The sequence below is a fragment of the Ambystoma mexicanum genome, chromosome 8 (assembly GCF_040938575.1).
Source record: "Ambystoma mexicanum isolate Mex_15411 chromosome 8, UKY_AmexF1_1, whole genome shotgun sequence".
Classification (NCBI taxonomy): domain Eukaryota; kingdom Metazoa; phylum Chordata; class Amphibia; order Caudata; family Ambystomatidae; genus Ambystoma; species Ambystoma mexicanum.
This window is the reverse complement of record NC_090929.1, coordinates 262,321,800-262,465,978: the sequence shown is the minus strand read 5'-3', so window position 1 is coordinate 262,465,978 and position 144,179 is coordinate 262,321,800.

The window sequence follows — 144,179 nt, the reverse complement described above, 5'->3', positions numbered from 1 at the left end:
ATGCTTTCATGTTAAGAGCTGGTATGTTTTTCTGCAGCCACGAGAACATTGTTTCCATTAAAGCAGCTTATTTTGAAGCAGATGGTGTTCCTTTATCTTTTTTGGGAAATGCCATGTTCTTTTTGAATGTAAGGCTTGCTTTGGAGAAGGTTATGTGATGATTGTAGGAGTAAACTAAGAAGAAAATAAAGAAAAAAATACAAAGTAACAGTTGTCTGTCAGGCATCTGCAAAAAAACAAAAGAAATTACTCTTTCCAGAGCCCACCTTCAAGGGGAAAAGGGGAATACTATTTAAATGTACAGTCATCACGCTCAGATCCTCTACATGTCCGGAAATGGCGGTAGTCCTTGAGAAGGTCATGGACATGTTTCCAAATTGCCAAGTAATTTTTTCTCGTATTGCACAAAGACAAATGTGGCTGCGTCCTGCTTTATTTGGTCCACAAATGGAGAAAGTGAGGCGCAATGTCAATAAGGCTGTTTGTGCCTTTCTAAGAGATGTTGTCATGTCCTCTTTCCACAATGAAAATATTATGTTTCGTAGCACATTCATTTTTCGCAGAGATGGAGTCCATCTTACATATGCTGGCAATCAGATTTTTCTTCGAAATGTACAAAATGCATTGCAAGCTTTGTTGGATTTCTAGTCACCTATTTTTCATTACATTTTCATGAATCTAAGTTTGTGAAACACACAAAACACCACCAAAAGGCTCTTTTCAGAGCCACCACTTACTCCCAGATAAAAGTGCATTGGTTTTGCTACCATTGCACTCTAAAAATTTGTGTGTCCTAGGACTGTCCGTGGATTTTTTGAAAAATGCGTGGGGGTGTACAGCGTTTACTTGATAGTTCCATTTTTAAACTGAGAAAGGCAGCTCTGAAAAGAGCCTTTTTTTTAAATGTTTGTTGTTTTACATTTTTTGGGATTTTTTACACACGACACACTAGGAGAGGAGGTGAAAGGAGGGTAAGGAAGGGACACCAAGCACGGGGATAAGAAAGGACAGGTGGAGAGAGAAAGATGTAGGGTGGGCCTTATTTAGGTAGGTAGCAGTTCTTCTGGTGCTCTGTGACCGTAGTCTCGAAAGCACTTCAAAGACTCTCCCCCTGCAGAGTACTGCATGGCAGTACATACACAATATTGTGAACCTCAAAAGGTAAGGGTCAACAGCATCGCAAATGGCCTGTGAGGCAGCTGGAGACATGCGCTCTCCCACAGGAGTGTCTTTTGTGGTGAGAGGATTGGACACAGAGGGTGCTGCAGAGGAACTCAACCGACTACTTTCTTTACATGGTACCACCTTGCGAATGTCCGCACCGTGGAACGAAGTTAGGTGTCACTTCATGGTTGTTGTACCAAAGCTGTATGCACCAGGTCTCCCACAACTCAGCACCAACTTGCACTGTTTACAGGTGACCAGGTTTGCACGTGCTTTTGGTAAGTTACCAAAAACGGTAAACAACCGCCACACCCACGACTCCCGGCGAGTGCTGGTAGTAGGGAGTTCCTCCATCTCATTCTCTTCATCCTCCTCTTCCTCGCTCTCTACATCCTCACGCATATTTCCCTCTGCAGGCCCTTGGGGTGGTGGTGGTGGTGGAGGGTTTGGGGGTTGTGCTGAGGCTGCTGTAGCAACAGCAGCCATGGATGCCATTAGGGTTGGTGAGATAATCTATGCTACAGCACTAAGCACTAAGGCAGCAAAACTCAATCAACAATCGCCAGAAGTATAATGAAGATGAGCTCGGGGGTGTCACCTTTTATAGGGGTGGAGGGGTGCACCTCGTGACCATATTGATCATTCAAAAGCATTGCAAAAGTTGCAAACAATATGTTGAAAGCTAGGGTCATTGTATGGGACATGTGAAATGCTGATTTTGTATTGTAAAATAATTTGGCATGTCTGCATAAGCAGACAAAGTGCACAAATTGCGGACACATGCTCAGCGTGGGTGCGGTCACATGATGACGTTGTGAACACATCCACGAAGGAAATGGGTGCCCGTGGGATACCAAATGCACAGGAACGGTCATGCGCGGGTGTTCTGAGGACAGTGTTCGGGTCCTGAAACTAAGTAAAAGTGCGACACAAGTGAGACGGACAGTTACAGACAGGCACAATGTTCGCAAGACTTACGGGTGTGGTGCGCATGTGCGTAGATGTTCTGCTGACTGTACGGCCAGGTATAGTGTCCTTAGGACACCTCCATTTTGTTTGGCTACAGATATGCCGGACACCGCGCATGTTCTATGGACAGTTCCATCTTGCCTGCGGACGGTACGGACAGGTATAGTGTCCTTAGGACACTCCCATTTTCTTCATTTACGGACATCCCGGACACCTGGTGTGTTCTAAGAAGAGTTTCATCTTGGTTGTGAACAGAACAGAGAGGTATAATGTCCTTAGGACGCCCCCATTTTGTTGATTTATGTACATCTTGGACAGCTGGTGTGTTTTAAGAACAGTTCCATCTTGGTTGAGAATGGTACGGGTAGGTGTATTGTCCTTATTTTATTAATTACGGACAGGCCGAACAGGCGCGCTGTCCGGGGACATTTTAACACTTTTCCCCAAAAAAAATTAGACACAAACAATTCCTTTAAAACGAACATATATATATTTTTTTTATTAAACACATATACAGCAATTAAGAGAGAGAGAGGGAAGCAGACACTGAAATACATTTGGGGGAATTAGGGGTTTCCACAGGCTGGTTGCGAGGGGATGAAGGGATGGAAGTTTCATCAAAATGTTTATGTTGTTCTTGAGGGTTTGGGGATAGTTCCCTGGGAAATGGAGAAGGGGGACAGGTACAGATAGGACAGTGATATCTGATTTTTCCTTTCACATGGTCCTCCACAAATTGCCTTAACACATTAAAATTCTCTTTTAACATGTCCACTTTGTCTTCTATGTGTTTCAAGGGTTCTTGCACTGTGTCTTTTGGTGGACTTTCTTCAATGTTTACCTGGTCTGTTAAAAATAAATATATAAATGTTAAGTACCCATAAAGTACTAACTATTAATTTGCTTATGCAGAGAAGTGTGTACCATTATTATCGCTATCTTCCGACATTTTGCCATGCGGAAAATTCTCCTCCAGCCACTCCAAAGTACTGCACATTTCTGTGTGAAAACAACAGAAATACATAATTTGCTCTGCACCTCATACAAAAAGTATACACACATTTCTTGTAATTTGTCCTTGTTGTGTTGTGTTCGTCTTCTGTCGCTCCTAGCTGTACAGTTTCTATGAGGTAATTACATTGGAGGCATATCTTTTTTTGTTATGGTATAATCCATTCATTCTACATGGTAATTAAATGGATGGGTTATGTGTGAGACGTGTAGGTTCGAATGGTTATTTATTACTGCTTATAATGTGTTTATGTGCTGCTTTTTAAACTTGTGCATTTTTTATATGGCATGATAGAAGAATTTCAGATAGCCCCTGACTTTTTGGGTAGTGTTGATTTCGTCTGCGCCCGCCCGCGGACAGGCGCTCAGTCCGTGCCCTTCAAATATCATTAGCGAGGGGGTTCAGTATGTTCTATGTTATATGTATATAAAGTAAGGGAATCATAGTAAATATCTCTCAAATACACATGATGAAAGTGAGTAAAAAAAACTTTTTTAAAGGGACGTTATGGTTAAGTTGCGTTACTAAAAACCTGTGCAATTCAGTAAAAAAAACGTTATAAATGGAATGTTATGGTTCGAAGTAAAACTGAAAAACCCCTGAAATTCGCCATTTATGGCAGGCTAAGAAACCATAACTCGCGTCCACCACCGTGCACTGCTAATACTAACATCCAGGACATCAATGATGACATCACAAATGTCATTGATGACATCACTGATGACATCACATGTCTGGCTCACTCTTTTTTTCCTTCACTGATATATCTAGGGCAGTAACAGGAAATAACTAAAAAGTCCCTATACTATAGTACAAAGTACTATGATGACAGCACAGATGACATTACATGTCTAGCTCCTTCTTTTTTTGTTCACTGACATATGTAAGCCAGCAGGCTTACATATGCATTGTAATGTACCCAATTTGAATTGTTAATAGTGATGTATTTGCCCTGAAGAAGACCTGTGTGCTATAAGGTCGAAGCACGTGTTGGCAAGGCCAAGAATAGTTTCATATCCCATTAAATATTCTGATTGGAATAATAGTAATGGTGTAAAATGTGTGTTTTTGAGTGATTAGAATGTATCTCCAACAAAATAACAACATGGATAATTTGATTTTCCTTTGGATAATTTTTTGAGTGTTATGTCCATCGGACAGACTAATCATATTTCTGACCATAAGGCCCCTTCAATAAAGTTTTTTCATTGCATATATGTACATATAGGAAACTGGATTGCTAATAACCTTTGACTTTAATGAAGGATTTGTCTGATATTTGGCAAACAAAACATTATTTATGGGTACCCCTAGACTGGAAATTATGGGAAAGATTTGTCAAAGAAAGTGAGAGATATTAAGAAAACATTAAAACACTGTTTTCAGCCTACTCCCATTCATTTTCCCATTGACAAAAAGTCAAAACGTCTGCAAAGAGCATAGCAAAAACAGCTAGATGGAATTGGACAAGGTACAAAACAACTGTTTTTCCAGTTGTGCCTCGGGTGCCCCCTCCTCCAAATATTACAGCTATATCTCACATGGTGCATTGCAGCAGAGAGGCTGCGAGACTTTTTTCAGAAATTATAACTGATAATAACTTTTGACTTGCTAAATGGATTTGGATGTCATTTTCAAAACAAAAAAAAATGGGCAACTGCCCCATAGCACCCCCAACTGAACATTCTGGGAACAATACATCATAAAATAAAAATGTATTAACAAAACAAACACTGCAGATTCACCATTTTCAGCTCATTCATTTTGCAGGAGAGAAAAAGTTCAGTTTCTGAACAGTTGTAGCACAAACAACACTGAGCAGATTTGTGCCAAATAAGAAACAACTTGGGCACAAAGCGTTGACTTACATTTCTTGACTGGTTTGGGGTAAATATATTCAGTACTTTTTAAAATATTTGACAGAGAATGTGGTGACCCCTGTACCGTAAAACCTTTATTTTGGCCTTGGTGAATTTTACAGCAGAGTCTGAGCAAGGCTAATAAAATTATTTTTTTAATTGCTTTGGTTTATCAAAAACCTTTTACAATCATATATAGAAACATCAGTAATAACATTAAAAAATTTCATCAGGATACATAAAATGACATCATAAAATCACACATCATAGTAGTCATTGCAAAAATCAATTCATTTCATACCTTCCATAAAAGCTTCAACACAGTGGATATCAGCATCTGGGCAGGAGAGTCCTCACATAACATCATACACCACAATTTATGAACCAACAATAATTTAAATGATTAAAACCACTTAAGTATTTCTTCCTGAAGTGTATTGTTTCTTTACATTCTAAAACAAGATGTTCAAGTGTTTACATTTTCAAGGCTTCCCTCGTAGTCTGCGTATTCCGCAAATCCCTAGATATCTTAGATCTGGCCCCCAGTACTTCTGACATAGGATATAGATTGAATCTAAACCTAAGCCTTGTTTACATTTTCAGAATAAAAAGGCATGGGGATGTCTTTATACAGTTCTCAGCGGAGTTATGTTTTATTTCAAAGGGAGTTTGGAATCTCTGCAATTTAAAGGTGTTGATTTATTCACATCTAATGCACCAAACCAACTCCCAAATGACATTTTTAACTTCTTGTGGATTTTGAACTAGAACGTCTTCACTCTGCACAGCCCTATCCAATAAGTGTTGGCATTCTTAAAGCCAATGTGCAAGGCAGAGGTTTGCTTCCTTGTTCTTAATAATATTCAGAAGCTCGAATAATGATTGACTCGGCGGAAGAAGGATTTTCCGATAGAATGATAATATTTTCCATCTCAACCGACTGATCAAGGAGAGAAGTCCCAGTTCCCTTCTGATGGTAGCCATCGGGATGCAGTCTGGTACACCCAAAACTGTGCGCCATATATGGCCCTCCATTTTGTACAATTTGTGTTCATTTATATTTATGATATCAGTATCGTACAATAAGGCAGGCATTACCTTAGCCTTGTATTATTTAAAGACGAGCATCAGGGAGAATCAAGCATACTTGCAGGACAATCTTCTCATCTGTGCAGCAAAATACCTGTGTTTTCCCATCAGCATTTTAAATTGGGCACCCTTGTTTTGTTTATTGTAAATTGAAAAACTCAAATATTTATATTGCTCTACGCACTGTAATCTATCTCCATCAAGCCTCCACACAAACTTGCTCTTCACATGCTTATTGGAACACACCATGACCTTGGTCTTATTTATGTTATCTGGGTTGGCTCTAGGCACAGGAGCCAAGGAACAGCTGCTCACAGGGCCCAACAGGAGCCACGACTGTCAACAGGACAGCACCATATCAGGGCCAGGACCCCACAGGGGGCTCAAGACCGATTGACAATAGCCTTGATAAAGACCCAAGGGTCGAAACACGTGTCGGCTGACAAACAAGGCGCACCACTGCCCTTAAGTGTACCTAATGCTTATCTGATGTAATATGAAGAAACAATTCAACACTATCACTAATAAAGTGAATCTGTATCACACTAACTAAAGTGTTAGGAAAATTATTTCAACTACTGAAGCAAGATATCCAGGAGAATAAACTTCTTTCTGTCTTATTTATGTTAGTTTCTAATCTTTTTCCCATCATATTGGATGCAAGGGAATTGAGGCTACTTTGCAATTCAATTGTGGTTTGGTTCATAAGGACAAGATCCTCCATGGACGGCATATGATGAACCGCTAGTTGTCCTATATGCAGGGGAAAAGCTCCAATATTCTTAAAATGGGAAATAAAATCTCATAGGTAAAGTTTAAGGAGGAATGGGGCGAGGACACAGCAATGTCGCAAACCATGTTTGGTAGCCACAGGTTTTGAAAGGTGTCCTTCACCATCCAATCTAAATCTCACCCTGGTGATTTAAAGCGATGAGGATCTCACCAAAAGCCGCAATGGCGTCCCTGGACCTCAGCTTACTCCATAGATGTTCCCTATTCACCACATCGAAGGCCAAAGTGAGGTCCATGAATGCCAAGTACAGCTGGCTCTTATTTTTTGCTCTCATGTTTAAAAATAGGGAAAAAATAAAGCTATTAAGCTGGGTCCTGAAGCCTTTCCTGAACCCAGACTGGGCAATATCCCAAATTCCAAAACAATCTATCCATCCAGTCAGATCCGCTAACAGAATAATTGAGAAAACTTTACTACCAACATCAAGGAGGGAGATGGGACGATAATTCTTTGGACTAGACCTATCTCCCATCTTGAAAATCAGGATCAGACGAGACATCTTCCATGACTCTGGGCTGGTTCTACTCTTAAGAATATTTGTGCAGAGTATAGATAGAATCTCTGCCCAAAATCTGATGTTACCTTTCAGGGAAAAGTTGAATAGGCCATCAGGGCCAGGAGCCCTAGACGTATTGATCCTCCTTAACCAGTATTGTACCTCTGTGGTACTCACATTTAGGACCCAGGACGTGTCTTTGAAATGAAGAGAGCTTAACTGATCTTGATCCTCTTTAGTTCAGCGTAGAGCTCGGAAAGGAGAACTATCCAAAGATATTCTTCATTGTGATTGTTTTTTTTGTCCATCTGAGTGTATCTGTCACCATTCATAAGAAACCAGAAATCCTTAGTGTTGGTATATAAGTTCCTTAACATGGTTTCTCCATCATTCTGACAGATTTTCATTTTATACCACTTTTTACAACTCCTAAACCACTGTTTTAATTTGTTTTATTTGATCTCCAATTAATCCCAGCTTTGTTTGTCATTGAAATCTCTGGATTTGATTCCTCAAAATCCTTTTTTCACAAAACCTTTTATCGAAATAGTGCAAATTTGTTATGCAACTCCTAATAGAATTAAACATACTATTGCTAATTTTCTCAGAAAAAAATCCACAAATAGAGGCAATGAGAAAGAGATGAACATTCCTCTCTCCCCATATTCTCATGTAGATCCAATATGGAATCATTAAAGCACTGCCTACTAGGAGCAGTCCATCTAATATGATTACTCCTTGTTCCAAAATCTTGTCCCCAATTCATATCTACCTAACTACCTAAATGACTGCCTAACTAACTACCTAACTGGTTGTATAAACATTGAAAACCCATCTAATATAGGGGACACTTTCAACCAGACTTCTTTTAAGGTCATAATATTGGTTTGCAGCAACCATAGTTCAAGTGCACCTGGCAAAATAACATTGAAGTTCCATGAGAGGAGATGGACAATCGCATCCTATGCACAGTAAGGAATACCTTCAGTGGTGTGATCTGCCCCCAAGAAGGAAGAAGCTATGACCTGTCTCTGTAAATCCTTGTCTTTCTCTACATTTGGCCTTTATCTTCCTGTATACTGCCAGTGAGACCACTCCCCAGTGCATTGGGTCACCCTCACTTAAATGTATATTGCGATATGGGCAGATAATCTACTCAAAATAGATCATATCCCATCCTCAGCAACATTTCACGTTCCTTGAGTAAATGATAAAAACTGAAGTTAGAACCAATATATAACCACACCACATTTGTGGGCTCAACGTCCTTAAACTCAACTAATACCAAATCCTGAGAATATTATATAACAGATTTAGAACATTCCCCAGTTTAGCACAATTTTAGGATGAGCCGACAACAAACAAAACACTCTAATATTAGTACACCATAAACACCCTCCTCCCTCCAAAATTCGAAACCCCTAGGTTTCTTGTTATTTTAGCAATGGCTGTTGTTTGGCCAGATCTTGCTAGGCTATTACTCATATGATCCCTGATCGGTCTATGTATTATAAAAAGGTTAGCCAACATCATTGTAAGACCCAAACCTTCCCCACTCCCATTAGCCAGATCACCCCTGGAGGAGAGTTCCTGATTTTGTCGTTCTGGACTACTGTCTCTGGCAAAATTGACATTCTGCTTAGTCAGGTCACTATTATTAATGTTAGTATTTCTTATGCATCATGCTAACTCCAGCCCTTTAACGAGTAGTTTAGAAGTGTCCATATTTATGGACTTGTCCAGCAATGGGTTCTCATCTAAACAACTCAAATCATCATCTGCTGAATAATATATTTCATGCAACTCCTCACTTTCTTCCGATCTTGGTTTGGCAAGGAACAGCAAGCTTGAACCTCTCAAAGGCACTTTACATTTGTTTCATTAGCTCACAAAATTAACAGATGTAATTCCCTTCTTTTTATTACCAGTCTGTTTAGACCCACTGCTAGGGCCCACATACTCTGTACTAGGAGCCGGTAACTGACTTCTCAATTTACTCAAACTTTTCAGAGAACCACAATTCTTTTTACTCAAAATATTTGTATATTTTTGTTTTTTTGTAAGTTGAGACCCTCCACTAGTCCCAGCTGTAAACTGCCTCCAGAATCACTTTACGGTGTCCAGCCATATCCATAGTGCTATTCCATTCATTACCTTTTGAAGGTGATTGAGGCGTTGGACCTTCCAAATCTGGATTTTCAAAAAAAATGTTTAGGCTGGTTGAGCACTCGAATATTACTGTCCTGAACCTTTCCATCCTCCTGCTCAACCATAATCTCTGGGTCTCGTTCAATTTCCCCCTCCTGAATCTTGTTTTTTCACATGTGTTTTGGGCAAGGGGCAAGTCAGATTGTAAATCTCTGATACAACTTGTATGCCTTCACTTACCCTGCCCTTAGGTTTCCTTGATTAAACTGGCTGTGTGTCTGAGCCACAATATAACCTTCAAGAAAACACATCTTTGATTTTAGAGTTCTTAATTGTTACATTACATCTCCACATTCTCATAGACTTGCACCAGAGAAATAAGAACAGAATTCAAAGCTCCAATGGTTGATCCAACAGGAATTTCTGGAGCTTGATAGCTGGAATCTCTAGGGGTTTGAAAACTAGACAGACAATGTTTATACCTAGTTAATGTGCTTGCACCAAAAATATTGAGAATATTGATATTGGAATCTCTGATAGCTCAAGCAAGTAAATGTAAATCAAAGGGGCTTAGTACATATACACATATAATGGATTTATTTGCAAAGGACTCATTTTAAGCCTCAATCAGTCTAAAAAAACACAGATTGCAGAGTAGTGTTGAAATAACTCCAGACTTCTCAATAGTCTTAAATTTACAAATTGCAGCCAACAAGTGTTTTGACACTAGGTCTTTCTCAAGGCATTGAACAGTTTGATTGTATCCTTTTTGCTGTGCACTGACTTCCAATAATAACACTGGTTTTCCCTTTTCCCAATTTAAGAGTAAAGGATGCAACCAAATTATTGTCAAGCTCATGTTAGGGAGCAGTCTGCCTATGTTAGGCGTCTATGAGCTAGTTGGTTTAAATTTGAAAATTAGAGTTCATCAGGTAAAACCCCTCATTAACACTACTATTCTCACTATCCATTGAGATGTCTACTCCATTACCAACATTCTAAAATGTATCAGAAGGAGTCATTCTGAATAGGTCTGGCGATTTTTCTAAGGTGGAGGTAACTGTCATTGGGATCACTGCTATCACATATGTAGTGGCTGACTTGAAATTGCCAATGGAGCCTAGCTCCATGTCTGTAGCTTATGTATTACTTTTAATTTTGTTTGTTTTAGGTTGTGCCACAGCATTCACTGTACTCTCGTTTTCAGTTGCAATACAAGCAGAATCAAGATCCCTATCTCTTAGGGTACCCAGGCTCCTATTCTGAACAGCCTGCACATAGAAGGGAACTCTTCCTAGAATCTTGTAATCTTTATTACTGTGGGAATAGACTCTTTGGCCGGGTAAATAAGTGATTTACTTTGCTCCTTCATAGCTGCAATCACCTGAAACTCTGATAAGGGCACTATCCAATTGCATTGTAGAGCTAGCGGTAGTCACTACTAAAGCAGTTGTTGCTTCCTCAGCTACAACCAAAGCTGGGGTCCCCGTCAGCATTTCCCTAAATAAGCATCCAGGAAATTTCCCAAGTCGGTTTGTGCCATACTTTGTAGAGCAAAATGGGGCTGTAGAGATTCTGTCGCTAATTTGTAAGGTCGCAGCATATGCTCCCTTACTACCCCGGCAGCATCAACCTTAGCACCAGCCCCTCCAGTCCCATGTTCCAACCCCACTCACAATTCAAAGCAATTTAGCAGACCGACTAGATGGACCAGGGGCTGTGTCACGGTATCTGCTGGATCGTTTCTCAGCAGGCTCTTTCAGTGTCTCCATGCTGGTCTCTGGTCACCAGGTCCAAGCCACAGGGCTCTCGGTCCCCAGCCTGCCTGTGGACACTGTCCCAGACAGAACGCAGGGATTATCCCCATACTAGGTTTTCGCCCTTGCTGTGCTTTGCTCTTCTCCTAGCACACAACATGTATAAAGCCACTTCCGATATGCAACAAACATACGTTTTACTTGCTGGATGGATTTGCAGGTAATTTCCCAAACAAACAGTTTCTCAAGAGCTCCACTAAACTGGAAATTGTGGGAGCAAGTCTTTGAAAAAAAATAAAAATAAAAAATAAGTTATTAAAAAAAACAAGTAAACGTTGTTATCAATGAGAAACAACTTGGGCACAAAGCATTGACTTAATTTCCTTGACTGGTCTGGGCTAAGTCCATCCAGTAGTTTTTTAAATATTAGTCAGAGAACGGGGTGGCCCCTGCACCTTAAAACCTGTATATCGGTCTTGGTGCTTTGCAGCCGAGAGGTTGAGAGAGGATAAGTTTTGACTTGCTCAATGGATTTGGATGAACGTTTCTAAACCAAAGGTTTGTCAAAGGTCACATAAAACTACATTTCGGAAACAAGTCATTAAAAAATGAAAAATGTTATTAAGAAAACATAAAACACAGTTTTCAGCCTTCTCTCATTCCTTTTCATAAAGAGAAAAAGTGCAGATTTTGAACAGCTGTAGCATGAAACACATTTGGCAGATTTGGACCAAATAAGAAACAATGTTGGCACAAAACACTGACTTAATTTCCTTTACTAGTTTGCGGTCAATCCATCCAGTAGCTTTGAAAATATTCGACAGAGAAAGAGGTGCCCCCATTGCCTTAAAACCTATACATTGGTCTTGGTGCTTTGCAGCAGAGAGGTGGACAGAAGCTTATAACTTTTGACTTGATGGATGTATTCAGATGTAATTTTCTAAACCATAGGTTTGTCAAGGACCCCCAAAACTGGATATTTTTTTATTAAGAAAACATAAAAATGCAGTATTCAGCCTTCTCCCATTCGTTTCCCTATAAAGAAAAAGTGCAGGTTTGAACATCTGTAGGGCTAAAACCCCTGGGCCGATTTTGCAAGACCACCCTGAACTCCCCAGAGTCTAATAACTTCTCAACATCAGAAAGAGATTAAACACTCATCTGTTTATGTAGTCATTCCTAGGAGAACAGTGATTGTTTTGAATGACAGCATGTAGATGGCTTGGCCGTAGGCACTATATCAATAGAAATAGCAATAATATAATGCCAGTGGGGAGTGGGAAAGAAGACACCATGTGAAGTTGGGCTATGGCTATTAGGCCCAATTGAACCATATTGGTGCAACAAGTACAGAGGCTTGCTGAAGGCCATAGGAGTGAGACTTCAATAAAGTATGCACCATGGCCATGGCTAGTGGGCCCAAAAGAAAACTACTGGTACAACATGTACAGTGGCCACAGCTGAAGGCCATGGATCCTGAGGGAACTAAGGTATAGCAAAACCCTTCAAATTCAGTGAGAAAAACATGTGCTAAGAGAGAGTTAAGGTGATCAGTTTTAATGTAACAAAATCCCTGAAATTCAGCACTCACATTTAAATCAAGTCCAGCTCAGATAAGAGAATGCATCACATGAACCAAACAGTGATATGGGGTAATGACCAGGAGAGGGTCAGGGAGGAAAACAATTGAGGGGACTGCGGGGACCATGGAAAAAGTAGGGGACACTTGCTGTGAGGACAGGGAAGAGTTTTGGACTTTCAAGTGTTATCAATGGAATACCGACTGAAATACCAGAGGAATCGGGTGAGTATGGGTTTGTGTAGTTGATTGTCATTATTGGGGAAATATTGGGAGAATCCTGCGCGAATGGGGAGAGAGTGACATCAAAAAAAGTAATTTTACACCTACAGTGATCACATCTTCTAGATAGGGGGCAACGGGTATCATTGCCGAACGTCATATCTACTGGGCTCCAAATAAACCTATTGGTACAAGAAAGCCTGTGGCCAAAGGCCATGACTAGTGGGTCCCAATGAAAGCTATTGGTGCAACAGGGCCAATGGCCACCACTGGTCATGACCAAGAGCTATGGCTAGTGGGCCGCGGGGAAACCTATTGGTGCAACATGTACAGTGTCCATGACCAAAGGATGTGGCCATGGCTTGTGGGCCCCAAAGAATACTATTGGCTCAACATGTACAGTGTGCACAACCGGAGGCCATTGATAATGAGCCCCAAAGAATCCTATTGGTGCAACATCTACAGTGGCCATATCGAAGGCTGTGGACAATGGCAATGGCTGAAGGCCGTGGCTTTTGGGCCCCAAGGAAAACTGTTGGTGCAGCATGTACAGTGGCCATGGTTGAAGGCCACGCACAATGGCCATGGCTAAAGGTCATGGCAAGTGGGCCCCAATGAAACTGATTGGTGCAACATGTACAGTGGCCACAGCCAAAGGCCATGACAAGTGGGCCCAGAAGAAAGTATAGTATAACAAAACCCTTGAAATTCAGTGACAACACTTTAGTTGGAGGGGAGTTATGGTGATCAGATTAAACTTGAAAAATACATAGCAACATAACCTTTCAAATTCAGCAAATAAAAAAAAAACATTGGTTAAGAGAGAGTTAAGGCCATCAGATTTATTGCAACAAAACCCCTGAAATTCAGCAATTGAGCAACCCCACCTTAACTATGCACTCCTGTTGAGAAGTGTATGGCCACAATGATGACATCACAGATGACACCACTAATGACATCACTGGTAACATCACTAATTACTATCAAAATGGTGAGGGGGCACAGCTAACTTGATTTTTACTTGCAAAATACTGTTTTTTAGGAATGCTGGTATTCATTTAATGTTGTTTGTGTGGGATGCAGCCCACTGGTTAGTGTCACTGTCACAGGCACAAAAAGCATGAAATGAAAAGAGACCTAGGCTAATCAGCCTTCGGTGTGGGCCACACACACTATTTCACACTGGGGATTTAGTTAGTTTAAGTTTGAAAGTCGTATTATTTCCTGTTTATTCTTCTGTTTCTTTACAATAAACAGTTATTCCAAGTTATACGGTTTCTTTGTGTTTTATTTTGTAGAAATAGGTTTAGTTGCAAATGCAAGTCTTGCCCTATGCATTTTGGACTTGACATCCTTCTTCAGGATCTTTTTTGCTCGCCTAATCGAGCGATCAATTTAAAACAATGGTGGTGTGACCAAACAGAAAACATTCCATGAAACAATCAATGACATGTATACCATTAAATCGGTGTGCATAAAGTAAACTAAATACCATAATTAAATGCTGCATTGTATGCTGATAAAATAGATTCAAATGACAAGTTCAAATAGAGCACTGTTGGATTTTTAGTGCATTTTTAAATTCTCAAAGTGTTTATGTTAATGGCTCACTACTATATCAGACACTAACTTATGTTTGTGTTATGGTGATAAGATCACACTTGTGTGAATGTTTCTGGAATTTCTCAAAATGATTAAACTATAGTGCACTCAAACTGTTTTGTTAGAAGCCATAGGTTTGATACAGGTCACTCAAGTTACATGTTTACAGAAAGCAATGATGATCCTGTATATCCATAATGCTTCATGTTGTCCTCTCAGCTTCTTCATATCTTCTCTGTGGTTACCCTCTTCTACCATCTTTAATACCTGAAATTTAGTTGTGCCACATTGTGGTTCTTTTTAGAGAAGTGTCTTGCCACTTCTGACGTCATGTTCTTGCTTCTAATACATTACTTATGCTCATTAATTTGTATTCTGATTTTTCTCCCCATCTCTCCAACATAATAAGTGCCACATGGGCTGTGTGCTTTGGTGCTTTTACATGGTGCAATTCCTCTACTATGGCACCATTTGTGTTATTGATGAAAGAAAATAGAGATCTTTCCTTACTCTAGTCACTGGCCCTGCACTCTCTCTAATACTTCTAGATGGCTGCACCTTTTATAAGACTCATTGTGTAGCCTGGGCCTGACCAGCTACCTGCTACTCAAGCCAATCGGCGGCACCAGGAGAGTGGAGCCATTCCTCAAAGGTCCACATCTAAGGCCCTGTCCGCTGCCTGATTAGGCTTGGGGCGTCTGGCCCACATCCCACATGATTGCATTGTAGCGATATGACCCTGCACTCTCTCTGTGCCCACTGACAACATTGTGACATTACAACCTCCTTCTAGGTTTGTCACCAATACTTCACTTCCTCCTCTCTGACTTTTCCACCCTCATTCCTGCTCATATGGACTTCCACTCTCCCTCATCACCCCCTAGCTGTGACCAGTGGCTGTTCTGTGTTTTAATCTGCCCTGCTAATTATGAATTTAGCTGTGCCCAGTGGCTGTACTGCGTTTTTATCTGCCCTGCTAATTTCGAATTTAGCTGTGCCTGTGGCTGTACTGTGATTTAATCTGCCCTGCTAATTTCGAATTAAGCTGTGCCCAGTGGATGTACTGTGTATTCATTTGCCCTGCTAATTTTAAATGTTGCTGTACCCAGCGGCTGTACTGTGCTTTAATCTGTCCTGCTAATTTCGAATTAAGTTGTGCCCAGTGGCTGTTCTGTGTTTTAATCTGCCCTGTAAATTTTAAATTTAGCTGTGCCCAGTGGCAGGTCACTCAAATTACAATTTTACAGAAAGCAATTAAGATCTGGTCAATACATTATGCTTCACGTTGTCCTCTCAGCTTTTTCATATTTTGTCTGTGGTCACCTTCTTCTATCACCTCTAACACCTGAAATTTTGTTGTGCCACATTGTGGTTATTTTTAGCGAAGTGCCTTGCCACTGCTGGCGTCATGTTCTTGCTTCTAATGCATGACTTATGCTCAATAATTCGTATTCTGATTTTTCTCCCCGCCTCTCCAACATAATAAGTGCCACTGGAGCATCTCATGCAGCACACAGTATTTTCCGTGTTTCATGTGGCAAAGGATCTTAGTTACATTTTTCTATGGTCAAGGGTGGGAAACTAGGGTTCCTTTGATGATGTTATTACAGTTGTCACAGTTTAAACAGGGGAAAGCCCCTTGTTGCTTTCTTCTCGTTGTTTTTGTTGTCCTTCTCTTGTGTTAACCAAAAGATCTTTCAGGTTATTGCTCCTTTGGTAGCGAAAACTGGCAGTTCAGGGAACAATTCCTTTGTTCTGATATCACTTCTTAATATGTTCCAATGCTTTGAAATACATCGTTTTGTCTGTGTGCTCTGGGTGGAGTATTTGGAAACAAACAAACTGACGGTGTTTCCTGTTTAGGTTTAGTTTGTAATAAGCTCTCCCTTGTCCTTGTCATCATCTTGACTATCACGCAAATATTATACAAAGAGATACGTGTATTACACTAGCACCAAGCATGATCGTAACTAACATTTAGGAGCCACCATAGGCTTCTCTCTGTTACTTGAGTCAATCAGCGATACAAGGAGGTGGGAGCTGGCCCATTGCTCAAAGGCCCACAGCGAGGCCCTGGGACTTCTATTCTTTTTCATCACTGCAACATCAACAGCTGATCTTTTGCTCTGTGCACGTTTCCCTCAACTTATTCCTATAACTAAGTGTAATTGATGAAGGTGAGCCTTGTGGCTTCAGCATCATTACTCACTGCCCCAGCAACTCAAAAATGCAATTTGACTTTTTATTTTAATTTTCACTATGCATTTTGTCACGTGATACATGCTGCTAAATTAGCAGGAAGCACATGTTTTAAAACACTGTGTGCTTTGGTGCTTTTACATGGTACGATTCCACTACTATGGCACCATTTGTGTTATTGACACATGAAAATAGAGATTGTTCCTTCCTCTAGACACAGGCCCTGCACTCTCTCTTCTACTTCTAGATGACTGTACCTTTTTCAAGGCTCGTTGTGTAGGCTGGGCCTGACCCCCCTACCATTGGCTTCTCTCTGCTACTTGAGCCAATCGGCGGCACTTGAGAGTGGAGCCGGCCTTTTCCTCAAAGGCCCACATCTAAGGCCCTGTCTGCTGCCTGATCTGGCCTGGGGGTCTGGCCCACATCCCACATGATCGCATGGTAGGGATATGACACTGCACTCTCTCTGTGCCCACTGAGAACATTGTGACATTGCAACCTCCTTCTAGGTTTGTCACCAATACTTAACATTACTTCCTCCTCTCTGACTTTTCCACCTTTATTCCTTCTCATCTAGACTTCCCTCTCCCTCATCACCCCTAGCTGTGCCCAGTGGTTGTTCTGTGTTTTAATCTGCTCAGCTAATGTTCAATGTAGATGTGCCCAGTGGCTGTACTGTGTTGATGTAGAACACAGTTTAGTTAATGGAACAATTGGTACAGTTGTTGGCTTCAAAACATATCCACATGATAACATTCAGTTTGTCAACATCCATTTTGACAAAAGTTAAAGAATTTGTCCCCACAATAACATGTTTACTTCTTGTTTCCTTCTTGTCAAAGACATGTACGTACTCAGAGAACAATTTTCTCTATCTCTTGCATATGCTGTCACTATTCACTATTCACAAGCCCTAACTCTAGATCACGCACTGATTGATATTGGCAGCACAGTCTTTAAGGAAGGTATAAGTTACATAGCACTTTCACGTCGACGTATACTCAATTGTCTATTCCTAATTAACTTTGATGCAAACAAAGTCCATGATGATATTCCTTACATCCTAGAATACAATAGGCTACATGCACTATACACCCCTATCTAGATATGTACTGTGTACCTCCAAAAATAAAACCTTTTAAAAGAAAATGAATGCAAACACAACCTACAGCCAATCTCCCAACGATACTGCTAAAGAAACAAATACCATCTGCTGCTCCGCCAAATAATACAACCACAAATCTGAACAGTACAAAATCAACTGCATGTCCTTCACAAGACAAAAAGACAAATGTCTCTTCACAATAGCAGCTGCAACAAATGGAGTAAATTGCTTTGCAAATGTAGCAATCAATCTTCTCTTCCAATTGCCACCAATAGTTCACAATATGTATTTAAACGGTTCGGACCAGCTGTGTTTGCAAATGCTTGTCCTTCACAGAAATGCCACAAAAAATCCTGGCAGCACTTACATTGTCTCAGGTATAAGGCAAGAATTGAACTACTGTACACAAATGGTACAATTCACCATAGACAAACATGGAGATCCACAAGAATTCCTAATGTTCTTACTACACGTTTTGGAAACCAAAAAGATCCCTATAAATGAAATATTCCAGATTTCATACACGTGAAAACATACATGCACTCCCTGCAACTATGTTTCACAATAGCACATCCCTACTGAATGATGTTTATATGTACCTATACCAAATTCTGAATCTATTCTATGTCACCAGCTTCTGCAGAATACAAATCATAGCATATGATGCCTTTTTTGTAATTCAGACAATCGTTTGAACATACAAATTAACTCACACGGCCAATATGTGATACTATTGCTTCTAAGGTACAATGTAGATGGCACCAAAAACAACAGTAAGCTTACCAGCTTCACATACAGTATCTCTTGGCAAGACAACCTTCACAACATTGGGCATAATCTACCACACTGGTGGCACAACCATTTCAGGCCACTATAATGCATATGCCAACAAAATAAGAGGTTGGTTTGAATGTAACAACACCTCTGTTACACCAAAACATCGGTTGCCAGCAAATTTAACAAATGCCTACTTAATATTCCTTCAACCCAAATTTAGTCACTAAACTGTAGCACAATAAACAATTGGAATACACCAACGGGTATCTAACTACATCATAATATTGCCATAGTACTTTTAAATGCCTAGATAGTAAGTATACAGCGACAAGTATCTAACTACTTCAAAAACATCCTTCATTGCAATACACCTCAAATATGCCATAAACATTCTTGTTACTGCATTACTTCTTGTCAAAACCAATATAATTGCAATGCACCAATGTTACCTCCAAATCTAACAAATGCCTACTTAATATTCCTTCACCCCAAATTTACTGACTAAGCTACAGTACAATAAACAGTTAAAATAAGCCGACTGGTATCTAACTACATTTAAAATACCACAATAGTACTTTTATACCTCAAGACAGTTAGAATTTGACAACAGGTATCTAACTACTTCTGAAATACCTGTCATTGCAATGCACTTCAAAAATGCCATCACAGTTATTCTTACTGCAAAACTCCTTGTAAAGTCCAATATTGTTAGAATATGCCCTTAATTACAACACACTTCAAACAAACATACAATCACAATTACACTCACATAATTATAATAGTTATTTTTTAATCCTCAGTGCATTTATTTTCCCAATGACCCAATGATCATTTCATGTCATCACAACAACAGTGTAGGACACACTCATGTTGCACCAAATGTAGTACATGTAATGTATTGTTTATGAGGGTAATAAAAAGTAAATGTATATGTCAAATTGTAGGCAATTAAAGCTTTTAAACTATCCTGCTTAATAAATTATACTGTTTTTTCAAAGAGAACGAACCAGAGATACCAGCTTTTTTATTGTATGCAACTAAGTAACCATACCAAGTATTATCCTATTTATTATCCTATTTGTTATCTTCACAAAGAAACAAATACATATTTCATAACCACTATCCTCAATTTTACTACAATCATAAACACCATATGAACTTCAATGATATCATTCCACCGTGTTACAAATACTGTGTACTCCCCATATACCTATAATTACTATGCACATGTTACTATACTATGTGTTGCCAGTGGCCAGATTCTTAGGGGCTTGGCACGTGGCCATGCCCCCAAGTATCTGACCACTAGCCACACCCACCACAATATAATTGAACCGTCTAATAGCCTCATCAAGTACAAATGAAGATTGATATGTTTATTTACACACCTTCTAAGTCATGGTATTTAAATTAATTGACTTATATGTCTGTATTTCTTTCTTGCATTTATAGATTTTTGAAAGTTGAATGAATTTACAGCCCCTGATGAAGAGAATGTATCTGGAAATGTGTTGGGCATATATGTATGGAATAAATTATTTTGTGAAAAATTGAAAACCTTCTTGTGAAGTCTGCATTAATGTTTTTTCCTTAAATACAATTGTGACTTCACAGTGCATTCCCCAACACAGAATTCTGTATGATGACTATATTTTCATTGAAATATTCATTTGAGAAACTTAAAATTACTGGGCTTTTTTTTAGCCATAGATAGTGTTCAGGGGATGGGAGTTCCCAAATAGGGAACTTATTCTGGTTCTATTGTATTCACAACCCATATGCCAGGGTTGTTTCTTTTCTCCCCTGCACCTCTAATTACATAAGACAATGCTAACTATTTGAACATACAATCCAGCTTCCCTACACAATATAAAAACCTTTTACACTAGGAGTGCAAGGAGTCCAAATTCGATTTATGTGTCAGGAGTATAGTCAGGAGTATGGCCAGGTGCCAGATCAGGCTTTGGTTCAGCCCACATCCTACCTGACATTCTCATCTTGCTCCCCTCCTTTCTCAGGCAATGTTCACTCATGTCTGGGGGCCTCACACTTAAACAGTTCTCCAGGATTCAGCTAGCTGTTTTCTAACCTATAAAATGATCCACCACATGACTCATTCCTTCTCCAATTGCTCCCGGACAACGCATTAACATGCACATTTGAAACCCTTTGCCAAGCTATGTGAATGGAGCCAGTAGGACCCATGACTTCATCATGGTTAATCACTCTCATTTCAGTTTAGGAGAATGCCAGTCCCTGAGGGATTTAGTTTCGATAAGCTTTGGAGTAACATCAAAACAAGCCAGACACTGTGGTTCTGGATTTACATGGCCAGGGATATCAATATAGTGCCTGAAATCTGCCATGAGGGCCCTTATTGTGGAGGGCAGTTTGTGGATCATGCTCATACTGCTCTGGGCCCCCACATCACATAATGGTGGGTTCAGGCATGCCCCTTCAGTTGCACCTACATACACCTTTAGGGTTAAGCAGGGAAAATCATCACACCGCCATAATATGTTCATGGGAATCAAATACATACCATCCTTTGCCTTACGTTATCCCTCTACAATAGGACGCATTCATTGAAACAGGACCTTTTCTGTTGACAAGCACTGATTTGATATGTTTATGACAACACAGTCTTCCAAACCAGGATGCATGCAAAATATCCACCACAAAATGAATACTGCCCAACCATGTTGCATGTCTCTCCATTGATCACATTTCCCCAGCACGATCACACTGAACTGGCTGCCAGAAAAACACAGGATTGACTTGCATACATTTACAATGCCTGTACCCCTGAGTATCCCACCAACGTAATCCTTTGTATCACAAACCAGATGCAAATGTTTCGCTTCCAACAATGTGCTGACCTCTGGTAAATACAGATACAACTGTTTAGTGGTGGAACCCTGCACTGTCATGGTTGCCTCTTTTGGGATTCTCTCATGTCATCTTAGCTTCAAACCCAACTGATTGAATTTCTGTAAATAATTGAAGGCTGGCCTGTTGAGGTTTGAGTTTGATTCTTTGAGTGACTATTCAAAAACTGAACACTGCACATCTCATGCTCTGAATTGGCATCACTAACATGAACATATTAGGAAAACATTTAATAAAATCAAATAAGATAAGATAAAAATGTCATAAAATGAAAACCTATCGCCAAGTTGACTTTCAGTTTCACACCCCCCGTGCGCCTTCTTTTAAAAACCCAACCCCAGACCTTCTGTCTGAGAAGGTATGCTCTCCATCCATTTCTGTGCACTTTGCACTGTGATTTTGAGTTGGGCGTGGAGGGATAAATGGACTGTGGTGATAGGCATTCCTCTACGTGGTAACACAGAGATGAACATTTACATTTATATGCTGTACGAAGTTGACTATTTTATTTGAATGCTAAAAGTTTGTTATTGCATGTCTTTTATCTGTAAAGTGTGCAGTGTAAGTGTGTGTTGTGCAACACAGTGCCTACCAAGCCAGTATTTCTGGGTCTAAAGCTTATAACTTTGCCAAAATGTGTGCAAATCATCATAGATGCAAAGAAAGAAAATGTTTTCTCACGCCTGCAGCTCAAACCGCTGGCTGGATTTTTACCAAATTTGCACTAGGTGTGGCAGCTTGCTCCCGAAAGCAGGCTTTTGTAACTTTGGTGCCAATCAGTGCTGTGTTTTTTTTTTTTTTTTTTTAAATGGCAAAAAGTAGGCAAAACTTTTTGGGATATCTGGGTCTGGTCCGCGGACTCATTTCCTGATTCAGAGTCCACAAACACCTCTAGACTAATCTGAGAGAACTGCATTAAGTCCACACCCTTTGATTGGATGGTGAAAAATGTGAGTTGCGTCATATTTTTGGGAACGGTTGCGATGTTGGTTCCACGGACAGCCGCCAGTTTCTGCAGATAGCGTAGTGAAGAAATAGTGTGGAAAACACATTTTGGGTTATTTGGTGGCCGAAAGAGGGCCTTGAAAGGGTGAGGGAGTGGAATAAAGTTGATATGGAGCTGTTTTTATAGGTGAAAAAAGGGGTGTATGTGCCACCAAGTCTGCAGTCAATTTTAGTGTCCGCGGACATCATTCAGATGGCAGTTTGTTCTGGGTGAGTCTTGTGATTTGAAGGTGTATTGTACTTAGATAGCCTCATCAAGGGCGAAAATAAGAAAACCTCCAGTCAAATTATACTGAAAAATCAAAAACCAGGAACTTACCCATGCCTTCACTGCCAACATTGCGCCAACATTATCAAAGGAGATCATATCCACCATCCGAGTAATGTCAAAAAAATATTTCCTTTAGCTTTTGCCACATGTGACAGTAAAAACATATTGTACGCCCTCAGATGCCCTTGCGGCAAGTATTAGGTTGGCAAAACTATTAGAAAATCAAAAGAACGCTGGACGGAACACAAGTCAAATATCAGAACTAAAAATGACAAATCTCCGGTGTACAGACACTTTAAAGAAAATGGCCACAGCATCACCCAACTAAGATGGGTAATCTTAGAAACAGTACATTCACTACTTAGAGGGGGAGATTTTGCTAAAGAATTAGCTCACCGAGAATTATGGTGGATACACAAATTGGATGCAGTTAACCCCCATGGACTTAATTAAGGATTTCTATTTAGGAGCATTTATCTAAAAACACTTTTTGTGAAAAACAAGATGGTTATTAACCTTTGTTGTACTATGAATTAGTGTTTGATTGGGAACTCTTTTTTTCTCATCTAAATATTCAATAAACATTAGATTGTGCAATCCTTTTCTTATGAGACAGAATTATCTACGATGATGTATGAGATCATATCTACACAATGTAACCTCCCATTTGGGATTATACTCTGGTCATGTATATACAGATTGTGAACTCTTTCTTTCATTAGAGACAGCTAACATGTAAGATAATGATGTGACATCGAACTTTGTTGACAACCCGCCTTTTTTGGGTACCTACCATAACCTATACCACTCATTCATTCACTGTAAACAAAGATTTATCCATCAGGTAGAATTGCGTCACCATTTTTTTGGTTACCTCATTTGACCACAATGTAGTCACACCCTCTTTTGAGATTCCCATACATTGCTTGTTTTGCAATTTCTATTGACATCGACAGAACAGCTTTTCTGATGTCACTTTCATCTAACAGGTTTGCACATCTACTGCGTTATCCTAACATGACACTAATTGACCTATCAACGTGCTGTGTCTGCTTAAGACTTGAAGATTGCTGCTCCGCCTTGGAAGTTTATACCATTCCCTAATAGATTTCTTGAATTGTAACCACAACATTTACTTCACACGCCCTAATTGTGATGTATTCAGACACATCCTTCTATTCTTGACATCAGTTTGCACTTTTTACCGTCTTTTTACTGACCGGCATACACGTCCGTTCTTTTTCCATGATGTTTACATCTGTGACGTCATTCACGTTTATTACGTGATGACATCACACTCCTGACGTATATTTAAACCACCATGTTTTTTCACAAAAAACACGGTAAGAATCTAACGGCTCTCTAAGTGACCGGCTCCTCCAGACGCTGCAACTAATACTCCATATCCCCTTTAATCAGCTTAATGTTCATTCCTGAACTGCTTTGTTGTTGAGGCTATTTTTACATACTTTTTCTAAATCAACGCCACTTTCTTATAGGCAGCCTATTGGGTTGACCACTTCCTGTCTGCCTTAAGATCCCTTGCCTCAGGCTAAATCTGCTCTTCATTACACTATTTCAGGACATCCATGACTGTATACGGATAGCATTCCATATAAGTAAGTGTCCTTGACTTGATCTATAGTCATTCATTTAGTCATTTTTCACACTTTTATGAATCAATCTCATGTTTTCCATAGATATTGTGGAATTTTGAACACCCCTTGGAGTCTAACCTTAAAAACATTTGGATCTACCCACTTACAATATTTTTGACAACATGATGAGCAGACGGTATGCTTTTTTAATCTTGGTTTTCTCTTTGAATTGTTAAACACATGCAACCTGAATTAGGTTGCCTTCCATACTAAGATCCTGATATCTTGGTTTAAGTTGCCTAAATACCTAAAGTGTCTAAAATATATGTATACTTGTCTCACCTGAGGCTCTATATAAGTGTGAGCAAGCGGTCTACACAACAGGGCATATCCTTAATAAAAGACCATGTAAATCGAAGTGTACTGTTACCAACAAATTACTAGTCTAACTATTGTATTTACATATGAAGACTGATATGTTTATTTGCATGCCTTCTAAGTCATGATACTTAAAAATTTGACTTATATGTCTGTATTTCTTTCTTGCATTTATAGATTTCTGAAAGTTGAATGAATTTACAGCCCCTGATGAAGAGAATGTATCTGGAAATGCGTTGGGCATATGTGTATGGAATAAATTATTTTGAGAAAAATTGAAAACCTTCTTGTGAAGTCTGCATTCATGATTTTTCCTTAAATACAATTGTGACTTCACAGTGCATTCCCCTATACAGAATGCTATATGATGACTATATTTTCATTGAAATATTCATTTGAGAAACTTTAAATTACTGGGCTTTTTTTAGCCATAGATAGTGTGCATGGAACGCGAGTTCCCAAATAGGGAACTTATTCTGGTTCTATTATACTCCTGACCTATCACATCTTTGGGTGATACTGACAAATCTGTTTCAAAGACATTTGGAGCTGAAACAAAGATATCTGGGGTATCAAGGCTAGCCCAACCATTGGCACAGATACATGATTCCACCCAGTAGCACCAGATTCCACTAGAGCAACTCTGTGCCAGAGTGTTTTGTGTCAAGGGCAGCTGAGAGGTTGTGACAAAATGACTATTGTTCTGGTGGAGTCCAGGGATGTTGAGTCTTTAAAGAGCTTATTCAACCCAACCCCACCTATAAACTAGCTGTTATCCCAATCAAAAATGTGAAACAGGCAAAACTTGACAGGTATAACTCGTTCCCCTCTTTTGGTACCAAAATGAAACAAGATTCTATAGAAATAGGATCTTTAATTAAACTAACTGACATGCATATAATTTATAAAAAACTACTTCTCTCCTCTCTCTTAAGGATCTCTGAGACAGACTTGATTCCATTAAACCTGTAACTTACACAAATTACTCCCTCCCAGCCTCCTTTATTAAATGGTTCACTGACTCAGAACTTAACACACTACTATGTATTGTGAATGCTTTCCTCAACAAAGGTGCATTGCCAGATGTGTTGAAGACACATCTCATACGACCACATCTCAAAAACATCCCACTTGACTCACAGGACAAAGCCAACTACAGACACAACACAAGCTCCATCCATCAGTAGGTTTAATGAGTAAATTGTTCAACCCAAATTGACCAGCTTGGCCACCTCCATGATTACCAAACACTCTTCTGCACCAAATGCAGTACCAAAACTCAAACCATCCAAGAGGTGGACTATGTACTATAATTACAGTAAGGTGAGCCTCATGCTCTCTGACTTCGTAGAAATCTTGGCAGCCCAGTCAACAACCCAACACACCTCTTCTCACTCCTCACTGACATAATATGCTCCTCCAGAACCATCCTAAAATGTTTACATCCTACCTATCTGGCAGACACCAGGGTATGCAATGAGATGATTCAGATCCAACCAATTCCCAGTTGTATCTAAATAAGATGGTTATGGCATCTCCAAAAGTTCGATCCTCACCCCAGTCATCTTAACTCTATCAGTGGAATCCTTGGAGATGCTCCTAAATTAACCCGGCTTATCCACCCATCCATACAATGACAACACTAAGCTGTACCTTAAGATTAGTGTACCTCAGGACATTGCTAACATCTGTGAATGCCTGGTGTTAGGCAGAAACCTGTGCAGTTCCCTCTGGGACCACTGCAAAAAGTTTAAGACTACAGGAGTTAGCAGTAAACCCAATTGGTAGCAGTCTGCACCACCCAGATTTACCTTGTAGCTGTGGCTGAGCAGTCAGATTTCTCTCAAGACGAGTTAGGCAGTATATGGAGTATACAAGATAGGGCAATTTACACAGTAGAACAAGCAGACACGGATCAGAGCTTGGGTGTAAAGATATATAATTATTTATTTAAAAACACATCTATGAAAAACACACTGGCACTAATATGGCAAACAACTTCAATCACAGTTACTATAAGTATATATCAATCCCATAACAATATTTTGACAAGTCTAGGTTCAAAGACACCACTTATTTGCAGACAGAGGTGAGTGCTTCACCTAGATGGCACTCTAGTATTCGTTAGGAAGGGAGAGAAAAAGGCAGGGTATGAAACCAACTCAGTACCAACACTTTTACGAAGCAAATGCAAGGCAAGCAAGGCAGGGTCTACTGTAGATCACAAAGTTCAGAGGCCAGGCCCACTCGGAGAGAGGCAAGGCGGTATGTCCCGAGAATATCACAGTGGAAATGCACTTCGAGTCTTTGTAGCAAAATGTCACAGAAAGGTTGGACCAGTTTTAGAACAAAAGTAAAGAAGCTCTGGAGGCGACCCAGTGGAAAGGTAAGGATTTAAGACACCTCACGCTAACCGTCACAAGGGAAGCCAGGCGGACACAGTACCTTGAAAGTGGAGAGACAGCTCCGGCGGGGGCAGTTGTTCCTGGTGGTGGATGCAAGTCGGGGCTTTGCCAGAAGAAGAGATGATCTCGTCGTAGAGGAAAGTTGAAGATCGTTGCACCACCAGGGAAGAGACCAGCCGTGGATTGCTCAGTCACAAGGCACCACCTTTTGGTCGCGATACAGTGGTTAGTGGCTATCCGGTTGCCGGGGTGCTCAGCACGGGCAATTCGACCACTAGACATCCTGGAAGTGAAGAAAAAGCAAGGGACTGTTTGTTCCCACCATTCAAAGGGAAGAAGACTCTCCAGCAGGGAGATCTCCTCTGTCGTTGGGAAGTTGTGAGTCGGTTCAGCAGGGCTCCACCGGATGTGTCGTCGTTGCAGGTCGGCTCAGCTTCTCCCGCGTCGGATTCTTAGGTCCTGTGGCGACTTCTGAAGTTCCAGTCCCCAAAGCCCTGCTTTTATGCAGAAAACCCCCATTCATTCAGCCTAGCTGTCAATCAAACATGCTAAGTGGTGAGCGGGGCGGCTCACCACTTGGGCCAATCACACCATAGTGTGACTTGAGTTGGCAAGGCAACTCAGTCCAGGGTGCCTAAACCCCCTCCCAAACCCCCTGTGGCACCCAGACAGAATGGCACCACTCTGGAGGGCTTCTGTGCAGAAGCCCGCCAAAAGTGGAACAAAGGGCTCAACCTTTGGTTTGAAGTTACAGAGGCGAACACATACGCCATTTTAAAAACCGAGTTCTGGCAGAAAATACCAACCGGTGAATTTATTTTCATTAAATAAACCAGCGGTATGTTAGAGACTAATGTGAAAAAAGTATTAGCCTCGAACAATGGGAAAATCCCATAGGAATGTATTTGCGGTTGAATATGAAAAGTAGTATCCACTGCCACCAACCAAACCTCGATGAGGGGGGATGGGACAGTGCCCCCTCGAACAACAGACCCAGGGGTAATCGAATTACCCCTACCAGTACATCCACAATAGGATGGTTTGTACTGGTTATGTTAGTAAATTTAGGTCTAGTAAAGCCAATGGTGACTTTACATGCCCTGGGAGACAGTAGTCAGTCCCAGGGTATGGATTCTATGGTGGGGGTCACCTAGGACTCCCCAGTGTTACGGCACGGAGGGTGTTGTGTAACACACACAGCAAAACACATGAGACCCTACAGCGTAAAAGACCTCATAGCCCATAGAACACATTAACATTCAACGAAATACCACAAATCATGCCCAAGAGTGGGAGAAAAAGAGTCTCACTCTTGGCAGGATGAAAAAAACTCCAGAAATCGAGCAAAGCTGCTGGGGGACTCACTAGGTTAGGAAATTCAGCCTAAACAGAGAATTCTCCATAACATCTGGCTGCCATCCAAACAAGGATGTCAAATGCCTACCTCACACTGAAAGCCACCATAGCAAATTCATCCTCATTGGTCCCAGTGCAAACAGAAACTCATGCAACAATGGCAGGATGACATAAACTTGGAAGGATTCACCATCAGTTGTCAGAATCCATCACATTCATTGTTTATATTGTTGACAGTAGCCTTTGGTTCAAAAAGCACATAGCCAAAAAGGTGCACATTGCATGGCTACACATTTCCACACTCTGCAAAATAAATCACTTATTTTGCATGCATGACTTCCACACAGTGTTCCTAATCCTAGTAATTTCACGCATCCACACATGAGGAGCATGCAAAGTTATTAAGGGAGCGGACGGAGGGGACAGCTAAATGCTCAAACGGCCTCGAATGCAAAAACGGGCACGTACCTCCTAAGGCACAGGATGTTCAAGCACCCCGTCGTGTAAGATTACACGAGCCCAACCGATCAATCCAGGATAGAGATACCAACTAACCAATACCACTAACAATTTCCTTCTCTGCATACACCTCTCAAACTCCAAACCAAGCACAACCACAAACCTCCAGCACAACAAACCGCACGAACTTCACTACGCTGCAACAACAAAACAAAAAACACACATAGACTCGCACATCAGCACACGACGACTACCGGCCGCATACACCGCAGGCCCAGCCGACGGAACCACCAGGCTGAGGCTGCCAACAGCACATCACTGCAATCTTGCACTTTTCCAGCCTCCACCCACTAATCCACTTCTCCCTCCCTCTTTCAGAGCCGCCAGAGCGCCAGGGGACCACTCCGGTGGTGATAGTGCGCGGTACAAATGTCCTTTAACATTAACATTAACATCAAAAAGTTAAACACCCTCCTTACTGGGCTCCGAGCCATCCATCTGCCACCCTAAAGGCAGCCCATCATATCATAGACCACCTCATTCCAGGTGCCCTCAAAATTGATCCTATCTCTCCTACTCCTGTGCAGTCCTGAATGGAACACCAACATTCTTGGCACCTAAACTCCACACATCAAAAGGCTCTCAAGCCCCACGTACCATAAATCATCAAAGGCCTAAGATGACCAGTAAAGAGAAGTCTCACAATCAGTCCTTCTCCCGAAATGTAACAACAATCTGGAACTCAATCCCGTAAGAGGCTCCAAATGCTCCTACCATCCTCCAGTAAAATATTAAACATGTGTCTCTTTCAACAATATCTGCCGGATGAATCAAAATCTCAATCTCACCCTCCATCAACCAACAATACTGCGCTACTGCATAAAATGCAAATACCAGTGCTGGCACCCACCCATTTTAAATTAATGCTTTTGAGGTAGATTTGCGCTTTAAGCAATGAACAATCAATTAAAGATATTTACTGGCCCACCTCAATGAAAGAAAACACAGAGAAAGCAGACTCTAAAACAAAGGGGTGCTCTGGGTTTGTAGGCAGATTTGCTAAGGCAATGGTTTAAGCTGCAAAATGTCAAAGTCTTTGAAGATATTTTTAAAATGGTAGAAAAGGGTACCTTAAAAATCACATAGGCTGTTTAGGGTAGACTAGGGTATATTGCCCACTTCAAATACCTTTGGTTTCAGGTCGTTAGGCCTCTTTGGCTTAACAACATCAAGCCAGGGTTCTAGGCACTTTAATTCCCTCTGGCCTTTTGGGATGGCCGAGTCATGCTTTCCTAATGGCAAGTCGGCATCAAGATCGTTCAAATCGCATGCACTCATTGCATTCAATCAGCTTTTAAGATGGGTCGAAGTCCAGTTAGCTGTTAAGTCCCTGCAAAGGTAATACTTCTGCTGGGTGAAGTCACTGTTCCAGATAAATGGGTCAATGTTTTCCAGAAGGTGGAGTCAACATTCAAGTCGGTTCAAGATAATTCTTCTGTTTGATTGAGACAGCGGTCAAGACAGGGCATGCTGGTTACTTTCATTGAATCTGTGATTGTATTGAATGAAGACACTCTGTATCAATGGGTTGAGTTGGCATGAGGACAGCTTGAAGAGAGGGTAAGCATCTGAAAGAACCTAGAGTGGAAAAGGCAGCAGTGTTGTTCTTGTAGCGGCTTGCAGTGAGTCAAACATTCGTGCCCTGCTCGAAGCTTCATCTTGAGGCTGCAAAGCAGGCTTTGGGCTGCTTCTTGGACTTTGTAGAGACCCAGTCCAGGTTTTCAGTGGCAGGTGAGTCTTGTCTTCTGCCCTTCTCATCCAGCAAAGTTTTCAAAGAGAACTAGTATGGTACTGTTAACTACAGGGCAGGATCCTCGGTACCAGAGAATCCGTTTTAATAGGCCTAGTCCAGCCAATTGATCATCCCACAAAAACCCAAGGGATGCTCAGGGAAAAGAGCAGTCTTCCTTGGAGTTCTTTGTCTTCACCACTTTGGCAGAGGACTTTGGAATTGACTGTATACCCAACAGTGTTTGAGGTGAATCCTTTTTGTCTTGAATTATAAAGATGTATTCACTAAAGGGATCCATTTCATCCGTATATAGGAAAAATGGTACAGTGGATTGGTCAGCAAAACAACTGTTGTTATGTGTCCTGTCACTTCTGCTATAGCAAATGTGTTTTGCCTGCTGACATACACAAAGTGCCTTGCCTGCAGGAAGTTTGTGGAGTCCTAGTAAATCCAAGATTTTGAGAAACCCTCTGTGGTCTGCACCTCTATTCTCGGTTACTCTAAACCTGCATTCTTCCTCTGACTACTTCAAATGGTCTCCAGTATTCAGCACCCTGGTTTGTGAGGGCCATTTTCATTGCATCATTGTTTAGGTGCACAGGTTCTCAGGGGACCTCCCAGGGAGGATCCTGTCCCCTGGAGGCAGGTTTTCATTCCTACTCAGGGGGCAAAAAGAAATCTTCTGTGGCTAGTCTACATGGTTTTTGTGGGTACACACAGGCTAGACGGCTAATGCACACCCAGCCCTTTACGTATGAATCACTGCTCACCGAGCTGTCAATTAAATGACATAACATTTATTGTGGTTGCATAATTATGTAGTCTCAGTAGGCAGTTGTGTTCTGGGATACACATGTGATATTTTAAACTGCCTATCTGTCTTTGTAGGGTAGTTGCTAGGGATGTCAGGAGACCGTTTTAGCAAGGTACATGTGCAGTATGTGTTTGAAAAAAAGGTAGCAGGTGCTCTTCTCCAGAAAAAACATGGCATGAAAACCTGTTATGACAGTTTGCAGCACACGCTTTTCCAGTACCGAAATGCTATGACAATTCGTCTCTGAACAATAGTACCAACAGCAATCCCATACACATGTTTCAGCCTTTTTGGGCCTCATCAGTGAGGTGAAGCTGTGCCTCTCTGAGCACAGTGAGCAGGGAGTCCACGTCTGGTTGCCCCCAGGTAAATCAGGTTGACCAACCCCAAGTTCCTTGCAAATATTTTAAAAAAACGTAGCTGGCACTCTTCTCCAGAAAGAACATGACATGATAACCTGTTCTGAGATGAGAGTTTGCAGCACACGCTTTTTGCTCACTGTACCTTTCACAGATGGGAAATATCCATTTGCATATCATCATCTGTGAAAGGTACAGTGAGCAAAAAGCGTGTGCTGCAAACTCTCATCTCAGAACAGGTTATCATGCCATGTTCTTTCTGGAGAAGAGTGCCTGCTAACTTTTTTGAAACATTATGTGTTTGTCATGCACCATTGTGAAAGTGGAATTTGATTAGCAGATCTCACCTTCAGAAACAGAATTACCAGCATAATTGTATTGGGAAAAATCAAAAAAAGCCTCAGGCTTTCCCTCTGCCACATAGGTCGAGTGGTACAGGCAGGATGCTGGTTGTTGTCTCCGAGTGGTAATTCTCATACACCAAGGAGAGCAGTTTCATTCCCTCTACATAGTTAGATGCCAAATTGATAGTCATTTAAGAAGATATTGCTTAAATGACTATCACTGTTGTAAGAGTTCAGTGAGCATGGTATTAATTTGAATGAGTTGGGGCGTATAAATAGCACCAGTTCAAAATGAACTTACTCTAGGTGCTCATCTTCACTATCTCAATGAGGATATTAGTTTTGATTCAGCGCTTTATACAACGTGCTATCACTTTCACAGTACATTGAGGTGTGAGGAGCCTGTACTTTACTAGGTTATTCAGTGTTTCAGATAGTTTCCTCCATACTGGAATTACGTTTGAATTCTTCCATTAGGAGGACATGACCATGGCTGATAGATGCTTTGGTAAGTCATCCTTTAAAGGAGTGGTTGCTGAAAGAATGAGCTTTGCAAAACTTCATTTACTGAGAACAGAAAGTGGGGAGAAGGCCTTTTAGGTTTTCAGAATCTTAAGACACGTTCTTGACTTACTCTGAACAAATCAAAGGAGGCATGTTCTGTGTATGGGAATGATGGAGGCATCCCATATGTGGAACATGGAAGAGACTTCAGTGTAAGTGCATGGGGCCTCTATCGTTATGAGAAAGAAATACAGCAAGGCGTTGCAGAGCTCTAGAAATGGAGGGGCAGAAGAGATTTGCATATGAGGGAGACTATTTTGCTCCTGCTGCCCCGAAGACACTGTTGTAAATGCTGCTTTCTAGCTCCTAGGCAGGTGTGGAATTCACTGCAGGGAAAGTTTCTCAGCCTAAAGAGGCCCGTTTGGGGAAGCATGCTGTACACGTGGAAAAACACATATCACATTATGCATCTATTGTGTTCCTCATAGATGCCCTTTTGCCTCAAGGAAAAACCCTACTTCATGAATGCATGTGTCGTTATGGTATTCATGTTTCATCCTTTTTCTTTTTTTACCATGTTTCTCTCACCAAATGTTAGATGTCTACATGTATTGTTCGTATGAACACAATTATTCATGGACCATTGTGGCATCCTTATATACGTCTGAAGCGGCATCAATCTCCGCGAGAATCTACAGAGGAAATGCACTTTTTTAAGTGAGTAAATAGGCTACATTCAAAAGTCAGGATTCCACACTTGAATTTAGATTTTTGGAAATCATGACTCATTCCTTCTACAACTGCTCCCAGACAATAAATTAACATGCACATTTGGAACCCCTTTGCCAAGCTATGTGAGCGGTGCCAATAGGACCCACGACTTCATCATGGTTAATCACTCTCATTTCATGGTAGGAGAATGCCTGTCCCTTAGGGATTTAGTTTCCAAGTTAAACCAGCATACTTCTTTGCAGGAAAATAATTACAAATTGAAAGAGCAAAAAGATCCAAAATGTCAACATCCCTTGCAATTTTTAAAGAAACGTCCCAAAATCCTCATATATTATAGTTAATCTAAAATTAATCTATGTCTAATACCCTTTGAAGCATAAGACAGACAAACAAATCTGTTGCCCGGACAGAAACTGGACATTTTTGTACAAATCTGTGTTACAGTTCAAAACAACAAAGGGCAAAAAAGGGTGTGTTTTTCACTATTTGCATCAGTTTTCCCACAGCGAATTTTCAAAACTTTGCTCACATGCACAACCCAAACTGCTGGATGTATTTCTGGCAAAATAGAAACACGTTGGGCTGAAAATCAGTGAGGCAAATCCGTTGTTGGTTTGGTGCAAATCCATCCAGTAGTTTATTTTTAAGTTGGTACCCACGCTACTCAAACATTTAGCCTTATCTCGCATGATGCATTGTTGTAGTCAAGGCTTTTCATTTCTGAAAATACTACATCCAGAAAATCAAAATTCATCTGTGATGTCCTAAACGGTGTCATATGTGATTTCAAGAGGGACATATATTGGGGTGTTATCAGTGTGCTTAGGGTTTGCTTAGGGTTTGCAGATTCAAGATGGCATTGCTCCCAACACCTGCCAAATGTCAGGCATTGAATCAGCATCTTTATGTCACTTCAACTGAAGGTTTTCAATGAATTTGAAGGGTTTTGATTTGCTGAACTCACTCACTTTAACTATCCTTTAAGTTACGCTTTTTCACTTAAAATACATATATGTCCATCCAACTCATGTGACACACCCAAACTAACATGCATGTTGCTGCATGCACCCACCCATGTTTACCCACCTCCAGGACACGAGGATTACAGTTTGAGTAGGTTTTTACCACTTTCTATAGTTTTACTACAGCCGTATTAAGGAGCATCAGTGGAGGTTTCAAACATGTAATTAAGTCAATGACTGAGAGTGAAAGCAGAGACACAAGATATAAACAGCTGTACAGAACTGTAACTTCAACCCTGATGTGTGTTTTTAGGAGAATGCTGGGTCAGGGGTAGTTTGTCTACAACTGCATTGTACATGCAGAGCAGGTATTATAAGACTTAATTTTCCACCATCTCTCTATAATTTGACAAGTTAGGCTTGGAAACAGAGACAATATAAATGGGGTTGATGGAAGAGATGCAGAATTCTGCGTTCTGTTGTTCTTGGTGGCTCTCCGTTAGACCTGGCCTGGTACCTGTCTTCTCTGCAAGCAAATAAAACCATGCAAATCCACATAGGTTAAAACAAAGTATTTGTTACACATTGCAACTGATACATTACAAGTTTGTTTGTGTGTGTTTTTTTAAAACTGTTAAATAGTGTTCCCTCGAAGCTCTTTTCTTCAGCATGTGCTCAGAGCGTACTTATAACCAAAATTGTGATTTTCCTGGAACTCAGGAGTTAAATATTACAGACTACAACAGCAGCTCGTAAATAGTCTAGATGCATAAAGTTAGCGATGCGTTTCTAAGACGGGGAAACTAAGACAAAGAAATAACCGGTGAAAGGACATTTTACGAAGAACGTTCAGCTTTATGTTGAGTTAGAAAAAGGTGTAAAATGTGCCTTACAAAGTTAAAAGATGGTTTAAAGAACCTTGAAAAGTCTCAAAAGGAAATGGTTTTGGTGCCCCCTGATTCTAAAAAGGGGAAGAAAATTCCTAAATCAAAAGCCCAAAAAGCACAGGTAATGGCCGAAATTGAAGTACCCGGAGGTAAATCAACTGTGGGAAGTCAAACCGATCCTGCAGAGGTACCAAAGAAAATTGCACCCATCTTTTTAATGGCTAAACAGAAAAAGTCATCGTCTAACCCTCTGGTGAAAATTGCTCCTATTTTTTGGAAAAAATCAGAGAGGGAGGCCTTAGGTCCCAGGACCAAGGGTGCGATTTCTAGTATTGAAAATCTTCAAGTAAATACTACTGATGTATCAAATTGCCTGCCTGACAGATCTGTACTCTACAGGTCTGATGTCATTTGTATGATCTACAGATAGGATCGTCTTCAGCCATCAGAATTGGAGTTCCTATTGGTTTAGGAACTCCGATGGGAAAAGGAAATATAACTCTACGAGGCCAGAAGACTGATAAATCGTATAAGCAGAATCCAGATCTGAGAGTTTTTCTGTCAAGACACTTTGCATCTACACGTAATGATTGTCAAGACTTGGTTTAGATTTAATTATGGGAGAGGTGGTGGCTTGGGAGCAGATGGGCCTGAAGATTTCTCTGACTTGTTCGGTACCTGTTTCCGCTCACTCTTGCCAGGTAGTTACCAAGAGTACGCTAGGGGAGGAGCTACTAAGGATGTTCCCGCAACCATTCAATCGAATGTGTGGGATATGCTCCCCAAAGTAATCTCACAAGTTTTTCTTAAGATGGGTATGACCCATCCGAAGCTCTAGGGTCGACTCAGGTTAATGTGTTATCATGGAATACTAGAGGTTATGCCTCCTTCTCTGAGGAGCCTAGAAGATCAGACATTTTTAAAACATTGGATGTCATTCTTTTTCAAGAAACTTGGTTAACTTGTTTAGTGGGTATAGATGGGTACTCTATTCTTCAGTAGTTGGCCAAGGCTCCAGGGATTGGCAGACCAATGGGGGGGTCTTTTGGTGGCCTCTAGTAATGAGGTCTATAAATCCTCTGTTATTATCTCAAATAGTATCCAGGGGATCCTTATGGTGAGACTGGCAAGAAGAAGTTCTATTGAATGTCCAAGTTGAGTAAATTTGTATTGGAACACTGCTGTCCTTCCATTATCTGAGTTTTTGCATGCCCTTTCTGATGGTCTACTTGATTGTTCCTTGCAATACGCGGCGGATGATATTCTTATTGCCGGGGATCTCAACTCCCAATGTATCTCTACACTGGACCCTAGGTCAGGTGACCTCAAACAGATGTCCAGCAATGGCAAATATGGGTAGAGTTTATGCAGGATTGGAATCTCTTTATGCTGAATGGACACATCTGGGGGGATATTTCGAAATCCCCTTCTTGGCACAGAGGTTCCTCTTTCTCCACGATTGATTATTTTTTTGTCTCAAAAAATATTTTTGAGAATTGCTGTATTTTAATCGTGGGGGATGGGAACAATGATGACCATGCTATGCTGAAGGTGGCCTTGTCTTATGAGTGTGTTTCAGCGGCCCCTCGCTATGATCAAGATCTATTTACTAATAATGCAGGAAATGTTATTAGAACGTTTCTGAAAGGAGGACAACTATTAAACAAGGGACTGAAACATAGGATGAGTCATTTATCTGTCCAGCAATTGTCTGAGTTCTGTACACCTGGGGTTTTCTTGAATTTTCGGTCTGATTAGGCTCCGGTGGAGTTTCCCATGCAGAAAACCCACAAGTTCCATAAACATTCCTTTAATGTTCAAATTATAGCTCGAAAGACTGAATTGAGGCATCAGAGATCTATCCTAAAGAGATTGGGCCTATGTGTGAAAGCTTATGGGGAAGGAGTAGCAAAGCTAAAAAATAATTGTAGGAATTGGCTTTGTGCCCATATGCATTTGGTAGTTCAGCAGGATGCTGAGAGAATGCTTGGTGCCCTATCTCTTAGGAATTCTCGAAATTTTTGGTCAATGGTGGGATTGAATGAGATAACTCATCACCAGAAACAGGATTCTGTTATCCAAGAGGGGGTGTGGCATGACCATTTTGCCAAGGTTTATGACTCTGAGGCTTCAATGTGTTCTGTTGTGGATATAATGTCCAATTGGTGTATTGAATTTAACGTTCCGGACCTTGAATTGCTAATCAAGAAATCTTCAGCCTCAAGAACATCTGGTCCGAATGGTTTGAGTAACTCAATTTTGAAATTAGATCCAGTCACCTGGGCGAAGGTCCTAAAGGCCCTCTTTGATAACATCATTATCCAGAAGAATTCCAGACTCCTGGAAACAATCTATAGTTACACCTATCTATAAGAAGGGTGATAGGTCACTGGCCTCTAATTATCGCCCTATTTCTCTGCTAGATGCCGATAGTAAAATCTTTTCGGGCATCATTCTAGGAGAATTGGAAACCTGGGCTAAAACAAAGGAAATTAATTATCCCTAAGCAGCAAGCTGGTTTTAGAAAGGGCTTATCTACTTCATTGAATGGGCTTGTCCTGAATTGCCTCGCTGCTAAGTCATTTATCAAGGGTGGCCCTGCCCTTTTTGGAGCCTGGATTGACCTATCCCAGGCATTTGATATGGTTGATAGAAATTTACTGTGGGGAAAACTGGATGCCTGGGGAATCCCTCCTGGTTTACTTTCTATTCTGAGAGAACTGCACTTCATCCATTACATGTGGGTCAGACTTGGTAGATCGGGTCTGCTTTCTGATTGAATTAGGATTACTAGAGGGGTACAACAAGGTTGTTTATTAGCCCCCTGCTTTTCATCCTCTTTATGGCGGATTTATCTAACTGGTTGCTGGATATTGGTTTAATATCTCCTTCCATTGGTAATGCAAAAATAAATTGGCTAGCGTATGCGGATGACGTAGTAGTCCTGGATTATTCACAAGTGGGGCTGCAACATCTGTTGTCTGCGTTAGAATCTTATGCTAGGAGCAATAAATTATGTATAAACCCCTTAAAATCCATGATTCTTCTATTTAGGAGACCAAATAAAATAGTGAAGAATGTTGCTTGGAAGTTGGATCAGTCTCCGGTAGAGGTTGTTTCAGAATTAACTTCTCTGGGAGCTGAATTGAGATCTTTTCCATCAAAGAGTTGTCTGTTGTCATCTATTGATCTAAAATTGGTGAAACTAGGTGCTCAGATGAAAAAAATGTATTCCAGGTTTGGTAAATTCTCTATCCTTCCCCTTATAAGATTCTATATTGGGAAGGTAGTTCCCATAATTTTATATGGCCTGGATTATAATGCTGTAGCTCTGGAGATAGAATGGGATGTAATAGAATCTAGGATTTGGAAACGTACTTTGGGTTTGCCAGATTGTGTTCCCATTGTTTGCTTGCGCTATGAACTTGGTCTCTCGTCACTCAGATCATGGCTAGAGTAGAAGTGGTTGACTCTCTACAGATTAATCCTAGATCCTCCTACGAATTCCCTCTTTGAGGAAGCAGTTATAGAGCTGCAACAAGGGACCAATGATTTTCTGTACAGATTAGGACAAAAATGTTTGGAACTATTGTCTGACTGTGACTGTGATGCTGAGTTGCTTCTGCAGAACCCTTTAAAAGTGAAAGAAAAAATTAAACTGGCTGATTGGATTCATATGATTAATGATATGAGAAGAACCAAAAGATCAGCCTCTTTGACACTGCTGGGCAAACTCTTATCATTCGTGCCTGCTTATTTAAAGAAGTCCCCTAACCCTTGGTTTAGATCTACTTTTCTGATATTTAGTCTAAATATACTCCCTACTCTAGAATTATTAGCTATTAGAGATAAAGAAGGGGAGACTTTATCTATTTGTGACAGGTGTCCAAGTAGTGAAGTCCAGACTATTAAGCATTTATTATCTAATTGTCTTGGGACCTGGAGTATCAGGGCCAGACTTTTTGGTAGATTTGTCCATGATGAGTCTCATTTTAATACTGATGATTTTTGGGCAAGATTATCTTCTGGTAATGAGATGGCTTTATCAATTGAGGTGGGACGATGCTTAAGGGAATTGAAGTTAGTAACAGATTGAACTATTTGTGTTGATTTGAATTTCTTTCCCATCTTTTCCTTTCCTTTCAAGACGTGTGTTTTATTTATTTGTAAACTGCTCGATATTTTTCTTTTTTTTTAAACTGTTTTTATTTTGTACACTGTATGTCGAAATGTGTTAACAGTCAAATGTTGGCTATTGCACTATAGATAAAAAAAAATTAAAAAAATAAAAATATCTGGTTGATATGGGAGCCTCTGGGGTAGGCCCTCAGGTATTCCATGTTAACAGGCTCAAGCCTTTCCACAGGCGAGCCGAAGTCTCATGTCTCTTGCTAGCTTCAGAGCACGAAGAGGATGAGAGCGAGCCCCTTCCTGATATGCTGCATAGCAACCCTCAGGATGGCTCAGTGGACGGAGTACATCTCTCTCCCAATCTGATGACAGAGCAACAAAAGGCATTCAGGACTTTGTTCCGGCAGTATGCATCTCTGTTCTCCCCGACACCAGGCCTTACACTGTGGTGTAGGCACGAGATTGACACTGGTGACAGTGTGCCTGTCAAAAGCAGGTGCTACGTAGGTAAGATACTGTTAAGAACCACATCCAGGATGAGGTCACCAAGATGTTGGATCTGGGTGTTATTGAACCCTCAACCAGTCCCTGGTCCAGTCCTGTGGTCCTTGCCCCCAAGGTAAATTCCCAGGCAGGTACCAAGGATTGGAGGTTCTGTGTGGACTACCGAGGAGTCAATGCTGATGCGCACCCATTGCCCAGGGCTGATGGGCTCGTGGACACCATAGGTGCTGCCAAATTTGTGAGCACCTTTGACCTTACCTCAGGCTATTGGCAAATAGCTCTGATGGACCATGCCAAGGTAAATATGGCATTATCAACACCAGAGGGACTCTACCAGTTTAGGGTCATGCCTTTTGGGTTGAAGAATGCCCCTGCCACCTTTCAGAGATTGGTCAACCATGCAACTCAGTGGACTGGAAGCCTTTTGTGTGGCTTACATAGACAACATTGCTGTCTACAGTTCCACCTGGGAAGAGCATTTGACACATCTGGATAAGGTGTTGCAGGCCTTGAAAAGGGCTAACTTCACTATCAAGGCCACCAAGTACCAGATAGCTCAGGGGAAAGTCACATATCTTGGTCATGAAGTAGGAAGCGGTCAAATCCAACCTCTCCCCAGTAAGGTACAGGATGTACGTGACTGGGAGACTCCCACTACTTAAACCCAGGTGAGAGCCTTTTTGGGTCTCACTGGGTATTATCGCAATATTATGGCAGACTATGGAACCATAGCTGCACCCCTGACAGCTCTGACTTCACTCAAACAACCTAGGATGGTTAATTGGACTGAAGACTGTCAGAGGGCCTTTGATGGTGTGAAAGGAAGTCTGTGTAGGGCACCAGTGTCGTGTGCACCTGACTACAGCAAGCCCTTTGTCGTTCAAACTAACGCCTGGGGCACCGGAATTGGAGCTGTCTTGTCCCAGTTAGATGACAAAGGAAGAGAACATCCGATCATATCAGTAGACAACTCAAGGGTAGAGAATTTAAGTGGGCTACTGTTTAAAAGGAATCTTTTAGTATAGTTTGGAGCCTTAGGTGTTTTAGATCCTACCTTAAAGGGCCTACCTGCAAGGTCCAAACTGATCATAAACCCCTGAAGTGGCTTATGCAGATGAAGGGTGAAAACCCGAAACTGCTCAGGTGGTCCGTTAGCCTGCAAGGGCTAGACTTCACCATAGAGCACAGACCAGGGAAGAGTCAAGATAATGCAGATGGACTTTCCAGAAGGTATGTTGACCGTCTGGATGAGGGTGTCTATCTCGTGGGAGATTAGGCACCCTAACCTCAGTCTGGGGGGTGGACTGTGATGCTGGAAATGCATCGGAGGGACAGGGCCTCCGTATCCTTGTCCTTTACTGCTTTTTATTGTGTGTTCTGTTGTGTTTTCCATGCAGGAGTTCATGTGGGACTCCTGGCGGTGCAGCTCTCTCTTTTGGTTTGGTGTACAGGCCCATGGGATACCCTTATGGTTGCCTGAGTGTGACCCAGCAGAATTAATGGGAGATCAACAGTATATCTGGGGACCTCTCACTGCTAGGAATCATGTTCAGAAGCTGAAGAGTAACTGGAGTAAAACTGAAGCTTTACCTTGAAGCCCTGCTGGAAGAGAAGAATTGCTGTTGCTCTCCTTCACAATCTGAAAGCTACTGTGTCTCCAAGAACTGACCCTGAGCGGACCTGGTAAGGCGCCCTCTTCCCGAGCTACGAGGGACCATCGTGCACCAGCTGATCTTTGCCAAAGCTCCCTGGTAGACAGACCTACGACAGGCTGCCGACCGGGGACGGGGACTGCCGCGGAATCCAAAAGAGAAGCGGCCGGACTGTTGTCCGCCACTGTCGATGACTGCCGTCGCCGACTGGAGCTGCCGTGCTCCCGTTTGCCTAAGAACTTAATTTGAGCCAAGGACGCTCTTGTCTGCATCACCGCCCGCTTTATCCCGCTGAAAAGGCCTGACCGTCGACGCGCCGAGGAACATCCGCCGTCAAGTCCCCGCCGAGGATCGCTACAACGCCAGGTATTTTGGGGTTGCTGAACTATTGGGAAGTCTATTGTGAACAATATATGGACTGGGCTTGGATCTTTATTCTACAGGTTGCCCAGGTGGGGGGATCTCCACACAGAGCTGTGTTTAACGGTGGCGACCTGTATTCTGCCAATTGTTCAACCATCTTGCTTTCCTTCCTCTCTCTTCTGCTGGTTTCCTCTTTATTGATCTGTGTGACATTTTGACAATATAGCTGATGCACTTTAATGAGATCTGATAATATTTGTGGTACCACTGTAGAACTCTATATATAGTTACCATTATTGATTTTCTGAGCACAAAGTGAGTTATTGTGATAGTGTACATAACCTTGAATATTAATTATATAAAGACTGTGTTTTAACTAATACAGTGTGTGGACATTCCTTTGTGGGGGATTGGGGACTACACTGTACTTAAGAACCAGCCTGCATCACCTCCTAAGAAGCTAGGCCTTTATTGCTCGACCACGTACCAATAATAGAGAATCTTGGCTGGGGTCCTCTGTGCCTCTCCTCAACCATATAGAGAGCAGAAGTACAGACACCCCCTCCAGTTTTTACAATAGGCTCCAACAAATCCACTATAAAAATAATCTAAACCCTTCAAAACAATGCCCTCAGAGCAGCACTAGGCATTTCCAAAAGAAACCATATCTCTGAGAGTAGACGACAGAATAACTGGCTCCGAACCAACGACAAAATCCTCCTAAAAACATTGTCACTCACACATAAATCTCTCAACAACGCTGCCCCCATTTACCTTTCTGAGAGATTCCACAAACAGGCATCCTCAAGACCCACAGGATCAGCAAACAGGGACCGCTTGTCCATCCCCAAATTTAAACTATCCACGATTGGAGGCAATAGTTTCCCCGTTAAAACGGCCAAAGTATGGAACTCCCTGTTCCATACTTAGGAACCAGGACCAGACCTATCTTAACTTTAGAACCAACACCATCCTGAAACCAACACCATTGGCTGAAAGCCAATGACCATTAACTCACAGGATATCAGCTGAACTGTAACTAAACACGCCCGTCCCATGTCTGCAACCCACACCGAGTGGGCCGTATATATAACATTTGTAAATATTTGTAAATATCTTTAAAATCTGCCTTTGTAACAATTTTACCACACTACATGACCTATCCTACCCCGAGGGGGATAACTACACCATTGTACATAATACCTGTAATATCTGTAAATTGCTGATTTGTAGTTAATGTTGATACTTTTGACCCCTTGTAACTAAGCTTTGCATTGTCTTGTAACTGTTGCGCCACGATACCTCTGGGTCTGGCGCGCATTATAAATAATAAACAAACAAACAAACAAACAAACAACCTACCTCGGGTGGAGCACTCAGAACACTCATTCATCACAACATTCCATCACTCACCTAGCATTCTACAGATGACATCACTCAGTCAGGCATGGACTGAGACAGGGAAACAACAGGAAGGACAGACCCTAACTAACAGTCCTTCCACAATGAGCATGAGCAAATTGACTTGATCAATCTGAATCCTGTTAATGACTACTCAATTTAGACGAGGCATCTTTTTGTATTCTTATGAGCATGATAGAGGTGGAACCAACAATGACTAATGTATTCTTACGAAATCCTCTGCCTTGTTTTGCCGACATCGAATGGGGATCAAAGTGTCATGTTTCGCACAGAGATAGTGAATGATGGGGCTGGGTCAGGGAACATTCCCTGGTCACCCCCATGGTTCCCCGCCAGTTGACATTAGACTGTCTCATGTATAAAATGGGCTAATGGCCCTTTAAGAGACATGCATATGTGGATTCACCATCATAGTTTACCAATATCCCATGAAGTAACATCTGTGGTCAAAGAAAGGCAAAGTGTATGATCACATTACTTGTGCAGTTCTTTCACCACTTTTACTCACTGAGCAGAGTGCAGCAGTCACTGATCATCTCTTTGAGCCAAGCACTCACACTCAGTCATGGAAAACTGTGTTTTTCAATTCCAGGTTGGCTCACATTGCTTCTGAAGCTGCGCTCTACGTGCCAATCTGAAAGAAACACATTTTACAAACCTGTAGAAAAGAGTCTGTTAGGCGAGAACCAACCGCCTACTAAAAATCACACTAACAGCCACATGGAAGTGAAGCTGAGGCTTGGGGAAAAGAGTAGCAGGATATGTACACCTGTGAGGAAAGCAGCAGGTTCTGGGTGTTTGGGCTGAGGCTGGACCAGCACCCAGGGTAAGTTATCGATTCAAGAAAGAGCTAGGGTAAGGAGTTTTAAGAAGAGAGGGCTGAGGGAAAGGAGCGGAGGAGACTATGCAATGGAGGGGTACATGGAAGAACATCAGTAGGTGGAAAGAGAAAAGTCTAGGTTGGTAAAGGGGTAACATAACAAGGTGGCAGCAGGAGAGTCTGAGGATGTGGCAAGAAGGGGCATCACTTGGTGACAGGACACGAAAATCAGGTCCCATATGAGGAGAATCTAAAATAGTGTCAGGAGCAGCAACTAAGGCACTACTCGGAGTAAAGTGTCATGTGGTTGCAGGAGAAGACCACATGGTGGAGGCCTGGAAGTAGAAGAGGTATCTGGGATTAGAAGGGTAGAACAATGAGAATAGGAGGGAATGAGAGGGCACTCATTGCTCATAGGATGTGATAGGAGCGAGGGCACCACCTGACAGTTTCGAGGAGGGCAATGACCAGAGGAGAGGTAGCAAAGCAAGGAACTGCAGAGGGTAGCAACCAGAACCCTATGGGAAGGAGGTGATAAACCCCTCAAGAGTTTGTGGAAGATAGAAGAGCTGGCTCTCCCTACTATTCAAAGTGCATTTCTTCATTCTTTGCTGCCTTGTGGTAGTGACACAGAGATGTCAACAGAGCCTGTGAAAGAGATGGGAGCTGTTCACGCCCCAACACCAGTAGGACCAAGCCAAATGGCAACTATTGTTTGGAGCAATCCTTGAAAGACTCTGAGTTCCAGGGAATAATCCTTTTGAAGGATGGCGTTTTAAACTAATACAACTGTAAAGACAAGATGGCACCCATACTTTGTTTGTGTTGTTGAAAAAAAGCTTTGTTGTTGTTAAAATGAATTTTCACATGATCTTGGTGTCTAGACTGTTTTGTGGACCCCAATCATCTACTTCAATAATATAACAAGCAAGGACACAACTTTAACCAAAGTGTTATAAAGGAAGATAAGCTAAAGGAAGCCTCTGATATTAATTAGCTGTTGCTAGGATAAGCCACAGGAATCCCACAGCCACATTGGTTCAATGTAAATGTGCCACACAACAAACTTCCAAAGAATCAAAACATGCCCAGTCTTAAATGTACACATAGCTTAATAAAAACAACAACATGGTGAAGCGGGGGACCAAGCGGTGCAGTTTGCAAAAAGAAAGCAGGAAAAAGTCAGACAGAAAGGCTCAGCTATTTGCACATACAGTTCGTTTTCAACAGATTCTACTGAGTTATAGGCAAATATGTGGGCTAAATAATTATTCACAGAGGAGGCCCAACAAGGCCGAAACATGTCTGCAGTTGCTTGTGTTTCAGTGCAGAGGGGACCTGGCCCAGAAGTTTGGGCAGCGCTATTCCCACTGGTGTCAGTACCTGACTGATTTGCATATGGATGGACCACTTTTGCAATGGTGCAGACGGGTTAAAAAACAGTTGTGTGGAAGGTTGCCCAGAGCAATGGCAGTGGTTTAGATTCATTTCAAACCTTTCACCCATCACTTTTTTACATTTTACTGTGTTTCCCTATGTGACCGGTAATGCCCAGACGCGGGTCCCTTGCTCGCTGCACCATAGACAAACAAACTGCACCTCACTGAGGAGGACCAACAAGGCTGAAACTTTTCTGGGTTGCTTATGTTTCCATGCACAGGGGACCTGGCATAGTAGTTCGGGCAGGGCTGCTCCCATTGGTGGCAGTACCTGACTGATTTGCATATAGCTGGACACCTTTTGCAATGGCGGAGACGGGCTAGAAAACAGTGGTGTGAAAGGTTGACCAGAGCAATGGCAGAGGTTCATGTTAATTTGAAACCTTTTACCCATCACTTTTTTAGTTTTAGTTTGTCTCCCTATATGTGAGAGGGTATGCCCAGACGCGGGTGCTTGCTCGCTGCACCATAGACAAACAAGCTGCACCTCACTAAGGAGGCCCAACAAGGCTGAAACATGTCTCGGTTACTTGTGTTTCTGTGCAGAGGGGACCTGGCATAGCAGTTCGGGCAGGGATTCTCCCATTAGTTGCAGCATCTGACTGATTTGCATGTGGCTGGACCCCTTTTGCAATGGCACACATGGGCTAAAAGACTGTGGTGTGGAAGGTTGCACAGAGCACAGTGGTTCAGATTAATTGAAAACCTTTTATCCATCACTTTTTTGGTTTGAATTAATAATTATGAAACATGTGTGACACAAGCCTTCAAAAAGGCAGACTTAAGGCAAAACTCACACAGTGTATGCCATATCAAGAACAGTAACAACTTACACAGTGGTTATAGTAAACTCAGAAAGCCCTGGTACATGCACTCAGATACAGTAGTTAAAGCATGCGGCAGAACTGCAACATCCACTCCCAGATTGACTTGTGCAACAATGCTGTTCCACTTGCAAAATGACTAACACTGAATTCTGCAGAACGTGTGTGTGTACTTGAAAGTTGAACACACTGAATAGTCTGCCCATTGCATGAGGTATCTTACATCATTGCTCATGGATGAGGCAGTAACAGAAGTCAGACGACTGAGACTCATTAGAGACCGCCAATGTATTACACATTCTCTACCAATGGGGTTGATTGGAGTGAACCTTTGCAGAAATGCCTCTACACTCAACATGACCCTGAGATCACAGGCAGAAGATATCCCCACAATAGGGAGCTTGAACCTACAACCCTTTGTGTAAGAGACTCAAGATATATCAACTGAGCCAGATGGCATCTAGGAGACATGAATGGATGAGAGGGTGGAGGAAACCAAACTGAAGTTCATAGATTCCAATCTTATGAAGAAGGTTTGCCATCTGCAAGCTGAAGTACTTGAGATCAAGTGTGTGGGATAACTCTTTAGGATAGGACTATTCGTGGACTGCAGAGGTCAAACTCTCCAAAGCTCTTAATATCAATGCATGGTAACATGGCTAGATACAGAGACGCATCCATTCTCAAGTGCAGTGTCTAAATCATGTGAAATAGACAAACAAGATAATAGTTGACCTGCCAGGTTCCTTGAACACAGAACAGGAGGGGACAGGACAGTTTTATACAGATTCAAAGGCCTTGCTCGGATGCTTGTGTCCATGAAATTGATGTTTCCCTTGTCAGGTAAAGACTGTCATGAGAACATTGACCATGTGGTAGTGCATGTGATTTGATATGATATGATATGATATGGCATTTGTAACGCGCCTATACACAAGTGTTTCAAGGCACGACGAGGCAGGGAGGGGGAACAAGGGGAAGACAGACAGCGATCCTACTAGGCCAGGTGTCATTTAGATCGTGCAAGTGCAGGGGTAGGGGGGAGGGAAAAGTGCAAGGGGAAGGGGATGGAGGGAAGTGCAGTACAGGGTAAGTAGAATACAAAAATACATAGTAGGGCCAGCTGGTAGCAAGTGCAAGGTAAGTGCAGACAAGTGCTGGGGAGGGGGGGCTGTAGGGATACAGAGACAGTCCCGCAGTGCAGGGGTTGCCAGGGAGGCAGTGCAAGTGGAGAGTGGCTGGGCCAAGGACCGAGGACGGAGAGAGTGGCCCAGTTGCAGATTCAGTGCAGTTACAGTGAAGAATTTAGCAGGGGAGAGGGAGAGAGAAAGCAGAAGCAAAGAGGAAGGTTTTGAGGTGCTTCCGGAACCGGAGATGGTTCTCCTCAAGTTTCAGGGAGGCAGGAAGGCTGTTCCAGAGGGAGGCCCCTGCCACGGAGAGAGATCTACCGCCAGCTCGTTGCTTCGAGAAGCGGCTGACCCTGAGGGAGTTGGAGACATTTGAAACTGAAACATGTCTCTGATGAAATGTAACTGTGTTTGGCAAAAAACATGAGCTCTAAAAGATTAAGACAAGGAACCTTACGGGCAGACCACATTATTTTCTTCTTGGAGTTTGTTACTGTGTACTGGATTGGGTTTTAGCCAGAAAAGAAATATAAGTAGCGAACATTCCTCAATCTTTTGTCCCTACCAATATAGGACATGGTAGGATCAGTGTCTGCATGAGGAGCAAACGAGCAGCTCCTTTTAACATTTATTGGTGCAGTGCAATTGACAGCTCTTTGGGCATCGCATGTGTTTTGACTTTTTTCTGTGCCTGCTCTGGTAGGACCATTAACCATGTCTATATTATAAAACACCATTAAGAGTAAGAGATTTTTCTTAATTTTTCAAGGATCTTCGTATTAGTAATACATGCATACTTTCCACAGGGCCAGGTTTGTGAAAGAGTGCATTAGAACACGAGGTGTAAGATTCTCTACTTATATTTGGGGGACTCAATACCCTTTTAACTCTCAATAATTTCGATTGGAAATGACCAGGTGTTAGTGCCGAACATTGATGAATCTCAAGCACTCGAGGCACACCCACTCATTATCAGAACACGTTTGCTAGAATATTAACATAGAGAGGACTTTCCAAAAATAAAAGACATCCCTTCTTACCACTGACTTTTTATGTCTTATTTCAAGTAGTGCTTCACAAGGGGTCTAGCCACTACGTTGCCTTATTATGAAGAAGAATGCACGCCCATTTAAACGCCTTTCAAGAATGGTATAAGCCACTTTACTTTCATGTTTTATATGGCGCTTTGAACCTCATGGACATGCAATATCTTTATAATGTAAAGCTGTGTTTGCATCGTTCTGTGTGATGTACTGCATGTGGTGTGGTCGTGCTTCCTCTTTGCTGAGGGGCTGTACTGAGGGGTTGTAAATATAATGCACACTCTTCATGGAGACACCACGCTCAGATCAGAGAGAGGAGGAATTACTCATTTAGCGCCATCTGGCCTCTTCCTGCTGTGCGCACTGACAGCAGTGACATGAGGCGAGAGCAGATCTGACGTCAGTCTGGTTACACTTCAAGACCCGGGAAAGTTCATGCAGTATCTCGACAGAAAAAGACACTGCAGCATGAACATATTGCATTGCGATATCGGGGGGATGCTCTGCAGCCCCCCGAGCGTCTTCAGAAGTCTGATAATGTAACGCAAGAGAGGGGAATGTGTCGCAGCAAATGTCCCTCTGGGAAGAGCTTCCTCCACTCTATAAAACATTCATGATCCCTTCCCTGGCAGTAAATCCTCAGCACAGCTTCAGAAGGCATGAATCTTTTATGGAGCATTTATAAATGGCTATTAAAACTATTTTTGAAGCAAAGTGTCAGTTTATATTTCATTAACAGTGATCTATTTAGGTTCCCATTTGGCAGTGCGTGGAAGGGGGGCTGCGGGTTGGAGAGGGTTGGAGGGGAGTCTGTGGGGTGGGATAATAAGAGGCCTACAATTTAACAAGCCTTCTTCTTTCCTGTAAGTGGCGTTTTATGGCCACTTCATGTGACCGGAGGCTGATTTCCTGAAACTGCTGTCCTTGGGTCACTGCCTTTGATGACAACACATCTCTTGACATTACTAGCATTACCTCTGATGAATGGTAGAGACCTCCTCAGACCCAGAGTCACTCTCTGTGAGTAAAGGCTGCTAACCTGTACCAGTGTCACTGACTGTGACTGACGGATGATCCACCAGTGCGTGTGACTAGCCCCTCTGATGTGTTATGTTATGCCTTGGGTATGTATTAAACACACGTTTGTCATCGCTATACTCACTGTTCCGAGCAGGAGGTGGAGCAAAATACCATGGAAGTTTGAAGGGGAGAGCATTGTATTTTTGCGTCAGCAGTGGATGTGCATGAGCCATGGACAGAGCTAAGCCATATCCATGATAGGAGATGGCGCGCTGTCCGCAGCTATGATTAGGGAGGTGGTGCTGAGAGGAAGTTGATTGGTTACCTTGCACACGAGAACCCATGAAGCTACGAGAATGTCATGTCATGGCATGTCCAGGGTGCAAGTAAGCCCAGCGTCATCATTGAAGGGGGCTCGCACCAACAGAGAACCAGAGTGAGAGCAAGTTTGCTGAGGTTTTGTTACGGCGGGGCAAAGTGGTACAGCCAAAACCGCAGGACGGATTTTCACCAAATTTGCAGCAGGAGCGGCGGCATGTTCCCAAAAGCTTGCTTTTGTACATTTGGTGGCAATCTGCCCAGCAGTTCTTTTTAAAACAGGCAAAATGTAAGTCCCAAAAAATGTGTGATATCTGGATCCGCTCCGTGGACCCATTTCCCTGTCAGCTCTGTGGACAGGACTCCAATTGGTCCGGAGGACCGTGTGATGTCCGCAGACACCCAATGCGCCCACTGATTGGTTGGAGGAAAGCGTGATGTCCATCATATTTTTCTGAAACGCCCGCCATGTTGTTTTTGCGGATATCCGCTGATAGCGCGCTGGAGAACAGGTCTGGGAAACATGTTTTGGGGCATTTGGTGTTGGGATGAAGGGTTGGGGAGGGTGAGGTAGTGAAAGATGGTTGATATGATGTATTTGTTTAGGTGGAAGAAGACCGCGCGGAGCTCAGCAGTCCAGGTACACTGCAGTAGTCCGCGGACGGGGCCTCGGGCAGCCGGCTTATCTGGTGACTGCAAACAAAAACTGCAGTTATCCATGGATAAGTGCACACCCTCCTATTATTTATTCATGTAAATTCATGCATGAAGATGGTGCATAATCCGCTCCAAGACAGAAACCCTATTTAAAGGGTGTATGTTTTAGACACAAGACAGCATGTCAGATTTCATTTATTTTAAGTTTATTTGATCATATTTTAATTATAGAAAACATTTACAAAAGAGCATATAAAATATATTAATAACACATCTATTAAAAACCAGTTGTCAAGAACACACATTTTATCACACCAACAAAAAAGCTCACATCTCACATATCATTCCTTACATACTCTTTCATCCCCATACATACAAAAGACACCACTCATACTTGTGCAAGGAACGCAATCCTGATAATTTTGTTCTGTAACTCAGAACATCCCATCCATTTGGGTTAGTATTTTAGTTGTTCCAAAAGTGCCTAATTAACAATATTTTTAAAAATAAAACACTGGGTAGATGTTCCAAAGTGGTTACTTATGGACACATTTTGAACCCATATTTTATCCGTGTAGACCCAAGTTAAAGCCAACTCTGGGAAGAGTATGCTCTATGCTGTTGCTTTTGTCAATTTGGTGGCAATCTGCCCAGCAGTTCTTTTTAAAACAGGCAAAATGTAGGTCCCAAAAAATGTGTGATATCTGGATCCGCTCTGTGGACCCATTTCCCTGTCAGCTCTGCGGACAGGACTCCAATTGGTCCGGAGGACCATGTGATGTCCGCAGAAACCCAATGCGCCCACTGATTGGTTGGAGGAAAGCGTGATGTCCGTCATATTTTTCAGAAACGCCCGCCATGTTGTATTTGCGGATATCCGTGGATAGCACACTGGAGAACAGGGCTGGGAAACATGTTTTGGGACATTTGGTATTGGGAAGAGGGGTTCGGGAGGGTGGGGGAGTGAAAGATGGTTGATATGATGTACTTGTTTAGGTGAAAGAAGACCGCGCGGAGCTCAGCAGTCCAGGTACACTGCAGTCATCCGTGGACGGGGCCTTGGGCAGCCGGCTTATCTGGTGAGTGCAGGCAGGCTTCATTAGGGTAGAGGAGTGAAATGTAGATGATATGAGGATGTTTGTATAGGCTGTATTATGCTGTGCTGGCTGTGGCCAGCCCCTAGAGTCTGCCCACTGGTTCCAAGTACAGGTCAGTTTCTGGTCTCCAGGAAAGTTAAGACATTAGGAGTAGTCTTGGATGATGAACTGACCATGAAGCCCCATGTATCTTACATCAGATTTACATGCAGCTTTATAACCAAGCGCATACACTACATTTGTCCCTTTATAACCACTGAAAATTGTACTCTCCTCTCCACTGCCTTAATCAATTCCAGGCTTGATTATTGCAACACCCTGTTGGCTGGTACCACCGCTCTTAACATTTGTGCCCTTCAAGTTAAGCAGAACAATGCTGTAGGTGCAACTTTTGATCTTTCCCTTGTACACATGTTTCCAGATTTAGGAAAGCCTTACATTGGCTTCCCGTAAAACACAGGATTTCACATAAAATTCTCATTCCTGTTTATCTTTCTGACTGTACTAGGAGCAGAAATCTTTGGTCATCTACAGCACCCATACTTATCCAACCAAGATTCAAACTAGTGCGCTTTGGCGGTGCATGTTTTAATGTGCAAGCACCTCTTCTCTGGAATGCTCTTCCTGTCTCCATATGTCTTATCACTGAGTGTTCTTCTTTTTAAAAAACTCATTATGACTCACCTCTTCAATCTTAGTCCTGACTAATGTGCCACTGCTTTTGTTCTGTTCATCCGTGATTTTACGTCTTTCCCTCTAGTTTGTCTTGTTTTGTTTCATGTCGGCCCTGAGGCCTACGGGCATGTGGCGCAGTACAATTAAAATAAATGCATAAATAAATAAATAAAAATAGTATGTGTACAGTAGTGGACAGGGACTCTGGCGGCTGGCTTATATATGTAGGTTTTGGGTGCATGGCTGTATTATGCTGTGATGGTTGTGGCCTGCCCCTAGACTCGTGGGTGCATGAGACTACGCCCACTGGTTGCAAGAACTGTAATAGTATGTGTATAGAAGTGGACAGGGACTCGGGCACCCGGCTTATGTGTGTGGGAGGTGGCCATTGGCCAGATTCTTGGGTGCATGGCTGTATTTTGCTGTGGTGGTTGTGGCCAGACACTAGATTCTTGGGTAGATTCTTGGGTACATTGCCGGAGGACATGTACCCACGAGTCTGGCCACTGGCTGCAAGTACTGAAATAGTATGTGTACAGAAGTGGACAGGGACCCTGGCGGCTGGCTTATATGTGTAGGTTGTGGCACTGGCCATATTCTTGGGTGCATGGCTGTATTATGCTGTGATGGTTGTGGCCTGCCTCGAGACTCTTGGGTGTATGAGAGTCTGCCCACTGGTTGCAAGAACTGTTATAGTATGTGTACAGAAGTGGACAGGCCCTCAGGTGCCTAGCTTATGTGTGTGGGTTGTGGCCACTGGCCATATTCTTGGTTGCATGGCTTTATTATGCTGTGGTGGTTGTGGCCAGCCGCTAGACTAAGAGTCTGCCCACTGGCTGCAAGTACTGTAATAGTGTGTGTACAGAAGTGGACAGGCCCTCAGGTGACTATCTTATGTATGTGGGTTGTGGCCACTGGCTAGATTCTTGGGTACATGGCTGTATTATGCTGTGGTGTCTGTGGACATCCACTAGACTCTTGGGAGTCCCTCCCCCCACCCCAAATGGATGGAGGGTATCTCAAGTAGCCCTCAGTAGCGACACATAGGGGCAGAAGTCTGACCCAGGGAGGGCTGCATGAGATCCCCCTCCCTTTTGGATGTGGGTTAGAGGGAAGCCCCTTTTCATGACATACATGACTGGTGGGTTAGTGTTCCCCCGACAACCCCCTACAGGCACAGCTATTTGTTGATCTTTCATTTGTTTTGCCACTTACCTTGGGGCAGATGGGCACATTAGTGTGCCCATCTGCCCCAGGGTGCCCTAAACCTACTGCCCCATCCATCCGGGGGCCTTTCCCAAGTTTACTGGTGGCCCTCTACCCCTCACCCCAAATGTATGGGGGGCATCTCAACAGAAATCTGCCCCCACAGATGGCTGTATGAGACCCCCCCTCCATTTGGGGTGGGAGGGCAAAGGACACCCTCCTTTTCATGACATACATGACTGGTGGTTTAGGGTACCCCCCGGTTTCCCCGACAGGCATAACTATGTGTTCATCTTTAATTGTTTTGTTTTGCCACTTACCTAGGGGCAGATGGGCACATTAGTGTGCCACTCTGACCCCAGGGTGTCCTTAACCTACTGCCCCATCTATTGGGGGGACTGTCCTAAGTTTTCTGGTGTCCCTCTACCCCCCACCCCAAATGGATGGGGGCATCTCAAGTAGCCCTCTGTAGCGACACATAAGGGCAGAAATCTGCCCCCAGGGAGGGATGCATGAGATCCCCCCCTCCATGTTGGGATCTTCTTAAAGGCAAACCATTTGAAACCGAGCACCATGTATCACAGTGGCGGCTAGTACTATCACAGTGTCACTTTATCTAAAAAAGACCAAGGATTAGAATACATGGGATAAATACATCTTGATCCCACAGTAATACAACGTAACATCCAGACCAATGGTCCTTGCACTTCATGTACACATGTAGCAACACCTGCAAGCCAATACAGACAATGGGCAGTACCTGTTGGTAACCCTATTGGATGGGTGTGTGAACTGAGAGAAAATGCCTCTTTCTCTCATCCTGTTTACAGCATGCCCACTGTGGAGATACCTGGACTCCCAACCAACGAGAGGGTGACTCATTTACACCACCTCCAAAATGACATCATCTCTGAGAATGATGTGCTCCGAACATATGGATTGAGGGCAATAAGGTATTTAAAATGATGGAAAATGTGGTGTGTACCTTTATATATTGGGGAAAGGAGACAAACCCAAAAAATGCCTCTGTACACCATACATTGTACATTGCATTCTTTGCATAAAAAAATAATTCCCTATAAGCCGGTCCGATACCACAGCGAGTAGAGCGCTCACTTCAGTTCGATAAATATGTACCACACACCGTGGGTAATAATTAACAGCGCTCAGATACCTGAGAGTTCGTAGCGCTATATAAATTCTAAATTATTATTATTATTATCATTATTATTAAAAAAGAACCCAGCCTAAAATAGGTCCTTTTGACTCTATCCCCTAGGTTGGGCAGAGTACCCCATCTTATCTGATGGGTGGATGACTGATGCTTCGCACAACGAAATCGGTCTTGGGGAAGATGATCTAACAAACATCGAAACCGGTCGACCTATGAATATTCAGATATCTCTAAGTTATATGAGATACATGCAGGAAATCAACAAAACATGAATTACCAGTGCCTATATGATACATGATTGGTTTTAATTACATTTGTTGTGTCTTTCAAAAAAAATCCCTTGTGAAATAACTCAATTATTCATAGTGTGGATCTGAATGTGTCAAAAGGAGAAACAATAGACGCACATAGATAGACATCTGTTGTTTTGAAAGTACTTCAATTTGCTCTTTTATTCAAAAAATTGATGTTTTATGGGTTGGTCTAGCACACTTCACGGAGGGTTAATGCAATTCCTGGCTAGGTACCAGTTTCTGAATATTCCTCTGTGACTGCTTTGCCAAAAACAGCCTGCTCTGCTTTTCTCTGGGACATTTTCCCAGACTTAGCTTAGTTTTATTTTGAGTAATGTTCTCTCATTGTAGCTTTAGGGCCAGTGAAACACCCTTCCTATCCTTTTAGATAGGTGGTGCACCATCACAACCAAGAGTGAGAATACTCTGGAGGGCCAGGGTGTTCTTCTGGTCAGGGTGAGATATAGGGAACACAATAACAGTTTTTGATAAATATATATGAATAACAATGACCATATAGCTGCCTGTGTTTTGTGTGATATTGTAATGGTAATGTAACAGGAAGGTCTGTATCCCCAGTTGAGGTGGATTGAATCCGTTTTTACCCTCAGTTGTTTGTGGTCTCGTGGCTCCCCAAATGCCCAAATCGACACATGTATACATTTAAAAAATTGGGCCCTTCCCTAGGTGCAGATGGGCACCAATATGCCCCCAGGGGGGCCGAAACCTGTGGCCCAATCCTTTGGAGGCCTGTCCACACTTTTCTGGTGGCCCTCTCCCCCTCGCACCAAATGGATGGGGGGGCATCTCATGTAGTCCTCTATGTGGGCAGATGCCCCTTCATACGGGCAGAAATCTGCCCCCGGGAGGGCTACATGAGGTGCCCTTATTCACTTGGGGAGGAGAGGGCAACCCCCTTTCATTAGAAATTCTCCTGGTGGTTTAGTGGGGCTCCCCAATCCCCCAAATCCACCCATGTTTAAATTTTTTTGGGGCTCCTTCCCTAGGGGCAGATCAGCACCCATCTGCCCCAGGGGGCCCAGACCTGCAGCTCCATGCATTGGGAGCTGGGGGGGAGAGGGCTGCTTACTATGTAAGCAGTCCACCCACCCCCCACCTCACAAACACACCCATGGTGGTCCAGTGGCATTGCTGGCCGCAGATCGAGCAAAGCAATGCTTCAAAAAAGGTTTCATTGGAAAGGGGAGAATCTCCCCTTTCCAATGACACACCCTCGATCTCAATGACTCAATAATGCCAGAGATTGAGGGAGAGGAAGAGGGGCACTCACCTTCCCTCTTTCACCGCAGCAGCCGAAAATGGGCACTGTGATGAAATTGCTTTCAGTTTCATGTCAGCGTGCGGTACGCATGCCGCAGTGAAACTGAAAGAAATCCAACCCCCGGGCCATGAGGTGGAACCTTCCCCTCAAATAGCCCGCGGGTTGGATTTCAGTTGTGTGCGATCCCTGCTTTGCAGGGATCGCAAAAAACTAAGTGCCAAAAAGTACGAGCTATCTCGTCCTTGGCACTGCAAATGTAATGTCAAGGATGAGATAGCGTGTCCTTGGCACTTAAGTGGTTAAAGGTGAAGAAGGAGTTAAAAACATGGTATCCTGTCACATAGGGTGGATGAAAATATTCTTTGGGCAAGCTACTTCAAGACTTGAAGATAGGACCATGCTAACACTTCCTTCTATTCTGATACTTTGCAAGGCCGATTTCAAAGACAATTCGAATGGCAGACAGCAGGAGTGATGATTGATGATGGGCTAACTGGGTGGGAAGGCATCGTCAAGTCCACCCACAAGCACCTGGGGTACCAGCTTGCGTGCTGCAAGTGAGTGTAATATTCCAGAAGGGTACAACCGTGCCAACCAATTATAGATGGCCACGTAGCAAAAAGCCCTACAGTTTGAAAGTCAATGAAACGTTGTATACATTATGACACTGAAGGTGACTTGCAATAGGGGTGGGCATAGTTGGTCACCTGACTTTGGAGATCCAATTGCTATCCTATTCCCCATAGAAAGTATACCTAGATGTCCCCCGTATACCAACCACAATCCAACGTAGGTTTTACTATTTTTCCACTTAGTGTGACATCAATGATGATGAGTTTTTACTATATAACTGTGTTTTTGTCATGTAACACATTGAGAGAAATACTGTGAGACGTCCATTGATGTCCAATGTACTCCCTGTTTTAGATAATTGCAAATAAAACAGCTAAGTTTTGCCAATTTCCTGAGTCAGTCTTATTATTGGTGTAAGATTAAATTCTGCATCCCCAGCCATCCCATAGAGTGTTACCTTGCTTAAAGGGCCTACAGGTTCATTAGCATAGGCAATTGTGATTTAACAGACTCAATTAGGACAGTTTTATTTATTATTTGATGGTCGAAATTGATCTCATACTAGTTATAGGACATAGTAAGAGTTTTTCTAAACCCAGAACATTAATAATGATTTTTCAAATCATACCTTTTATGTCAGTGTCATAATTGAGATACCATGCCTCCCTTACAGTGTGGAGTTATTTACTAAATAAAGTCAAATCTTGGGAGATGTGTTTGGAGTGTCATAATTTAAACCATGAGTTTGGTGGCGATTTGCCCGATGGCGGCAGGGATATTTGGCAAATGTGTGTGAGCTGAAACTGCCCATTACCCGACACAATATTCAAAACCTCAAATAATGGACACACCCCACTAGGGAATGAGACCAAGAGATAGATTGCAAGTAGGACAAAGTTTTACATATGATAAACTGTGCATGCAGAGAACTCTGATGCTCAGAGAGCTCTCAGCCAAACATTACAAGGGCAGCACATTATAAAATGAAAACACGTCACTGATGATGTCTAGCTATAAGTAGATAATTCTATGATACAATTGGTGAGACACATTAGTACAGTCAATTTCCTTAGGTGCTGGCCACGTTGGAATGGCAGTTGCTTGGGTGTCACTCCCTCAGCACATGGGTCAGCTGGGCTCATCTCCGTGGGGTGAAGGCCATGCCGGCAAAGTGATACTTTCCCTGACTGTCTAAACAAGAATAACAGATTCTGTGGGCATGAGACAAATGACCATCATACATGTTGGCCCGAATAGGAATAATTTCAAAGCTTACTAGCAGGTTATATATCTACATTGCACCCTTTGCACCATGGCATCCTTAAATCCAGTGCCCCAACCCAGGTGCCTGTCTTGGAGGTCCTTGATCTACCCGATGCCTCATGACAAGGAGAGACATGTGAATATATGGGTGTTCTGGGATTAGGGATTAGGGCTATGGCGGGTGTTCTTGGTCAATGGAGGGGTCAGATGTGTATCTGTATCAAAAGAGCAGAGGGGATTATGGCTGAGCGTGGTGGGGGTTGAGGGAGCACAGGCAGGTTAGTTTAGATGGATGTTCACATGGGCAGGGGCCTGCTCCGGTCTCACACAGGGCAGTGAGCTCATCTTCCTGCTGGGAGATACTAATTATTGCAACAATGAATGGCTAGACTTCTGTGAGAACAAAACTTGTGTGGAGCTGGCAGGAGGTGGAGGGGGTCTGGGCTGGCGGTGTGAAGAGCTGGGCAGATGGAGAGGCAAGCTTGTAGAGATCATTTTCGGGTCTAGTAAAAAGATGGTGTTTGGTGTGCCACAAAATGTAGTCTCTGAGTTTCAATAAGACTTGGTTGCATGATTATTTGTTAGTAATGAGAGTGTAATAATGCAGATCACGCGTAAGTGGGAAGGGGGACATCTCCCCTCTCCAGCATAGGTGGGATCTGACCATGCAGGAATGGTCAGAGGGGCAGGAAAAGACCACCTCTCCCCCAACAGAGTGCACAGGAAAAAGTACTGCGGGTGGTATGTGCACATGTTCATCTTGTTTGACTTTAGTTTTCCTACATGCATTCACTTACGCTGGCATGTGTTTCGCTGATGGAAGTTATATCGAGTACGTTTGTACATACATACTTTTTCTTGGTGAATCAGGCTTGACTTACGTCCGATTTTATGCACAGTGTGAGATACGCTGAATTTCCATGACTGACTTGAATTTGCCAATTTAGATGTAACTTACACTGCACGTTTGACTAAATTGCTTTTATCATAACTTACACACAAAAAGGATGTAGTTAGTAAATTTGGCTCATGGATGTTTGTTTTAATTGTGTTTTGTATGCAGTTGTGGAAAATGTAAATTATTAGGAATATTTGTGACAATGTAAATTCACTTTTTGCGACAGCCTTCACATCACCCTGAAAGCCGTCCCTTATCCCATTTGTTAATAAGAACCTTTGAAAGAGTCCAAATAAACAATACTTTGAAAACATCCAATTAGATTTAATTTATGAATGATACCTAAGTAAAAAATACAAATGAAAGGTTCTCCAATGTATAATAAAAATACTTGTCTGTTCAATTTGTTCTGGATATCATTACAAAATCACCTGAAATTGAGGAAGTATGTAAATATAGACTTACGTGTTATTAATATTAAAATAATGTATAAAATAATATATATTTTGAACTTGTATGTAAAATGTTTTGAAGTACTCTTTCATTTTATAAATGAATTTAACAGAAATATAAAAATGTTGGTTGTAATTCGTTGTTTTATATAGTGGTATAACATTTTAATTAATATTTGTGAAATTTTAATTTAATTTTTTGTGACAACACTCCTTAAAGCCGTCCCTTTTCCTCCAATGTTAATAAGAAATTTTGACAAAGAGTTGATTAAAATGTTGCTGTATCATGGGTACCATTATGTAAAATGTGAGAGATTGAGAAAGTATTTAAAAGTAGACATAACATATAATTAATTTTAAAATAATATATATTTTGTACTTCTAAATTTTGTTTCATTGATGTAGGCATTTTTACATTTTATAATTAGTAAACACTACTTTCATAGTTTGTATGTTTTACACAGAATAAAGCTAAAATTATACGATGTGTTGAATGCATGTTTTATATTAATGGATTGCATTTTTTTAATTGGTATGTAATGTAAATGAGTTTGTTGCATTATTGTATTAGTGTGTAAAGTTATATATATATATTACATATTAAATTAACATTTTTATGAATGAAATTATGTTACGTATGTATTATGAGTATTTATATTAAGAGGCACAACTGTTGGATTTACATTTTTAAAATATATAATTTTGCTTGAGACATAGGGTCCGATTCGTGGAATAATTGTGCGCCAAAATCGGTGGCGCAAGCAAGAAAAATCCAGCGCATGCTTGCGAATCACACGCAAGCGATTCATGGAAGTCTGTGCGTGTGTTTTTCCAGGGACCTGCTTCGAAACCGCACGTGGTGCACACAGGCGCACACGTCACTGCGACATCCCGAAAGCTGTGCATGACACACACAGCAAAAGCTCACAACATGTAGAGCACACACCAAAAAGGGGGCGGAACACATGGAATGGGGAACAACATGTGAAAATGAGGGCGTAACTGGGGAAGTACTGCTGGGGAATATATGGAACGGCCACACGTGCGGGAACAACACGTATTCATGGAATCGAATAAGGGAAACCCACGCACACCAAAAGACACGCACAGGCGTAAACATGTCCGCCACAGGAAGGCAGGGAGAAGCGACCCTGCGCAGTATAAAAGTGTGCGCAAACAACAAACACGCATATACAGCTACGATGAATGTCCCATTTCTCGTAGCAGTGATCATGGGACACCGCAGGAGGAGGAGAATAGCGAGACCCTGCATTTCTTTGCCCAGGACCAGCCTTTATGGGATGCCTGATGACAAGGTCTATGGCAGGAATAGGTTTCCACCTCATATCATCCTAGATCTGGTCAGAGAGTGGGAAGATTACCTCACATCACCCACCCTGTGCTCCCAAGCAATGAGCCCCTTGGAAAAGGTGCTCAATGCCCTGCATTTTTTGGCCACAGGGTCATTTCAGTGGACAACTGCCATAGTTGGGGGTGTCTCACAGCCCATGCAGTCACACTGCCTACACAAGGTGTTGGCAATCATGACTGCGCACCCCTCAGTCCAGAGGCACATATACATGTGCAGAACACCCGCAAAAAGGCATGCCGTGGTCCTGGACTTTTACAGGGTGGCACACTTCCCCTCGTCTGGAGTCGAGCGGTGAGTGTCTGGGCTATCCCATTCCACAGAGTGCATGTATAGGTGGGGCAGGAGTGTGAAGCTTGGACATATGTCGGAAATGGCCCATGTATGGATGTGTGTGTGCAGGGACATGCCCGTGCTGCATGTGAGTCCAGTCATGTGTGATGCACATCATTGGTGTACGTGTTCCAATGCATGATGCCCAACTGCATGTGTAGATGCACACATATTTGTATTTCTGTGTATGTACTATGCCATGGTTGGGGTGTGACACATGGATGCTGGTCCCTCCTTCATGTATGTGCACAGTGTACATGTGCATGTGTGTGTTTGACATGTGTGTGACAGTGAGACGCCATGGATGCATGTGACCCAGATATGTGGGTATCTGATTGGCAGATGTGACTTAGTTGCCGATGATTGCATTGTGAAAGGTTGTGGAGATGTACAGATGCATGTCTGTCTGGTGGCATGTGTGCATGTGATCGACACTCCCCATGTTTCTTTTGACATCATGCTAAAATTTGGTTGTTCATGCAGTTATGTGTGTATGGATGCTGATGACTGTTGCACAATACCAGTTTATTTGTACACGTGTGTGGGTTCAAATGATATGAGTGTTGGGGAGTGTGATGCTATCTGTGAAGGTTGCCACTGCCACTCATGTGCAACTGTCATGTGTGTATCAGACCATTGTACAGTGCCCTGATGCCTGTGTTCTATCTCTCCCTGTCTGCAGCGTCAACTGATGAAGAGGGTGGAGACAGTGCTGTGAAGCACAGCGGCAGCGATGCCACTGCCAGCCGGATATGCAAGGCCCAGCTTCCCTCCCAGGTAATCATATCTTCGGGGATTGAGGAGTTTGGTGCTGCATCCATGGACGCAGCTGCCGAGGGAAGGTCCAAGAGGCGGAGGTTGGAGGTGGACTCCTCGGCAGCAGAAGGGGCAGCTTAGCCCCCACAGGGGCCTATGGAGGAAGACGGCACAGAGTCATCCAGGTTGGTGGGTTTGGTTGAGGAGGAGGCCGTGACAGCCCCACGCACGGGGCCTGGAAGGGGGATTCCACTGGTGCTAGTGGTGCAGTCCTGGGGCAAGGACAGGAGGCAGCACAGGCTGCCGCGGAGGTGCCTGTGTGTAATCCTGTCCCCGATCCTGTGACTGCATTATCCAGCACCAGCAGGGATGCCTTCGTCCTTACCCGTTTTCAGGGAGGGGATGCCCTAACAACAACTGGCCTTCCTCTCCCTGTGGACGTGGCAATCCGTGACCACGTTGAGCCTGTCCTAGCTTGTCTGGCATTGCGCGCACGTGGTATTCGGGATGACGTGCAGGGTTCTCGTCAGGACAATGCATGTAATTTCTAATACCTGTTTGGGCGCGTCAAACTACTAGAACAGGTCATCAGCACTGGGTTCCTCCATGTGCTGGAGGGTCTTGCAACCCCCTCGTCAACTGAACCCCCTATCCGCCAGTCCTCCTCCCTGCCATCTTCCCGCCCAAGTATCACCTGGGCCCCCTGTGGAGCTGCACCTGAGCCAGCGGCCAGGCTGGTAGAGAACACATCCCTGTCACAGTCGGAAGTCGGAGGTCCAGCAGGTGTGGCCACCCCACCAACTGGACCCCAGCAAATGGAGGACATGCAGGCATCAACAAGCAGGGCATGTGCACAACGGCGCCGGGGGATTCCATCAGCCTTGATGCCATCGTGGTGCCAGAGGCAGTTGCATTGGAGGCACTAGCAGGCTCAGCGTGAGAGGCAGCATGACTCTGGGCCATCACCATCCTGGGGGCAGGCATCGGCCGAGGGGCTGGAGGATCCAGGACTGGGAGTGTCTTCCGTGTGGCAGCGGTTGGGCCAGCAGATAGATGCGGAGCAGCGGAGCAGCGGCCAGCGGAGTGGGCACGGCTCATGATGGCCATGGTGGAGAACTCCATGAACCAGGCTTTGAGGCAGGCTGAGTGCATCGAGGCAACTCACAGGGAGTTGGTGGATGCCATGGCTGCATCCCTCAGAGACCTCGAGGCCAGGGAACAGGCCCGCCTCCGGGAACATCAACATGGAGTTTGATGATGCTCTGTCCAGGAACATCAGTGAGTGAGCCGTCGGACTAGCCCGCCACTTTGCAGACAGTTATTTAGGCATAGTTTTCCTTTCTTTTAATTTATGATTTGGAGTCCACAGACTTTGCTCCTCATTTTTGTATATAGATCTGTTTTTGATAGTATTTTTGATAGGTTTCCTTTATTTTTGGGATCATGGACCCTTGTGACTTACATTGTGTATGGTTCCAGACATGTACATACTTTCTTTTTTACCTCATCCCATGGAGTAATGTTGCGATGGACCACTTTTCAGTTTTTATGTCTTGGTTTATGATTTTTCCTTGGATTTTACTTTCTTTTTGGTATTGCATTCATAATTTCTTCATTTGCATGTGTGATTTTGATTTTGTCATTTTATTTTCTTTTTAATACATTTCACAAATTTTCATTATTGGTGTGGTCTACTCTCATTAGTTTTGTGTATGTGTCACTGTCCATTGCCTCTACCATGTGTCACCACTGTGTGGCTCTGTTGCACATGTCTTTGGGTGCATGCATGTGCTTTTTTGAATTTCAAGGCGTGGTACTTATAGTGGGGAGTGTTTGGACTGGGGTTCTGTGGCGTGGGGTGGGATTTGAGTTGGCATTTCTGACATGGGCCTGTATTCTGACAGCACGTTGTGTGGGGGGACATGAGTCGGGGCCTGCTGGCAGGTTGCCATCAATAGGGTTGGGGTATGGGGACTTGAGACAGGGCCTGCTGGCAGGTTGCCATCAATGGGGGTGGGGTGGGGGGACATGAGTCGGGGCCTGCTGGCAGGTGCCTGTCACTGGTGGGGGGACGTGTTGGGGCTCACAAGGGCCTGGTGCCATGTGGGCTGCTTGCAGGGCATGGTCAGGGGTTGTAGGGGTGTCCCCTGTGGTGAGTGCTGCCTGCTGGGCATGGGGAGGGCACACCCAGGAGGGCCCACACTGCCAATTTGCGTGTAATGCTCACTCGCGTACCCTGGAATACACATACCCCGCACACGCCAGCAAAATCGCATGTAATGCACACTCGCGTCCCCCGAAATACATGTACCCCGCTCGCACCAGCATAATTGTGTGTAAAGCTAACTCCCGTACCCCAGAATACACGTACCCCACTCGCGCTAGCAAAATCACGTGTAAAGCACACTCGCATCCCCTGGAAGATACGTACCCTGCTCGCGCCAGCGGAATCGCATGTAATTGTCACTCGCGTACCCCGGAATACACGTACCCCGCTTGTGCCAGCGAAATCATTTTTAAAGCTCATTCGGGTACCCCCAGATTTGCGCATCAGTGTAGTGAGGAGCCACATGCACCCCCTGCAGGCAGCCCACACCACAGGGGTCCACCCTATACCCCTGACCATGCCTCACAGGCAGCCCACAACACAGGGGACCCCCTGCAACCCCTGACCATGCCCCGCAGGCTGCCCATCACCCCTGGGCATGCCCCACAGGCAGCTGGTCCACCCTGACCATGCCCTGCAGGCAGCCCACACCACAGGGGGGACTTTTTCCATGCAATTTGCATGATGCGAGTGGGGTACGCCTATTCCAAGGGGTCCGTGGGGAGTTTTACATGCGATTTTGCTGGCGCGAGTGCGGTACGCGTATTCCAAGGGGTACGCAGGGAGTTTTACACACAATTGGCCTGGCGCGAGCGGGGTATGTTTATTCCAAGGGGTGTGCGGGGAGTTTTACACATGATTGGGCTGGCACGAGCGGGGTATGCGTATTCAAAGGGTGCGCAGGGAGTTTTACTCGTGATTGGGCTGCCGCAAGTGGGGTACACATATTCCAATGGGTGCGTGGGGAGTTTTACACGCAATTGGGTTGTCGTGTGAGGGCTGAGTGGTGTTTTTAGTGCAATTTCATTGTTGAGGGGGCTGTATGCTGGTCCACTGGCCTTTGCACCATGTAGGGGATTTGTGCGGCTGTTTTTGGCGCACGGGGCGGGGTTGGGAGCGTAACTTGTGCTACTGCAGGGTCGTTCCGCCACGCTGCACCACTGCTGGATGTTTAAATACATGAATACGCAGTGCGTCAAAATGGGATTTGTCGCACGCGGCTGGCGCAAGCTGGCGGACGAACCCTCTGTGCGCCAGTCATGTGCGCCACTTCTGCACTTGATTCCATGAATTACCCCCATAGTGTTGTATGTTTATTGTTGTATATGTAGTAAAGGTGTGTAGTAAGTATGAGTATGTACAAAACATACTTAAGTGTATTTTGTAGTTATACATTACATATTTTTTTATATATGTTAATATATGCAACTTTACATTTTATAATTGTAATTATGTATTATTGTTAGTTATTATACAATAGACATACATATATGTTTCTTAAGAGTTTAGAAAAAATATGATATTTTTGTGGCAGGATTTATAATTATTGTAAAGAAATATAATTTTATTTTAGTTTGGAAATATGGTAATATTTTATTTTAATAAGTTAAAAGTACATTTTTGTTATATGTATGCTATACTGTAAAAAAATACACCTGGTTTAAATAAATATTTATATTTAAAAGTATGTCTTAATTGATGATACATTCATTTTTGCAGACAAGTAGAATCATTTGTTTCTCCTAATTATTGTTCCACATTTTAAGCAACATAAAAAATAAATAAGCATACTCTGATACAAAAGAGACTGTCTAAGACACCAACAACACTGAAATAAAGAAAAAAAGGACTTTTGCCAGGGGAATCATTCTAAAGTAGTGGCTATCGCAAGAAGCATAGTACATTGCCAAACCATAGTATAACGGACAAAAATGACAATAGATCAAGGAGAAAGCCAGTGATCCAGGTGTAGCCATATAATTGAGGATGGGAAAATATTTTCTTTTTTCTTTTAAAGAAAAAGTTTGTATTTATTTATGCTGAATGCTTAAAAAAAAGAAAAAAAAAGAATCACCAACTTGATAATTTTTGGGGCTTTTAAATGTACAAGTTCATGCTCCTTTCCTACTGTAACGCTTCCTATATGTTTGCATTTATTATTTTGTTTTTAGTCCTACTAACTACAGTAGAACTGTTTTTAAAAATATTTTTTGTCAGTTGTTATATTTTTATAAACATTTCTAAGATATATCTGGTCATGTCTATTTCACATATGTGCCAACATTGCACAATTTCCTGAATGAATATTTTGAGTTTTGCCCTTTTTTAAATGTGCTTTGTAGATGGTGCAAATTACTTCTATAACATTTTGCATATCATCACAGTCCCAAATCCAAGATTTTACTTTGCCAAATGGAATTGTTATTTTTATGTTATTTTTTGGTTTAGCTAATTTCACTGTTTGAAATGCTTGTACTACTGTCAGTAGTGTTCGATTTTGTTGTAATGTTTCCTCAGTAGTTCAATTTTCTGGTGCATAAGTTAAAGAAGTACCAGCAACAGAATAGAAGCCCGAGTAATTGATACATTATACATTTTATTGTTGTATAGACCACACACGTTTTACATGGTAAAATACTACTGCTTGAAACAGAAGAAGTTTTAAGTTGTTTTTTTGATGATGTTACAGGAGTTGGCATTGGCAAACTACTTGTTATATTTGTAGGCATATGAAATGTTTTAGTTTTTTAAATGGAAGTAATTAAAGTGCTACAGTGTATTTTGAGTTAACAATAGTACTTTGCACCATTGCAATGGTACGACACAATACATCTTTTTTGCAGCTGCTATAATGTCAGTTTGTACTTTTGAAATAGTACTTGTAGTAGTTGTAGTAGCGGGTGAAGTATTTGTGTTATTTCTGGGAATCTGTGGACTTTGAACAATTGGAATAGTAGTATACTTATCATTAGGTGATATCTTGAATCTTAATTGGTGTAAAAGCACTTTTGATTATTGAAAAAGTGACGTAACTGGTAATTTATTTCAATTTGAGTAGGAGAAGTTTGTACTGTTGAAACACATTCAAATGTACATTGAGTGATTTTTACTAATTTTAATTTGTTGACATTTCGGGGGTAATTCATAAAAATAAGTGCACAAGTGGCGCACGTGGCTGGCGCACAGAGTGTGTGTGTGCGGCAGCTTGCGCCAGCCACCTGCGCCAAAACCCATTGTGACGCAAGCGTATTCATAGATTTTTACATCCATAACCAGCTGTGGTGCAGAGTGGCACAGTGACCCTGGAGCAGTGCCAGTTATGCCCCCAAACCCACCCGTGCGCCAAAAATATCGCACAAATCCCCTACATGGTGCAAACCAGTATACAGTCCCTCAACCACGAAAACGCGCTAAAAAGGCCACACAGCCCTCACGTGCCAGCGAAATCGCTTGTAAAACTCCCCACGCACCCCTCGGAATACGCGTACCCTACTCGCACCAGCAAAACCGCATGTAAAACTCCCTGCACGCCCCTCGGAAAATGCATACCCCGCTCGCGCTAGCGAAATTGCATTTAAAACTCCCCACGCACCCCTTGGAATACGCGTACCCCGCTCCCACCAGCAAAATCGCATCTAAAACTCCACACGCACCCTCAGAATATACGTACCCTGCTCGCACCAGTGAAATTGCGTGTAAAATTCCACGTGCACCCCTCGGAATATGCGTACCCCGCTCGCGCTAGCGAAATCGTGTGTAAAACTCCCTGCGCAACCCTCAGAATACGCGTACCCCGCTCGTGCTAGCAAAATCACGTGTAAAACTCCAGGCGCACCCATTGGAATATGCATACCCCTCTCGCACCAGCAAAATCACATGTAAAACTCCCCGCGCACCCCACTTGCACTAGCGAAATTGCATGTAAAACTCCCCGTGCACCCCTCGGAATACGCATACCCCTTTTGCGCCAGTGAAATCGCATGTAAAACTCCACGCACCTCTTGGAATATGCGTATCCCGCTCGCGCTAGTGAAAAAGCGTGTAAAAATTCCCATGCGCCCCTCGGAATACGCGTACCCCGCTAGCGCTAGCAAAATCGCGTGTAAAAATTCCCATGCACCTCTCGGAATATGCGTACCCCGCTCGCGCCAGCAAAATCGCGTGTAAAACACCCCAAAAACCCCTCGGAATATGCATACCCCACTCGCGCCAGCAAAATCGCATGTAAAACCCCCCACGCACCTCTCGAAATACGTGTACCCCACTCGCGCTAGGTAAAATGCGTGGAAAAAGTCCCCCCTGTGGTGTGGGCTGCCTGTGGGGCATGGGGAGAGTGGATGGGCTGCCTGTGTATATTCCGGTGGTGCACTTGGAGTTGCAAATGCGATAGGCCTGGTGCGAGCGGGGTACGCTTATACCGGGGGTGCGCATGGAGTTTGACACGCGGTTTTACTGGCACGCGTGGGCTACGCAAATTCCGAGAAGTGCGTGGGGAGTTTTACATGTGATTTACATGCTATTTCGCTGGCGTGAGCGTGGACTGCACCACTTGCACCAGTAGTACCACCCCCACCAGGCCCCATGTGCGGCTCTGTAGCAGCCTCCTCCTCCTCCGCACACACCACCAACCTGGATGGCTCCGCACCATCTTCTGCCTTTGCGAGCCCCTATGGGGGCTCACCCGCCCCTTCCGCTGCAGCCTTTGTGGCGGACGCAGCACTATTCCCCTCACTCCCGGATGATGAAATTTCCAGGTAGGGTGACTGGGCCTTGCGTCGCCGGCCAGTGGAGGCATCCTTGCCGCTTTCCTCCACAGCGCTGTCTCCACCCTCTTCTTCACTGGCCGCTGTGTAAAGGGAGACATTGAACACAACCATCAGGGTACTGTAAAAGAGTCCCCTAGACAGAAAGCAATAGCACAAGAGTGGCACTGTCAAACATCACTTCCATCATGTCCCTCCACAACACATGGGTCAGTGCAGGCAACACACATGCATGAACAAGCATGGCACATGCAACAAACATTTGCATCCATGTTCAAGGCACCGTAGAAACATCCAATGGTGGGCTGAAACTGACATGCATCATGGGAAATGCTGATCACATGCACACACATCACCGGAGGGTCATGCATCTGGCCCTGTATACCCACAGACACAGTGAATGCAAGGATGACTAGGCTGTATCAGCGAATCAACACATCCATGGTGCACACACTACTTAGACACACAGACATGTAGGCCATGCACGTCCATGACAGCAGCACACATCTCTCACACCCCAAACATGTCCAAGTACAGACACAGGCATGCATACATGTGTGTATTCCGCATGCTGCTCCGCATGATGCATTGTAACACATATACCATCCATGTGCGTCACACCTGACTGGACTCACATGTAGAACCATAATGTCCCAGCACACACACATCCATACATGACCCATGTCACACATGCAGCCAAGTAGCTAACTACCACCACACTGGCAACATGCACTGTTATAAATGTGAATGCATGGGCACTTAGCGCTCCACTGCAGACGGGCATGCATCCTGAGGATCTGGTGGTGAAGCACTGGGAAAATGTGCTCCAGGACCCTCATCTGCTGGGTGGTAAGCTGGACCCGGCTCCCCACCGCATTTGCTGCGTCCAAGAGGAGCCGGGCCTTCTTGAGGTTCCTGGACTTGTAGTCCTCCCGGCGCTTCTGGACATGTATGATGCTGCGGGGTGCCACCGCCTCCACGTTGATGGAACCCACTATGTCCTTCCAGATCCTCTTCCGTCCTTCCTTGTCGGCGGGCAATGGTGTGAAGAGGGCATCATAATGCTCCAGAACTTGCTCCACCAGGATACCAACTTCCTTTTCTCTGAAGCTGGTAGCCCTCTGCCACTCGGCTGGGGTGTTGCCACTGGTGCCGGATGGTGTTGCGTTGGACATGGCAACCCCCGAGGCAGGTGTGGGTGGGCAACTGGGTCCTGGGGCTGGGCTGGGCTGTGGAGTGATGGAACACCAGCCGGGCGTCTTCTGTTCCATCAGGGGTGGTCACAGCAACTGGACCCATGCAGATGGCAGATGTGCAGGCACCAAATGGCAGGGCACGGTGGCAGCAGGTAGGCAGGCAGCAGCAGATGGCCCATGGGAGGCTGCTCAGTGCTCTGTGGGGCAGTAATTCGGCCTTCTGGGCAGGAGCGTGGGCTTCTGTGTGTTGTTGCATGGCCAGCTTGATACGGAGTGATTTGGCATGTGAAAAACAGCGCGTTTGTGTGAATTCCGAGTGAAAGGCCCTTAGCGTGTAAGCACATAGGTGACGTAACGTGCGTGCAGGCGTTTCCCTCAGCATGGTTTAAAGGTCCCATGTGGGTTTCCCTCACTCTGTATGTGCTTTTCATGGAGAGCGGTGCGTGTGTTTTCCAGACGTTGGGGTTCACACACGATTACTTCACAGTGGCTACAGTGCATACTTTTTCTTTTGGCGTGGGTGTTGGCTACTCATTCTTCTTCTACACACAAGGCAGACGGTGAGTCGCAGATGCTATTTTTCCCAATGCGGGTGTCCCTGTTTGTCGCGTAACCCATTTTTTTGGGCCTACTAGCCTGCGTGTTGATCACGTATGCATTTTTTGTGTTCCTGGATGGCACAGCGTACTGCGTGTGTTTTCTTACATGCACGTGTGCTACAGGGGTCCCGTATCTCTTTTTCTTGCTTTTTTGGGATGCCTGAGCGTTTCGTGACCCGTCATTTCTCCTAAGGGGCCACAGGCAGCCTTGCAGGAGCACAGGGGTGCTGTTTGCATCACATACTTTACCCCCCTCACCCAAATTGCCCAGGACAATTATTGTGTGCACCTCCCATTGGTACTAGTACATCTGTGCCATGGTTGGGAGGCCACAAAAGGTGAGGGGTGCCTCAGTTGGGCAGCCTCCATGTGCCCTTTCCCCTCCCATGCGCAGCACCTGTGCGTGTGGTTGGGATATGGAGGCACCACCATGTCCACCGGTACGCCCCGCTGTGTTGCAACATTGTGCAGGACACATACTGCCACAATGATCTTGCACACTACTGGGGGTGCATAAAGTAGCTACCCGCCAGAGCGGTCAAGTGAGCAGAAGTGGGACTTCAGCACTCCAAATGTGCGCTCCACTATGGCCCAGGTTGCAATATGGGCTACGTTGTATCTTACCTGGGGTGGGGTGGTGCGGTTCCGTATTGGCGTCATCATGTGGGTGCTCAGAGGGTAGGCACTGTCCCATTGGGAGGTGATAATGGTTGTCATTAGTTTGGTTTGTGTATTTGTCTGTGTGTGACATGCATGCATGTGCACAGGCATTTGTACTCACAAATGAGCCATGCTTCACAGCTTCCAGGTCCCGGCTCAGGGCGGACATCCTGTATATGAAACTGTCATGGGTGGACTGAGGATAGTTAGCATTGACAGAGGTGATGATCCCCTGTGCATCGCATACTACTTGCACATTGATGGTATGCCAGTGCTTGCGGTTGCGGTGGATATTCTCTGTGGCCCTAGGTGGACGTAGGGCCACATGGGTGCAATCTAGGGCACCGGGCACCTTGGGAAAGTGTGCCACCCTGTAAAAGTCCCCGACCATGCCCTGCCTTCTGAGGGTGTTCTGGGCATGTATATGTGCCTGCGGCCTGTGGGTCACGCAGTCATGATTGCCAACACCTGGCTGTGTGGCTGAGAAATGCAGTACATTGAGCACCCTTTCGAAGGGGCTCAGTGCTTGGGAGCACAAGGTGGGTGATGTGAGGTTATCCTCCCACTCCTGGACTAGGTATAGGATGATATGAGGTGGAAACCTATTCCTGCCTTAGACCTGGTCATCAGGCATCCCGAAAAGGCTGGTCCTGGGCAAAAAAATGCAGGGCCTGGCTATTCTCCTCCTTTTGCGGTATCCCATGATCAGTGCTGTGAGAAATGGGACATTCATCCTAGCTGTATGTATGTGTTTGTTGTTTATGCGCTTTTTTATACTGCGTGGGGACGCTTCCGTCTGCCTTTGTGTGGCGGATGTGTTTTTGCCTGTGCGTGTCTTTTTGCGTGCGCATTTATCCTATTCGATTCCATGAATACGTGTAGTTCGCGTGCGTGTGGGCATTCTGAATACTTCCCAGCAGTACTTCCCCAGTTACGCCCTTATTTTCACGCATTGTTCCTCGTTCCCCGTGTTCCGTCCTGTGTTCCGCCCCCTTTTTGGTGTGTGCGCTAATGTTGTGTGCTTTCTCTGTGTGCGTTGGGCACAGTGTTCAGGATGTTGCAGTGACGTGTGCGCCCATGTGCGCCACCCGCAGTTTTGGCGCACATCCCGATGAAAAAATGCGCAGGGACTTCCATGAATCGCACGCATGTGCGTGCGCTTGATTTTTCATGCTTGCGCCAGCTTGCGCCACAAATGTCGGCGCACATTTGTTTCATGAATCGGCCCCTTGGTGTTTTGCATGGTGAATTACATTGAGGAGGTATGATACAGGTAGCCCCAGTAGCAACATTGGAAGTATTACAATGTATAAATAAATGTTCAGGTGTTTGTTTTAAAACTTTTAAAGGACTTGTGGATATTGAAGTAAATACTTCAAGCGATGCAATACATAATGTTCTTTCCATAGTAACTTGTTCTTTAAAAATATGTCTTCTACTACATCTTCTGTAGCATTACTACTAGTTAGTAGAGTTGTAATTTGTTCAGTGTATTGTGAAGAAGGTTTCTTTTTAACTTCCTACTTGCTAGTCATGTCTTTCCTTTTGTGTTCCTTTTTTGGTGTTCCTTTTTGGAAGAATGTGTGTGGTGATTTGCCTTAAGTTGTTTTTTTTTTTTACAACTTTTTTCATGCTTGTGTATTCCAGCTGAAATTAAATAACACAGGAAAATGTTGTTTATTAAAGGACCATGGGCAACATTACAACTTTGCTGGTATCCTGGTGGTGAATCCACCAGGATACTGGCAAATGGAATTACCCTTACTGGTATTCAGTCCTGCAGTATTACTGCCACATTCCAAGTGCTGGTTTGACAGTGTTAATCCCCATTCCATAAGTCCTGTAGGATTCCAAAGGAGATTTACCTGTATTACAGGCAATTTCTGCCGGTAAGGTGACAGAATGACCTCCTTCTCTTAGCAGGAGGTAATTCTTCTAACCAACCGGCAAACTTCTAGTTGGCCATTTCAGAAATGTGCAGTTATATGTTAATATTGGCACGTTAATTCTGCACCAGCCAACTTATAATGAGCCCACATGTCTTTTGTTGTTTATTGTTTTTTATATATATTTTCTTTATAACACAATTGTGTTTTTGTTTTTTGTGAGAAACCCCAATCATGTTTTATCGGTTTCTGATTGCACATATTTGAAGTGTTAAATGTGTTGTAATAAAACACAATTGTACTTTAAATGTATTGGACAAAAGAAAATGTGATTTTACTTTTGTTAACTGTGCAAGCTTAAGTTGTACACATTGTATTTGTTTTTACAATGAATTATACCAACAGTATTAATGATGATGTTAATTTTCTTTTTTTCTTAATATTTAATTGAATTGTATGTTCATTTTCTTTTAATGTTGATGCTTCACCTATAAAAAAAAGACATGTTATAATGCTAAAATATGTGTATGTGAATGACAATGTAATTATAGTAACTTAAGTACATTTATCTATTAGTTTAAACTATGTAATATGTAAAATGTTAAAATCAGTAAGAGACATGTTACAAGATTATGTTGGATTTACTATGAATATTATTTGAAGAATACAGTTTTAAAAATTGTACATTATGTTTAATGTGGGTACGTTTTGACATGTGTATGTTGATGATGATATACATAGTGTATAACATGCACAACGGTCAAAGCTGTTGCTAGAAATTTTACAAGTTTAACCAGAGTTGTGAGGACATTAGACTTTATAGAAGTGCAACATTATTTATTGACCCTAATGATCTTGTATGTACTGTTTGGCCCATACACCTGTTGAAGCTGTAAAACGTATCACATGTACACAATGCTAGCAACATTTCATTAAGCATATTTAAGTAATTATAAAAGGTATATTGTCATGAACATTGGACACACTTTGAAAAGCTTAAGTGAACAATAAGGATGCATTTGAAAGTAACATGTATATATGAATACACCTATGATGTGAAGAATATCATTTTGTAAGATGTACATTGTGATTGGTGTATTGTTAGTTAAATGTTTTAATTATTGTACGTTGATTATGCTATTCATACTGTTTAGCATGCACACTTGTATTTTATCATTGTAAGGGCACTTGTTTAATATTATTCAGGTTTGCAAGGAGTTTTGTCAAATATTAAATAAGCCTAATGGATAAGTTGGTTGCATGCACACCGGTGAAGCTATGAAATGTATGGAGCATGACAAACAAATATCAGGCTACTGCATGTATACAGTGCTACATATATTACATCAAGTGTACATGAATAATAATGAAAGGTATATCATAATTAAAATGGGACACACTTTGAAAAGCTAAAGTGTCCAATAAGGATGCATTTTGAAGTAACATTATGTATCCATGAATACAATCATGATGTGAGTCTGTGCATTGTGTATTATTATATTTGTACTGCTTAGCGCAAAACATGTATGTTAATTTTTAAGGACTGTTCACCCTACAGCATACCTTCATGTTAGCATTTTATATACAGTGCTATGAACAGTACATTAATGCCTACATTCTTATTTAGTGGTATGTAACATGACACATCTAACTGAATTTGGAGTGAACACTTGTAGAACCTATGCAGTGTACAAAGTGTGTGAACTCGTTGAACAAATGACTGGTACGCTAGTGTATAACATTGTATTTATAGTTCATATTTATTGTTATATTGCAATATTAAATAAATAACACTTAGGATAGGTTTTACTATTAACAATGTTCACATTTAAATAATTTCTGCATTCTCTAGTACATGTCAATGTTATAATAAGTATTTTACTAACCTTGATCTGTTGAAGCATTTACAAGTGTGGCTGTAGTTGGCATTTCCTAATTTGCTGCAATAAATTGTCATACATGATTCATTTCAAAGTATGAAATTCCTAAATAACAAATTTAACATTATTTATAAAACTAGTGCTATGTTCATCAAAAATTAATATTTTTTAAAGGGTAAATACTTGGCATATGCACTTGTCACTTTAATCAATTGAAGTTTTTAATATTGTTAACAGGCGTGGTTGGAACCATTCAATTTTTTTGCTTGAAGTAGAAACGCCATTTGCATTGGTTGTAAAATAAGTTATGCAGAGTGTTTCTGCCTGATGATCGGTTAATGCATATTGTGCATGCACAGTGGGTAATTATTTACACATGTGTTTGTGAATGAAAACATTTTTTAAAAAGAAGTTGACATTGCTTCTTTTCAAAATTGAATACGAGGTAAGTGCATGAACAATGGTGGTGTGTATGTATTATGTGTACTTCTTAATATGGTATTGTTTATTGAGTTTTTAAAGTTTTGTAAGGCACAAAGGTGAAAATTACACTTTGCGTCGGGCAAATCTTAAGTTGCTGATTCATAGGTCAGACTTTGCACTGGTCCTTACCTACTTCACGCTGTGCTCAGAGCTTTGCCCGACACAAAGCACAAAGTGTGAGAAGGGTAAGCGCAAAAAAATAAATTGGGGGTTAAACATGCATATTCCCCATGTCTTGCATAAAATAAGGAAGAACAAGAAATTACATGGGCGTGTTGAGGGATGCACCATGCAAACAACAAACACGCCCTATCAATTGCAAAGAAAACGCTATTCATGGTATTCACCACGTAATTGCCCGAGTCCAAAGTAGAACACATATCACATACTCTTACCGCCACATTATACACATCACAATGTACAAAGCACAAGATAAACCCAAATATAATAGTGCAATACAACCCCATTCAAAGAAGGACTTTCACAAAGTTGGAACCCGCTATAGTGGGACTGATCCCACATCATGTAAGAAGGAGTAGGAAGATGATGATGAGGGCCAGAATCTGTCACCCTCGAACATCATTATTTGGAATGCCAGAGGAGGAGGTCTCTGCAATATACAGATTCCCTCACTATGTCATCCTTGACCTGGACAGGGAGTGGGAGAATGATCTTGCATCACCCACCATCTGATCTCATGCACTGACACCCCTGAAGAAGTGGCTGTGATAATGCTGGTTGCATATTGTTGCTTGAATTATGTATTTTTATGCTTTAGTGTATGGTTTGTGATAAATCTTGGAAATCTGTCCCTTATTCCCAAGTGGGAGCCTCTCCCTGTGCCCCTCCCCCCTCCTGTGAGGCTAGGGAGGTGAGCCCACTCTGCAACAACCTCCCTGGGGGTCGATGGCAAGTGGGACCTCCCAGGAAGAGACTCCCCCTTTGGGGAAAAGGACTCCCATTCCTATGAGGAGCTTGCTAAGAATCCTTCTAGTAATACATGTTCAAGCACTCCCAGGAACGAAAGGTGGGAATAAACCATCAAAATGTGTTACTGCTGTCCAGAGGCTTTGACCAGTCCTTTAAAAGAAAAAACAATTTTTACGGAAACAAAGCAAATCTACAGAGGAATAGAGAATGTCATACAAACAGAGAAGAAGGAATTTGAAATCCCACCCGGGGATTCCCACGACAACGCAATAAAGCGAAGGGGAGGAGGACGGACAGACAGAGAGGATTCCCACGAGATACACATTTGCTGGCTGGCTTGTACACAGATGAGAAAGAAGTCCCAGTGTCTCATGGTCAAGGGAGAGGAAACTACTGAATTCAATTCCTGACATGAGGGAACCCGAGAAAGGAGAAAAACCATTGCTGACAAAAGTCATCCTTATCCCAAAGAGGAACCGAGTCATGGCATAACCACAACTGAAATGTAGTGGACCAGGTGTCTGGAAAATAATGACAATACCGCTCTGCATAACTTGTAGCACAAGCTACTGGTGACCGAGAAGCCGGAGAGTTTGGGTGGACAGCAGACTGAAAGAAAAGAAACAGAGAAGTTAAGGGAAGCCGTTCTAATGAATTGGTGCCAATCAAACCACAAACTCAATGATGTTATCCCTGAATACAACAGGGAACGGGGAAAGCAGGAGAGTCAGGAGGCAAGCCACACATCATTATTGGCACGCTCATACTCATCCCAGTTGAGACAAAGTATTCATGTTGAGTGAAGTGAAAGAGAATCATTATATGAATATTGATACTCCTCATTATCAAGATAAGACGTTGATATTGAATGAGGTGAAAGTGAATCATTATTGGAACCTTTATACTTGTCACTGTCGGGATCAAGCAGTATTCCTGAATGAAGTGATTGAGAATCATTACTGGGGTACTCATACTCATCCCAGTCAAGATAACAGAGGAAATTAATCTAAACTCATATAGTGTTTAGCATGAAATAAAATCAGACCAAGAATGTCTAACGAAAGAAGGGTGACAACTTGAAGATACATTGAAAAGAGAGGAGCAAAGTCAAATCCAAAAGGGAACAAGAATAGTGAACTGTATGTTAAAGGTCAGGGGTAGAGCCCTAAACTGGGAATACAGTTACTTTGGAAGAACAGAAGGATAAGTTCAAATGAGATAAGCCAAGAGAAGAAAGAGATTATCCAGAACTATTGAAGGAGCAATTACTGAAGTGAGTGTCTGAAATCCCCAGTGTTCAGGAGAAGGGAGACATTCTCCTGGTTTTAGTTGTTATAATAGTGGAAACAGCTGATAAAAGTTGTGGGACCCTACAGTTTACTAGGTTAAGCACCAAGTTCAAAGCCCCTATGGTCGGTACTGCAGAATCCATTGACTTTGACTTACAAATCACCACTGAAACAACCATACCACCTGGGAAACATGCTTAATCCATATGCGCTTAATATTTAACTCCACTAATGGAACATACATAAGGTTAGTTTTGAAGTCAGGACTATCTTGGAGATGTGATTTAGATGTGATGGCAGGAATCATTGACCCGACTACAGGGGTGATGTCAAAATACTGCTTCATAATCACCAGAATAATCCATATACAGTGAATGAGGGAGAAAAGATGGCTCAAGGAATATTAGAAAGCCCTGTACCCCATACTTCAGCATGCAGAGACACGGGAAGATACCAATAGGGTTTCCCAAGGATTTGGGGAGGCTGATATACACAAGAAAGAAAAACCTCCACCAGAAACCAAGGCAGCCGGTATTCTCCCGGAATTAGCATTTGCCAAAACAATGACCAAATCCTCACCATAACATTAGCTAAGGGTATTCTGGTAAAAGAGAGAGGGAATCAGCCTGTCCCTTCTTCTTCTTCAGGAAAGGATTACTATATGGAGGTGATACCACATCCAATGGAATCCCTTGTACCCAATTAGTTGTGCCGAAAAGTCATAAGAGAGTGGTATTAGAATTAGCCCACTCACACTTAACTGCAGACCATCAAGTTGTAGGGAAGATACACAGCCAGGTAACATGAACATTGCATTGGCTAGAAGTCTTTGCAGAGGTGAACAAATGTGTTCAATCAATTTAATCTTTGTTTGGCACAAAGCCATAAAAGTACAAACAACAGAGAAAATTCAATTTCATTAAAGTTACATATTAAAGCATTACAATTCATATTATTTACACATAAGATTATAAAAACACATACGATTGAACACAGGACACAGGAAATTAAGACAGGATAAAAAATTAATCTTAAAATCATTCTAACCACTTTAATAAGCCAGCTGAACAAGGGGGAGAAAGACTCACAACCCCCATGACTAAGTTCCCCATTATAAAAACAATATTTTATCACTGCATAAGCAACATCAGTGCCAGTGGGCCAATTAATCCAGTTTCTACACGTTTTGCCTCAATTAAAAAGCATGATTGATAAGTCTGGCCACCCTTGGTACTATATCTATGTAATCTGATATTTTAAACAGCTCTAGGGGTTCAGAAGAAGTGCATGTTCCTGCTGATCTTAAAAATGGTTTAAGATAGAGCGCTCTCAGGCTCTACGTCTTAGGGCAAAAATCAAGAACTGAATGTCTCCTCGCGAATACTACAAAGAGGGCATAAGCCTGGCTCACTTCACCCCATGACATTGTACATGTTGCCAGCTGAAGTGCACCTAATCGAAAATTAATATACAGCACATGGCCATATGAGGTATTGATAAATTCCAGGTATTTTTCAAACCTAAAGTCGGATTTAATCCTTAGATCATTATTAGCCAACTTGAGGTTTCTGCTTGTTTCCACCATGTTCTGCCTATGATTTTCTTTACATAGTTTACTTTTAACACTGCAAGCTCTGACTTTGTTTATCTGGGTGGGGCATAAACATATATCCTGCTCATTCAGGTCAAACAGGCCTTTCTTGACATGAGTGAGCCATGGCAAATTAATGCTGCCCTCTATAGTCATCACATGTATTAGATCATTCCTAAAGGCCGCAAGATCTGGTGTCTGCCATAACCGTAACCAATATGCAATTGGTTTTGCTGCAGCAATAACATCTATAGGGTACAGGTTGTGCTGTAAGGCATTAGACATGCCATGTGGTAGCATACGGAGACTCTTTAGGAATTTCTATTCAGCAGTGGCCAAAGTCCTGGCATCAGCAGACCCCCAAAGCTCTGCCTCAAAGAGGGCAGCTGTTGTGGTCTGTTTCTTATACAAATTCAGGGCTGGTCGTATTGCCCCTCTTCCATGCCTGGTAGAAAAGGCATGGTTCCCACCACTATATGTTTCTAGTGTGGCTGTGGACTTAGCCAACTGGATTGTCCAATATCCATTATCATGGAAGCGTAATCCGAAGTAGTCTTATGATTTAGCTTGCTCCAACTTAGTGCCCTAGGCCCTCACTTCCAGTATCTGTTGCTTTCCAAACTTGGGTTTGAAGACAAGGGTATTTGTTTTGTCAACATTCAGGCTCACCCTTAGTTCCCCGCATTTCTTCATAAAAGAGCCAAAGATGTTTTCAGTCCCTGTGGGGTAGTGGACAGGATCACATCATCATCAACAAAAAAGAGGACATGATATTTTTTTCCATGGGTCTTTTCCTTCAACAAGCACGGTTTTAATTACCCCCGCTATGTGTATACAAAACAAAAGATGGTCCAGGACACAGCCCTGTCTTACCCTGTTGGTGACAACAAATTGTGTGGTAACCTCTCCACCCAGTCCCACTCTGATAACTGCCATGTTGTTCTCATACAATGATTGAAAAGTTTGCATTAAAGGGGAAGTTCTCTCAGGAATTGTATTGGCCCAATGGATCGTGCATGTATTTTTGAGCATATATCAATCGATCCTAAAAAACATTCCAATGCATCTTACCTTCGGTTTTCTCAAATTTACACATGCGAAACTCATGTGGCGGATACCACCATCTTGTGCTAATCTTATACATTGATCCATCACCCTAAGTTCAAGAGCCCTTGCATCAGAAAATCAGATCACACGCCCCTCAAGTTGACAGCATCATTTCAATCCAATATGCTCCATCTCTTCTCATGACGTTCATGGACAGCGTAGCCAAATGTACCCTGTCACCACCTACGTCAACACGTTGCCTAACTTAAATCCAGGAAGATCAAAACACACACACACACACACACACACAAATTACACGTTTACTTACTTTTCATAAAAAGAAGAAAACAAACTTACACTTTTAAGAACATTCAAAAAAGTCTGTAATTTACCAAGTTGTTATAATTTTAATTTCAATTTAAAAATAGATGATTACATCCAAGGAATCATTGAAAACTTTTGAGAATATAATGATTGCAAGAAGTTGTTTACTACAAGGCATAGTTCCGATGTATAGTTTGACTGTGACATTAAATCAAATCTTTCAGATTGCTTTCTTTGATCTCTATTTGAATTGTAAAGTCAAAGTTCAGTGAAGGAAAAGCTAATGCACTTGTGTTCCACTTAGTATCAAAGCACATGGTGTTCCATTTGTGAGAACAACAGTCTCCTTTCACGTCAAAGTGCAACACTTTGCCAATCCGCACTTCTTCATTCCATAAATGTTGACATGTTGCTCTGTATCACTGGCAGCACTAATGGGTACACTGGTGCCTCATAATAGTCCCAGAATAAGGTTATTACAGTTCTGCTTCTGATGGTTGTCTTCAAGTTCTGGTTAAAGAGCCCTCCACAGGAAGATTGTATGCATGGTATAAGCATACCCTAATGCCTTTACTATGTACATTTGGGAAGGCAAGAATATATGTCAGTACCCAATTTAAAAAATGTGTTAGACAATAAATACATGTTAATTAAAAAATACAATTTCATTAAAATTCACATGTCTGATGTACACTCTTTCCGTCAACTTGAATATCAATTTGGCACAAAACCTTTATCATGAAACATAAATATTATGTAAAAGTGTACTTACATTATTTGCTGATTTTCCATTCTAGCAATATAAAGTTGAATGGCCTTCTTGCTCGGAAGCTCTTATGAATAGAAACATAACTTTAATATGATCTGTTTCATTATAGTAAATCTTATAATTTCTTTGTGGTTACTCGCCACATTGTGTCCTTGAAAATGTTAGTACAAGGGATTCAGTGACAATAACAAAGAGACCCTGTATTATGTGGCCACAATGCCAAAGGAAGGTTTTGTTTTTGGGAACAGATACCATCAAAAACTGTATTAACAATATTATCTTGCAGTTTCAATTGCAAGTTGTGCAGTGAAAATTCGAAAATAATTTTACTCTTCAAAAGAATAAAATATTTTCTTTGTTTACTATGAATAAACACATTCTTTATCTAACCTTGATTAATTATTTGATAATGTTAACATGCAAGACTACATGCGGACATGGGAGTGTTCATCTGTTCAGAAATTTTACAATGCAACTAGATTATAACTTGTCTTCAAAATCAAATTGATTTTGGTACCAACTTCTTTTAACTCAATTGAAACAGCATCTTACCGTAACAACAATGTTGTCCATGGTTTTGATACAATAGGAACCAGTGACGTCACAAACGGGGGTGGGGTGGCTGGGAAGTCTGCTTGGTGTCCCTCTGCAAAGACAATTACGTTGATGTCTGAGCAGGAGCCCACCAGAAACAGGTGTCCCTTTATGTCATGTTATGGTGATTTATACCACGCACCACTGCCATTTCAATTGTCTGTAGGTGCCCTGTCCCACCCTGTCCCACCCCGCTCTGGCCCACTGTAGCATAGGCAGCTTGGAGTGGTGCGGGACATGGACACCAAACAGTTCTGTGTACTCAGGGTTGTCCCAAGGAATGGGCGGTGTGTGTGGCTGACCCATGCCCCATGGCTTTAGTGGACCCAACGCACCAGCTGCCTGCTGCCTGCCTGCATGACTGCCTCTGTCATGACATTTGTTTCTGGTTATTTATGATAAGGTTTGTCATAGATGCCCAGAAGGGAGGCAATCACTCAGCAGTGGGGCGTGTGGAGGGCTGGACTGTCGGCGCCTATGTTTCTGGTCTGGTTAGGTGTACGTGTACCATGCATGGTTTTAAACCAACCATGGCATATGTTATTGCTTGCCTCGAGTGCAGTTTGTGGCTGCCAGATCAGCACATTCTTTTTTTGTCATGATGGATTCTATTTTGGGCATCATGGCTAAGACAGGAGTGTTGCCTTGTTTTCTTGCTCAGCCTGGCTGGCTGTATTAGGGTTGCCTGGAGCAGGACAGAGACATCAGTGTGCTGTATGCTCCTGCTCTGCACCCCACATGCACAATGGTTGGCACAGCAGGAACATACGATGTGTCCCAATCCAGGACTTTGACTGCACTGCAGGCCCAATAAGGGGCAGAGACAGATGCAGGGCATGAGCACACTGCTCCATGTATCACCCCGGTTCGAATGTTGCAGGGAGAGGGCACTGATTCAAGTCCTCATATGGGTTTCAGGAATGGTTGTGTGTAAGTTTATCATTAATTGTCCAAATTGCATTTGGTCGGAAAAGTAGCACAGGGAAAACACTTACATTCTTACAGCTAGGCATTAAAAGGTGTCCATTGCAGGGTTTAGGATCTGGCTGTTTGGTGGCAGATAGCAGAGTCCCATCCGTAGGTTTCACAGTCTCAGTGATAAGTGTGAAGGAAGCAAGGCATAGGGCTTGTGCTGTGTGTGTTGGAGAGGCTGGATATGAGCTCCAGTGTTTCTGTTTGGGAGCATCACATTTATTTATTTTTTTACTTTTGGCATTTTAAACTACTTATTGTGAATCGATCTCTCATATAATGGTATTACTGTTGCAAGAGCTTTTACAACCAGGCGCCAGTCTTTCTTCAATGTAGATTCAAGCACCCCATCACAACAAAGCATAACCGTATCACGACCGGGAACAGCCAACCCATCTTCACACTTCTCAATAATTACTACTTGATTAGACACACCAAAAACACGCATCACCACCTCAATCGCAATACAACTTAGGCACACACAAAATTCTGTCCATCATTTACATCATTTCACCCTTGGAACACTCCAATCTCTGTCAAAATAAGTCACTGCACCTAATCCCTCACCTGACAAATACGAGTTGCTGCTAGCTACCTAGCCACTCCCTGTCCACCGCCTGTGCTGGATAAAACACACTAACTGATTTTTATAAATCCTCTCTTCATGTCTCTAATGACTGAATATGGTCTTCAAAAGGACATTCAACTTCACAGCACTTCTTTGACACACCAATGGCATAAATATTAGAGAATGCAATACATTATATATGGTTGAAAAGCACATTACACAATGCTACAGACATAAAGAGAAACCACAGACACATGAACATATGGTTTTGGTTACTTGTTTAGTTTGGAGAATGGTCTATAGAGCTACCGAGTTGGACAAAATGGTTGATATCTCACCAGACAAATGTATACAGTTATAGACGGATGCATAGAGAGTGTTAGATAGATCAAGATGTAGACAGAGCCTTTGCGATCGATGTATACAGACCAATCAATAGAGGTATATATAAAGATGCATACATGGAGAAGAATAATTGTAGAGGGATAGAGATTGGTCATATATATATATATATATATCAGAAAAAAATCCCCGTACCAAGGTGCACGAAAAGTGGATGGCACTCCGGGAAGAGGTTTGGATTTGAAAAGTCCTTTCCAAACACAGAGTCAGGAAGTCAGGATGTTTGCAGGCACAAAATAGCTTTAATGATTATAATGTCCAGAGAGAGAAAAAAAACACGAAAACAACGACGCGTTTCGCGGCAACAAACCGCTTGTTCACGTACATGAAATATATGAAATCTTGTAGGTGGGGTGGATAGAGCCATCGAGACACGCCTATGGATCAATGTATGTAGACAGAGAGTGATGATGAATATGTACACTGACATATATAAAGAGATGCATTCTGTAAAATGTATAGAAAGATATGGAAAGACCACCACAAATTCATAGATGTAAATATATATACACATATAAATAGATTATGTGAGGGGTCAGAAATTTGAGGTGGATAAATTGGTAAAGGTTTTTCACAAAAAGCCATTTTATTAAATAAGGGTTTGATAAACACCCCACTGTCCCAAACCAAAAAATAATTTCCCTGCCTATAAATAAACTAAAGGTAAAGACTCTACCAAAAGGGATCTGTCCTCATGCTTGAACATACAGCAAAATCATAAAGGTAATAAATGGCATTTCAATTACACCAAAATATAATAAATATGTTTCCTTGTAACCTGGGTCGAATCCCCAGGTTTAAAGCAGGAATTTCAAGTACAGGTTCAAACTAAGGAAATTCCCTTTTGTAACAAAGTTCGAAGGATAAAGTTCTCCTGCAACAAGTTCAAATGGTAATTTGCTCCTATGATCAAAGAGTCTTCCACAGCTCTTTAACCAACCGTTAAACCTGATGACAAGTCTTTAAACCATATAAAAACGTCATAGTGTCTTCAGGTATAAAGAACAGTTCAACATTACTTTCTCTTTGTAAGAAATAAACACCTTGACAATTCTTATGAATCAACAAATGAGTTTTTGTCAGGATGATTCCAGAAACACTTTTATTGACTTTGTCATTTCTGCAATTCTTCTGTTTCAACAACAATGGTTTTATCAGGATGTTTTATCCTGGACGCTTGGGAGATAACCCAAGAAGTCTGCATTTTTTAAATTTATTTTTGTATGGCGCTTTTAGTTTGCATCAAGCAGAGCTTTGTTAAAACAGATTTAAACTCTTCTGTAAAGAACCTTTACCCACCTTGTGTAATAAGCCAACCATTAGAAGGAACGCTACTTGGCTTCTCATTTCTGCACAGTCGTAGTGGTAAGGAAGGATATGTCCTATTTTCGAAGTTCAATGCATCGTAATGGGCTGAATACATTTGGGATATTCTGCATGTTGCAGTCCAGTTGAAAAAAGTTATTGAATGGATTAATAGTTTTCCGTGCAAGGTGTAACGTGCCATTTTGTCACACCACCACCATTACAACTGGACAGATTTGGAGACTGTAGAGACAAAATAGTGCTTTTTTGTGGTGGCCCCTTAAACAGTCATCAAGAATTCCACTAATGTGGTACTGGCCCAGCCTTAATATCACTTTATTTGACAGGAGGATATGTATTTTCCTTAGGAAGTCTGTGCCCCAAAAGTTCTAATGTACCAGACTGACTGCAGGAAACAAAAGAGGAATTTCCCCTTCCGCTGCTACCATCCACCAGAGTGGCTAGAGCAGGGCAGAACTCTGCTCAGCAAGAGGAGTGATACTCTTTCCTATTCCCTGTTTGCAGTGTTATTTTATTAAGTCATGTTAGGTTAAGTCATTTTAGGCCAGGTTACGCTATTCTCGGGTACAAATCGAAAAAAAAACAAAGTTTGCCAGTTATGGTAAGCTAAGCAACATTAACTTTTGCCACCACCGTGCCTTACTAAAACTATCACCATGGACATCAAAGATGACATCCCAAATGTCATTGATGAGAGGAGTGCAGATGGCTATGGCAGGCATGCTGAGAAGACCCAGATGTGGCACGCCTTGTCAGCGGACTACCACAGTTTGCTATCAATTGCCCCAGGACACGCATCACACACTCAGGACACCCATTATACTCACACTGACTTCTCAAAGACCCTCCAACCATAAGGCCATTCAGGCTTAGCTGGAATTATGATACAAAGCAGCTGGTCGATTAACATGAACTAGCCACTGACAAATCTCACGACACACCATTTTCTGGATGTGACAGCATGCTGGCATGTGCCACTATACATGGGCATGTAGCTTTAGAATGCTATAATATGTTAGGTTACCTCAAACATTCTCTTGGCGAATGACGAGAAGGGGGGCACATGTAAGTACATTTCACTGTGTTTCACAATGTGCCTCATTACGGGTTTGGAGGCAGCCATGCCCTTATTAAGGGCATGGCTGCCTCCAAACTCGGGTCCTGGTCTGTGGTCCCTGAATGGGGAAATACCGGGCCATTCCAACTTTGGAGGGCCCGGTATTTCCCCATTCAGGGAACCCGGACCATCCCCATTCCCTTTTTAGCCCCCATAGGGGAGCATGCTTACAATTGGTCTGTTAATGACGGGCCCATTGTTAGCATGCTGGTCCCCTCGCGGGACCCGCTCTGGACGTCTGGTCTGACCAGACGTCCAGAGCGGGTCCCGTAAGGGAACCTCGTAATGAGGCGGTACAGGGTTAACGGCGCTGGCACTGTTAACCCCTTACCGCCTCACTTGTAATGAGGCCCTATGTGTCTGAAAGTAGCCCCCAGGTCAACCGAAGTGTGAATCTAGATTGGCGCAGCTGCTTCGGATTAGTGCATAGCACTGATAAAACACAGTAGGTACAGCTAGTGAAAAGTGCAAAGGAGTGACCCCACATCCCCCAAGCAGTGTTAGGCGCTGAACAGTGCTCAGTGCAGTGGTTATCTGTGTTTACCTATTGTAATATGAATTTTGGAGATTAAAGATACGACTTTAGGGTTCAACGACCCCATGTTCTTCTGGCTCTGCCATTGGACAAGCCCGCATGGCTGTATCAGGTTGTAAGTATTGCAGGACCAGCAGGGACTAATTAGGCGGGCTTGCTACATAGTTAATGCTTTCTGACGCTGCTGCGCCAATCCACAGTCAGAGGAGAAACGAAACCCCTGTAACATCATCTGCCTTCAACAGCAGTAATTTATGTCGCTATCTGTGCACTGAGCAAATCCAATTATGGACCTGGCTGAAAAATGCTTTTGAGGGGAACTTAATTTTAAACCCTAGCACCCCTGCTGCTCTGCCTGTGCGAGGCCGCACACAGGGCCGGGCTGATTACGCCTGAGCAGACAGCTTGCAGAAGAGAAACGGCGTGTGGGCCTTTCAGAGGACGCAGCCTTCCCCTAGTTCCTGGAACATCGGCTGTGCGCTCTGATTAAAGTCTCCCTGTTCGAGGTGTCCACATGCTCTTTCTGTTTTCTGTGTTGGTCAGAGATACATTACAAAATTACCTAGCAAAAACATTTGCAAAAGAAAAGTAGTTTGTTACCATGGGTTACTGGACCTTATGTTATTAAAGGCGCTCCCTGCAGGGACTTCAATGGGAGGCAGGTGCACGTCTCAGAACTTTTGGCCAGCAGGGGGCATTCTAGGAAATTGGCCATTGACTTTCTGCTTTTCCGCAAGGGTGTTTTCAGAAGCAACCAAGCAGTAGGAGAGGCAGGTTTTGGGGAAGGGGGTGTCGGATAATAGGGTGCCAGCAAGTGGCTGGTACGCACTGGCACCAGAAGGGATCCAGGGTTTTTTGGTGGCCCCACCCTGTGCCCATCCCCCCACCCTGAACTCTGCCACTACAACCAAGCACTTAAAGTGGTTAGATATCATCTATGCTGTCTGTCCAGTCCTTGTGTGGTGAGGGTTTGCAGATAGGAGCAGTGGCTGCTCTTGTAAACAAGCATTGGCAATGCCAATAGTTTTGCATTCAATGTTGTTATTTGCATTATGCATTTATAGGCACCAGGGTGCAAGGAGGAGCGTGCAAAGTTTTAAAGGAGGATGCGATAAAGGGCACGGGTGTGCAAGAGAATGAGAAGGAAGGGGACTATAGCAAGGGAGGAAATGATTAAGAGCAGTGATAGAAGTGTACCAAACAATTAGGTGAACTGTGACTCTGGCAGGGGACAGAGTTGGAAGGAAGATACCAACATGCAACACACATTTCTCAAGGGTTGCAGTTATGCTGGTGGACATCCAATTGAGTTGAAGCAGATTTGAAATAACTGTAACTGATATGCGTGGTAAATTGGGGAAGTGTGATATAACCATGCAAAGAACAGTTCTGGAATGGTGAAAAAGGTAACAGAAAGTAGTGATGCTGTTAATAGTAAAAAATAAAAGTAGTGGAACACTGCTCCCGACTGTTCCCACTCACCTCAACCACTGATAAGAGAGGATGCCATTGATGATGAGCAAGAGGAAATATGAGTGGGAAAGAGTGAGAGGGTAATAAATAAAGCAAATAGGAGAATTGGGTAGAGAGTGGGGGTATGGTGTGGGGAAGAGATACAGTGAGGGGTAGAGAGGGAGTGGGGGTAGGGGGGTGGGGGTAGAGAGAGTGGTGGTAAGGTTGGTGGGGGTAGAGAGAGTGCTGGTAAGGAGGCTGGGGGAGAGACAGTTGTGGTAGGGTGGTTGGGGGTAGAGTGAATGGTGGTAGGGTGGGTGAGGGTATAGAGAGTGGTGGTAAGGTGGGTGTAGAGAGAGTGGTGGGCAGGTGGGTGGTTGGGTGGGTGTAGAGAGTGGTGGTAGAGTGGTGAGGGTAGAGAGAGTGGTGGTAGGATTGATGGGTGAGGGTAGAGAGTGGTGGTAGATTATGTGGGCGGGGTATAGAATGGTTGTATGGTGGGTGGAGATAGAGAATGGTTGGTAGGGCAGGCGGGTGCAGAGAATGTGGTGGTAGGGTGGAGGGGGTAGAGAGAGTGGTGTAGGGTCGGTGGGTGTAGAGAGTGCTGGTAGCATGGGTGGGTGGGGTAAAGAGGTGGGTGGGGATAGAGAGAGTGGTGGTAGGGTGGGTGGGTATAGAGAGAGTTGTGGTAGGGTTAGTGGGAGGGTGTAGAGAGAGTGGGTGTAGGTTGGGGTGTTTGGGGGGTGAGAGAGTGGTAGAGAGAGTGGTGGTGTGGGTGGTTGGGGGTAGAGAGCATGGTGGTATGGTGTGAGGGTGCGGGAAGAGAGAGTGGTGGTAGGGTAGATGGATGTAGGGAAAGGTTTGGTAGGATGGGTGGGTGTAGAGAGGGTGGTGGTAGGGTCGTAGGTGTAGAGAGAGTGGGGGTAGGGTTGGTGGGGGTAGAGAGAGTGGTGGTATGGTGGGTGGGTTTAGAGAGCCATGGGGGTATGGTGCAGCGGGTTTGTGAGTGTAGAGAAGGCTTGAGAAGTTTTAAGGAAATAACTGCCTCAAGGTCTCACTGTAGAGACCAGCATGGAGAGTACACAGGCTTCAAAGTAGGATTGCGCTGTATGCCTGACAGCCAAGGAGACATCCTCCTCGCCCTTGCCCGGCAAGACTAAAGCAAGCCCAGAGATGGTCTGCAGCTGAGGGGGCGTTTGCGTGCATGTAATGCCGGCAGCCTTTCTTTGATAGCAGCAGGGGAAATGGCCCAGGAATATGCACGAGATGCAGCTCAGGTAAGACAGCACAGCCACGACAAAACGAGCACATCGCAGACCTCCATAAACTTTACGCTCAAGCAAGCCAGGGATGCCAGCAGCATAGCCAGGCTGCAAATGGCTGCAGCTTTGGCTCGAAACGAGAATGCTCTGCTTTAAACATAGTGCACGGGAGTTTAAGGCAAAAAAAAAAAGTATTGGTACATACAAATATGGAAAAGAAAACGGCATATTGTAAATTGCAGTCATTTTGCTCCCACTTTGGACCTGCAAGGCTTCCACTACAACAGCAGCAGGTCACCAGATGTCAGCGAGAGGGTGAAGGGCGAAATGGTGCTTGGGCGATTTCATCGCCAAGCGTCGGCAAGTTGCCATGACAACACCATACACTGCTCCCTCACTCCCCAATCTCCTTTTTTTTATATTTCTATTACAATGTTGTATCGATTAGATGGCTTATGCCACCAAATCGACAAAACCAAAAACGCCTTGAGACTAGAGTTCCTCAGAGCAGTTGGTCTCCACCACCATCCTTGACAACATGACCCATTCATTTCAGCGGATGGAAGGTCTTATTTAGTCCCTTTTTTCTATGCATTCTGGGCTGGGGAAATACAGGACTAGAGAAGTCCCAGAATGCAAAGAGATTAACTGTACTTGATAATCACTTCCTCAATGGAATGGGGTATGTTGTGATATATTTATTCTGCTTAAGTATTTTGTCAGCACGTCCGTTCTTTGATGCAAAGTGGATCATAAAGCCCTTTTTATCCCCAAATTAGGCGATCTACAAATATCGAAGTGTCTGTGTCCTTAAAAGGACTTTTTATTCAAACCACATAAAGATGTGATGTATATGCTGTGATATATGATATGTCATTCATAACACCCCTGAACACAAGTGATTCTAGGCGTGAAGTGCTAGTGACTTCTTGTCCAAAAGGCATACATTTCTTCAGAAATATACATTTATATTTTGACTAACTCTCTTTTCTTCCTCCATTTGCATCCCTCTCTTTCTGCAGAATATGTGTTATGCCTTGATGTTGGCGCTATCCTGTTAAATTGGGGCAAAGGCACAGCATGGCGGGCCCAGGAGTCAGGGCTTTATGGTGTACAGTGGTGAGAGTGTTTATATGGAGGTAGGAGCCATTTCGACTTGCCCGGTGAGCTTGGGTGTCAGGACCAGCATGGTGGGTGGGGCTCTGATCACAGGGGCTTCTGGGTGCACTTACTGTTTAGGTTTCCATCATTGGTTCCATACTAACCAGACTCGTATTAACTTTGGACTAAGAAGTACACTCGTGGATACAGATTGGGGTAAAAATAAAATGCTATGTTGCATACCCCAAGATGTTAATCCCGAGTAGTTCTTGAGACTTTCCTAAAATGTGTGATATTATTCTTTCCAGTGATTCTTTCCTTGGCCATTATGGTTGGAAGCTGAATGTGCCCTCTTCCAATCAGTTGGGCATTCTGGACAGTTTATATGTTCCATGACAGCAAATAGAAGTATTCCAATTATGTTATCATCTCTAGACCCCACTCACCTGTTTTTTGGTTCTACATATTTTCCTAGGCTTATTTTCTAAAGTATGCACATTGTTCTTGAGGTTTTGGTTGTCATGAATTCAAACCGTTTTTTATTTCTAAATTGGGGTTCCGCCCCATGGCCTCCTAGCCCACACCCCCACACAGTCGGACTGGGGCATTAGATTGTCTCGGGCACAAATGAAAAAGTGTCCCACATTTGCAATGGCAATTCATTTCTTTTGTGACACACTGTTTTAATAGCACACAAGGGGGAGTTTTTTTTTTTTTTTTATAAAATGTGATGCAAATTTTGCATTTTAATGAAAATTCATTCACTAACACTGGTCAAAACTACTAGTCCAAAGGTCAAGTAACTTATTAAACTGGCCCACATGGCCCAAAAAATGTGCGCTCTTTGACCGAAAAAAATGGCCCAAACTAGTATTTTTTTATTTTTGGTTTGGGCCTAAAATAGAATTTGGCCCTATTGCCTTATAGGCGAGTGCGAGCCTGCTAACCCACCCCCCTCTCCCCAAGCAGGTACGTGTTACCTTTAAAGCATACATATTACGAAAGTGGCCTTCAACTTAAGCGTTACTTAACTGAGTCTGACTCAGCAAGGTTTTTCCCTTGTGGTGCTTGCTAGATGTTGTTGAAAAACCAAAACAAAGATGAAACTATCAATGATATTTTAAATACATTGAAACTTTGTCAAGATCTGAATGAATACCAACATTGAAGTTTGATCTTAATCTCCGACAGCCTTTACTGCAGTGAAGGGGCTCGCCAGACCCTTCCTTTCCTCTGAGTACATTTCCTGTCATGGTGATACTAAGGTGCGAACATCCACTTGGATGAACCTCTCTGCTGCCAGAGCACAGTCAAGAACAATTGTTTGCCGCACTAGAAGAACATTAATGTACGATCTCTCTCAAATGCCCCAAAAAGAATGACAACAAAACCACTAGACTATGGGCTCGATTCATGGAATGGGGTGCAGAAATGGGACAAGCTCTGCATGCCGAGAAGGACATTGCGCGAGCCGTAGCACAAACAAAAGTATTGCGCGCCACGCGTATTCATGAATTCAAAAATGCATTTCTAGCAGTTGCGCAAGTAATAACAAGCAGAGCAAGGGACAATCGCAAAACGCCCACAAGCACAGCAAAAAGCAAGCAAAAGGACCAACACAGCACAAGCCTCCGTGCCACCCCTCGCCCACCATCCAGTGCCCCTGTTAGAAGGAGCGCCTCACCTCGCAAGCCCAGACTGCACCCCAGTGAAATTGAGCATCTCATCTCGCAAGCCAAGGCTGCACCCCAGTGAAATCGCGCGCCTCACCACGCAAGCCCAGGCTGCAGCCCAGAGAAAGTGCGTGCCCTCCCTTGCAAGGCCAGGCTGCACCCCAGCAAAATTGCGCACCACAACTCGCAAGCGCAGGCCGCACCCCAGAGACAACGCATGACCTCACTGGCAAGCCCAGGCCATACCCCAGAGAAACCGCGTGCTCTCCCTCGCAAGGCCAGGCTGCACCCCTGCAAAGTTGCATGCATCACCTTTCAAGCCAAGTCTGCACCCCATCAAAAAGGTGGGCCTTCCCTTGCAAGGACAGACAGCCCCCTCCAGACTGGACACCCCCTACAGACTGGACATCCCCCAGGTGTCCCATTCCAAACTGGACACCCCCTCCAGACTGGATACCCCCCAGGTATCCCACTCCAGAGTGGACACCCCCCAGGCATCCCACTCCTGACTGGGCACCCCCGCCAGACTGGACACCCACCCAGGCATCCCACTCCAGACACAGGCAGCTCTCTCCAGACTGCACCTCCTCACCCCCAGGACGCTCCTCCAGACTGTACACCCCCCAGGCATCCCACTCCAGACTGGACACCCCCTCCAGACCAGACACCCCCCAGGCATCCCACTCCAGACTGGACACCCACTCGAAACTGAAAACCCCTCCATCCCCCAGGCCTTCCACTCCAGACTGGGCACCCACTCCAGACTGGACCCCCCAGGCATCCCACTTCTGACTGGACACCCCCTCCAGACTGGACACTCCCCCCCAGGCATCCCACTCCAGACTGGACATGCCCTCAAGACTGGACACCCCCCCCCCCCCCAGGCAGCCCACTCCAGACTGGACACCCCCCAGGGAGCACCCTGCCAGTCTTCCACAATACCAGTGCAATGCATGTCTGCAGCTTACCTGTACCTCTGTGGTCTGCCAGCAACATGAAGTGTTAAACACACGTAGGGGGGTCCCCCAGATGAACCATTCAGCAACTAATTTAATGGCCCAGTTTTAGCTCATACCAGGTCCCATTCCATATGTTGTTTGAATCACCACACAGAATGTAACATATAATACACAGTGTTTGTCATTTTATACAAAATAGTTATAATTTATTGCGTAGGCCATTGGTCCTACGTTGACAAAGTAAAAAACCACATAAATACATATATCGATATGGAAGATGTATATATACATCTAATAGCATTTCAGTGATTCAATCATAAAACGAACGGTGACACAGAGACAATTTTGTAATATGGAGGAAAGCGGGCACAAAACACTGTCTTCCTGGCCCTATCTGGCTAATAAGTCACAGAAATCCTCCAAAGAATTGTGTCACCTAATACATATTCTAAAATTGATTATGCATGACAAGATGAATTGTGCATGACTGAAAATACACATCCCAGGTCCTGTTATGATTGAATCACTGAAATGCTATTAGATGTATATATACATCTTCCATATCAATATATGTATGGTTCATCTGGGGGACCCCCCTACGTGTGTTTATCTCGTTACTCATTTGTCCCCTGTATGCCTTTGAGTATTCTTCCCTTGTGTGGCAAGCAACATGAAGTGTAACACCAATATGTCCAAAGCAAACATGATCAACTAGAAGCAAAAGAGATTGCTACAGGACTGTAGCATCTGCTTAAACACCCCTCAAGACTTTAACCAGCCCACCTCATACACATGTGACAAGTGAATGCAATGGCAAGTGGTATGTGCATGTTGGCCCTGGCACATTGCCAAGGCATCAATGTACATTAACTGAATATGTGCCCAATGCAGAAGTAAACATACTAATAAAAATGTCAAAATACACAAACAATGCCCATTTGCGTCACCACCTTAGCATCAGTGACCTGGGTTGAAGGTGCATCAAATTACCTGACAGGGAACAATAACATGACAGGTCCATGCATGGGTGATGGGAGGGCAGTCAGAGAGTCATTGAGTCACAGAGACTGGAAAATCGTGATGCCACTCCAAATTAGCAAACATGGCTCACTACTGCATTCCAGTGTCTGAGGTGGAGCAACACATGAGAGAAGGCAGCGTGTGACTGCACATGCTGGTGGGCGTGTCTACATGACATGGGTTTAGCATAGCAATGACAAACAAAAGTGCCATTAACGGGACCATGGAACACCTCCACAGTGAGGCCACCTACCTTCACCCCAACCACACTGATGGCAAGCACACACAGATGCTGCACATGTAAAAGCAAATGAAAACATACAGTGCAGGCACAGTGGTCTGATGGACCCGCCTCCACATGTCAGGCACATGTGTATCCTCAGAGCTGCAACCATCACAGCAACAACACACATACATGCACGCATTCCACAAGAAACATGACTTGCAATGGCGAGATGCACTGGTTGAAAAGTGAAGTATCAAAGTTGCACACAAACAGATGAAATACATGAAAAACTGGGAAGGTAAATCTGACAAGTCCAGGGAAAATAACAAATAATAAATTAATCTTATATCTAAATAACTGTTTACATAGGCAGCGGGATAGTCCTCCTTCCAGTTTTTAACCAGCCTTTCCACCAGGGCTGGGACCCACACCACATCTCCCCCCATTCAGGCAGTCCTCCGTTCTTGCCTGGAGGGCTTTCAGGTTGTCCAGCATCCATGTCTCTATCACCTCCGCCTCCCTGCAAGTTACCTCCAGGATGGCAGTCTGCCACCTTGACGATGCAGCACAATCCCAGTCCTGTCCATCACCACCCTGTTCCTGCTGCCTCTCTGCCACAATCTGCCTGTCATAAAGTCTGAACATGGAAGACAATCTGTGCCTGAGGTATGCCCCTTACCTCACTCTTGCCAACTGCCTCCTTTGGGTGGTTTGCCCAGTGAAAAATTGCTTCCTCCTTATTTTTTCCTGCTGTTTCAGTGCCTGGTGCCTGCTATCTTTGTACTCCCTCTGAGTTGATGATGATACCCAGGGGCGTACAGCACCTGCGCTGCTCATGGATGACTGCTGCCCCTCCATTGCCTATGCCCCTGTCGGTATCTGGGTAGGTATGGAGGCCACCTCAGCTGCTGTGCCTTGGACTCCCAACGTGGGCAAGGATGTGATCTCAACCAGACATGGTGTTGGGGTTGGGACTGATGTACAGGGGGCCCTTCTGGTACCTGGGCCGGAAGGCACACTGGAGGATGACTGGTGCACAGAGGAGGATGTTGAGAAGGTGGTTGCATCAGGGAACATCCCACGGATTACAACACAGAACAGGCATTGTGCGAGCCATGATACAAGGCGGTATAGCTCACTGTAATGATGTGTAAGTAGACTGTAAGTAGCCTGCAGATCATCACGAATGACACCTGTCTGCCTTGTCAATCCGGCCAGCAGGGTTAGCACATAAATCCAGGAGGTACACATCACATGGTAATGGCGTGGGAATGGGTCTCGGTGGAAGCATCCCGGCAGGCTCATGCTGCTGCATTCGATGGCCCAGGGACCGGATTTTGCTCAGGCACATTCACAGTGACCTGCACAGCCTCATTCCCTTGGGCCAGGACTGCAGTACACATGCCCACGTCAACACCCCCACCTGATCCCATGAGCTGTGCTTCTACGGCCACCTCCTCCATCTCCCCCTCTGCCAACCTGGATGACTCTGGGGTGTCTTCTGCCATATATGGCCCCACCACTGCTGAGGAGTCCACTCCCACCTTCACCTTCCTTGACTTACCCCCAGCAGCCATATCCGATCTTACTGGTGCTGCCACAGCCACATCGCTCTCCGAAGGTGAGCTGTCATAGGTGCGTAACTGTGGCCTGCGCCTCTGCCTGGTTGAGGCATCCCTGCATCCCTGTTTCACAGCACTGCTTCCACCCTCTTCATCAGATGCAACTGTGGAAAAGGAGACACAGAACAGCAATATCAGTGTACTGTACCAAAGCCAGCGTGGCATCATCAACATTCACAGGAACATGACTTGTCAAGGGAACAACCATAAACCTCAACAACCACACACAGGGATATGAAATCCACATCCATGTAGACATCTGCCTGGCCTTCACTCCACACGATCACATCAAACTACATGTCACTGTCACAACCAATTGCTTGTGTATGCCATACACACATACACACATGCATCAATTGCACATACACATGAACATCATGCATGCACATGACATGGGCAACACTAACTCAACTGGCACACTTACCGTCCTGGAACTTTGCAGACACAAGTAACATTGCATGTGCTTGGTCTGTAAGACATCACTACAGCACACAATGTAAGTAAGAGCACATTTGAATTCAAGAGATGTCTCATTTCACACATGGAAAGCAATGTCGGGGGCATGCATGCCCACATCCATCTCTGAAGCATACTTGCTGCAAGCCTAAGGGGGTCATTTCCAACAGACTGGCACATGCACAACACACATGTACTGTACAGCAGAGCACCACATGGCTACTCACCAGTTGATTCCAGATGTTCCCGTAATTCACAGACCTGGGTGTGCAGCGCCGGGTAAAACCTCTCCAGGACCGCTTGTTGTTGCTTGACATCCGGCACCTGCGCACTGCACACCTCCACAGTAACACTGGCCTGGGTGAATCGCAGTGCCTTGCCGTTGGTCCTGGATTTAAGATTCTCCCAGCGCTTGTGCATAGTTTTGAAGGAGTAGACTTCCAGCCCCTCTGCATTGATGGCATCCGTGATCCTGTCCCAGATCTGCTGACATCCTTCCTTGCTGTGTTGCATCACAGGGTCGAAGAGGGCATGATAATGCTCTAGGACTTTCGCCACCGAATGTTAACTTCCCTGGTGCTGAAGCTGATTGCCCTCTGTCTCACTGCCAAGGGGTTGCCGCTCTGGTCTTATGATGATGGTGCAGACCTAGAAAACCCCGAGGCAGGTATGGGTGGGCGAGGTGGTCCTGGAGCTGGGCTGTTGAGCAGTGGTGGTGGAATAGCACAGTGGGAGTCCAAAATAGCAGCTGAGTTGGTCACAGGGCCAAAGACAGGAGCATAGGCAATGAATGGACAGCAGGCACTCCAAACACAGTGCAGGTGGGCAGCAGGCCCACACACTGGACAGGCAGCAGCAGATGGAAAGGTTGGCGGCAGCACAGGGCAGGTTGAGGCAGGTGGAATGGCAGAGAGGCAGGAGCATGGGTCTTTCGTGTACCAATGATGGCAGACGTGACCAGAGTGAATCTGCATGTACAAAATGCAGAAAGCGTGGACACCTCAAATCAGAGGGATGGCCCTCATTACGTAGCTAACGAGATACACGCTGCACGCAGGCATTTAGAATGCCATATTCAGGGTTACATTAATACATGTAGAAGCAGCTCCAAATGTCATTACCTTTTGGGTAGCTTTCTGGGGTTTGCGTATGCATTTTTTGTGTTACTGGGTGCAACTGCATATCACGGATCACTTTTTTCTTTATCCTGAAGCTATCCTGGTCTCGCATACGCATCTATTTTTTTTGCATTGCCTGTGTGTTACGCATACCGTATTTTTCACACCTGGGGTACTTTTGATCCTTACTGGACCACAGAACTACATCTTCATCATGTAGACTGCCCCCTCACTCAAAATGCCCAGGACAATTGCTTGGTGTGCCTTCCATTTTTCCCTTACACTCGTAACATGAGTGGAATGGCCCCAAGTGGGAAAGGGGGCAGATGTGGCTGGGTTCAGGGACTTCTTGTGGAAGCAGCTGCCCAAGACCCAAGGGTTCAGGGACGTGCTGCAGAAGCAGCTGCCCAAGCCCCAAGGGTTCAGGGATATGCTGTGGAAGCAGCTGCCCCAGCCCAAAAGGGTAAGGGACGTGCTGCTGAAGCAGCTACCCCAGCCCAAAAGGGTAAGGGATGGGCTGTGGAAGCAGCTGTCACAGCCCAAAAGGTTAAGGGACGGGCTGTGGAAGCAGCTGCACCAACCCCAGGGGGTAATGCCATGCCCCAGGCCACTTGTGGTCCATCATTTGGACCCCAGAGTGGTCCCAGCCACACAGGGGCGGCAACCAAACCTTGTGGCAAGAAGGCAATGCCTGCACAGCGGGAACAGGCTCAACTCCATCACACGGCACAGGACACTGGCACGTTGCGGAAGAAGAACTTCTATGATGAAGAACTCAAGATCCTCATGGACTACGTGGCCATTCATGACCATGACATGTGCCACCAACCCGGGAGCACACGTACACCTGCTCATCATATTGTGCATTGGCAGCATGTCACAGATGGGATCAATGCCTTAGTGTTTGAGAGGTGCACTGCTGAAAAGGTAGTGAAGCATTAGAATGTACTCACCCGTCGCACCAAGTCCATGCTCGGTGCCAACCTAGCCTCTGCTCTGGCAACTGGAGGGAGGTCACCAGAGGAGGAGGAGCTGACCGAGCATGAAGAAGCTATGAGCCAATTCATTCTACTGGAGCAGGTGTAAGGCCTTGAAAATTACAGGGACACATCAGGTGAGTGACCTAGATTGTACATCTTGAGTACGGGAAGTGAAGCATCACAAAGATATATAATTATCGTGCACATCTGGCTGCATTTGAATAACTGCCCCTGGTGAACCATGTTGTGGTGTACTGACTCCTGTCCAGTGTACACAAGAGTGGATACAACCAGTGTGTTGTACATCAGTCGAATATGGCTGTGAGACAGTACTCATACACCACTAGCATATCCCCACAGCATCTGCAACATGATACCACAATGTGCACTCTTAGCTGCATCCTGTCTGCTCTGCTAAACATGTACTTGTGTCCGAAACACATGGTCCACTTCATGCTTTGCAGGCTATAGAATATCTTTTCACACATGTGCGAAGGTGCTTCCATGCTATGTAGAACATACAGGATGCCAAACCAACACGCCTTACGGCATGCCCTGAGTGAGTGTGCATATGTCTAGACTGTGCACATCCCCGCTGCCCCAATAGCAAAGACTCCTGAAGCAAATCGGTGTGAGGTCTGATCCATGTTTCCCTACCACACTTAGCCCACACTCCATGGGTCCATGCCCCTCTCCCTCTTGTGGGTCACTGTACCTTGTTCCTATCTACAACTCCATTGATCTACTCTCTCCAGTTCACGGACCTTGGCTAGGTGATAGTCTTACAGACATACATCAACTGGGATTGTTTCTTTTTCACACACTTGTAGCATGTTCCCATTGTGCACAGTCCCTGTACCAGGTCAACACTGGTGTGGCATGTGATGGATGCAGACTTGGATGTGGATATATGTGTCTGCCTGGTGCATTGCGATGCAATTGTACATCACAGAGCCTCATGGCCATGCCCATTTCACTGGTATTAGTCAACAGTTAGCTTCTTAACAACCGTGTTTGTTGGCAATGTGTCCACTGGCAGCATGGCCATGAGAAGGGAACGTTGTTGCCAGTCTGCATATGCCATGCTCAGATAGCTTGTTGTACATAGTGTATGGATGCTGTATTTCTTGTGGTGACATGCCCTGCATTTTGTTGCATGACAGCAATGTGTTACAAATGTTTACTGTAGACACGTTGCACATGACTCCATATGTCTTTTTCTGTCCATGTGCAGGTGAGGAGGCACCAAATGCAGAGGAGGAACAGGCGGAAGAAGAGTCTGTGGTGTTTCAGACCACCAGTGGAGGACGTGGTGTGGCAGGCTGTGAAAATCCACTGGTGCTACAGACCATCCTGAGATGTTCTGCAAACAATTCTGACTATTTGGACTCATGTATCTCTGATGTTGAACCAGATGGGCAGTCCTCAATTCTGGTGGATGTGAGTGCACCAATGGGTGGAGCAGTTGGGGTTAGTGAGTCTGCACGGGGTCAGGTGGCATCACAATGCCAGTCAGAGTTGTCACACCCTTCTGCGGTGGTTATGGCTGCAAGGAGAAACTCCCATGTATTGGTTTCTGGTCCTGGTGCACATGTCCAAGGGAGGGTTGCAGTCCTGCAGCCAGAGACAGTGGAATCACAGCAAAGGCCATGCTCCCTCAGATCAGGAAGCCGTGGGCCCCGCACACATGGGGGATGTGTGCATGCTGGGCTGACAGTGTGGGAGCAGAAGATGTTGTGTTCCGCACACCAACAGTGTGCTGCCTATGAGAGTTTGGTTGAGGGCATGGATCGGGTAGCCAGTCCCATGATCTCCCCAGCAACACAGCTGGAGCAACACCTGTAGGTCATGCAGTCCACATGTCGCTCCCACAGGCTGTGCATGGAGGCCAACATCAGGGGCCAACATCAGAGGCCAACATCAGAGGTCTTCAGTGTCTGCAGGCTTCCCTGCTTGCAGAGGGTCAGGCATACAGGGAAGCACTGAGGTTTGTTTTGTTGGCCCACAGAGCTGCAATTGATGAGGAAGAGGCAGCCAGCAGAAGATCGTTCCATCAGTAGATGTTATCAACGATTGCGGAGGAACTCTGTGCAACCCATTGTGCATAGTGACCCCCAAGCCCTCAGTCTGCTGGTGCATTCATCAGTGCCATGCATGGTTGCTGCCACTGAGGACCAGGCCAGAGCACAGCATGGTGAGCCTCCAGCACAACTTCCTCCTTCTGATTCAATTGATTCAATGCAGGATGGTGGTGCAAGCAGAGACATGCCTCCTGGTCCACTGTAGGCATGTGGTCCGTGAGCCCATGGAGGGGATTTATTTATTATTATTTTTTACATCCACCAATGTGGACGCTGACATGCACCCTGCCCCTCCCCCTCCTGGGTGGACCCCTGCCCAAAGCCCCCGGACCATGGTGGACATTTTACATTTTTGTTGGGTTCATTTTTTTATACTTTAGTTTACCCCAAGCCTGGATGTTGACATTTTATTTTGAGTTGCACTTTCCAGGTTTTATTTGTATTATTTTACTTTTTTTTCCTTCAGTTGTGCAGTTAACCTCTCAAGGCCATCATGCTAGCAGTGGTGGACCTGCAGGCATGCATATTGAGATCAACTTGCATGTTTGCATGGTGGTGCGCAGGATGCCATGTGCAGGTAACTATGGGTTCAGTGTATCAATGCACATATGTGCTGCATGAATGGTACTTCATTGTGCCTGTTGTAATGTCTTCTCCCATGTTGTTTCAGTAATATATGATCTGGTGGTGACTGCTGTCCCAGGGAGACCCCCTGCACCTGTTGATGTCCATGCTCCCCATGCCCTCCACCATGCACTGTCACTCATTTGGAGACACATTTCATGTTGAAGGTGATGCAGGATTCACACCATGCCAGTACAGTCAGTGGGTAAGCATGAGCACTGTCTTGCATGTTGAGCATATGTCATTGGTCACCATGTTTGCTGCATGTGTAACTTTACTTATATGTGAGTTGCATGCTACCATGCAGGCATGGTTATTTAAGTGGTACTCATGTCACTGTGTAACCTCCCTCTGTCAATTCATCTATGGCCGCACCTACTGTAGTGCATGTCATTGTCCATCTGCATTCCAGGCAGTGTACTTCTTGGTGTGTTTTTAACTTGGTCTTCCCTCTCAGTGTCAATCTCTCTGCCTCTCTCTGTTGTGGTAAGCTGCACTAAAGGGCAGTTCCCAATCTATGTCCTGTCATCCTCTTACACCCGGTGGTGCTTCTACAGTCGGTGTGCTCTGCATATTTCAGAATCAATTCTTGTTTCGTCATGGATGTGCATGTTCTTTCTGTTATTACTATGCTCGTCATTTAATTTAAGGGATGCTTCTCCCGATGGGTTGCATCGTATGCAAGGCATGTGGGTACCCTGTGCAGGTAACTGAAGGGCATTTTCAGACACTTGTCTGGGACACTAACTGGGAGTCTTGCACTGGGTGTGATCACCTGGGTTTGACGTGTCTTGTGGGGCACAAGTACTGCTTCATGGGTGCATGTTTCAAAGGGTGTAGTTCTGGGGTTCTGGTGATAGGTCTGGGCATAGTGTTGTTTCTATGGACTGGTGGGGCCACTGCTTTCATATTCAAAATTGTGGGAGTTCCAAATGTTTGGCCCTTTCTTGGGTGTTTGGGAGTGGGGGGCAGGGTTGGCTGTTTGTGGCCGTTGAAATATGTTGATGGTTGTGCTGGTTTGTGTCTCATTGCACTTTGACCATCTGTACTGAGTGCCACTTCACATCCCTTGCAATGTTTGTCGGATAACAGTTCAACAGCACATTTTGCCTCTCTTGCTTAGGGTTCCCGAATGATGGTGTGCAGCCCCAGTTACAAGCCACAACCATGGGAACATTGATGCACATTTTTAGGATGCTATGTTGTGTACCAGTACATTATGTTTAGAGGTGTTGGTGTTTTCACATGCATGTCACATGGGTGCATGGTACTGTTGCATTCAATTGAATGCAGAATTGGCCCAAGTGTATACTGTCACAATGAAGTGTGCATTGACCTTGCACTTTTAGTTTGCGTTCTACATTCACTGCTGACCATTCCATTAGGTAGGTGCACAGGGGAATTATTGAACCTGAAAAATCGAAATTGGAAAAAAAGAGAAGAAAAATTAAAGAAGAAAAATCAAATTTGCATAAAATTGTTGGAAAGGACTGTTTTATTTGGCATTTTCATCATGCTCCCATTTTTTGAGCTTTTGAATATCTGGAGCTGCCTTGCTATTTTGAAAGCACAAGTTTTTTCCCACTATTGCCTGCTTATTTGACAGTTTTTTTACCCTTCCAAGATGGCCACTGTGGTTTTCTTTGTTGTGTAGGCAGGCTGTGCTGAACCACCTCTCCCTGTGCTGCACTCCCAGTGGTTGCTGAGTGTTTTCTTCCTGCCAATCAGGGACTGGCAGGTTTCAGCCGGCCCTCTCAGCAAGGCCTAATTCTAAGGCCCCTTTCTGCTCCCTGTCCGCTTCCTTAATGATAATTGGGGTCCTGTGATAAACCTGCTGATTTAAACACAAGTACTGTATATACTGGCGCTGGCTCTGACAATACCAGGCAAAACAGGTCCATCAAGGGTTAATGTTCTCTTTCAGCAGGAAGCTAATGAGTGATAGATGTGTAGACCAATCAGAAGCTGTCTTAGCTCGTAACAACTGTGTTTCTTTGTTTACATACGGTAATAGGAGGGAGAGGAGCTAGAGAAAGAGTTTGACGGTTACGACTGGGCGTATTAACCCAGCTGAGAGGAGTGTGAAGAAACTGACTGGCCTTTGAAGTGTTGAACCAAGTTGCGCCGTTGCGCTTCCTTGAAATAGAGAGCAGAACCGGATCAAGTTATCTAACAAATAATTTCCTGTAGAGAAGTTTGTTCGGACTGCTGATCCTTGAGTAGCCGTCCCGTCGGCAGTTGCTGTGAAGGCGGAGGAGCGCAAGACGGTGTCGCAAGGAGAGAGTCTACAGACGCTGTTGATTTCCAGGTCAGCTGTGTTTACCCTGACTAACATCTTCCGTGTGTACCTGATCCGCAGTAACGCTACAGCATGTAAATACGAGGGGGAGGAGATGAGGTGGCGCTGCTGAGCCAGAACGAAGGCTGAAGCAGAACAGCTGGGAGCTGCAAAGGCAAATCCTACGTTCGCACACAGTGAAGTCCGTTATACAGTTAAAGAAAGGCGAGAGAGGCTGATGTCTGACGGTACGTGAACCTACCTAAGCTTCTGAATATTTATGTAAAACTCTTATTAAGTGAGGAAATCATTGTCGTGGGTAAGAAACTCCATACAAAGACACTAAAGTGGTCCAAAGGACTAACACTGCAAACAATGATTACCTCATAAAGAAAAGAAGTGCATCAGACAGTGATGGTGTTGTTCTTGTTCGAAAACTATTGTGGAAAGTGTAGACAGGAATGTAAAGAAGAAGGAGGAGATAAGATTCAAGAAAAGTGTAGGAGACATTTAACAAGTGCACAGATAGAGTAATTTAAGAGAAGAAGAGAAACCAAAGACTGATAAGGAACTGAGAGATTCAAAGTGAACACAGAATAGAAAAGAGGGAAAACAACAAATTAAAGACATTGGCGATCATACACAAAGACTAACCTGTCTGCCTATGTAGAACCAACATTTGCCAGGAAAACCGTTTCCAGCCCAAGCCGCCTGCCAAGAAGAAATATGTATCCTTTTTTCTAAGAAAGAAAAGAAAAGACAAAGTTTTCAGTTTAATAAAAGTTGTTTCTGTAACAATTTAACACCTACTTACAGACTCAGTGGGCTTATTCAAAATAATATCCTGGTCATCCTTACAGGTCCTCCATGCACCTTAATCACAATGATGCTGCCACCTCAATCCTCTAAGAAATCCGGACTGCGTTGACTGTGCCTCCTCCAGAACTACGGGGTAGTTCCCACATGGACTCACTCCTACCGCCTTTGACTATCACTGTTCTTTCTGCTTGTTACTCCCATGTTGTCATCCTGATGTGCAGTGCTTCCTAAAACCCCTTGCTAACATCCAATTCCAAGATTGAAAAGTTAAATCTTGCTGTTTTTGCTTAGTGCTAAAAAGTCAAATCTTGCTGTTTTTACTTTGTCCTAAAAAGTCAAATCTTGCTGTTTTTGCTTTGTGCTAAAAAGTCAAATCTTGCTGTTTTTGCTTTGTGCTAAAAAGTCAAATCTTGCTGCCCATTGAGAAATTCTCTGTGTTTTGTTTGCATACTGTTTCTTCTCTGTAACTTGCCAGCCCAGGAACCTCACCACTCTCTTTTGTCCCACACCTACCTGCCTTAGCCCCCCCCCCAGTATTTCCAGCCTCTCCTCGCTTCCACCCCAATGGCGCTTTCTGTTTCTCCTATTTTTCCAACTGCTTCTCCATTGACTATCCTTCCCTTCTCACTAAGTCTGGTAGGAAGAAGTTCAAAAAGGATATCTTGACCTCTAAACCTGGTCTTCCTATTGCCGACACCTACTCCAATGCTTCCACCAGACAGACTCTCACCGACATCCTCTTTGTCGTTCCTTCACCAGATCTATGGACTCCTCATATGGACTCTGTGCTCTGTCCTATCTCTTCTTCACCCATTAATGGTGGCACTCGCTGGAAAGTTCTCATGGCTTCCTTCGACGCCTCTAAAGTCATCATTAATTTCTATCTAAATGGCACTGTCATGGTCCAAGGCTCTCAGGCCAATCTCCTCCTCTTTGATAGGCGCTTCCCTCGCCTCATCAATTTCCTCGCATCTCCTGTTGTCCCCTCCTCTCCCCCTTGGCTACCTTGCCCTCTCTCTCCTCCTCCTCCTCTGCCACTCCCAGGGCTCTTTCTCCTCTGCAGGGCGTAATTCTGATCTGTACCCCTCCCCAGAAGTTCTTTAAGGCTGTCAACCTTCTACATATTGCCACTCTCAACTCTCGCTCTGCTGTCAAACACTCCTATGACATCTGCCACCTTCTTGAAGAACTAGACCTTGATGTCCTTGGTTTTACTGAGACATGGTTCATGGCCAGCTCTGTCATGAGCTTTGACACTCTCCTCCCTGATGTCTACAAGATCCTCTCTGTACCCAGATCCTCCCGGTCCGGTAGGAGGGTACCCCTGATCTTTCCTGAGTGGATTCCTGCCTCAATCATTCCCACTCAGACCTACTCCTCTTTGGAATGCCTTGTCTGTAGGCTTTCTCTCTCGTCTACCCATTCTCTAACTGTGGTTACCATCTACTGGCCTCCTGGTCAAATGTCCTCTTTTCTCTCTGAGTGGGCAGACCTCTCCTCCTCTCTCTTGGCCTCTAAAACTCAACTCCTCCTCCTCAGTGACCTCAATATACATTTAGACTCTCCTTGCTCCTCCTCTGTACTCTTCCGTGACCGATCTATGAAAGCCTCGACAAAACAGGTTCATCCCTGTACCTCTAAAACCATCAAGGACAACATTGACACCCTCGCTCCGGACCTTGCTGATTTTTGCAACCACTCCTTTGGCTCGGGATCCTTCCCCTCGCCTCTGAAGCACTCCTTTGTGCATCCTCTTCTCAAGAAACCCACAGCTGATCCTTCTTGTCCAGCTAACTATCGCCCAATTTCCATTACTCCTTTTCTGGGCAAACTCCTGGAAAAGTTGGCCATCTCTCATCTTAACTTTCATTCCAATTCTGTTGGCTGTCTCCATGACCACCAGTCTGGCTTCAGAGCTGCCAGAAGCACGGAAACTGCTCTCCTCAACATCCGTGAAGATCTGCTCTCCAGCCTTGACTCTAACATTCCCTCTGTCATCATCCTCCTCAATCTCTCTTCTGCCTTTGACACGGTCAACCATACCATCTTGCTCACCCGTCTCTGTGAAAACCTCGGTATCACTGATCAGGCTCTGGCCTGGCTGACCTCTTTCCTCTCAGATCTACCCTCCCAGGTCCAACTTGGGTCCTTCCTTTCATCTATCTTCCTCTCTACCTTTGGTGTTCCCCCCTGGCTTTTCAACCAATACCTGGCAACTCTCGCCCACTGCATTGCCACTTTCTGCTCAAATTTCCAGTGCTACGCTGATGACAATCAACTCATCTTCAGGCTGTCCTCTGCCACCTCCTCTCCCTCTCTCATCTCTGATTGCTTAACTGCCATTCAAGATTGGTGTGCCGCCAATGATCTTTGCCTGAATGCCAGCAAGACAGAGATCCTCCTCATCGGCACACCTACACCATCCTTTCCACTCACTCTCTGTTTGGCCTCCCTTGGCCCTTCTCCTGCCCCCACCTGCGAGGTTAAGAGACGCGGGGTCATCTTTCACTCCAACCTTTTCTTCTCCACCCACATCTCTGAGGTCTCTAAAAAGTCAAATTTCCTACTGCACCTCTTCAGAGGTACTCTGCCTTTCCTCTACTTCCCCCAGAAGCTCATGGTATCCCAAGCTCTGTTTCTCTCTAGCTTGGACTATTGTAACAGCCTCTTTCTAAATCGACCTGCCTCTACTCTCCGCCCTCTGCAACTAATCCAGAACAGGACTGCAAGACTTGTCCTTGGCCTCAAGCCCTGGGATCGTATCTCTCCAGTTCTGAAATCTCTCCAATGGCTCCCAGTGGATGCAAGGATTAAATTCAAAACCCTATACATTGTCCACAAGGCTTTCTGGGGCCTGGGTCCAAAATACCTTCAGCTATCCCTCCGCAAATACCTCCCCTCTCGAGCTCTTCGCTCCTCTACCTACAACTCCCTCAGGGTCAGTCGTTTTTCAAAGAAACAAGCTGGGGGTAGATCTCTGTCTTCGGATGGGGCCTCCCTCTGGAACAGCCTCTCTGCCACTCTAAAACTTGAGGAAAACCATCTCCGGTTTTGGAAGCACCACAAGACCTTCCTCTTTTCTTCTGCCTTTGCTCCTCCTCTCCCCTGCTGATCTGTTCTCTCTGGTCACCGTACAGCTGGCCACCCTCTGTCCTCCGGGCCCAGGTACCTGCTCACCCAGCCACCCTCCCGCACTGCCTCCGGGCCAGCCCTTGCACTGGGGTCTGTATCTGTACCCATACAGCCCCCCTTTTTCTTCCTGCACTTATCAGACCTACCCTGTCTGCTGCCTTAAACCTAGCACTTGCAAATTGCTGGCTGCACTACCACTGTTTGTTGCCTTTATTATTTATTTATTGTTAATTATCTGTTTCTCCTCTGCTTTGCACTTTCCACTTCTCCCCCCTTCCATGCACTTTTCCCCTCCCCCTCTCCCATGCACTTGCGCATTCTCAATGCCACTGGGCGTAGTAAGATCGCTGTTTTGTTCTCCCATGTTCCCCTCCCTTGCCTTGTCGCTCTCTGAAACACTTGTGTACGAGCGCGATAGAAATAAAATATCAGTATCAATATCAATACCATGCATTTACCCTTGCTTGCAGTATCACATTGCATTGTCTTGTCTACTTATGTCTTCCATGGCAGTTGCTTCAGTGGGCAGTTTTCCAATCTGAGATCAGCCTCTGTGAATTGATGCCTCAGGCATGATCCTCCGTGGAGTGCAAGAGGGGAGTATTTGTGTACTTGCATTCTTGTGCTTTGCGTCATGGCTGAACTCTCCTAAATCTGCAGGGAACCTCCCAACCCATCCGCAGTATCTTCTGCCCCTACTCCTTCAAAGGCCCTTTGTAATTCACTAGTCTCTCACTTCTATTACAAAACCCGGTACATACTGAACAGCCTTGTCATGCACTCTTGAAAGCCAACCCTCCCCACTCTGCCCCCTACCACTCACCCTCCTCCTTCCTCTTTCTCCTCACTTTGCTCCTTTCTCCCCTGAAGAAGTCAAAACAGTTTGCCCGATGCTCCTCCAGAACCATCGAGGACAACATCTCCTCTCCTGCCCCTATTCTTGCTGATCTCTGCAACCACTCCTTTGCTACTGGTTCTTTTCCATCCTCCCTCATATACTCCCTTGTGTTCCCCCTCCTTAAAAAAACATCTGCAGATCCTTGCCCAGCTGACTACTGCCCCATTTCCATCACCCCCTTCCTGGGGAAATTGCTTGAAAAGTTGGCCCTCCCCCAACTCAGCGCCCATACCAAACTTGTTGGTGTTCTACATGACCACCAGTCTGGATTCCGAGCTTCCAGAGGCACGGAAACCGCTCTCCTAAACACCTGTGAAGAACTGCTTGCATCCCTCGATTCCAACTCCCCTGCTGTCCTCTTCCTCCATGATCTCTCTTCTGCATTTGACATAGTCAACCATTCCATCCGCATTCTAAGGCTCCATGATACCCTTGGTATCTCAGAGTGGGCACTGGACTGGCTTACCTCTTTCCTAACCGACCGTTCCTCCAAAACCATGCTGGGCCCTTTATCCTCCCCTTCTTCCTCCTCCACCTGTGGCATCCCCCAGGGCTCCGTTATTTTACCCTGGTTCTTTAACATATACCTTTCCCTGCTGGCACGCCTCATTGCTTCCTTGTCCCCCAACTTCCAGTGCTACACTGAAGACACACAACTCTTCTTCAAACTTCCTACTGACACCCTTGAGCCTTCCTTCATCCTTGACTGCCTCTCCGCCATCCAGGCCTGGTGCAATGGTGTCTCAATGCCAGAAAAACAGAGATTCTACCTATTTGGTCCCCTGAACCCTACTTCTTCCCTTCACTCTGGCCTTCCTCCATGGGCTGCCCCCTGCTCCCTCATCTGAAGCCAGGAATCTGGAGTCATCTTCAACTCCTCCCTATTCCTCATCCCTCATATTCAGGACGTTGTCAAGAAGTCCCACTTTCAGCTCTTCCTTCTCAAAGGAACTCTACCCTTCCTCACCTTCCACCAGAGACTCAATGTTACCCGTGCTCTGGATTTCTCCAGGCTAGACTAGTGCAACTGCTTCCTCCTTAATCTTCGTTTGTCTACACTGCGACCCCTCAAGCTTACCCAGAATAGGGCAGCGAGACTTATACTTGGCCTCAAGCCCAGGGACCACATCTCTCCTGCCTTACAATGCCTTCACTGGCTCCAGGTCTCAGCACTGATTCAATTGAAATCCCTCTGTAGAATCCATAAGGCTATCTGGGGTAGGGGACCACTCTATCTCCAATGCTTCCTGACCAAATACTCCCCTTCTAGACTCCTGTGTTCCTTTATAACCAACTCCCTGTGTGTGAAGCGGTTTGCTAAACGGTGAACTGGTGGTCGATCACTTTCCTCGGCCGGCCTCCTTCTGTGCAATAGTCTCCCTCTGTGTCTTGAGCAGGACCTCCTTAAGTTCTGAAAAAGACTCAAGACCTTTTCTTCTCCTCTTCCTCTCCTTCTCTTGTCCCAGCTAATCATACAGTAGCGTGACTGATGTGCAGGGCCCTTATGTATCCTCAGGGCCCTGACCCCCCACATCTCTCATCCAAGCCACTTTCTATATGCTGCACTTGCCCAGGCTCAGCCTCCAAATGGGAGGTTGCACTTAGGTTTTTCTTTTCTTATCAATTCACCCTTAAACTCTTCTCCATGAGCTCCTCAGCACCTTTTCCTTTACCCCCCACCTCTGTGCTTCGTCGTTCTGAACACTCACAAGGCATAGTAGGTTTGTCTGCCCCCACTATTATTCTCATGATTTGTTCATGTACTATTGTTTGTACTATTAATTCAATTGTAATTCATTGCCTACCTTCCCCTGCCCTCACCCTGTGGCCCTGTTGGTGTTTTTAAACAGTTTTGCTAATTGTATTATAAGTGCCTAACAGGTGACCACGCATTTAATAAATAAATGTTCTCCCATGACTGCGTTCAGTGCACTGTCCCAATACTACGCAGGTGATGGAATGCCTTGTCATGCCATTGGTAGTCTTCCAGGGGTGTCATGCTTTTTTGTTGGCTCAATTATCTGCATATATAATGTCTTCTCATTTTCATACAGTATGTTGACAGATGTATGCGCTGTGTATGTGCCATCGTCTTGTGAATGGGGATATGTGACATGCACATTTGCTGCATGTCATTGAGGGTGACAGGCAGTGTGGGGGTTGTTGTTGTTTGTTAGTGTGTGTGTTTTATGTGTTTGATTTGCATGCAGTGTGCAGGTGTTGCTGCATCTGTGGTGGGACACATGTTGATGGGTGTTTTGTGAGTTGTTGTTTGCATGTGTTGTATGTCACTGAGGGTGGCCTGTGGGTCTTGGTTTTTGGGTGCATGGATGTGTTAGCTGCACTCCGTTTCATTTTGTTCATTGTCTGCAGATCCTTCCATCAGGGAATGATGGCTATTTCATGGGATGAAATTTGACTGTTGACTGCATGCCAAGGGGGCAGGTAAGATATGCTTTTATCTTGATTGTTATGAAATGGGTATTTTAGTTGCTGCATGTCTGGATGTGGTGTGGCGGTAAGGGCACCGGTACCGGTAAACCCTTACCGCCTTACTACGAGGTCCCTTTGCCGGACCCGACCTCAATGGCTGGTTTTAGCAGCCGTTAAGGAACGGGCCCGCAAAGGGACCTTGGTGCTAATTACGGTACCGCAATTTGCGGTACCGTAATTAGCTCCTTCCCCATTCCCATTGAGCCCTATGGTGGCAAAAATGGGAATGGGCAAGTGCCTTGGTGAATGGGGAATTACCGCCCCCGCTCAACTTGGAGTAGGGCGGTAATTCCGCCATGCATCAAGGCGGACACGGTAAAATACCGGCGGCAACCATGGCGCTAATAGCAAGAAAGATAGGCTTTCAACAAGTTGAAAAACTTTGTGGAGGATCATTTGAAAGAAAAAATTAGATACCGTTGTCCCACATGTACCTGTCCCCCTCTCCATTTCCCAGTCAATTAACCCCAAACCCTCTCCATGAACAAAAACGTTTTGATGAAACTTCCATCCCTTCTTCACCTCCTATCAATCCTCTTGAAACCCCCAATTCTCCTGTGTTTGTCTCAGTTTCTCAGTTTCTGCTTCCCCTTCTCTTTGATAATTTTACATCTATATATAATAAAGCAAAATTATTATGTGTCCTAATTCAGTTCTTCTTTTTTTTTTTTTTAAAGCAGTTGGGGTGTCCGCGGACAGCGCGGGTGTACGGAATGTCCGTAATAAAATGAAAATGGGGGCATCCTAAGGACACTATACCTGTCCGTACTATTCACAGGCAAGTTGAAACTGTTCTAAGAACACGAGGTATCCGGGATGTCCGCAATTAACCAAAATGGAGGTGTTCTAAGAACATGATGCCTGTCCGTAATGTTTGCAAGCAAGTCGAAACTGTTCTAAGAACACTCTCGGTGTCCGAGATGTACGCAATTAATCAAAATGGAGGTGTCCTAAGGACACTATACCTGTCAGTTCTGTTCGCAGGCAAGTTGAAACTGTTCTAAGAACACTCTCAGTTTCCGGGATGTCTGCAATTAACCAAAATGGAGGCATTGTAAGAACACTATACCTGTTCGTACAGTTCGCAGGCAAGTTGAAACTGTTCTAAGAACACTCTCAGTTTCCGGGATGTCCGCAATTAACCAAAATGGAGGCGTTGTAAGAACACTATACCTGTGCGTACTGTTCGCAGGCAAGTTGAAACTGTTCTAAGAACACACTCGGTCTCCGGGATGTCCAATTAACCAAAGTGTAGGCGTTCTAAGGACACTATACCTGTCCATACTGCCTAAAGAACATCTACGCACATGCGCACCACACCCGTAAGTTCTCCGAACATTGTGGCTGTCCGTTAGTGTTCGCGTCACTTGTGTCTCACTTTTCTTTAATCTCAGGACTCGAACAATGTCTGTAGAACACCCGCGCGCATGCGCACAACAGTTCCCGTGCATTTGATGTCCTGCGAACACCTCTTCCGTTCACGGACATGAGAAATTGACCATATCCAGAAAAAATGTTTTGATAGTGAAAGCCACTTAGAAAATGCAATACCTTTACAACAAACTAGCAACAATTGTACACATAGCAACATTCTACTACACACATACAAAAAAGAAATACTAAAATTTAAAAGTACATCTGCTGAAATACCAAACCATGTGTGTGTGTGTTGCCGCAGAACTTTTTATAAAACTAATACAAAAACTATAGACATAACATACAAAATAGACGAAAATGAAGATTCTAAATGGTTTGAATAAGCTCTCTACCTTATAGCAGAAAACAAATATGAAATAACTGACCCTTTAATACTTTGCAGTTACTGCACTACAAAACTTGACAACAACCAAACTCCTTCACGTGCGATCACAAATAACTACCAAAACCCCTACAACAACTCAATTTATATGAGAGCATCATAATTCAAACAGTACATGCATTTCAAGCAATAATACGTCTTCAACCAAAAACAGCAAAATTACCTCTCTCTGAATTGGTGAAAGGAATTCGTGGCAAAGTAGTTTATTTACCATTAGATCTGACAGAAAATGTGCACACTCTAGGAGCGCAACGTCCAATAGAAAAATCTTTAATTATCTTAGTAAATGGTGTACCAACAAAAGACAAACAAATTTGGCAAGAACTCTTGGATTTACATAAAGTTAAACACACCTTGCAATATCTAAAAGACAATAATGTGTACTACAAAGAAATAAATATTGAAGAAAACTTAAGGGGAACTACTGAAATAATTAAAGAGTCACGAGAAACTGGTCAATTTGAACTTCTGGATCCAGCTGCAGAATCCAATATTTTAGACCATTATACAATTCATCCATTGCATTCTAAAGACAGCATAGATGATGCACTAGAAACGTACCAAATGCACATATTGAAATCGGGAACACCCTTTCAAAATATGTCAGCTATGCAATTAATACAAAAAGTGCAAGAAAAAGATGAGGTTTTACAATCAAGTATTACAAATCTGTTTGCATACATGCGTGTTACAAAAGAATACTGGTTCCTAAGTCATGGAAATGTACGTTGTATGATCAGAAACCCTGGGCCACCCACTTGGTTTGTTACATTAAGTTGTGCAGAATATGCATGGGAAGATTTACATGATTTCCTACGCATATCAAACAAAAACAAAACAAACATAGACATACTAACACCCGGAGAACTTTGCACTCTAAATCCTGTTAATGTTTCAAGATATTTTCACCATCATTTCATTGCTATGCTACACTTTATTTGTAATAAAACTGTTCCTCCACTCGGAGAAGTGCAACACTTCTTTTGGAGAAAAGAATATCAAGCCAGAGGAGCACAACATATCCACATGCTTTTATGGATTAAAGATGCTCCTAACTTTTGGTCAGGACAGTGACGCCACTGTTTTGCAGTTCATCCAAAAATATGTCACTTATGAAATCCCTTCACAAATGACAAATAGTGACTTTCATGCACAAATTGTACAATTTCAAAGACACAAAAGTTGCCAATATTGTCGGCGCATATACAAAAGAAAGGGAAATACTACACCAAATGCCGGTTTGGTTTCCCTACACCAGTTATAGAAACAGGTGAAGTAAACAACTTCATGTCTTCAGTTAGACATAGTGTTGAAGGTAAATCACCTAAGAACACGTATTACATAAAAAGAACAGAATAATCAAAATATATCAATGATTACAATGAAATCATTGCCCACTTATGGAATGCAAACATAGATGTGCAGTACATTGCAGACAATGCCAATGCAGTTACACGATATGTTACAGCATACTTAACAAAAGCAGAAAAAACAGAGCTTGAAGACCTCTGGAATGACCTATTATTTGACAAAACACTATCTCAGAAATTGTACAGCTTAGGCATAAAAATGCTCTCACATAGAGAATGTGACACCTACGAAGCTGCAGAATGTTTAACCGGTACTGCTTTGTACGGAAAATCTGAAAATATAGTATGGCTATGTCTTGGTCCTGCTAAATCTAGAAAAAGATTTCTCAAATCATACGATGATATAGAAACAATATATCCAAACAACCAAGACATTTTTAAAAACAATTTACTATACACATACTACCCGAATAGGAATACCACTTTGGAAAACATGTGTCTATACCACATAACCCAAAACTTTGCATACATAGATAATATAAAACCCGAAGAAAACAAAGGTAGATATACAGTGACATATTGTGAAGGCAGCTTAGTAAAACTTACCAAACCAAGTTTAATTAATCATATCAAATTGTCATTAAAAACTCCTCAACAGAAAGAAGTATATTACATGTCCCTCCTACAACTTTTTAAACCATGGAAAAAAGAAGAAGAGTTACTAGATAACTATGACTGCTACGAAGACACTTTCAAAGCAAATGAAAGCACTATCACTGATGTAAACTTTATGCAGTACAAAACAACGTTGTAAAATGAACAGCTACATGAAGAAGAACTCCAGGCCCAACTAGATAAGGACACTCCCGACAGTAGTCAACCTTCTGTTACAGGAAGCCAAGAACCACTAGGACAGCCACTAATAGCAAATGAAGCAGAATTAGCTATGACAGAAGTAGAAAACACCATGTGTCACTATGAAGAAGATACAGAAGACTTAACTGCACTACAAACAAAACTAAACAAAGAGCAGCACACCATTTTTGAAGAAGTAACAAAAGAAATTGCACATGTTGTACAACATGAAAATAAAGAACGTACCTGCCAAAATTTCAAACCTATACTACCATACGTGAGTGGTGAAGCTGGTTCAGGCAAAACATTCTTAATCAAAATCATTAGCAAGTTCCCTCAACAATTGACAAACAACAAACTGTCAGCTGTTGTAACTGCCCCCACAGGTTTAGCTACCTACAACATAGGCGGTGTCACTTTACACCGATTACTACTCCTACCAGTAGAACACCAAAACAAAATTAGAATATTACAAACTTTCCACAGAAGCTGCAATGGAACTATGTAGAGTGTTAAAACAAATGAAAATGCTACTGATAGATGAAGTGAGCATGGTCTCCAACCAAGGCCTACGGCCTTCAGCCAAGCACCCAAGACTCTAGGCCCTGGCTGCAACCGCCGCAGCATATCACACCCATAGATCACACCCATAGAATCAAACATTTTTAACTATTATCACACCCATAGAATCAAACATTTTGTAACTAGGCCTCATGGCATTTTTTATGTCCGCGGACACCATGGGTGTTCTTAGAACAGTTTCAACTTGCCTGCGAACAATACTGACAGGTATTGTGTCCTCAGGACACCTCCATTTTCATTTTTTTGCGGACATCCCCGACACGGCATGTGTTCTTAGAACAGTTTCAGCTTACCTGCGAACAATACGGACACGTAAAGTGTCCTCAGGACACCTCCATTTTCATTTATTTGCAGACGTCCCGGACACGGCGTGTGTTCTTAGAACAGTTTCAACTTGCCAGCGAACAAAAAGGACAGGTATACTGTCCTTAGGACACCCCCATTTCCGTTTCATTGTGGACATCCCAAACACTGTGTCTATTCTTAGAACAGTTCAAGTTGCCTACTAACAGCACGGACAGGTATAGCGTCCTTAGAACATTCCCATATGGGATGATTGCGGACATCAAGGACAGCGCTATTGTCCGCGGACACAACGAACACAACAGCGGTGCTTACCACCTAAATAGATACAATATTTGAACCATCTCTTACCCCCCAAACAATCTTACAGATCAACACACTTGCCAAAATTATATTTCCCCACCATTTGACACCGCGCTGTCCGCGGACATCCGCGGATACAAGATGGTGGGCGTTTCCAAAAATCTGACGCACTTCACGCTCTTAACCATCCAATCAGCGGACACGTCACATGTCCGCGGACATGACGCAAGCCGTTTGACCAATCAGGACACTGCCCGCGGAGCAAACAGGGAAAAGTGTCTGTGGACCGAACATAAATATCACTAATTTTTGGTGACCTACTTTTTGGTCATTTTTTAAAAAACTACTGGACGGATTTTCACCAAATTTACAAAAGCACGCTTTCGGGACCAAGCCACTGCTGCTGCTGCAAATTTGGTGAAAATCCGTCCAGCGGTTTGGGCTGTAGGCGTGAGCAAAGTTTTTCCCCCATTCAGTCTATGGGAAAAAAAGATGTTTTGGGACCCACCTTATAACTTTGCCCCCCCTGGAACAAACCTCACCAAACTTTGCAATTCAGAGTGGTCCATATACTTTTTTTGCAAAGTTTGGTAAGGATTCGTCCAGGGAGAGCAAAGTTATAAGCCACACAAAAAGTGCTCTTCCTATGGAAACATCAACTTAACCATAACCAATTTAACCATAACTACACGGCCACTACCATTTTTAGATTGTAGGAAATGGCCAGGGACAGCTCACATGGTCAAACTGGACCATAAAACAGCCTTAGGCACCAATGAAAAAGTGTCAAGCAGTTGCAAATGGATATTCAGTCCTTTAGTCACAGACTGTTTGAATAGTCCCCAAAGGGGTGTTTTTTTGTTCAAATGTAAACAAATTGTGATATTTAAAGAATATTTATTAAGCAACAATGGTCAGAACTACTAGCTGCATAGTGAAGTAACTCCTCAAACTGACCCACATTGGCCAGAAATGTGGCCCATTTTGACTGGCCTACACTAGCATTTTGTATTTTTGGTATAGTCATCGCCCTATTGCCCTATAGGCCAGTCCAAGCCTGGCGTCCACCCACTGGCCCCCTCACCCATTATGGAGGAGTCGAGGAGCCAGCCAGTGAAACACTGAGCACTCCCTCAGCTGCTTTTTCCAGCTGAGCTAGTGCTCCTGGGCTGGCAGAACTGTCAAAGGGAAACACTGTTTGCCTTTGACAGTTCAGTTTCCAAGCTGCACATGAGCACTGAGCCATGCAACACTGGGGGTGTTTTGCTTTGCCAGCCTTGCATAGCTCATTGGAAATGCTGGCTGGGGCACTGCATGTATGTATGTTCAAGGGGGCGCGGGCTCCTGTAGAAGGTACATTTATGGTGATTTATTTTTTATTAAATATGTGTATGGATGCGTGTATGATTGTGTTAAGGGACTGTGGTGGGAGCAGGAGGGATGGGAGCACTGGGATAGTGGTGAGAGCAGGGTGGGGAGAGCCAGGATCTGTACTGGGAGTAGGGTGTGGTGACGGCGCACAAACGTTCATCTGGCACATTGGGGTGGGGGCGGCCTGCTCAAATTTTGCTCAGGGGGGGTCCAGGCCAAAAAAGTTTGAAGACCACTGGTCTATGTTAATTTGTGGGCCATCTATGGCTTGCAGCTCAGACAAGATATTTCTGATTTATCGCTGCTTACAAATTTGACAGGTATGCTAGTTAGTGATATGGGATGTTTTGCGTGCCAAAGGGGTGATTTCATTCAATGGTTGGCATGGTGGTAGTAGTATCCTCCCTCTTCAGTGTGTTTTTTTTGGAAACACAAAAATAATTATCTTTTTATTTCTATGGGATGCACACACATGTGCACTTCCAAGGGCGCTTTCTCAGGGTGGTTTTGTGGGCACAGTGGATTGGCCCATTGTCATCAATGAATGGCACCTGGGATTTGGCAGGATTGTGTGCACTCCACAGGGGAAGGACTTTATGTGAAATAAGATTGCACAAGTTGGGTATGTACAGCCTCTCCACGTGCCCTTTGCCCAGCCATACACAAGCAATGTGCCTGTGGGTGTGGATGGGGTGCCACCACCATGTCCACTGGGACGCCATGCAGTGTTGCATCATTGTGCATTACACATGCTGCCACAATGATCCTGCAGACTACGGGTGGTGCATATAGCAACACACCACCAGAGTGGTCAAGGGAGCGGAAACGTGACTTGAGCACTCCGAATGGGTGCTTCACTATGCCCCGGGCAGTGTTGTACCTTACCTCAGCTGGTGTGTTGGGGTTGCTTATGGGTGTCATCATGTATGTGTTCAGAGGGTAGGCACTGTCCCCTGTAGAGGTGAGCATGGTTGTCATTGTCATTTTTTGACAGTGTCTTTTGGTTTGTGTGCAATTGGACGCATGTGCATGACCATTCATACTCACCAATGAGCCATGTTTTGCCATGCTTCCCAGCTTCCAGGGCCCGGTTTAGCAGGGACATCATGAAGGTGTAACTATCATGTGTGCTGCCAGGATAGTTGGCATATACGTCAGTGATGATGGCATCACACACACCCTGAACATTGATGGAGTCCCAATGTTTCCAGTTGTGGTAGATGTGCTATGTTGCTTGAGGTGGGTGTAGAGCAACATGGGTTCAACCAATGGCACCTAGCTCTTTTGAGAGTGTGCCATGCCATAAAAATCCTGGCCCACTGCTTACTGTTCTGCCGGTGTTCTGGGCATAGAGATATGCCGGCAGACAGAAGGACGTGCAGTTGTGATTGCTAACACCTGGTGTAAACAGCATGACTGTGTGGCCTGGGAGATGCCACCTACTATGGCGGTGGTCCGCTGGAATGAGCCAGTGGTCTAAAAATGCAGAACTGCGAGCACCTTTTGCAAGGGCTCAGTGCTTTGGGAGCACATGGTGGGTGATGTGAGGTCATCTTCCCACTCCATGACCAGGTCGAGGATGATATGGGGGAACCCATACCTGCCATACACCTCGTCATCAGGCATCCCAAAAAGTCTGGTCCCAGGATGGGACAAATGGTGCATTCATTTTGGCTGGATCCATGCATTTGTTGATCGTGCATGCCTTTTATGCATTTGTTAGTGTGCGCATTGACGTTTATGACTGCTATCGTTTGGTGTAGGTGTTTCTGGATTTGCGCAACCTTTCTCAGGCACCAGCGTTCCATGTTCAGTTCCATGAATTTGTTTGTTTTGCACGCATTTGAGCAGTGTGATTGTTTGATGGTGGAACGAACCTCATAACCACATTTTCGCTTGTACTTCCTCATTCGATGTGTCCCCCCCTTTTTAAGTGGCTGCGCAGGCCCGTCCAGCCCTTTTTTTGGAGTCTCGTGCAAGGCGTTCGTCGGGTCGCAGTGATGTGGTGCACCGGCATGGCAAGTCCCAGGCGTGCAATTTCTCACGCAAGTGCCGCTTGTTATGCACACATTATTCAATGAATAGGGTCCTATGTCTACTCCACTAACCTCAGTGCCTAGATTTACTTCTGTCATGGTTGCAAGAGACAGTGCCAAGCATAGCTTACTAGAGTCATTTACTGTGGTGTCCCTGTACACTTCTGGTGGAGGTAACTGTATTTCTTTTTCAAAGACGAGAACCACTATTTTCTGCTATCTCTCATGTCATTCTTCTCAAATCCTGCATGTCTGTTTAAGGAGAATAACACCATACTTAAAAATATATATATATATATCTAACCTCACCAGTGTCCTACTAATATTAGGGGATCACCACCAACGTCAGCTGCATCGTTGTAGTGTGTACTACATGAAAGTCCATTCACACCCCGGATGGGCCCGCAGCCTATCAGTCGGCTGGAACCTGAGACCCTTCACAGGGTAGAGCCATATTTTATTTTATTTTTATGTGTGGAGGCAACAGGGAGCCTCATCCTGTTGTCTATCGAACTCCACAACCCCCAAAACAATCCATATCCCTTCTCTCCAACTTACCTGCTGGACTGGAGCTTTCTGCTCCAGTCCCAGCACTCCTCGTCTCTCCCGGCTACCACCATAGAAATGGAATAGGGACACAGTCCATATTCTTTCCTTTTTTTCCACTCGGGTGCATGTCTGGATAAGCAACGCCAATCTCCCAAGGAAAAAAAGGAAACCATTTGCACCCTGAATAAATCCTGGTGTGAGATAGGCTTTCACCTTTGCGGTGGGGGGCGTAAATGACTGGTTACAGTCTCCAACCCTCGGCGATTACCTCAATTAACTAGAGTCTACCTAGGCTCCGCTGCTTTAGAACTTTAGAACTTTAGAAGCCAGGCCCGCACCCCACAGCGGGAGTGGGGGAGCTATATATGTAGTTAGAGAAAATGTCTTCAGTGTTCATGGCTTTGTAATGTATCCTTTATTAATGTAACTCCTTCATCCTCCTACTTTCTTCAGTGGCAGAGACAATGGGCAATGCATTTTCTGACATTCTGCCCTTCATCAGGGAAAGCTCTAAAAACAACATAAAATCTAATCTAATCAATATTCTCCCTTCTTTTATATGTTACAATAAGTATACAACTGGTAATGTATATTTTTCGACCCAGTGTTTCAATAAGGTTCATACCTGATGCCATACAGAGCTTATATTGTGATATTACACCCTTGCAATATGGAAACATAGAGAAAGTGTTACAGTGATGAGGATATTCCATGCATGTTGTCTCTGAAAACATATTTTAAAAACTATCAAGTTTAAAAGGCCAATCTTGATGAATACAGAAAGCTAAAATGGTTGAAATCTGTACCTTGCCTTCAAAGATATATGTATGCCAGGCGTATGGGCATGCCACTGCTGTAAAATAGTCAAACCATAGCCAAACAATACCCAAAAGGCAATTATATAAGATAGGTGCATGACATAATGTTATGTCAAATTTAACTGAATGTAGTACAATACAGAACACAATACCAATTCCTTTTATCTCCAAAGTTTCATGGGCAGTTTATGATAAACAGATAAATACGAAGGTACTATGTACCCGAAATACAATCAGTGGTCAGCAACTCCCGCGAGATTACTCGTGTTGTTGTTTTTTTGTCAACTTTATTGGCATTGGTTGTAAACTATTCCAATGGTGCAGGTCCACTTGTTAGGCAGAATCACCTGCAGTACGTACCCTTTGTGAACACTACAGGCCATTAGGACTACAAGTGTAAGCACAATTTCACCTTTGGTACAAGCCTGTACTACACAGTAAAGTGGTAGCGATGGCTGAGCAGCCAGACTTATCTCAAGAGTTTAAGTGAGCAGTAGAACAAGTAACACAAAGGACCAACCAATACAGTGATTCAAGTAAACACCTACTCAAGGTTTCTCAGTAAAAGAATATACATTTATTTACTCAATCATTTATAAAACATTACACTAACACAAGCAGCTCAATATCACACACTAATACACCACAAAAATCCAACCGGTAAGTAACTAAACAAGTTTAGCTAAAAAATGAAGTGGGCACAAAATGGCACTTTAGATACTTAGAAACGGAGAGAAAAGACAAGGTTATAAGAATAGACAGCCCAAATACAATCATAGGCAGGGCAAAAGGTTCAAGTTAAATACAACAAGCAATTCTTCTCAATAGGCCTGGGCGCAAGTCAATGGCTCCGAGTCTTTTGTATAGAATAGCACAGTTCTGGTTTGTAATGGTTAAGTCTTTGCCACAGATTTTTAAAGGATTTGGCTAGGCAAAAAGTTTGACGAACATTTAGGCAAGGACAAGCCTTCGTAGTTGTGGAAAGTTTCACGCACCTTCTTGATGGCCGATAAGATTTCTGGACCGCGTTTGCACAGTACCTTTAAAATGAGGAAAGCTGTTGCTGAGGCAGTTGTTCCTGGCAGTTCAAGCATATCTCGCTGTTCCTGTGCTTCAGTCATGGGGACAAGAAGGAGGACATTGGGAGGTTCCTGCACTGCCCAGGGAAGAGGCCAAAAGCTGTAGCAAGACGTCGGTTTAAGGTGTGAGTGCCTTGAAGTCCCCGTGGTTTCCTTTCCTCTGGCTATCTGGTTTTCAACAGCCCTCTGAAAATAATGTGACCAGAATAGGACAGTGTCCAGGTGGCTTGCGAGTTGGTTGTTCCCACCAAACTCAAGGGAAGAAGTTAACCTTGAAGGGCTTCCCTGTCGTCGAAGTTACAGGCAATTCGGACCTGCAGCAGGGCTTCACCGGTCGTCCAGGAGTTGCAGCAGTCCTCTCCCTTCCTCTCCTCTTCTGTTCTTTCGCTCCAGTGGTCGACTCTGCTTTCCAAGTCTCAGAGACCTGCTTTTAAACAGTTTTCCCCCATTCATTCAGCCTAGCTGTCACTCACCCAGCAGGGTGGCTGTCCTTGCCGGACTGTCAGCCAGCCGATCACACCAGAGTGAAATCAGGTCTCCTAGGAGACTAAGCAAAGGGAGATTTGGGCAACTCCCTCACATCCTGTCCACCCCAGACACTCTGGCACCAGAGGAAGGCTTCAGCACTGTAGCCCGCCAAAGGGCATGAACAAATTGAAAAAACATATTGAAAAACATGGCTACCCCTGATTTGAGCTACCATTGTTAGCAGTCATGAAAAATCAATGTAGTTGATCTAAACCACTGCCAACAGTCATTTAAAATAGGGAAAGGTAACATTTTACTGTTACACGAGTGTTTTGACTAAGGGGAAGCTAAGCAACCCCTCCAGCACTCTATAGTAAGATAGGGTGTGCTGGGTCAGTAAATGTAAAGAGACTAGTAAAGTCAATTTAACTTTACTTATCCTGAGAAACAGTAGTCATTCTCAGGGAAGGTAGTTAAACCTTTGGGGAGTCTGAAAAGACACCCCTGTGCCACTGCACTGAAGGTGCTGTGAGACACACAGAAAAATATGATGCCACTGGAGTTGTTTTAAAACTCCATAACCAAAGAACACAAAAGTAAAACACATCCAAAACACATGAAAGAGTGGAAAAATAGGCTCACACTCTTTCCAGGTAAAAAATGAAATCCTAGAAATCCAGCAAAGTTTTTGGCGGTCTCAAAAGGTAAGGGAAATTAGCTCATTTGGAGAATTCTCCCTAACACCCCTGCAGCCCCAGAATCTCTGTACAGCGTATTTTCAGCAGGAAGGGGAGTAGGGGACAACCCCTGCAACACCCAATCCTCGTTGCAACAAATCAGGGATGCAAATTTTTGGTGAGGCAGAATGCGCATTAATGGTATATGTGCCATTTCTTTCGGGTTTTTTTGTAGTGATACCTACTGGGTTACATGCAAAGGACACATACCTTCATTATCTACATAGAAAAGCCAAAGTCCTGTTCTTGATGGGGTATAAAGAAAAGAAAAATGTTTCACCTTGATAGGCTGTAAAAAAAGACACAGTTCAGACCTCGGTGGGTAAATAAAAAAGGCAACTATCCGACCTTGAGGGCTGTATAAAAAAGCACAGGTCTGCCCTTCATGGGCTATATACAAAAGGCATATGTTCATCTTCAAGGAATACATACAAGAGAAAGCCCACATAAACAAAAATCATAGGTCAAAGGTCTGACCTCGAAACATACGAGAGGATATTTTTCTTACTGTTCTGAGGGTGAAGCTGAGGGATTGCAGTCAAACAATAGGGGCTATGTGGAAGTGTGCTGAGGCCATACTAATGGGATAAAGATGCTATATAAATGACAAACTGCTATGACTACTGCTATGTGCCATGACCTAAGTGTCATGGATAATAAATAAAACAAGTATTCTTCTGCACAAATTGATTGCCTGTATATTATGCATGTATACTGACACCACCACTGCAGTCTGCCTGTGAAGTTGTCAACATGGCACAGAGTGCAGCAGAGTTAGTGACATACATGTGGCATAAGCAAGACATCACTCATCTACTTTAAAAAGGACATGTCTCATATCAATTCAGTTTGCAATTGCAAATGGCAGAGGTCTGATGCATATGGCCTACATGTAAGCAGCAAAAACATGATCTGATAACCCTAAAAAACAGCACAGACATCCATAACAGTGAGGAGCCTATATTTCTAGACATTACAAATAGGACTTTAATGGGGCAATAGTATGTACAGATAACAGTCCACACCTCAAACTATACACATGTCACAGATAGCTGTCATAGGTCGAGAAGGATGTGTATGGGTCTGATCTCGATGGCCCTATGAACAAATGCAACAGGTCTGATATCTGCCAGTATACTAATATCAAGGGCCGGACCATCATGGCACTAGTTGCAAATATCACTGGCCTGCTCTTGAAATGCATACACCTGACCTCGATATTACACAGCCCGAGGTAGTGGCTGTGTAGTTATGGTTAAGTTGCAAAACTCATAGGAAGACCACTTTTACTGCAACTTATAACTTCGAATCCTCACCAAACTTGGCAAAAGAAGTATCTGGCTGGCTCTGAAGTCATTTGCCAAGTTGGGTGAGGTTTTCGTGCAGGAGAGGCAAAGTTAATGGGGGACGTCCCAAATGTTCTTTTTTTTCCATAGACTGAATGGAGAAAAAACTTTGCGCATGGCTACAGGCCGAATGGCTGGATAGATTTTTAACAAATTTGTGGGAGGAGCGGGGGCTTGGGTCAGAAAGCGTGCATTTGTGTGTTTGGTGGAAATCCAACCAGCACTTTTGTTGCAAAGAAGTGAAATGTAAGTCCCAAAAAATTAGGGATATCTGGGTCCGCTCCGCAGACCCATTTCACTGTTCGCTCTGTGGACCAAGTTCTCATTGGCCTGCAGTACGCAGTGATATCGGCAAACATTGGACGCGGCTGGTGGTTGGCTGGACGGAAGCGTGCTGTACGTCAAAGGTTTTGGGAAACACTGCCATGGTGTATTGGAGGATGGTGTTGTGGTGTGTTTGGAAAGGCTCTAAGCCATTGTGTGCATGGCTCAGCCTCTTGTACATAGTAGTGTGCACACTAAAATTAGTCATATATGGCTTCCCTCCGGTGTCCCATTCCCCTGTTCGCTGCACAGACAAAATGTTGATTGCACTGCAGTGTGCAGTGATGGGTGTGCAGTAATGGGATGTGTGTCAAAGGTGTTCCATGACGGCGGCATGTTGTATCGGAGGAAAATGCGGTGGCGAAAGGACCTGAAAAACAAAGTGTACGGCACCGGGTGTTGGGAAGAAGGGATGGAAAGGGTGTGGGAGTGAGATGTGCTTCATGTGATATATCTCATTAGAAGAAGACAGGGGTGTGCCAGTGCTATCCAAGCATGCTCCGCCAATGAACAGGCAACAATCTTGTGTCGTCATTGCAGGCAGCCTTCATTATGGCATGCGAGCTGCAGCAGCAATGTCTTTCTGTGATGAGTGGTGGGCAGGCACATTTGCAGAAGGGGAGTGCATTCCACGAGACATGAGGATTTAAACATAGCGTGTACTATGGTGTGCTGTGTGAAGTAAGCCTGTAGCCCCTTCGATGCATGGCTGCAGCCCTAGCACAGAAAAGTATGTCCACTGGTCAAAATTAGGTGCCACATTGTTGCTTATTGTTGGTGGTTTGGCTGCAGTGCACACAAAGTTGGTTGCAAGGGTGTGGTGATTGGTAGAAAAACCTACAGTTGTCCGTGTATGGGTGGAGATGGTGCAATGACCAGTCGTGCAGTGTGTCCACTGGGTGCACTAACAGAATAGTATACATATGGAAGAGGTCACGATGCAACTTGTTATATGTGCTTGCGTAGTATGCATAGCGTAGATTAGTAAGTGTTGCAGTGCACTAAACACCATTCATTCTATGCACATACTAGAGTGTTGGGAGCAGGTCAATGTTGTGAAGATTGTCTTTTTTGGTTTGCATGCTTATAATGCTTTGTGATTGGAAGTGGGTAGCAGTGCCAAACACAGCACAATGTTTCTGCATTACGGTAAGTGGAACACGTGTCCTTGCCTCCCTGCTTCAGGGTTGAGTGGAAGTGCTGGTGCGTATTTTGTGTTTGTGATTTCTGGCACATGCCTACATCGTCGCCTGCATGGCTCTGTTGTGTTGTGGTGAGTGTGGCCAAGGCCTAGACTGTTGGGTGCATGGACGAAGGCTGTAGGACGTAGGCCATGCACCCAACAGCCTAGGCCTTCATCACAGCCACCACAACATAATGCAGTGAAACAGTTGTCAGTCTGCATGCATTTTAAGTTGGTGAGTTGCAGACAATGGTTGCGGAGGACATTGTGCACTTGGTAGAACAGCAAAAGTGAGCTGCAATGCGTACATTAGCATATGGTGTTAATCATTGCCCCTGTTGCACAATAGGGATCCATATGTCAACATTTGCATTTGCTATAGTTAGGCCCTTACAAGACCCTTGCTTAAGAAAATGTTTGAACACATTGCACCATGAAAGGAAGTCATCAGCATTAGAGCATTAGAAAGTTGCAATATGGACACTGTACACAGCCATTCACATACCGTTTGTCACAGGCAACACACGTCATGGAGCCATGCATGTAAAGATGTGGCCAGGGTGAAAGTTGGCAGGCACAATTATGATGGGGAGTGCATTACACATGTCATGAGGAGTAAAACATGGGTTGTACGAGGGTGTGCAGTATGTGGTGAGGCCCTAGTGGTCAGTGATGGTAGAGCAATGACAGAATGGGAGTACAATGAAGAACATATGAAACGTGCGACATATACTGCAGTACGGTGTGTTGTGTGTGCTAAGCCCATAGCTTCTTAGATGAATGGGTGGCCACCTTGCAGCAACACATATGTGCTCTCGGTTGAAGTAGGTTTCACATTTTTGCTTTCGGTGTTCGATTTGTGATCATTGCATAAAATGTTGCTTTCATGGTTGTGGGGATTGGTTGCAATTCTTACACTGTGGTAAGAAAGGAGGGGCTCAGTTTACACCCCCTCCCCATACATTCCAAAAAAAGGAACCACCTGCTCTTGAAATAGTGGGGGGACACCTTCCTTGCCCTTCTGTGGCCTCAGTGGACTATTCCCTGGCACATACAGAAGTGGGGCTATTGCAAGATACATTTGGACTCCATTTTGTGTACCCCAGACTCCATCTTTGGACTAGGCCACATTCTGGAATCTGTGAAGCCTTCTCTCCCCTCTGCAGCACCGCGCACAGTGAGCACTGACAGACCCCACATTTTTCCTCCCACGCCTGTGCCATCCCAGCCTATTTCTCACGGATGCTCTGGCGCAAATTGTTGCAAGCAAACAGTGTATTCTTTTCATCCTTCCTCTGAGATCACTGCCCTGCGTGTGACAGTGCTGAATCATGACTTGCGGCCCATCTATCTCAACAAACCTGCTCATGCACCTCTCACCCCCACTGTTGGAAATATACTGCCTGTTCAACCCTGTGCCCCTCCAAGCCTTCCTTTGGTGTTGCAGAAGTGTGACCCTTCCTTGCTGACCACCTTAGAGGGCACCCAATAAAACCAAGCTCCTGTCATATATTCTGCCCTAAACTAACACATGTCAATCCATCCCCTCTCGCTCTGAAGTGTCAAACCCGACAACTGTTAATCTCACCCCTCAACAAGTCACTTGGAGGGCAGGACCCCCACACCTCTCACCTCGCAATGATCTGAAGTAGGATAATGTAAATACGTGTGTGAAATGTATAGGCCTCTCTGAATTCCAAAGGTTCAGTTTGTGGGTTATTATTTACTGTATGTCTTGTGATAGCATGTAGATTAGTTAGACAGTACCAGCCGCCTCTCCCAGACCCAATCTGACCTTCACTTCACATGGACCGGCCCAGCTGAACCACGTCATTCCTACTACCCTGCCAAGCTGCCAGACAATCTCGGGAGCCTGCCGCCATAGTGCTATATTAGGAACCATTCCCTCACCAATCAAATTGTAATTTGTAGACTTTATAGAAAACGTCATCCATGATGCTGTAACCCTTTAAAATGTATCATATCTGTATTGCCAGAGCGCTCTCGAGACAGTATAGGTCTCTGGATGCTGAATTTTACTTAAAGACTTTGTTGTCTCTCACAACCAATCTTCTGGTCTCATTCCCTACTGGGATGTGTCCATTATTCTGAGTTTCCTTTTATGATGTGGGGAATGACCACCTTCAACTGTATAGTACATGCCTGGACCTGATGGAGTGACAACTCCTATAGTGTTTCCTGTGGGTGCAGTGGTGAACTAGTGGGTGCTTAGAAGTGGCTAGGGGTGACCTGCATGTATGGCCACTTGTTCACCTGCAAGACTCTGTTATGTTGTGCTGGGTGTGGCCAAGGCCTACACTGTTGGGTGTATGGCAAAAGGCCATAGGCCATATGCTAGTCACCAAAGAGCCTAGGCCTGCATCATAGCACGCCACCATAACGCAGACATGCAGTTTTAGTATGCATGTCTCTGATGATGGTGACGTTCAAAAATGGTTCTGCAGGACCTTGTAGACATGGTAGAACAGCACAAGAGACCTGATATGTGTCAAGTACCATATGGTGTACATTATGCTACCGCCTTGGACATTAGGCAGGCACATGGCGCTATCTGCGTTTGGCATGAGTTCCCTTTTGCACTACCCATCCTATGTTATGTTTGTGGATTGTGGAGTGTGACAAATGTGCCCCTTCATGAGGCCATTATGTTGTGCTGGGTTTGGATAAGGCCTAGACTATTGGGTACATGGCCAACGGCCGTAGGCCATTGGCCATGCACCGAAGAGCCTATCCCTTGACGACAGCCAGCACACCATACTGCAGCCATGCAGAGTTGCCTCTGCATCACTCTGAGGATGGTGACCTTTCAATAATGGGTGCAGAGAGCATTTTACACTTGGTGGAACAACCAAAGTGAGGTGCTATGCGTTCACCAGCACATGGTGTAGGTCATTTCTCTATGTTGCAAATTAGGGAGCCATATGTTTGCATTTCCGTTTGATATGGTAATGATAACGATGTGTTATTTATATAGCGTCTTAATCCAAAGCACTTTGCAGAGCACATATTACATACAATATCACCCAACCGAAATTGGTACTCATTTATCGACCTCGGAAGGATGAAAGGCTGAGTTGGCCTTGCTGGGATTCAAACCTGGGACCTGCAGATCACGCTCAGATCGCAGCAGTGAGCCCTCAACCCGCTGAGCTATCTTACCGGCATCAAACTGTATTGCCTTTACAAGACCCTTGCTTTAGGACCTCTTTTACCATATTGCGCCATGAAAGGAATTCATCAGCATCAGAAAGTTGCAATATGGACAATGTACAGAGCCACTCACATACCGTTCAGCACAGCCAACGCTACGTCGTGGAGCCATGCATGCAAAGATGTGGCCAGGGTGAAAGGTGGCAGGCACAATTGCAGATGGGGATTGCATTACACATGACATGAGGAGTACAATGTCGGGTGCACTAGGGTGTGCTGTGTGTAGTGAGGGCCTAGCCTCTTGGATGCATAGCTGAAAGCCTTACACGAAAAAGCTATGTGGGTTGCTTGCAACTACTCTGTTTCATGTGCGGTTTTCGAGTTGTGCATGCGTTGTTCATTCCATGGGTGTGCTCATAGTTTGCACATGGTACATTTTCCAGTGCATGGCAGGAGCTTATGGAGTGAACAGTTCGCAGTGTATCTACTGAGTGCTGTGGTGAGAAAGTGTGTTTGTAACAGTGTATATGGTTCAACTGCATAGTGTATGTGCTTAAGTAGTGTTCATTGCACAAATTACTAACTACTGTACAGCACTTTGAAGTATTTTATCATTGGAGTTGGTGGAGTGCTGGGAGGAAAACAACTATGGCTACCTGCAGTTTTTGGTGCTGGGTGCCGCTCTGGGTCAATGTGGACGCTGAATGCATGCATCGGTTTAGAGAGCTGTTACCTGGAGGTGCTTTCACATAACACAAGACCTGTACTGTGAGTGTGGAAAGGCACGTCTGCAGTGCAATGCAGAAATGTTAATGTCTGATGCAGAGGACTTGGATGTGAATGCTACATGTGTCTGTGACTATTGAATACTACCTAATGCGTGAGTGTTGCATATACGATAGTGGACATGGAATAAGGAGTGCCTGTGCTTTACTGGGGTGTGGCCCTCGCTGTAGCTGGGAAGGCGTAAATGCTACAATCTGCCCTTTTGAGCATGGCGCCTTTGCAAATGGAATTGTGGGGATTATCCAATCAGTTGTCGAGGGTATGGTTCACATGAAGAGGCAGTGATATATTTCCCCAAACCTCAATGCAGAGAGGTTGACAGGGATGGCCAGATGAAGAGTGTTCATCGTGGGTGATACCTTTGTGCAAGATCTGCACAAGTATGCTGTGGAAAGAGGCTTTGATATAAACTTTCAGTTGGAAGGAGTGAAGGCTTTTTGGGGCACAATGTATGAGCGGGGTTTTGGTGCCATGGTTCTTCTTTGTAAATGTGTGGCCTCTGTCGGTACTGTTGATGTTGTGTGTGATGCTGGAAATGCATCGGAGGGACAGGGCCTCCGTATCCTTGCCCTTTACTGCTTTTTATCGTGTGTTCTGTCGTGTTTTCCACGAAGGAGTTCATGTGGGACTCCTGGCGGTGCAGCTCTTTCTCCTTTGGTTTGGCGAATGAACCCGTGGGATACCCTTATGGCACCCATGGGTAGGGGTACAACCCTGTGCCCCTGGTGAATGTTTCTGGGCACCTGTGTGTGACGGGGTACGGAGGAGGGTACGGTCTGGTGGCAGCTCTGTGCTGAAATGACTGGTGCCCTGAGTGTCCTCCATTTTGGGATGCCCAGGCCCTGTCATTGGAATCGGTAGATTCCTGATGGAGACAAAATGGCCCCCATTGCCTCTTGCCTTCCATCACCTGTTACCCTGATCTTCCTGAAGTCCCGGGAAGCCCTGCCTCTGTCTCTTCCCCCCGACTGGCTGTTGGGTGGAAGTTCCGAATATGGTAGTGTGGGGAAGTGCCGACCAGACTGGCTGGAGCCTTCTCAACGACCGTATGTTGTGGGTACGCCTGTGGGTGGGACCTGGGTGAATGGAGTGTGTGACAAATATACATTCTATGTTTTGGCTGTCTAGTATCTGCTGGTTGACACAATGGTTGAGACAGCCCTGCCCGAAACCGGTATGAATGCAGCTTGGAGTGTTGAATGGCTCGGTACTTGTCCCAATACACATAACTTGTTGTGAGTGTCTGGAGAGAAGTGAATGGCCTGAATACCTTGTGTGCCTGATTGGCTGCCTGCCTGCATGAATGCCCGTAGTCGTGATTGGATGCTTGAGTGTGACCCAGCGGATTGAATGGGAGATCAACAGTATATCTGGGGACCACTCACTGCTAGGAATCATGTTCATAAGCTGGGGTCCACTACGACGAGTAACTGGAGTAACTGAAGCTTGATGCTGAAGCCCTGCTGGATGAGAAGAATTGCTGTTGGTCTCCTTCGCAATCAGAAAGCTGCTGTGCTTCAAGAACTGACCCAGAGAGGACCTGGTAAGGCGCCCTCTTCCAGAGCTACCAGGGACCATCGTGCACAGCTGATCTTTGCCTAAGCTCCCTGGTAGACAGACCTTTGTCAGGCTGCCGACCCGATACGGGGAATGCTGCGGAGCTCCAATGAGAAGCGCCCGGACTATTGTCCGCCACTGTTGACGACCGCTGTTGCCCACTGGAGCCGCCGTGCTCCTGTTGCCTAAGAACTTAATTGATCCAAGGATGCTCTCGTCCACATCGTCGCCGCCGTATCCTGCTGGAGAAGGCCTGACCGTCGACCAGCCGAGGACCATCCACCGGTTGGTTTCCCGCCACCCAAAGACCACAGAGACGCTGACGACTCGACGCCCTTGCTGGGCCATAGTGCTTCAACTCTTTGCAGTCCAGAACTATCGACACCGACGTGCCCCGCACGCCTCCTCCTGGCAGGATATTTACACTTCCCCGTCAACGAACACCGCTAGGAACGACACAGCCATTTCACTGTCGTAGGTCGACCTGTTCTCCATCGGACGTTCAATGACCCTTGACTCCTGCCTGAAAGGGAGGACACTCAAGAAGGGTTGTCGATTTCCCCGACGTGGAACGCTACAACGCTAAGGTACTTTGGGGTTGCAGAACTATTGGGAAGTCTAGGGTGAACAATATATGGACTGGGCTTGTATCCTTCTTCTACAGGTTGCCCAGATGGGGGATCTCCACACAGAACTGTGTCTAGTGGTACGGGGACAGTATTCTGCCAATTGCTCAACCATCTTGCTTTCCTTCCTCTCTCTACTGCTGGCTTCCTCTTTATTTTGATCTGTGTGTCATTCTGACCGTATGCACTTGAATAAGATCTAATAACGTTAGTGGTACCACTTTAGAATTATACATATTTACCATTGTGGATTTTCGGAGTACAAAGTGAGTTATTGTGATCGTGTATATGACCTTGAATATTCATTATATAAAGACTGTGTTTTAACCGATACAGTGTGTGGACATAATTTCGTGGGTGCTCGGGGACTACACTGTACTTAAGAACCAGCTCGCATCACCTCCTGAGAAGCAAGGCCTTGATTGCTCGTCCATTGCTACCGTAATAGAGAATCTTGGCAGGGGTCTCTCTGCCTCCCCTCTATCATATAGAGAGCAGAAGTGCAGACCCCCCCTCCGGTCTTTACATTGTGGTTGTGCATTATGGAGCACTACATTTGGGGTACATGTCGTGCACACATTTGCTCTGTCACCTCGAGAAGTTGATGACAGCAGTGATGCAGATTTTTCCCACCACCAAGGTGATTTTCTCCTCCATACCACCAAGAGGTGCATGGGACCATGCCGGTGTAATTTGCCCACAGCCAGAGGTTGGGAGGTGTTTAATAAACAGAAGCATGTGTGACTTTATGTGCAATGCTGGGATGTTCTGCAATGACTATGACAGCAATAACGAGCAAGATTTGCAGTGATTCCAAGGAAACGGCATTTTTTTGACCTCCATTGGCATGCTGTTTTGTTTGCCACTCTGCAGGCAGTGTTGCAGACAATCATATTTGTAAGAGAAGATTTGATGTTCAGTCCATACAAATGTCAGGAGGAGAAGCAAACAGAAACTCATCGAAAGAGATACCAAAAAATGTATACAAGCATCTACATAAGAAAAACAGGACAAACAAGAAAGAAAAAAAAAACATTTGTTTTCTGAGACAGTACTACAGACCCAAACTCCTACCCTGTTTTACACTTACCCCCAAACCCCCCCTCCCTCCTTAGCACAAAAACTCAGTGGATTACGTTGTACTTTCACGCTTCCACATGCCACATCCAGCCATTTTCTGGATGGGAGCCATGGAAAGGAAACTCTGGAGTGAAAGCACTGTTCTATAAGGTTGGGGGGTCTGCTGTGTACGCAAACACTGTGCCAGAAGGTCTTTTTGCACAAAGAAGTGCAGAAGGCTATGGTGGAAGTGTGCAAGTTAAGGAGCAGGCATCCTGGGTGTTTGCAAGAACTGTATGTATTTGTTTGGAGTTAGTAACATGCAAGCTGTGCTGCGTGTGCACAATCATTTTTGAAAAGTGTGCAGTGAGTAGGGTACTGCGAAAACAAAAAACAACTTTGCAGTGTACACAGTAAGTGTCAGGCATCCTACTGTTGTGGATGCATTGTGTGTATGATATCATATGATGTGCAATTGTATGCAATAGCATTTGTAATGCGCCTCAGCACACGTCTAGCAATGTGCAACGAGGCGAGAGAGGGGAAACAGAGGGGAGACAGAGACAACAACCCTACTAGGCCAGGTCTGACTTATATCGCCCAAGTGCATGGGTGGAGGGAGGGGAAGGAACAGTACATGGGAAGAACAAATGACAATAAGTAAAAATACAGGCCAATTGTGCTAAGTGCACTCAGCAGGTGGTGGATGTACTTTAAGGGATTTAGAAAACAGTCTTCTAGTGTGGGGTTTGCTAAAAAGCCAGTGCAGGGGTTCGCCCGGCAGGGGGAGGTGACATGGGTGCGCCATCACAGATCCGCCAGGTAAGCAGGGCAGAATCAGTTTACATCAAGTAGTTAGCCGGAGAGAGGAGCAGAAACAGTAGAAAGGCTTTGAGGTGCTTCCGGAACAGTGATGGTTCCCCTCAAGTGTCAGGAGGAAGGAAGGTTGTTGCAGAGGGAGGCCCCAGGGGCAAAAAAGCATCTACACCACCAACCGATTTTGTAGAAGCGCCTGACCCTGAGGGAGTTGGAGGCAGATGAGGGAAGAGCTTGTGCACACAGATATATAGGGACTTAGAGTTGAATGTATTGAGGTCCCAGTGCCCAGAAGGCCTTCTGCATAATGTAGAGTTTTCTCACTTTATTCCTCACAGCCACTGGGAGCTATTGGCGACATTTCAGTGTAGGAGAGATACCCTGCCAAGTTGCGCACTACTCTTCTGGATGTGTTCCAATAGGAGGAGAGTAGAAGGGGTCAGATTTAAAAAGAGCATGTTGCAATAGTGCAGCCTAGACAGAAGTACAGCTGTGCAGACAGTGATCTTTTGGAAAGTTGCATTTGCTTATTACAATACATTCAATGCTGCTATTGGTGTCATTTTTTTACGATTTACGTAGGAGGTGGGTTAGTGGGGAAAACATTGGGTAGCATTGTCAGAAGGAAAGCAGAGAGTTACTGTTTAGATATAATATGATATGGGTAAATGAGAACATTGCAAGCACATATCAATGAAGTGCCACTTCATGGTAGGGGATGGGGAAAAAACAGTATGTTTTTAAAGAACGTAATGGCCGCTCAGTGGCAGAGGCACTTATAACACAGTCATACACATTGTGCAGAAAAGGTTGCCGTACATCCATTTTGTGGTGATGGGTGCGCAAGTGGATGAATGTGGATGCACAAATCTTGCAATCTTTTACTGAACTTTCTACTGGACGTGCTGTCCAGTGGCAGCACACTAGCAGGCTGAATTTGTAACAGTACCTATGAAGTGTTGTGCACAGCTGACAGTGTTAGATGGTAACGTCTTGGATGGAATTGGTGGAATCATGTGTGCCAATATACCTGTACCCAATGACGTTGTGCTGGACAAAAGGTAGTGAAAAGGGAAAAAGGACTGCTCCTGCTTTACTGGGGTGTGGCTCTCATGGTACTTTGGGCACCACACGTGCCACAATCTGCGCTTCTTACCTTGCTGGCCAATGGACATGGGACTTTCGGGATTATCCAATCAGGTACTTTGGGTTTGGTTCACAGGAAGGTGCGGTTAAACTGCTGTACATTATACTCTGTGTAGTGAAGTTGGCTGACATGGCAAAACACATTGGGCCTCATTACAACCCTGGCGTTGGACCATGGTGCTATCAGCACCATGGTCCATGCCGGATTCCGCCATGGTGGATGGCAAAAAGCAGGCGTTGAAGTGTGAATCTGGCGTTAAGGGTTTAACGGTGCCGCAGCCTTTTACGGCGCCGTTAACCCCTTAACGCCAGAGTTGTAATGAGGCCCATTGTGTTGCCTATAGGTGATGCCTTTCTACTAGATCTGCACACATATGCCCTGGAAAGAAACTTTGATGGCAATTTCAGGTTTGGAAGGAGTGGTTGCATTGTGGAACGGTTTCTACGAGCGCAATTTCTTTGACATGCATGCACTTTGCAAAGCCTTGGCCACTTTTGCTAGAGCGATGTTTTTGTCATCCACAATGGTGGCATGCATATGGGTTACAGGTCTTGTTTAGGCTTGTTCCGTCGACTGAAGAGGTTGCAAAATCTAATAAAGAGGCTTTTTCCCACTGCCAAGGTGCTTTTCTCATCCATAACACCACAAAGAGCATGGGACATTGCTCCTGGAAGTTGTTCCGAGCCATATGCAAGAATATGTCTCATCCACAGAAGCATGTACAATTGTTTTTGCTGCTGCTGGGATGTTCTTCTGCAACAATGACCTCCTTAGTTGCGGAAATGCAGAATTTTTCCAAGCAAATGGCATTTCTTTGTCACCCATTGGTAATGTTGTTTTGTTTGCTCGTCTACAAGATGCAGAGAAGAGTTTACTGTAACAATGTCCGCAGAAGAAAACACAAAATCAAATAAAAAGTTTAAAAAATGTATTTCTCTAGAAGCATCTAAAAAAAAGAAAAAAGGCTTGTTTTAGAGCCATCGTTATCAAAAAAATCTCCCCCTACCAAGTTCACATCCAGGGATTTTCAGGATGGCGGCCATGGAAATGGGACTGTGGAGCCACAGGGATTGTGCAACAACATTTCTGTGCGTGGTGTGTACACAGAGGACTGCTGTACAGAACTGATACTGTTACATGGAGAGCCCTTCAATGTCATTGGTGGATGTGTGTGGAAGATTTTAATAGTACGCAATGACGGTGTGCTGCAAAGAAACTGGAAAGGGAAGAAAGAATGGTTCTGCTTCATTGGGAAATGGCCATCACCGTCCTTGGTGAAACGCACATGCGCATACTCCCCTTTGTCGCTAGCTACCCATGACTTTGGGAGAATGGGGACTATTGCAGCTGTGGGTGTGGGTCAGAGCAAGGCCCATTCATAATTTTCTCCATTACTGTGTGTACTCGTCCGGACTGACATGGTTGCTATTAGTTGCAGACACACTGTAGCACAGCAGATTTTGTGCACCATTACTTACAGGGCAAGACTATGTGGCCTGCTGCTCTGTTCTGAAAAGCTGCAAACAGATTGCACAACACCTCTGGGGTGTGCCCTTTTGTAGGGTTGCCGTGGACAACTTTCACCTGGAAAGCAGGGCTACATTGTACCAAAACATACATACATGTGCAACGGCACATTGCGGTGTGTTTGTAAGCGTGTACTTTCTGAATAACACTCTGTACTTTGCTTAACTCTGCACTTTGCCGCTGTTTGAGGGTCTGACTCTCGTCCTCGAAATAAGAACTCACACGCAGCGTGGGTGCAGTCGCATGGTAACATCACCACTGTTCTCCTTTTGGATGGCTGGACACATTTTGTGCTGAATACTTTGTGTACACGTGCATGGGTGTCCTATGCAAACTGTTGCCTCTTCTCTATTGACTAAAAGTGTGCCACACGTGCGCCAACAATTTTGGGACACACTGGCTATTTATAGGGTACAGCAGGTGGGATGTTTATCTGTATAGCTACCTGTAGGACGTGGGTGGGCGCCCCAACCTAATTAACGTTCCTTTCCATGTGATGCACAGTGGCAATGTTACCAGGACACAGAGGAACAGATACACATGTGTGTATTTGCACTACGCACAAATGTCCGCTCCCACACGCATTGATAGGTGGTGGACAACATGCAGACATGCAGAGCCTGCTGGCAGTGTACGGATGCCTCGATTGTAATTGTGGATAGGCCGGTCAGCTGCGGTGTCTGTAGGACACATACCTTTATCTTAATTGCGGTCATTGCAATGAGGATTGTGTGCCGCTGAGTCAGAACACCATTTCAGATAATACCACACAAACACTCAGCAACAATCTCATTATTACTGTTTACTTGTAGGCATGCATACACCCCATTTGGAAAGGCAAGGGGTAGCAGAAGTGGATACTTATTGTGGGGAAATGGGGATTTGCACAACTTGGTTGTGAGGCAGGAAGAGATTGATGTAGTACTGTAACGTCTCCCATGAAACATTTTTTGAGGGAATGAAGGGCTCCGACATGGGGAAGGAGTACACGTGCAGGTGTTCCAGTGCTGTTTCATTTTGTCCAAAATGTGTCCTTGTATGCAACATTTAAAGTGTCACAATTGTTCACCAATTTTTCCTCTTTGACTTCCACGCTGTCCATTTCCCTATGCACATAGTTTCTTTCCTTTCCTATGCCCTTATGCTGTTGTGGAAGGGTTGCCGCTTGTACTGCCTTGATTTCCTTTCCAATATGTTCTCTTAACGAATGTGTTTGGTGTACATGCAGCAATATATATCACATTATTTACAGTTCATAGCACTGTGCGTAGCAATGGGGTTACTATAGAAAGTAATTGCATCATGAGGGACATTTCCTTCCTGCCACTCTAAGGTGCTTGCCATTGCTGTGTTACAAAAAGACACGTTATGCTTCTTTACTATTGCATACTGCAGCACCTGTGCAATTATTAGACAAAGTTTAGGGTCCTTACTACATTGTAGTGACGTTCAGGTCTTGGCACATTCCAGTCGTTACTCTGGCCTTTCGTTCTTTGTTCCCCTTTACTGTAGTAGTGCAGCAAGATTGGTGAAGGCAGAAGTCACTTCTGTTGTTGATGCATTCCGTTATGGTGTACTCCCTGTGCCTTTGTCCTGTTTGCTTCATAAGTACACAATTTGCAATCCTACTCTATTTTCACTTGCAATTCTTGCACATGGTGCTGTTTGTCTATGTTCTATGCATTTGGTGATTGGTACCACTATTTAAGAGAGCACGTGCCTTCCTCAGCAGGTTGAATGCCACACAATCTCCATAAACAGACGCATAGTCTGGGATTGTTGTCCGCATTAACATGGCGCCAGCAGTTGCACTATGTTGCACAGTTCTTCTTTACAAACTAAGAGCATCCTGCTGAAAACCAATGAAATTCACTGATACAAAATGTTGTTAAAGGGATGTTTTGGTTCAGTTGCACTAGTAAAAACCTATGCAATTCAATTGACAAACGTTGTTACAGGGACATTTTGGGTACAGGTAAAACTGAAAAATCCCAGAAATGTGCCAGTTATGGTAAGGTAAGCAACCATAACTCGTACTACCCTTGTGCACTGCAAGGACTAATAGCCATGACATCAAAGATGACATCACAAATGCCATTCATGACATGTCTGATGACATCACATGTGCAGCTCCCTCTTTTTTTGTTCAGTGGCATATGTACACCGGGTGCTTTTCTTTTGAGAACGATTATAGACCCAACCTTCAATGTTTGTGTGAAGACTGAATGGATTTTGTCAAGTGGGGGCTAAGTTATATGACTATTGTATGTACATACAATTTGACACTTTTTAAAAAATAAAACATGGGTGGATTTGGAGCAAACTTGTGAGGAGCATTGGCAAGGACATTAAAGCATGGTTTTGCAAATGTGCCCGTGTTTTATTTTTTTACAAGTGTAATAATGTAGGTATAGAAAAGTGCATTTCACTTTGGTAGCTTTAGCCTTTGGTACAGTCCCAAAAGTATCAAAGAACTGGCGCACCCATGATTCTATCTTGGTGCTAGAGGTAGGCACATCCTCTACCTCATCTTCTTGGTCCTCTTCATTGTCTTTGAAAGTACTGCGCTTTTTTTGTTGTGAAGGTCCTCCAGCTGGTGGTGGTGTTGGCTCTTGGGGAGAAGACATGGCAATAACTGATGCAATTTTTAAGATAAATAGCAGTTTTGATAAAAAATTATTCCCAGTATGTACTGTGTACTAGATTGGTAATGGATAATAAGTATGAACAGGTGTAGGAGGTGTGCAAGGGAAATTTTGAAGTTGAAAGTTCGTAGATCAGTATAAAATGCAGTTCCGAACTGTCCGCAAAGGACGGATCTTATCGTGAAGTGCGGACGGGTTCTCGGACACGTCATCATGCCGCGCACCAGCACATGGTCATGTGGAGCTGTCCGGAAGGCCCGCAATAAAGTCAGATGTTACGGATGCCAAACTAGTTGAAATAGTTGCAAAAAGTGTATAGAAGTGTTAGAAATGATTCTAGAAGGTGGGAAATGGCAGAGTTTTAAGGTGACACTTTGTTAATTGGACACAAATATTGTTATATTTGGTAAGTGTGATATTAGTAAGTTGTAGGAAAATAGCATGCACTGGTAAAAACCCATGAAATTCACTGAAAAAACGTTGTTAAAGGGACGTTAAGTTGGACTAATAAAAATCTATGAAATTCAGTTAAAAAAAGTTGTTAAAAGGACGTTATGGTTACAAGTAAAATCGAAAACCCCCTGAAATTCGCCAGTTATGGTAAGCTAAGCAACCATAACTCGCGCCGCCACCTTGCACTGCTAAGACTAACACCCAGGACATCAAAGATGACATCAAAAATATTGTTTATGACATCACTGATGACATCACATGTGCATTTACTTTTCATACAAGGGGTTGTGAATGTAATGTTGGCAAAATTTATCAGGGATTCTCGGGAGATGTGTAATAACTACATACTTCATCACGCAATGTAGTGTTCTAAAGAACATTCCATTGCAGTGTTCTTTCTAGTACAGGAACCTACTCATACAGAAATGTAGGTATTGGCTGCAGCATACACCACAGAGGTGTTATATTTGTAATTTTCCAAAGTTATATAATAAAACGGTGAATGCTTCTGTATCAGACTATTCCGTACCGTGAAACATGTACTAAATAGCTAATAATACATCACTTACTACATATTTCTACTAATACACACAAAACATAAATAGACTACAATGCATACAAATATGGGGCTTATATATGGAGAGTAAAGTAAGCGAACACGAGGCAGTATCATTAGCAACTGTGTATAATCTACATGATTGTATTCACGCACAAAAAGGATTGCTGTGTTTCAGGCCTGCTTCTTCACCTATATATGTACATCATAAGATGCAATTAAATTCTAAGGAAAGTAGTGTAAGAACATGTGAGAATAGCAGTATCTATAAATGTAATACCGTTTGAAAGTTAAGTTTCTGACTGTCAGTAAATAAACCCACCTGGCCTAAATATGGCAGTGAACAAAAAAGAAGGGGCTAGACATGTGATGCCATCAGTGATGTCATCAATGAAATTTGTGATGTCATGTTTGATGTCCTGGGTGTTAGTCTTAGCAGTGCACGGTGGTGGCGCGAGTTATGGTTGCTTAGCTTACCATAACTGGCGAATTTCAGGGGTTTTTCGATTTTACTTACCATAACGTCCTTTTCACAAGGTTTTTTTTTACTGAATTTCATAGATTTTTTTTAGTCCAACTTAACCATAACTTCCCCTTAACAAAGTTTTTTTCTGTGTATATATATACATATATATACATTGAAAAAAACGTGTATATATATATATATATATATATATATATATATATATATATATATATAGAAAAGATACAAGGGGATAAACATGCGGACCAATATACAGCTTATATGCAAGTTGAAGAGCAGAAAAGACGTGCACATTCTTTGCTGATTTCCAACGCCCTGCTTCGGTGTGGGGCATGTACAAACTTGGCAAAGAAATCGTTGCCGAGGGATCTTAGCGCAGTGCTTGCTTTCACATGCTTTGGCTGTAATGGGCCTCATTACGACCCTGGCGGTAAGGGGTTAACGCCAGCGTTAGCTGCGCCGACCCCTTACCGCCAACTACGAGGTCCCTTAGCGCCATGGCGCTTTTAACACCTGCTTTTAGCAGGTGTTAAAATCCATGGCGCTAAGGGACCATGGAGTTAATTACGCCACCGTAATTTACGGTGGCGTAATTAACGCCTTCCCCACTCCCATTATGCCCTATGGGGCAAAAATGGGAATGGGGAAGGGTAAATGGGGATTGGGGACTTACCGCCCCGCCGACCTCGGAATGGGGCGGTAAGTCCGCCAACCACCATGGCGTAAACGTAGTTTACGCCATGGTGGTAAAGTCACGGCCCAGGCGGTAACTTACCGCCTGGGTCGTAATGAGGCCCAATGTGTTTGACCTGCGCTCTTTCACGCCTTGCAGAGAAGCACAGAAGCACATCGCACAGGACTTTGCCTCGCGAGTTCGAATTAAATCAGCCACTAGAAGCTCCACCATGAGTCTATCATGAGAGGCGTCGTTGTCAAAATATAGATGGTAAATAACAGAAAAAAAAAGAAAATGAAGCCGGATGTGGAAAATTAATGAATACAAAATATACCAAGGGCAGTACAATCCATGTTCTCTGAGTCCCTGGATACTTGTTGGGTTTTGTGGGGCAGGTAAAAGGGGCAGAAGTGATATGGGCAGGGAGGTGGAGCATCCTATACACTGGCAATTATATTTTCCATGTAATTTGTATGGTGCTTTAAATCAGAGTTTTCCTTCCATTCTCACTATATAAAACACATGGGGCCTGATTTACAAACATGTTTTCAATGGGATTTTTGTAAATCGGGCCTATGCAATTTTACAATTCCTTAAACAGATTGGCTTTCACTAGCCTGCTGAAATTCCCTTAAACATGCGGACCAATATACAGCTTATATGCAAGTTGAAGAGCAGAAAAGACGTGCACATTCTTTGCTGATTTCCAACGCCCTGCTTCGGTGTGGGGCATGTACAAACTTGGCAAAGAAATCGTTGCCGAGGGATCTTAGCGCAGTGCTTGCTTTCACATGCTTTGGCTGTAATGTGTTTGACCTGCGCTCTTTCACGCCTTGCAGAGAAGCACAGAAGCACATCGCACAGGACTTTGCCTCCCGAGTTCGAATTAAATCAGCCACTAGAAGCTCCACCATGAGTCTATCATGAGAGGCGTCGTTGTCAAAATATAGATGGTAAATAACAGAAAAAAAAAGAAAATGAAGCCGGATGTGGAAAATTAATGAATACAAAATATACCAAGGGCAGTACAATCCATGTTCTCTGAGTCCCTGGATACTTGTTGGGTTTTGTGGGGCAGGTAAAAGGGGCAGAAGTGATATGGGCAGGGAGGTGGAGCATCCTATACACTGGCAATTATATTTTCCATGTAATTTGTATGGTGCTTTAAATCAGAGTTTTCCTTCCATTCTCACTATATAAAACACATGGGGCCTGATTTACAAACATGTTTTCAATGGGATTTTTGTAAATCGGGCCTATGCAATTTTACAATTCCTTAAACAGATTGGCTTTCACTAGCCTGCTGAAATTCCCTTAGCGGTGGTTGCATGCCTGTCATGTAAGTTAAATAGAGCTATAGGTATTTTGCAGTTGAAGGCACTTCAGTGAATGCTAGCTATGGACAAGCAGGGGCATCGATATGATCACTAGGACCTGACATATCAGCTGAGTAGAGAACTGAGTCAGTTCTATTGAACAAGTTCCATAAATCATGCCCGTGTCCATGAAGTATGTTTTACTAATGTGTCTGCAACTTTCTTTGTAATGTTCCATTGTAATGCAATATGAGTTTTAGTATCACTTGGTGTGCTTACTTTAACAGGCACATCATAGTCACATTATTGTTTCCAAACGTGAAACACGTTCAGTCTTAGTTATTTTAGTATATATTATTATAGAATCACTTTCCGAAACTGTTGAATATGTCACATCCTGTGTGTCACTAAGAATAGAACCGGTCAACACAGTAAAGAGAAGGAATGCCACCAGACATAGGGATGCCAAAATAATGGGAAGTGGGCATACACCTAACAATTACCGTCAATGGAATCACAGTCGGAATAAAAAAAACAGTATTTTTGCCATATTACAAGTTGGAATACAGCAGTGATACCGTTAAATTTGGGCAGTAATACTGCCTAAAACACAGTGCATTTACCTCCACCACCTAAAGATAGATGTAAATGCATACAGATGATGGAAACGAAGCCACAGGTGTACCCAATCCACTCAGGAAGGATACATAAAGCCCACACCTTCCCCAACACACTTTCCTACCCCATCATGTTGCCACTAACTCTTGTGAACATGGATATGCAGCTGCTCCAGCTCTTCATTGAGTTGCATAGACTGGAAGAGCAAAA